The sequence below is a fragment of the Schistocerca americana genome, unplaced genomic scaffold, assembly GCF_021461395.2.
Source record: "Schistocerca americana isolate TAMUIC-IGC-003095 unplaced genomic scaffold, iqSchAmer2.1 HiC_scaffold_31, whole genome shotgun sequence".
In the NCBI taxonomy this organism is placed as follows: domain Eukaryota; kingdom Metazoa; phylum Arthropoda; class Insecta; order Orthoptera; family Acrididae; genus Schistocerca; species Schistocerca americana.
Genome location: NW_025726027.1, coordinates 1,298,029 through 1,442,207, shown reverse-complemented (window position 1 = coordinate 1,442,207; position 144,179 = coordinate 1,298,029).

The window sequence follows — 144,179 nt, the reverse complement described above, 5'->3', positions numbered from 1 at the left end:
AGACAGGACAACCTTCAGGTGCAATTGTCTAATTATAAGAATTCTGAAAACTGTTGGTAAACTTCCCTTTACGCTTTGAACATTGAATTACACCAGTATCATGCTTCTTTGATAACCTGTCATGGGACACATACGTGCCAGCGTTAGTGAAGATGTCAAGAAGCGAACAGTTATATCTCTGTGACTTCAGATAAACCAATTCGACGGTAGAGATCACTTTCATCGCAATCGTTTCCAAATACAACGCCAATAATTTACGAGAGTGACACCTTTGGTGTGTGGGAACATGGTCGAGAAGCTCTGATTCAGTTGCCGGTCCGTCTGAACAAACATCCGTGAATACTTGCAGTTCGCGTTGGAGCTAGAACATAACGGAAGTCTTCCATTTTTTTGGACGTTGTAATAAGAAGGCATGCAGACGGTGTCCTAGGACATAACGTCTATGGAAGAAAGAACCACTCACATCCGTACCGTCGTGCAGCGAGCTGTCACCAGCCGGCGCAGCGGTACACCGTTCTGACGACTCCAGTACACAGCGAGCGTGCCATTTGTGATGAAGACAGCCTCATAGCCGAGATACACACCTTACAGCTGTGTAGCCAAAATGTGTACAGAGAAGCGCATATTAGACGTACACTGAAGAAAAGGAATGATGCAGCTATCTTCAAATAGGAGACAGAGAGAGAGAGGAACACAAACTCGCTTCTGTCCTCTATACTGGGTCTCCTTCAGGCAAAACTGCGAGAATCGTCGGAAACAACATCAAGGCCTTTGTTCGATCCTTACGAGAAACGAAAAATACGCTTGGCTCGATAAAGGACAACTAGAACTGCAAATACACGGTGTATACTGCACATCCCTTGCGAATGGGGCTCCCAACACTCTGGGCAAACACAGGGCAGCATCTCGCAACGCTGGATGGAACACATTAGATTCGTACATCAGGGACATAGTGGCAGCAAACAGCCTCAGCGAGGGACATACTTTGGAATTTGAGAAAACAGAAACACTGTGTCTACTTGGTGGCTATCGAGCTAGGGCTATCAGCGGAGTTTGGCGTGGAGCCCTGCTCCATCAGCCCCACGCCTCCAATATAGGCAGCAGTTAACCCTGGTCCACGCCCCCCGACGCATGATGAGTCACCAGGGACCCTACCCCCCCTCCCACCCCCTCCCTTTGTACGCCATGGGCCTGCGGACAGGCAGCCGCCGCTCATGTATATACACTAATCGAAAAGAAAAACAAAGAAAATTGCTGTTAGTACTTTGAGATCTTTTGCACAAGAGTAAACTTTGCTGGTTGTTGCAGTTCCACTATCAGTGAAAAATACACCAAACAATTCATAACAGACTACACGAGAATCAGTTTAGGTAAAGATGGCAGATTGAACTTACATGAAAAAAAGGAGGCTGCACTTTACCTAATACCACAGGCATCGGTCGTTAAGGCATTGGAGTAAAGTGCTGCTTTGCGACGAAAGTAGAGTGAACTTCCGTGGAAACGATGGTCGTATCGGGGTATGGAGAACTCGTGAGGGGCCGGCCGCTGTGGCCCAGCGGTTCTAGGCGCTTCAGTCCGGAACCGCGCCGCTGCTACGTTTGCAGCTTCGAATCCTGCCTCGGGCATGGATGTGTGTGGTGTCCTTAGGTTAATTAGGTTTAATGTAGTTCTATGTCTATGGGACTGATGACCTCAGACGTTGAGTCCCATAGTGCTTAGAGCCATTTGAACCATTTCTGAACTCGTGAGAGACATAATAAGGAAGCTGCAGTGTCTCCAACAGTCAATTTTGGAGAATACGCTGTAACGCTGTGGGAAGTAATTACAGTGTACACTGGAAAAGAACTGGTCATGGATCACAGAAGGAATAACACACGTCTAATAGGGGAGAGGTACATCAACGAAATGTTTGATCCTAATTTACAACCTTCGACACAAGATGTTTGGTAAAGATTTCTTCTGATGCACGACATCACGACAACGCTCACGACCATGTTGCAACCCCAGAGCAAAATTTTATTCGGCGACACAATATCAGTGTTCTAGAGTGGCCAGCATGTAGTCCCGACGTAAACTACATAGCACAAGGATGGGATTTTCTGAAGAGAAGACTCAGGACGTGTGCAGATGCTCCGGAAACGGTGCAGCATTTGGAGGGAGCCTTACTAGAGGAGTGGCGAGAAACACCACAGGATTTCATTCGAAAGCTGATTCGAGATATGCCGAGACGCTGTGCTGCCATTATTGAGAAAGAGAGGGCAACACGGGCTACCAGTGTGCATCAAGTGCAACAAAACTTTTTTTTAACAATAGTATTATAAGCAAAGATAGACACAACAAAAAGACTCTCACAAGTAAAGCTTTCTGCCATTAAGGTGTTCGTCAACACTAGACACAAACACACACACACACACACACACACACACACACACACACACACGAGCGCGCAAAGGTAAGTCTCACACACACAACTGTAGTCTCACGCAACTGAAACCACACTTTCCTTATGTGCAGCAAGATCCACTTCACTTTTGTGCTTCTTCACAGTTTTCTAAACAAAAAAGGAAGGAAAGCAGGTCGCTACTCTGTATTCATTTCCTTGTGAAAAGACGTCGACTGTTCTGTAAACTAACCTTTTATTTGCAAAATCTAATATGCTGATTTGTAAGGCACACCCGCACGATCTCGACGCTTCGCCAGAAGCTGATGACAATGGCACTCATCGAAACGTCGTGGAAATTCGGCGTAGCCACGAGGACTGAAACTCGAGAAGATTTCATCAGTACCAGTAAGTTTCAGCAACTAGCATGGCACATTTGAAAGGCGGAGAGGGAAAAATTACAAATACGTATTGTTATTCTTATCCAAGTCCTTGACACCAATAACCTACTTCTGTGATATAAAAAGGATTGGTAGATACACGCAAAAATAAAAGCTGTCATGAATATGCAAAAAACTACTCAAAAACTTGAGTTTAAAATACCGTTACGTCTTTTTCAAGCTGGTATTGAACTGTTCACTACAGCAGTAACGCTTACCATGATGTAGAGTTCTAAGAATCTGTGGTGTAGCATACTATCACGTACTGTGCTTTCTGGCTTCTGGATGTGAATAACTGCTTGTCAGAGGAACAACTCAATCAGCTAAACCAATTTATTCCCGTAAGAAGTAATTTATCTTATTCCTCCAGATCATCTTCGTTTCTAAATACACTCCTGGAAATGGAAAAAAGAACACATTGACACCGGTGTGTCAGACCCACCATACTTGCTCCGGACACTGCGAGAGGGCTGTACAAGCAATGATCACACGCACGGCACAGCGGACACACCAGGAACCGCGGTGTTGGCCGTCGAATGGCGCTAGCTGCGCAGCATTTGTGCACCGCCGCCGTCAGTGTCAGCCAGTTTGCCGTGGCATACGGAGCTCCATCGCAGTCTTTAACACTGGTAGCATGCCGCGACAGCGTGGACGTGAACCGTATCTGCAGTTGGCGGACTTTGAGTGAGGGCGTATAGTGGGCATGCGGGAGGCCGGGTGGACGTACCGCCGAATTGCTCAACACGTGGGGCGTGAGGTCTCCACAGTACATCGATGTTGTCGCCAGTGGTCGGCGGAAGGTGCACGTGCCCGTCGACCTGGGACCGGACCTCAGCGACGCACGGATGCACGCCAAGACCGTAGGATCCTACGCAGTGCCGTAGGGGACCGCACCGCCACTTCCCAGCAAATTAGGGACACTGTTGCTCCTGGGGTATCGGCGAGGACCATTCGCAACCGTCTCCATGAAGCTGGGCTACGGTCCCGCACACCGTTAGGCCGTCTTCCGCTCACGCCCCAACATCGTGCAGCCCGCCTCCAGTGGTGTCGCGACAAGCGTGAATGGAGGTACGAATGGAGACGTGTCGTCTTCAGCGATGAGAGTCGCTTCTGCCTTGGTGCCAATGATGGTCGTATGCGTGTTTGGCGCCGTGCAGGTGAGCGCCACAATCAGGACTGCATACGACCGAGGCACACAGGTCCAACACCCGGCATCATGGTGTGGGGAGCGATCTCCTACACTGGCCGTACACCACTGGTGATCGTCGAGGGGACACTGAATAGTGCACGGTACATCCAAACCGTCATCGAACCCATCGTTCTACCATTCCTAAACCGGCAAGGGAACTTGCTGCTCCAACAGGACAATGCACGTCCGCATGTATCCTGTGCCACCCAACGTGCTCTAGAAGGTGTAAGTCAACTACCCTGGCCAGCAAGATCTCCGGATCTGTCCCCCATTGAGCATGTTTGGGACTGGATGAAGCGTCGTCTCACGCGGTCTGCACGTCAAGCACGAACGCTGGTCCAACTGAGGCGCCAGGTGGAAATGGCATGGCAAGCCGTTCCACAGGACTACATCCAGCATCTCTACGATCGTCTCCATGGGAGAATAACAGCCTGCATTGCTGCGAAAGTTGGATATACACTGTACTAGTGCCGACATTGTGCATGCTCTGTTGCCTGTGTCTATGTGCCTGTGGTTCTGTCAGTGTGATCATGTGATGTATCTGACCCCAGGAATGTGTCAATAAAGTTTCCCCTTCCTGGGACAATGAATTCACGGTGTTCTTATTTCAATTTCCAGGAGTGTAGTTTTCGTTTTCGTTTCTTTACAAGTAATCCTCCCTACCCCTCCCTCCCCCCTCCGCCAACGCCTTGTACCCGCCAACACCGATTGGTAAAGGAGTATGTTTCTTGAGTATAAAACAACATCAACGTCTGATTATTGTTTTAAATGTGTTAATACTTGCCTTATTGTACGTAATCTTTAATGCAACAATATTCTTCTTAGTGAGTATGACATTCCAGCACTTTCAATTTTTAACATCGCTCCAAAATTCTATGAAATGTTGCTATCAGTTTTTTTGTTGCACTTACAAGCCGTGGCATAGGCAAACTGCATTTGGGGCCAGGTGACCTTTTGGCTGTTTTGCAACAGAGATTGGTAAAAACATGAATAATTAATAATTACATATTACTTGAGAAATTTCACATGCAATGTATGTGGTATTTTAGAGCATAGCATTTGACTAAGATAGTCAATAAATAATAACAAAAAACGTGTTGTAACAACCGTCGCTCCATTCATGTAACACAGGAAGAGATTCTCACTGTACACATTCACAGTGCTACCGGTAATTTCCTACCTGTTATTTCCCTGCCCGATGTTTCTTTTCTGATCTGAATAGTAGCTTATGTGGTACTCGATAGTCGCTAGATTATTAATTCGGAGAGTGTGAAACAGGATAAATTAAATTGATGACATCAAAGTATCTGATAAAATACTAGATACTGAAGTTCACGAACAAAAATATTGTATAGCACAGAAAACAGATGTTATCGAATGGCTTTACCCTTCGGTATTGATTCAACAGTCCTTGAAACAGCTGTTAACATGACAGCCAGCTAAAAGAATATTACCTCCTTCCTACATGTCAGCTTCAGACTACTTCGTTTTTCATTCGTTAACAATTATCTTTCTCGTTCACTACTAACGTACAGTTGAATGATACTGAAAAATTCTGCGTCATTTCTCACAGTTGAGACTTACGTGTCTATCACTTCGCAGTTTTTATGGCGTATTACAACGGTCGTAGCTGCCGAGGAAGGCAGAATAAGCACTCCCAGCCAGCCAAGACAACGGACCCACGAGTTCTCGGGAAACACACTAGTGCTTTCGTAAATAATTGTATTCAGTAACAAATAATCACTACGCATGAAATTTGTAATTAAATACGCAAGGAACAGGCGTACACGAATACCCAATAAAATTGCAGGATCTTGACCATGAAGGCGACATGTAACAAACGGCAAACTGACTGAAGTGCAGTGTTATGCGTTTACATGCAGATGATTAGCTTTTCAGATCAAACCCACGACACAGTTGGGAAAACGTAGGGTATAATTCATTTTTGTAAAAAGGAACTACATCGTAAAGGAATTGTGTAGTCTCCATCAAACCCGTCTAGGCCATAACAACAACCAAAACAACACTGTCCATCTGGGAGCTTTGCACATGAAGTCCACTCACAAACATCTGAAGATTAAGTCTACCTGATGTCGTGACGATTCTCTGCCGAACGGAAACAGGACTGTTAGCTTCACTCAGACATTTTCGCTTCAATGATTTCTTGTCACGGACTATGAAGTCCACAACACTAAAGCATTTGTCTTCAAACAGCGCGCCGCAGCGCCCTGGAGTGCCATGAACGACCGCCAGGGGCGCCGTAGTATTTTCACAGTGGCAAAGAAGGCAGTTGTTGGCAGTTTCATTTCTGGTATCAACCTATGTGATTTGAACGGAATTCTGCTTCAGTTGTTAGTCAGACTGCAAAGTTGAACAATCGCGTGTTACACTTAGCAGCATCGATGATTGTTGTCTTTTCAACCAGCTTTTGCTATTTTGCGACGTCTTACAAAATTGGTAAGGGTGATAAGCTATGGAAAAGTTTTTACATTTGTCACGTGGAAGTAAAAAAATGAGATTTTGAGGACAACAAAGAAAGTGGTAATGAAGATATAAAACAAAAGCATAGGAAATGCGGTGGTAAGTACTTAGACGGCGGTTTCAAGCCCGCTGTTGTCTACAGTGGAAAACGTCTACAGTGTGTTTTGTGTTTCAAATTACTTTCTGTTGAATGTATGCTACCACGAAAATTAAGGCGTCGTTTAGAAAGTGCTTATAAGAACATCGTGATCAGACAAAGAGAATATTTTTCTAGAAAACATTACTACATTTCCGCTTAGTGAGGTTTTGAATAGAGAATCAGCACTCGTAAAATAAAACGCTGAGAGATAGCAGTAAACGAATCAATAGCAGGGAATACAAAATTAACTGTTTCAAACTGAAAAAGTCGCTACCCAACTTGTCCTTTATCCCTAAACTATTACAAGAAATATATTCAAAAATTTGTTTCAAAGCAGACTATTATTTCGAATATGTCTTTTCGTATCAAAGTAAAAAGAAAGGCCAATAAGGGAAGACTGGCGTTTTGGTAAAAGTAAAGTTCAAAGAAATTAAAATCGTAACGAGAACGAATAGTATTCTTCATTTAATAACTTGCAACGAAAAAGGATTGTAATTAACCTTTATTTAGACAGGGAAAGCAAGTTTACATTTTATTGAAAAGTTATTAATTATAAATGAAACGTTATTCCATTTAATTCTGGAAAGTAGAGACTGACGAAATAGATTATTACAATAAAATTACAAAAGGTTCAAGGATACTGTTGTTGCAAGGAGCTAATTATAGAGGTTACCGTTGATTGACAACGAAAGACAAACAATACTAAATTATATCTTTGCCTTGTGAACGTATTCTCTTATTTACGTAAAAATTTATAACTTTTACTCTGATTGCTTATACATATGATTATTCGTTGATGGTTTAAAAGACGAGTAACTACTAGAGGCAACGGATCTATATGACATATTCGTCACTTACTCATGGAAGCAGTCGTTTCCGGTAGCTACGTTGTTGAGAAAGTGTTTGGTTGTGTTGTCAGAGTACACAGAGAACGCTTCGCTATAGGTTGTTCTTACTGGTATAGTAAATAAACCATTTCCATTCCCCGTGGACTTTCGCATCTAGTGTTTTTCAGGTGACTGACACTAGCTTTGGTGGTAGTTTATCTTTCCAGCGTGGTGGATCCTGATAGTCAGATGAGGTGTTGTAATAAACATTCAGATACTTACCACTGTCCCCTTTATACCACGAAAAGTGTTATTGTGTCCATCCTTTTGTACACAGTGATTCGTAGTCAGCTGCAGTTTTAAGTTGTAGTGTGAGAAGTTGAATATCAAACATTACGTGATGTAGAGACGTTTATTTCAAATCACACTGACTACGTCGTTGAATGCAGCAACGTAGTGTTCGTACAACTTATTGTAGTATTACGAGAGTGAACTACATTATCCAACGTTGCCTTTCACCTATGTATTGGAGTATTGTTAGAGCCAGTTCATACAATATATCTCCTACGAGTGGTATCTGAAGGGTGGCACAGTACGCTGTCGGATCAGCATTCCGCTCGGTACTGATTCTGTATGCCTCGTCAAGACTATTTAAATGACTGTCACCTTGAAACAAACGATCTTCCTCAGCTACGTGACCATCAGATAGATTTTCTTCTGATACATCATTAATGTATTATCTGTCTTTACCAACATACACCATCTAGGACATTTTTATCGTTCAGTGTTCCCCCTTCTTCTGCATTATTTCATGCGATAGCAGGAGCCAAGAAGGATAAAGTAAGAACACAACCATTCCTGATGAACCGCATGTTCTCCTTGTGCTCCCTTAACATGTTAGTATTATCCTTACAAAATAGTGTGCAATGACAACCGATGTACGTGTAACACAAAATTTAATACGAATAAAGTAATTTACTCGATTTATATGGAATGTAGTAAGTGCACATCAGTGTCTAACTAGATTAGTCTTTATTTTCTTGACGCCAGTACTTCACATTACTTTTCTCTTGTTTCAGTAGCCTTTCTGACAAAAATATTGTAATTATAATGTCAGCAGAAATTACTGTGAAGGACAGCAATTCTTGATCGTAACAAAAAAAATCTCTTTATCATAAACTCCTTCCGTGTTTTAAGTCTTCTTCGTTCACGTAATTTTCTCTCTTTGCATATTAACTCACACACTTTGGTTTAGATGTACTTGTTAGCCTTCTGTAAATTGTAGTAAAGGTTAGTCACCGGGTTTTAACGAAAATAATCGCGTATAACTGAGGCAGTCAGCTGAATCGTTTCATGAATGTGAAGAGCATTTGGCTTCTTAACATTCGGGCAGTGTTAAGCCCGTTTGATGTATCAATCTGTCAATAGAAGTAGCTTCTGGAAAAGGGAGGAACAAACTTCGTCTTCTTCACTCATATTTGAACTTCCCGATTTATTCTCATTTTCCGCGTATGTGCTTGTGTGTGAGTGAACGCATGCATGAGTATTTTGCAGATACATCCAGAGTGGCCATAGTTCGAAGAACCGTGTGTTTGCATTGTCAACATATGTTTGTAGGAGGAAAACGTTGAATCTGGTGAGTTTGTCTAGTGAGTGAGGTCAGTAGACTTCAGGAGTGTGGTTGGTATTCCGCACCTGCACTAACGGTGACTTTTTCCACGTGTCCAGCCAGGATGCGTTGGATTGACTGAATAGCTACAAATGGCTCAGATTTTTTTGCACGCTCCCATCCTGAGTTCCCCATTTCGGATCTGTATTTCCAAACGTTTCACCATGGTCATTTTACAGTGCAAAATTACCATCTGTTCATGAAGACAATTTCTTTAAGTTGCTGAAGTTTTTTCCTTGCATTTGGGTACTGATTCTGAAAATTCTTTCACAGGTCTGACGCATTTCACTAACACTATCGACTTCCCTCTGGTCAGTGGAATAAGAATGGATTCCAGTGCAACTATTGTTCCTTTTCTGGTTGAGCATACACACAAGTGGACTGAGTGCTTCCTGTCTTTTTCTTAACAAAGCTCACCATTTTCGAAAGCCAGATTGTGATAGCTTATGTGTTTATACATGTTTTGTCAATTTTTTTTATTTGCGTGCTGAAAGTCTACTGACACCGAGAGATGGAGTTGAAACATTACGAGTCAAGATAGCTGCAACGGAAATTGCATAGCGTAAAGTTATCATTAAAAACGCACGCCGCGCGATTTAATTGGATAGCGTAAAGTTATCATTAAAAACGCACGTCGCGCGATTTGTGACGATTTGGTTGGTCATAATAGTAGTAACATGCTTTTGAATACAATTAAAATATAACGGCGATACCTGTTTAGTGTTATTGGAAACAATATGTAGTAAATTAATGAGTAAGGTAGCCGATCCTATAAGAAGAGGTGAAATTGGGCATATTAAGGTGTTTTGCTTTATGTCGACTAAGCCGATTATACGGCGTCATTTTTTTGGTTAACCCTTAGAAAGAAGAAAAATAAGTAACGAAGTGCTAGTTGTGCGTTGTGAAAAATATAGGGGCGAATTTTAAATAGCTACAGTGTATAATCAGACTAACAAATTGACATTCAGTTACGCGAAATAGCGGACAGCGAAGTGTGGTCATTAAATTGAGTACACCTAGAGGGCGGTCAATTCCGGGATAAGTCTATTCGCATCTCACGAGGGACGCGGTATTGAGGCCGGTTTTTTTTTATTATATAACGGAGAGCGGGCTTCAATTTATAAAAAGGAGAAAAGATGTATCATTATCATTGACTGTTGGTGTTAAGCAACCAAAACTGTTCATCAAAGGGTTTCGGTGAATGAGTGGTGAATGCGAAATGAAACTGTGAACGAAGGTATATTAAATAAAGCAGAAGAGACAAGACAGTTTGGTCGTATCTGTTATTATTCAATCAACCGTAACATTTCTTCTCGTTGTACGAAGCCTTTATAGACGATCGTTATGACAATTTGCTTTGAAGGGATCTCGTTACGAGTTAAGTTTTGGGGACCTGGTCAACAAGGGATAGTTCGTAGATCTTAACTATTGCAGCTATTCTGGAATCAAGTGCTAGCGTGACCGTTGTGTGTTGTCAATGGCTTAAGGTCATCATATCTCATGCTCTAAGATCGACGCGCCTTTCCTCTTGGTATAACGGTGTCTCACGGTAACAACGACAACGCCGACGGCTAAGGAGGATACGGTAGAAGTGGCGCCACAACGTGCGGCTCGATCGATCGAGGATTGCTGCATCGAGTCGAGTGTCATCCGGATTCACGAACCCTAGAGTTGGAAAATATAGTAGCAGCCAGTGAGTCTGTCCAATGAAAGAGGTATTCTTCAATAATCGCTAAAAGTGAGCGATGCTACCAGGTATGATTAAAATAACTGTGTAATTATAAAAAAAAAGAAGTTGAGACTTGTGTTTTCGGTAGAGAAATATATATAAATCCATTGTGAAAATAAGTGTATGTCTTGGTAGTGAATAATCATGTTAAAACGAACGAAAAGAATACATAATAATGTGCAGTTGAGTAGAGTAATGAGTAGAGAGAGGAAAGTGAAGAGGATATGGATGATGCATCCCATGAGCTCAATCTGGGACAGGAGACATGTACAGATAATAATACAGTTATTGATTTAGAGCCGTTAGGAGATTCAAGTACAATGATAAGTAAGGTAAGCAGCGTGGGAGAACATAAAGATCTTGAGGTTTCGGAAGTAGATCGGCAAGTTGATCCTCAAAATGGAAATATTAATCAAAAAATGTTTGATATGCTGGTATCAATAAATATTCAAATGGGTGTAATGAATGGAAGACTTGGTTCACTAGAAAAAGGTAATAAGCAATTAAAAGAGGACAATCAAAAGTTAAAGGAAAAATTTGAGGCCAAATTTGGTTCATTAGAAGTTAAAATGGATTCTTTGGAAAGCAAACTGAACACCTTTGATTATAAACTGGAAAATACAAAGAAAGAATTAAAGGCGGACCGGGAGACTCAATTAAATGCGAAATTTGGAGAACTAGATGTAGAGTTTTCTAACACCTTAGAAAGGCAATATAATATTTTAATGGGAAAACTTCATGACGTAGAAAAGAAATATGAGGTAGTTTCGAAGAGTTAAGATGGCCTGTCCAATAGGATGGTTAAGTGTGAAAGCAGCTGTTTCAATGCTAGCGCACAGATAGAAGAGCTTTCGAAACAAATAGTTGAGTTTGAGTCCGATGCTCGTAAGGGGATTGACAAGTATTTAGTAGATCAAACTAAAAGACTTGACGAAGATCTATCTGAATGGATAGAAATAAAAGAAAAGGAAATTGTAGACAAGGTTAAGACTACTATTGGATCCCTGCCAAATGAAAATATCAATGAGCACCTAAGTAGAAATGATGAATTAATTAAGCTCTTCACTAGCAAAATTCAGAAAATAAAAGAGAAAATAGTTGATGAGTTACCTAAATGGCAAAAGGAAACCAATCATAAATTGGCGGAGTTAGAACGAAAGTCATCACAAAATTTGTTGACAGAGGACGAACGTTCGGCGAATAGGTTGAAAAACAACCGAACATGTGAAAATACGAAGTGCAATTGTGGTGAAAATTTGCATTGGGAAGTTGATGATTCGGTTGGTAAAGATGATGATTCTTTTGGTCAGCGAGGATATTTGTCTTGTTTAAAGGTGGAGAACAGCATTTTTAAAAGTAGACAATTCCCAACATTCTCCACTGAAAAGAACAACCTGCATCCGAAAATCTTTATCAATAATTTCAAAAGAATATTTCCACGTAGCTGGTCAGAACACGACCGACTTCAATTTATAGTATCCAAAATTACCGGAGAAGCCGCATTATGGGCCGCTGAAGTAAGTGAAAGTTGCCATACTTGCGCTGAGTTTGAACAACTTTTTTTGGCTAAATACTGGTCGTCGAGTAAACAAGAGAAATTAAGAAAAGAGGTTTACCAACCTGAGTATTTTAACAGTAAAGGGAGTACTTTAAGGCAATATTTTGAAAAGTACATAAATAAGACATGTTATTGGAGTGATCCAATTTCTCACAAGGAAGTGATCAGAATTTTGAAGGGAAGGTTGCCCATAAATACACGTGAAAAGTTAATAAATGTTCCTGACCACGATGCAGAACAGTTCTTGTCGGTGATTGACTCTATAGATATGATTATGGAAGACGCAAGACAAATGAGTGGTAATCAAATGTCGACTCGCACTCATAGTAATACGAATAATTATAATAATAATAATAATAATAATTTAACATATGATAATAACAATACCGAAAACCAGGTCAAACCCGCATCACAGGAGCGTGGACAATCTTCATCCTATGGTTGCAATAAAGACAATGATTATAATAAATATAGAAGTGATACTTACTGTGCTAGAGGTAAACCTCGATATGGTGACGCGAGTGTGCATAGTAATGATAGTAATAAGTGTAACAGGTACCCAAGTGATGATCCCAATTGTATTCGACCTTGGGAAGATAATTCGAAGCATAATGTTCATCGGCAGGATGGAACAAATGCCTCGAGTCCTCATCCAGCACAAGGAGTTATACCAATGGGCGAAGGAGCCTCCAATGTGCGACGAGGTGAATACCATAACTCGGATCATACTGTACGGATTGTGGAAGTTCATGAACCCCCACCGATGACTCAACGAGATAGATTAAACTAATACCAGTCACCAAATGCCTTCCTAGGATGACTGGAAAGGAGAAGGAAGGCAGGCATCAACTTGAACTGAGAGTATTAAGGTACAATAATGATCAGGATATAAGGAATGAATTAATTGAAGAAAAACCTGAAGTTTCTAATAAATGCGGACAAATTTTACAGGCAATAATTCCAACAAGTATAAATAATGTTGATGTTGAAATATTAATTGATACTGGAGCAACTATTAGTGTCATGACGCTGGACTGTTTAAAACAGATAAGCCGAGGGGTAAAAATACCCACTTTTCCTATCACAGGATGTACCGTGTCTGGCGCGTTCAGCGCAAAAATGCAAATAGTTGTGAAACAGGTACGTGTCGACGTTACAATACGGGGGGCTCAAATAGAAAGTACATTCCTGGTTCTTCCTAAAATGACAGTACCATGTGTCTGGGGTTTGGATTTTTTATGTGAGACCGGTGCAATCATTAATTTAGAGAAAGGTGAATGTATATTTAATTCCAATGGTAATGTTTTGACAGCCACACTGAGAAAGGGCCGAGTAATTCCAAATCAGTTGTGTATGAATCTAATGGTAAAATATGTCAGTATTGATGATGAAAATGTGTATGATATATGCCTTATTGAATGTTCTGAAGAAATGATTGATAAAATGTCATTGCAGGAAAAGGTGTTAGAATCAGAATATTTATCTGTTATCCAAAGGGACGAACTGTACTACTTGTTGGATGCATATCAGTCGATTTTTAGTAAACGTCCGGGTATAATAAAAGACTTTGAATTCCATAGAAAGACGTATGCACATAAACCCTTTTGTCATACTTCCTATTCTATCCCATGGACAAAGAAAGAAGTAGTCAGAAAAGAAATCAATAAAATGTTAGAATGGGGTATTATTGAGCCCTCAGATTCCGAATATTGTAACCCTCTTGTGGCGGTAATTAAACCCAATGGTGACATCAGATTGGTGTTGGATGCCAGAGAGATCAATAAGATCATTATACCTGTACAAACGCGACTGGAAACCTAGAAGAGTTAGTACAAAAGTTTTATGGTGACCGTTTCTTAACTTCTTTGGATATGCGTAGTTCATATTGGCAAACTAGAATATGGAAAGAATCTATAAAATATACTGCATTCATTTTTCTGGGCCGAAGTTACCAGTTTACCGTCATGCCATTTGGGTTGAAAATAAGTGGTGGTGTTTTCATATCGGCATTAGATACCGTACTGGGCAGAGCCCTTTTGAATGAAGTTACATTATATGTGGATGATTTGCTAATTGCTTCTGAAACTTGGGAGGAACATTTGGACTTATTAAGAAGAGTTTTTGCGAAATTTTTAGAATACTGAGTTACTGTAAATTTGAGCAAATCCAAGTTTGCTCATAACCAATTGAAATTTCTTGGACATATAATCACTCCTGAAGGGTTAAAACCAAATCCTAAAAAGATGGATGCGATTAACAGATGTGCATATCCAAAAAATAGGATGGAACTAAAGTCATTTATAGGCTTAGTTTCATTTTTTTGACGATTTTTACCCAATCAGTTAGGAAGCCAAGACTGTTTGTTACGGCTGTTAATAAAAAATGTCATGTGGGAGTGGAACTACGAATGCACGCAAGCTTTTGATAACATTCGCAATGCTTTTACTAATGCTCCACTATTACATTATCCGAGACTTGATCAAGATTTTTATATTGCTGCAGATGCTTCTGAAACAGGATTGGGTGCCACTCTTTTCCAGATGGACAATCCAGAAGATATCAGTACCATCAAAATAATTGGGTTTGCCAGCAGAACACTCTCTAGCTGTGAACGTGCATATTGTACTACTGAATTGGAAGTACTGGCCGTGGTCTGGTCCCTTAGAAAGTTTCGCTATTTTGTATATGGAAAGAAGATCATTGTATTCTGTGACCACAAAGCTTTATCTTTTATTTTAACAGGAAGGATGTTCCATTCACGTTTAACCCGGTGGGCCTTGCTACTGCATGAATATGATATTATGCTCAAATACATCAGAGGGCAAGACAACATCATAGCCGATGCTCTTTCAAGACTACCGAAAAGAAAGAATGACGACGAGTGTGAAGAACGGACTATTGACTTTAAAGTTATGAATTTATCAAGGCAATATTGTGAGAGGCAGATTTCACAGCTATGTCGAAGTCTTCCACAACTGCAAGAAGATGATAAGTTGTGGAAAGCCATTAGGCATGCTGTTGAAAGCAAAACGCTAAGTCACTCTCAAGAACAGTATCAATTAAAATCTGGAATATTGTATCGAAAGAAGGATGAAGAAGATGTTTGGAAAGTTTGTGTTCCAAATAAATATTTAGAATCACTAGTATGGTAGACTCACTTGAATTGGGTTCATTTTGGTGCCGCTAAATGTACAACCAAAATAGCACAATACTTCTATCATCCAAATTTGGGACATATAGTTACAAATATTCTTAAGAAGTGCAAAATATGTCAGAAGGCGAAACCCATAAACTATTGTCGGAAGATAGAATTACATCCTATCATCCCACAACAACCTTTAATGTTGGTGTCATGTGATGTCTGTGGGCCATGTCCCATGACACGTGGACGGTTCAAATATGTATTGGCTTTCTATGATCTCTTTTCAAAATATGTGAAATTATATCCTTTGAAAAATCTCCACGTTCGACCCATGTCACGCAAATTTATCAACAACTATATAACTGAGCTTGGCAAACCTATAATGGTCTTGACAGACAACGCTGCTTATTATACAAGCAAAGTATGGAGAGACACTATGAAAGAACAAGGAATCCAGCACATTTACATCTCAAGATTTTACCCTTGTGGAAATCCGGTTGAGAGAATCTTCCGAGAGTTGAACCGATTTTTACGGACGTACATACCCAAACAACATTATAAATGGATCGACTGGATTTATGAATTTGAGAAAGTGTATAATGACTTACCACACTTATCGACTGGTTATTCACCTAACCAAATAGTATTTGGTGAAAGTATTGTGCCAGAATGGATGGAGAAAATACCTGCGATAGAACAAAAGATTACCAAGAAAGAAGAAATGGTGAAGAAGGTCTACGAAAACCTGAAGCATCAAGCACAATTGAGAAAAACCCGATTTGATAAAAATGTGAAGAAAGTAGTCACATATGATGTAGGGGAAGAAATTTTATTGAGAAATCACTCAAAAGCATCAACCAGGAAACGAATGAATAAGAAATGGCAATATTTATATACAGGTCCTTACAAAATAATGAAAATACCTCATGAAGGAAGCTACCTTCTGGCAGATTGTGATAGTGATGTAATTAAAGGCTTGTTCCCTCACATAGACCTGAAGAAGTATTATCAATAATGAGCAAAATATAGATTCAAGAAACACTGAATGATACCAAGGCTACACTCAGTGGACTAAATAAAAGCACCAGTGGATAAATACGTACTTATACCAACTTACAAAGAAAATTAAAGAATGTACCGACGATTTCCATGAGATACCTTCTTGGTATCAGCAACAATGTCGACGCTGAAATACGATTTATCCTCTCACCGAACAGCGAGGATGGATGATTTAAAAGTGGAATTAAGAGGAACAGAAAAAGACCAAATGCTCTCTGGTTAAGCAATTGGCCTAATAAGGGTTTTGGCCTAGGATGCCAATCGTCGAACCCGGCTGTGATCCCTGCCTTGCACAGTCGGTTGAAGAACTGATGGCTTCATCCAAGAAAAGTATATGGTGTGAATATGAAGTGATTAGTGCGAAGTGTTTTTAAGACAACCTATAAACAAATGTGGAATTTAGGCACTTTGTCTAGGCCCATTAACTCAACTTAAATATTGTAGAATGTATGTACTGACTTGTTGAGTGAATCTGAGAGTGAGTGTATTCACCGAAACAAATACCCTCTCCTGTCACTGTACAAAAAAAGCCTGTTCTATCTGGAACCCTCTTCAAGACATCACAGTCTGGGGGCCCGTGTAACATTACGAGTCAAGATAGCTGCAACGGAAATTGAATAGCGTAAAGTTACCATTAAAAACGCGCGCCGCGCGATTTGTGACGATTTGGTTGGTCATAATAGTAGTAACATGCTTTTGAATACAATTAAAATATAACGGCGATACCTGTTTAGTGTTATTGGAAACAATATGTAGTAAATTAATAAGTAAAGTAGGCGATCCTATAAGAAGAGGTGAAATTGGGCATATTAAGGTATTTTGCTTTATGTCGACTAAGCCGATTATACGGCGTCTTTTTTTTCGTTTACTCTTAGAAAGAAAAAAAATAAGTAACGAAGTGCTAGTTGTGCGATGTGAAAAATATAGGGGCGAATTTTAAATAGCTACAGTGTATAATCAGACTAACAAATGGACATTCAGTTACGCGAAATAGCGGACAGCGAAGTGTGGTCATTAAATTGAGTACACCTAGAGGGCGGTCAATTCCGGGATAAGTCTATTCGCATCTCACGAGGGACGCGGTATTGAGACCGGTTTTTTTTTATTATATCACGGAGAGCGGGCTTCAATTTATAAAAAGGAGAAAAGATGTATCATTATCATTGACTGTTGGTGTTAAGCAACCAAAACTGTTCATCAAAGGGTTTCGGTGAATGAGTGGTGAATGCGAAATGAAACTGTGAACGAAGTTATATTAAATAAAGCAGAAGAGACAAGACAGTTTGGTCGTATCTGTTATTATTCAATCAACCGTAACATTTCTTCTCGTTGTACGAAGCCTTTATGGACGATCGTTATGACAATTTGCTTTGAAGGGATCTCGTTACGAGTTAAGTTTTGGGGACCTGGTCAACAAGGGATAGTTCGTAGATCTTAACTACTGCAGCTATTCTGGAATCAGGTGCTAGCGTGACCGTTGTGTGTTGTCAATGGCTTAAGGTCATCATATCTCATGCTCTAAGATCGACGCGCCTTTCCTCTTGGTATAACGGTGTCTCACGGTAACAGCGACAACGCCGACGACGAAGGAAGATACGGTAGAGAGTGTTATTGCTAAATTAATAAAGCCATTATTTTCATCATGGCAGCAACACCAGCAACCGTTACGAAATTGTCTCTAATGAAAATAATGAAATACGTACCTGCCCAGTTAGTGAAGGCAGCACATAGGTATATGAATACGTCCTAAAAACTGTGAAAACAGGATATCTGAAGAAGGCTATATTATTATAACATGGTCAAGGTTTAGAATAGACATAATTAGTGCAACTGTGGGCCGTTTTTCATTCGAGATAATAAATTCATACTTTGATTTCTGAATCTCACGCTTCAGAAGTACCCAAAGTTGCTCGTCCTCGGCCCCTACTCCATTGCATTAAATGATCAGAAATATAGATGGTCGCCCAACGCCTAATAGCTCTGAAATTGAGACAGGGAGTAAACGAGTGCGAAGCTGTTCATGTTATTTACAAACTACCTGTCGTCTGCATATCAGCCTTCCCTTCTCTCACATGCCTGTCATGAAGAATACCTTTTTCATCCTAATTATCCGTTGCACGTAATAAAAATACAACTTTTAATTATGATAATTGCTCTTACGCGTATTAATTTTGATGGTCACGTTGAGCAGCGAATGTGACAGAGGTTGTCACTAATACAAGCCTAGGCGATCCTAGAAGTCAGGATATTCTCCCAAGACAACTGTGATTCAGAAGAGGATTCCAAACGAGGAATGTCATTGAAATGTATAATCAAAATTTCTTTAAAACACCTTCCTTTCAAAATGCTTGGCGGAGCTCACCAGTAGACATCAATTTGTTCTTCTGTATACGAACAGCGGGCCATTAACAGCACCAGAGGGGTGCATTGCTCATTATTGACAGTGACGGACATCACAAGACGCAAACACAACATGACGTAAAAGTAAAATATAAAACTAAAATCCACATTTAAGCCACTTTCGATGCACTCTGTAATGAATCATCCCAACAGTAAACAAGCTTAGTCTTTAGAATGTGTGTGCTGATAACATGTGTGGCTGATTGGTTTGTGGGATTGAAGGAACCAGACTGCTACAGTCATCGGTCCCTTTTTTCAAAACTTCAAACACCCACACAGAATAAAAACGAACAATGGAAAAGACAACAGACGACACAGGACAAGCAAGACTTAGACAGAGACGGATAACACGTGTGGATGTACTAAACTATGCAGGATGTCCTCTGTCTGAGGGTTTTGTTCCGATTGTCGTATTTAGCCTAAACACTGGTTCACGCAGCTCTGTACGTATATTTTTTGCTATAGTTCCATTTTAGCGCAATGAATTTCATATGACATTTATCACTTAATAACGTCAGTCTCTGAAGTGGAAGTCTCATCGATTTGCCAACTACCTCTTGTATGACTACAAAAACTTTTCCCTTATAATCAGTGCTTTTTTTGTAAGAAAAAGTTTGAGGGTACTCCGACATTGAATATAATGCAGTGAAAATTACTTGTAACCGAAGCATGGGATACGTCATCAACATGTCGAACTACAAAAAAATGGTATCGGACTCTTCAGTTCACTTTACAACTCAAACGAAGCAGGCGATACTGAGAAACACCCAAACAGACAAGCGAATGTGATATCGAAGACTTCAGTTTATATCACCTAAAATGAAGCATGCGATTCCCATCAACCCCTGACCATTGAAAAAAATGGTATCGTACACTTCAACTGACCTATAATAGACCTCAAATGAAACAAGGAAATCTTACCGAACACATATTTTACCCTGTAAAACACCACTAAAAGACACAATACAACAAAAACCATCCACACCTATGATCAACAACAATAGAAACTATATTACAAAAATATTTTGTAACCTGGTTTGGCTCTCGAAATGGCATAGATGATGGGTGGTATCCCATGCTTCAACTGACCCAATTTTTAATACTGCTGAAATTTTATTTCACTTTAAAACTACAGTATAACTTACATTAATAGCAATTCAACAGTTTCCAAACTGACTTTAGTTCATGGCTGGTCTTGACGCTTTCTTACTTTACTCTTGCTATCAGTAGCAAGATGTCTGCCTTTCGTGAACTAAGAGCGTACATAGTCCATAGGCTGGAACTGCATCAGTGGAGGACCAACCGACTTTATGAACATCGGCTTGCTGACCATGCATAGATGAAATGAAGCTCTTGTTGGCGAGACGATCAGATTCATTTGGGAAAACCCACGTTCACATTCACTCGTTCAACGCAAACGTATCAAGAACAACAGAACAAAGATGAATCGCGAAGGATCATAGTAGTGGGACCGAAGAGACATCTATCGGTAGCTCGGCGTTTGAGCATACGGATATCCGTTTTGCACTACCATCGCCGACTATTAGCGGGCGAGGGCACTACATGCTCGTCGAACTGGCTGCCAGCGACTCAGTTGTCAAGAACCGTTGCCGCAGATTCGAAATGCTTGAAACAGTCAACGACATATCTTTTCCCACCAAAAACTGCACTGGTGTCGTTCGTATTGCAATTAACAACACGATAAAATGAAATAAAAAAATTACTTTCGTGAAATAAATCTTTGGCACTCTTCCAAGTTCTCAACATAATAAAAAAAAAAAAATTACGCTACTGGCCATTAAAATGGCTACGCCAAGAAGAAATGCAGATGATAAACTGGCATTCATTGGACACATATATTATACTAGAACTGACATGTGATTATATTTTAACGCAATTTGGATGCATAGATCCTGAGAAATCGGTACCCAGAACAACCACCTCTGGCTGTAATAAAGGCCTTGATACGGCTGGGCATTGAGTCAAACAGAGCTTGGATGGCGTGTACAGGTACAGCTGCCCATGCAGCTTCAACACGATACCATAGTTCATCAAGAGTGGTGACTGGCGTATTGTGACGAGCCAGTTGCTCGGCCACCATTGACCAGACGTTTTCAGTTGGTGAGAGATCTGCAGAATGTGCTGGCCAGGGCAGCACTCGAACATTTTCTGTATCCAGAAAGGCCCGTGCAGGACCTGCAACATGCGGTCGTGCATTATCCTGCTGAAATGTAGGGTTTCGAAGGGATCGAATGAAGGGTAGAGCCGCGGGTCGTAACACATCTGAAATGTAGGGTCCACTGTTCAAAGTGCCGTAAATGCGAACAAGAGATGACCGAGACGTGTAACCAATGGTACCCCATAAGATCATGCCGGGTGATACGCCATTATGGCGATGACGAATACACGCTTCCAATAAGCGTTCACCGCGATGTCGCCAAACACGGATGCGACCATCATGATGCTGTAAACAAAAACTGGATTCATCCGAAAAAATGAAGTTTTGCCATTCGTGCACCCAGGTTCGTCGTTGAGTACACCATCGCAGGCGCTCCTGTCTGTGATGCAGCGTCAAGGGTAACCGCAGCCATGTTCTCCGAGCTGATAGTCCATGCTGCTGCAAACGTTGTCGAACTGTTCGTGCAGATGGTTTTTGTCTTGCAAACGTCCCCATCTGTTGACTCAGGGATCGAAACGTGCCTGCACGATCCGTTACAGCCATGCGGATAAGATGCCTGTCATCTCGACTGCTAGTGGTACGAGGCCGTTGAGATCTAGCACGGTGTTCCGTATTACCCTCCTAAACCCACCGATTCCATATTCTGCTAACAGCCATTGGATCTCGACCAACGCGAGCAGCAATATCACGATACGATAAAACGCAATCGCGATAGGCTACAATCCGACCTCTATCAAAGTCGGAAAGGATATTGTACGCATTTCTTCTCCTTACACGTGGCATCACAGCAACGTTTCACCAGGCAACGCCGGTCAACTGCTGTATGTGTATGAGAAATCGGTTTGAAATTTTCCTCATGTCAGCACATAGTAGGTGCCGCCACAGTTGCCAACCTTGTGTGAATGCTATGAAAAGCTAATCATTTGCATATCACAGCATCTTCTTCCTGTTGGCTAAATTCCGCGTCTGTAGCACGTCATCTTCGTGGTGTAGCATTTTTAATGGCCAGTAGTGTACTTTGTTGACGAAAAAGTTTAGGGGTACGCATCCCCCAGCGTTCCCCCAGAAAAACAACACTGATCATAATCAAAAACATATATCAGTGATAAATATATTTATGTGTCGCGGTAAAGGTACACGTGATAGAGCTGGCAAAGAATGAATATTTCGAAAAACATTCTTCAGACTCCTCAGTTTTCCCAGTCTCAATAGTTTTTTGTAGGCAGATAGTTTAGTGTGAAGATTCCAAAGGCCTACTGAAGCTGTCTGTTGTTAGTTCTTTCTTTTTCACACTAGCTATTGTCTCATTCTCAAAATCAGTAATGTTTATGTCACGACTATGTCTGCGATATTAACCTTCAATACAAATCTATTCTGACATATTTGCAAACCCTTTGCATTGCCACTGCATTGGAAAGTTCTCATTGGTGACGGAGAATTCGTATGTGCTCCTTGTTTGAAGTTGGTGTGCGAATACACATTCGTGTACAGTGCTTGGAGTGTTGAGACGTGTCTGGTTTGGAGCTATATTTAATGTAGCATACTATTCTGATTAAACTATGCTTGCCTCATGGAGAGTTGTAATGTTGAATAGTTTGTACTGCTTGCAAGATTGCTGGAAAACATAATTCAAAATTTTCTTTTTGTGCGGCATTCTATGGTACCATTTAAGGTGAATTCGGTCGTCACTTTGCATTCTTCCACGTTCCGGTTTTCACTCGCATATATCTACAAAGTGCCCGTAATCAACGTACCAGTTTCAAAACGTTGTAGAAAGAGAACACTGCTCAGAATGACGCCATATTTTAACATCATATTACTGACACAGGGGGGGGGGGGGGGGTGGGGGGGGGGGGGGGGGAAACGTCAAAAAAATAAAAATTGACCAGTAGTAAGCATCAGAGTACGCTCCACAACAGACAGACGCGCGCCACGCGGCTGTCCCTCAGTTTGCTCCGACACGCCCAGCATGGCTGTCTACTTGAAGGGTCGCGCGCTGCTGGTAGAGCTCTTTTTACCAGAACGGTGGCTGTGTGCCAGTAGCCATGCAGAAGCTTCGGACACTCAGGGGTATGGAAAAAGGCACTGGTCCGATGTATGCTTGGGTTATGGAGAAAAATCATTACAAAATTCGAAAAGATAGACCTTCATTTCATTATATACCTTTTTAATTTTTAGTGCAGTGTAACATAGGGAGGAAAGCACTTGATGTGACATCTGTCGAAGGTATGGACACAGCACTGCAGTGGGGGTCGAGTGGTAGTGAGGAAAAGCCGGCCGCGGTGGCCGTGCGGTTCTGGCGCTGCAGTCCGGAACCGCGAGGCTGCTACGGTCGCAGGTTCGAATCCTGCCTCGGGCATGGGTGTGTGTGATGTCCTTAGGTTAGTTAGGTTTAACTAGTTCTAAGTTCTAGGGGACTTATGACCTAAGATGTTGAGTCCCATAGTGCTCAGAGCCATTTGAACCATTTTTTTTTCTTTTTTTGTAGTGAGCAAAAATGCAGTGCATGGGGAACTGCCCGAACGTTGGACATGCCTACGAGCAAGTCCTACGAAACATCCTGCATTTCTAACCGTACAAGATGACCCATGTTCAGGGGTTGCTTCCTGCTGACTTGCTAGCAAGACAAACTTTCGCTCTGGAATTTCTTGTTCACTCGTAAGTGGACAATGACTGACTATGCAACATTCGGTGGACAAACGAACAAACGAAGACCTCCAGAGACATTTCAATGCAGAGTATGGGCAAGAGAAAATCCACACGCACATCAGTCGGTACCACTTCCATCTGCAAAGGCGACTATGCGGCTCGGGATGACGACGCCGTTGATCGTGTTTTTCGAGGCAAGTAGCCCTGTTGATCCTATTATCTGTACCGTCACTGTTAAACGCTACGAGATTGTTAAGCGCACCAACGTCAGTCCGACCCTTCCACAGCGTGCATGCGTGTCTGTAGGGTCATTTTTATGCAAGATGGCTCTCTTCCGCACGTTGTACAGCCAATGAATCGGCTGCAGGGGAATTTCGGAAATGTTAGAATTATCAGCCGTTATTTCCCTACAGCCGGTCTTCCGGGTCACCTGATCTTTATCCGTGCGTCTTACGTGGGGTTATATGAAAGATGTTGTGTTCAGTGCTCCAATTACGGACGTAGCTGAATTAATGGAACGCATTGCACAACGCATTCTGAACGTGATCACCAAGATACTGCGATCAGTTGGGGAATATGTTGTTTCTCGAGATATCAGCTTGTAGCAGAAAACAGTGGGCAGAATTATTAACATGTCTTGCGGCAGTTTCACAAGAATTAGAAACCCGTGTCATCTTGCTTTTTATGATCATTTTAGTCGAATTACAAGTAAAAACCGATGTCATTTTACCATTTTAGTGACTTGTGGGCTGAGTGCAATTAGAAACCCATCCTATGTGGTACGTCACTACCATGGTGGATCGACCTACCTAACTGATCGTGCCAGAACTGATGAACTTGTGCTGCCATGGACATCAAACAGTAATGTGCAACTGCGTTATCTGTTGGTAAATATTGTCGTTAATTTTTTTTGTTCCATGAAGTTTCCCCATGTCAATAATATTCTGTTAGAATGTCATGTCATCATGGGCAGTTCTTCTCTATCTACTGTAACTTTAGTTATGGACACCCTCTATATGCAGTGGTGTAGGCTGAGAGCGGATAGAAATTTATCATACGTTGAAAAATTGGTTTCTGAATAATTTCTACGTGCGTTTATTTCTATTTTGTCTTTAATTCCTCCGTGTTAAGATTTACGAGAAAGAGAAGATCAGCATAATATCACACTCTGCTTCCAACGATGTAAGCTTGTTTTGTGAAGCTGAATGTGCATACGATTCTCACTATATTCTTGTAATTTGTTTCTATAACTTTCAAGAACTCTATATTATTTTTTAACAGAAAATTATAGTTCTAGCTAGATCGTGTCCTTTATTCGTGTTTTACTTAAATATACTGAACGCAAAGCACCGACATATTGTTCACCTAAGTTTGGGGGAACAGCGACCGAAAAGAAAGCTATTCTTTGGACGTAACATAGCATCGCTGAAAGTTAGTCATTTTGTGTAAGAGAAATGTGGGAATGCTTTTGAATGGCATCCTACTCGGATGCTTAATTATTACATTTACTGTGACCAGGTAAATACATATTCGAGGTAGAAGAGGCATTGCATTGCGGATCGTTGAAGGTGTGAAGCTAACACGAATTAGAAACACCTAGTTACTTTCATGTGTTTTGTACTTCTATATTTTGTAATACACTGATATTTTGAGGCCCGTTACTACCTGTTTCTCTCATTTGTATGAGACTGTATGTTGTGTAACTACTTCTGAGGCATTATTACCATTTAGATAGCATATTACTATAATATCAAGGCTTGCACATCAACACCTCTGGAAGTGATTGATGCCAACATAGGAACACGTGCACCTCACATTATTGGCGACCCAAATAAAACATGCATCTTATGTTCCTCTGCTCAGTAAAAACTACACTTTCATAAAATCTGAGACTGCAGTTATCTGAAAGTGTTCTCATGCTGTGTAGTCCTGTAGCGACTTCTTTTCACATCATTTTTTTCAAGCGGTGTCGACGTTAATTTTTTACCCGGGATTATTTAGAATTTTGGATTATTTTGATCAGTTATTGGTAACAAAATATTTTTGTTTTCCAAACCAGTCCCATCTATCAGAATTTTTGAGTATCTGTAACATACTTCTTTTTATCCTTGTGAGTTCAGATTCCATTGTACATACAAATACTTTCATGTAATTGCAACATATATGCTTTTATCTATCATTTGTAATTGTGAAATGCAGTAGCAATTATATTTTTAACAATTTTGTGAACACAGTAAGTGATGCTATAGTTGATCTTGCTGTGTGGTTGTGAAGGTGAGTGCATTTATGAGTTGGAATAATATCTTTGGTTACACGTCATAAGCTGTTAGAAGGATTTGGTAATACCATCAACATTTATCTTGCAATTGGGAATGGTTATCTTTTATTTTTGGACTAAGAAGTATATCTGTAATTTTGTGGGTCCCTCCTTTTACCCTTCTTATACACAGAAGTCGCCTGCGCTCTTTTACTGTGGATTTTGCAATGTTTGTATGTCTATCTCGTCTTCACTTTCTGTTTTTGATACCGCTTCCGACTCCGTGTCGATTTGTGTCTGTGTCGTTTACTATGTACTGCTGACCTGTTCGATGTGGAGCCTGTCCTATTCTAGAGTATGTCTTTCCTGCTTGTATGCTGCATGTAGTGTTCGCGATACTTCGTCTGTGATGTTGTTTATAGATTTCCAGTCAACTTGTCTGCGTATTAACTGTCCTATGTCCTTGTGTATTAACTGTCCTAGGTCCTGTTTTCCTAAACTTGGCCTTCTGTGTCTGAACTATGTGTTCACATGTACCATTCTCACCACAAGAATAAGTGTAGGGTCTGTTTTACGCCAAACCTGTGGAGATGCACAGAATACGGGCCATGGCCTTGAGAAAGTGCACCATTCCGCGTGTTGGATTTATATAATTTAAATTCATCTGCTCTCGTATACTGTGGAGGAAAGAGTAGATTCCTCTTCCCCTGTCTGTTGTGTCCCATTCTGTTTGCCACGTATCAATTCTCCACTTGTTTAATCTCCGTTTGTCGGTTATGTCTTGTCCAATTATTTCTCTTATTTCGTTGCGTCTTCACATTTCGGGCAGGAAGCAGCTGCTGTGTGGGGAATCGTAATATCTACAGGGAAAAGTCCCAGTATCACGCACAGTGCCTCAGTCGAGGTCGTGCCAAAAAGCCCCCAAGATTCTCAGTAGAATACTACTGTGGCCGCGCCTCACAATGGTTTTATGCGTACCGTTACCTAAGCGTAATCGATGTGCCCAAGCACTAGCCTAAAAAACAAGTTATTGGCTCAAAAAGTGCTGTGTAACATGTGCTCATTGTCTGAAGAAGTGGTCTGTATCTTATAGACTTCAGTCTTGCAAGTATATGCATAATTTTCGTCGCTTTGTTAATTGTCAATCTGGGATGTCCGTTAAAGTGTTTATGTTCGTCTTTATAAATGACGAGGTATCTTATCGTAGCTTTCGTTTTTGTAGATATGTTGTTTATAATTGGATTTATTTTCAGTGTGCTTCTTAGAAGTAGTGAACTGTTTTGTTTGTTGCTATCGTGATTTTGTTGTTCGTGCACCATTCACCGGTGAACGCGTGGAGCCGCGGGGCTTTATTCTCTGATTGGAACTTGTGGAGTTTGCAGATGCCGTGAACATAAGGTCATCGGCTTACGCAACCACCCTCTCAGCCATGTAGTTGTCTCTTAGTGCATTCAGTAGAGGTTCTATGGGTATGTCCCAGAAAATCGGTCCGCATACATGTCCTTGCGGACACCCATTTCTTACACTCTTTACAACCTATTGGTCACCAGTCTTCCATTCTAGCATCCTGTTTTTACAATAATATATATGGCTGTTGTGTAACGCAAGTGGAATATTCATCTCTCTAAATCTTGCAAACTGCGCCGGCCACCAAGGTTGTCGAAAGCACCAGTTATGTCAACTAGGATTGCTACTATGTATTTGTCATGTACTGTCTGTGTCATCTCTATATCCCGAAGATCTGTCGGTACAACTGAAGTCTGTCATACAACAATCCTATGACAGAATATTAATGAGGCATATTGGTGCGTATGTCTTAGAGTCACTCGGATCTTTGTCCTTCGCTTTCTTGATTATAACTGCATTTTCTATTTTCCATGTATTCGGTATTCGTCCTTTTATTAGAGTAGAGTAAGTCTGTCAGGTATGGTAGGATAAGTGGAGCAGCTTGTTTGATAGTTCAAGGGTGGATGCAGTCAGGGTCCAGAGGCTTTTTCTTCTTTATTTTCTCTATTGCCAGTGCGACTTCCTCGCGTGCAAAGGGACTGGTGATACCTTCGTTTTCGTATTTGTCGTAAGGTAGTCTGCAAAGGGCGGTGTGAAGTTGGTTGTCCCGAGTGCGGTCGTCGTCAGGAAGTAGTCTGTTGAGGAGATGCTGTGCTGTGAATCTCCAGCCTGTTGTGGTAGTACCATCTCGTTTCTACAGTGTTGATAATACTGAAGGGGTCTTTATACGTTCATTCTGCACTTAAACTGCTCTCCGAAGATGTTTTCCTGTAGGTTTGTCCAAACATATGTGTCCCAGTGGTCTTTCTTGGTCGTATGCAGTTCGTCTTGTATCGTGTTTTAGCTTCACGATAATGTTAAAGTCTAATTTCTCTCCCCTGGGCTTTCTTTGATGTTTGGTATCGTTGCTCATCATGAGAGTGTTTTCTTAGTCTTGTTAATAGTGCTGACCATGGTGCCCTTTGTTTAGGTGCGTCGCGTGCTGCAGGTATTCCTGTAGGTTGTGCTCTCTGTAAGATGTTTGTAAGAATGTGAGCTCTGTAACCTATGCTTCCTTGGGTGATTAATGGAGGAAATTCTTCAGTCACGTGCCTTAGTTTTTGCCAGTTCGCTTTGCGTTGCAGCAACATTGGGTGTTCTATTGTGTCTGGGTCTGGCTTAGTTTTAGTGTATATAATTACTGCGTTACGATCACTGAGTGTTCTCTTATCGAGCACCTGCCAGTTCGCTACCTGTATTAATGATAATCTGTTTGCAAAAGAATTGCCTTGTGCTGCCTACTCTACTATTTCTGTGATAAATTGGTGGCTGACCTGCTTTGTTTGAAACGAAAACATTACATTCGTTTATAACGTCCTATTTTATTTGTCCCCTGGCATCTTTTCTGTCAGAGTGTCGGAGAGTTGACCTAGTATTTATGTCAGTTAACGTAAGTAGTCGTCTGGCATTTTCAAATCGTGAAATATCTTTTATTACTTCAGCAAAGAGCTCTATATGAAGTGAGTACTAGGCGTAGCTCGACGAAATAATACGTTGCCCTGGCTAAAGTTATTTCGACTGTAACCGTATGATGTCTACGCAATTGCGTTATGTGCGTTACAGTAATGTTATTGTTTACTACAATTATTGCAGCCTTGGCCTTGTTCGTAACTGTGATTTGCATGTACTGCCTCGGAAGGCGTGGAATTCTTTCGTCTCCTGTGTACAGTTCTTGGAAACACAATATGTCGGCGCATACCTCGTTCACCAGCCTACCAAGCTCTGCAGCCACCGCCGTGCTACACATACCGTTTAGCTGCAAGACTTTCACTATGGAAAATTAGTAAGAACAAATAACTTCGGCCGCCTTGGATGTAATCGTGGTACACGCGTCCATCCGCCCTTACCAAGCCCTTGTAGACATTGCCATGGTTAAGCTCTTCATTTCTTCGTTTACATGATGTTGAGTTCGAGTTTATGTGTTGGTAGGTTTTCGGTTCGCAAAATCATTCTGTCTGTTTGTTCCGTCGTGGGGTAGCATATAGTGTCGCCCATGTGTGATTCAGTCTTTGTGCAGTTTGATAAACTCCTTTCTTTTCCTGTCGATTTAGTCGCCCTTCTATTCGCTGTCATCGTAGTCTTGGTTGGTTGGTTGTTTTGGGGAAGGAGACCAGACAGCGTGGTCATCGGTCTCATCGGATTAGGAAAGGATGGGGAAGGAAGTTGGCCGTGCCCTTTCAGAGGAACCATCCCGGCATTTGCCTGGAGTGATTTAGGGAAATCACGGAAAACCTAAATCAGGATGGCCGGACGCGGGATTGAACCGTCGTCCTCCCGACTGCGAGTCCAGTGTCTAACCACTGCGCCACCCCGCTCGGTCATCGTAGTCTATTTTGTTTCTAAAGTCATGGTTTTGTAACTCTGTATGGTGTTCTGGCTCGTGTTATTTATCCGTTGATGTAGTTTCCGGTTTTCGGTGATGTGATGTCTCATCAGTTGAGGATTGGTGTGATTTGTAGTGTGAGCTTTTTGTGCGTTCATATTATCTTTCGTATCCAAACGGTGTGTAGTCACTTTTTGTTTGACTGAAGTTTTCTGTTTGTGTTTCTTTCTCATTGACAACTGCCTCTTGTTCCTGAGTTGTCTTTTTGTGTTCGCTGCCACCGTAGACGAAACGTATATTTTACATGTATGGTTTACATTTTGATGCGTCATATTCACATCTTTCTAAAGCTGTTATTTCATTATATGGTAACTTATTCTCTGGCGCGGGAAGAATTAATTTACGTTTATGTCGGTTCCGTGTGTCTAGAGATACTGGTGTTATGCCTGTGTCATAATCCTGTTCTAGATGGGCTTGACCGTGCCTCGGACTTTTGTTGTCATTTATATGTACTTCTGTTATGTATGATGTGTTGTGTTTAACGACTGTGTCATGGTCCTTGTCTTGGTGGGCATGACCCTATCTTGGATGTCTATCGCCATCTTTATGTACTTCTGTTGTGGGCAGTGTGTTGTTTTTAAACTCTTCTTCACTCAGGGCTTCCTCTTCCAGTTCTATTATTCTAAGAAAAGTCAGCGTTTGGAGTGTTTCCCACAGGAAAACTTCGTGTTTGATGTGCCTCGCCACATATAGTCCATGGCGCAGTAGAAACACACATCCCCGATGTAATCTGTTAGCCTAAATATTTTTCTTCCACAATAACGCAACTATTGATGGGATTCATATCCGTTGGAGTGTTTGTGGTTAGCAGCGGCCCAAGTTGTTGCCTCCAGGCTACTGCACGTCGCCACGCTCTTGTTTTGGTTGCTGGTGATTTCTGTTTACTTCTGCGAGGTTGGATCCTGGTGATAATATCCGTGTTTTGTTGAGAGGACTTCTGTACATTTCCGTAGCTGATACTTGGATTCATATCTCTTCCTAGAAATCCAAAGAGTGTTGTCTCAGTGCTTCTGTTTTGGTGTGTGCTAGTTGACATTTTTGGTGACGTCATACTCCTTTCATTGTATTTGCCTTTTGTAGAGTTCTTTGTAAGTAGCGTACTCCAATCTCTCCGGCTTTGTTACATGTTCTTTTCCTGTTCTTGCAAGGAATACAGCCTACAGCTATTCTTCATGGCACTGGAACTTTTTATGACCGGGTTTTGCACATTTCCCGCAGAAAGCTTCCCTATCCCTATCTAATGACAGTGATCTGACCCGCAGAGTCGCCTGTAGACTATTATTTAACATTCTTTTCCCTTTCGGACCTGTTTTGAATTGTATTTTGACTTCTTGTTAAAATTCCCTTTTGTTAATGTGGTCACTGAGATTTATTTCTGATAGTTCTTCTAGAAAGTCTTGATTTGATAGTGTTGTTGGAATCTTGCGTCCTGCCAGTAGTATCTTACTTTTCTGGGTTCTTCGCATCTTATGTCCTTTAAGCTTGCTGTTTCTTCTATAATCTTCCTCTTCTCTGTCTGCTTGTGTCTCAGTTTGAAGAATTACTGTGATTGCTGTGTTCCTTATTGCTTTAACTTTTATTATGTCAGCTCTAGGGTTTACTGCTTTAATTAGGGTTTCCCTTATGGCTTTATCACCCTCGTTGCTCCCTAATTTAATAAAGAGGAGAGTTGCAAGTTATTTGTTTGTAATTCAACTTGTTCCTCAATCCTGGATTTTGGCTTCGTGACAGGACCACCTGCCGTGACAGGAGTGGAAGTCAGTGGTGTTGGCATCGCTTCAATGGCTCGCTCATGCCGCAGGAGGGTTTCTCCCTTTCTCCCCCTGCCAGCTGCTCAGTCCCTCTGAGAACTGTCACTTCATTTGTGACCAGGAGGGCCATATATCGGTGAGAGTCCCAGGGGCTGGAAGTGAGGAACAATAAACTACGTTCCATCAAAACTTCAGTGCCACCATGAATCACCTCCTTCCGCCCACGACGGTGTAAAGAGGTAGCCTTTACTAAGCTTAATCTCGACGCAATTTCTATGCAGCATCATTGCATCCTTAGTAGAAGGTTATGAGAGTTACAGTAAATCAGCAGTACTTCGTCGGTTACAGACTACGAGATCACAGAAGAGCTTTCGTTTGGCAACTGCACCGTGTTACTCTGTTGGAGTTAAGCCACCATGGAGCCTATAGTCTTTAACCTCGACGCAATTTCTGGATCGCATCCTTAGTAGAAGGCACGGTCAAGCCCATCTAGAACAGGATTATGACACAGGCATAACACCAGTATCTCTAGACACACGGAACCGACATAAACGTAAATTAATTCTTCCCGCGCCAGAGAATAAGTTACCATATAATGAAATAACAGCTTTAGAAAGATGTGAATATGACGCATCAAAATGTAAACCATACATGTAAAATATACGTTTCGTCTACGGTGGCAGCGAACACAAAAAGACAACTCAGGAACAAGAGGCACGCCGCCACGGAGCCTCTAGTACTTAATCTAGACGCAATTTCTGTGTCGCATCCTTAATAGAAGCGTGCGAGGGTTACCGTAAATGGGCAGTAGTGCGTCGGCTACAAACTAAAAGATTCCCAGGAGAATTTTCGTGTGGCGACCGTAGCCCTGTTACTCCGTGGGAGTAAACCCGCCCTGGAGCCTATAGTATTTCATCTCGACGCAATTTCAGTGTCACATTCTAAGTAGAATGGTGCCAGGGTTACAGTAAATGGACAGTAGCGCTTCGGATACAAACTACAAGACTCCCAGTACAGCTTTCATGTGGCAACCGTAACCATGTTACTCTGTAGGAGTAAACCAGCCCTGCAGCCTACAGCATTTAATCTCGACGCAATTTCTGTGTCGCATCATTAGTAGAAGGGTGCGAGGTTTACAGTAAATAGGCAGTATTGCGTCGGATACAAACTACAAGACTCCCATAAGAGCTTTCATGTGGAGGCCACAGCGGTGTTACTCTGTAGGAGTAATTCCGCTCTGGAGCCCATAGTATTTAATCTCGACGCAATTTCTGTGTCGCATCATTAGTAGAAGGGTGCGAGGTTTACAGTAAATAGGCAGTATTGCGTCGGATACAAACTACAAGACTCCCAGAAGAGCTTTCATGTGGAGGCCACAGCGGTGCTACTCTGTAGGAGTAATTCCGCTCTGGAGCCCATAGTATTTAATGCCGACGCAATTTCTGTGTCGCATCATTAGTAGAAGGGTGCGAGGTTTACAGTAAATAGGCAGTATTGCGTCGGACACAAACTACAAGACTCCGAGGAGAGCTTTCATGTGAAGGCCGCAGAAGTGTTACTCTCTAGGACAGAACCCGCCCTGGAGCCTACAGCATTTAATCTCGACGCAATTTCAGTGTCGCATCCTTAGCCTCTTCAGTCCCGACATACACATATGTGCACATCAGGTCCTTGTAGTGTCACCCTGCCAAATGACGTTTTCCTGAATTGAGACCAGATATGCACGACTGTGCACATTATGCGGTTTCTGTTTCTGCCGCTAGGTCGTGCGCAAGTCAGTTTTGGCGGGTTTTCTTGCATCCTGAAACTTCCGATCTGAAGGATGGCGTCATCTGCGACGCGCGAGAAAGGTAAATTCAGTTTCAATAATCCTTTTTGAATTGTATTACTGTTTCTATCGTGTCTTACTCCAAACAAGACATCAAGAAAGTGATTAGTGTATGCAATGAAACCGATAGTTTCGTAGTTTTACAAACATCGACTGTTGAATTTTAAGTACACATTTGTGTACATCCGGTCTTAGCTCACAGAATCTAGTGGTACTAACGCTAAGACTGATGTCATTGTGAAATCGTAATTTAAAACGTAATCTAAATTAAAGTCGAAAGTTTAGCTACTAATACTCTAGGAGTGCTCGTAAGTTATTGTGGTTGTTGTGGTTTAATGGAACCGGCACGGTAGCTCAGCGTGTTCGGTCAGAGGGTTAGTCGCCCTCTGTAACAAAAAACTGAGTTAATAGATCAACGATGAACCTGAATGGCTGTCATAGGACGTCCGCCCCGAACAAATGGAACGAACAATAAAGAACAAAATGAGATAAAAATAAGAAAAAAAATGGGTAGCGTGTTGGATTCGGAACACATAGATTCTGGGTTCCAATCCTGGTGAAAACTCAAAAGTTTTTAATTTTGTTGTTAGGTTCAGTTTCATTTCTTTATTCCATTACATCAACAGTTACTTTATTTCATTTTCGCTTCTGAGCTCTAATAGACGATGAAATTATAAAACTGCTCGAGACGAGTGACTTGAGTTCCTTCAGACGAGGTTGATCCTGTTGATGAACCTCCAACTCCACCTGAACGAATTGGTGTGCTTGAAGTTGAAGGATGCAATGTGGATGTTACTCCTGAGGCACCTGCATCACCTTCATCTTCTCACTGTCGTCCCCTAAGATGGAGGCAATCTAAGTAAGCAATACATTTGTGTAGTTTTGGGTGTCATCTGACACGATTTAGATCAGTATTTTTCAGTGGTACTATTTGTTTGCAGGATGTGTAATCGACAGCCTTCTGACGACAAATTTGAAGAACAGACTGATGGTGAACTGAGAAACACTTCACAGTTTTTCTTCGAGTACTTCGATAAAAATTTCTGGAAAAATGTTGCAGGACAAACTAATTTATATCATTGCCAAAAGAACTCAAAAAGTCTGGATACAAATACTGATGAAATTTTGTCCCTTGTCGGAATTGAGATATTGATGGGTACATTGAAATTGCCCCAGGCAAGACTTTACTGGAATATGCAACTGGATATTCCACTTGTATCATCAATCATGACAAGAGATAGATACTACAAATTACGAAATAATCTGCATTTTGTAAATAATTTGGAAGATCATGACGTAAATGACAAACTTTGGAAGGTTAGACCTTTAATTGATGCTTTTAGAAATAAATGTATTAGTTTACCCTGGTCTCAACACCTTTCTGTGGATGAACAGATGATTCCATTCACGGGGAGGTGAAAGATGCGAACATATGTACCTTCCAAACCTAATCCACTTGGCCTCAAAAATTTTATTTTAGCGTCATCAGATGGACTTGTCCTTGATTTTGCTATATACACTGGCAAAGGAACAATTCCTGACAGCGATCAAAAGGCACATGGCCTGGGAGCGGGTATACTCAAACTACTGGCTAGAACTATACCCAATGATTACAATCATGTAATTTACAGTGACAGATTTTTCACCAGTTCAAAATCTGTTCAGCTTTTACTAGACAGGAATATATTTCAGACAGGACCTGTGGTGGCCAGTAGAATAAAAGAAGTAGCTTATAAGTTCAAGAGAGATCAGGAGCTGCAGCGGGGGCAATGGGATGAGTACGTAAGGGAGGACCAGGAAATTTGTGCCCTCAAATGGAACGACAATAAATCCGTCACTTTGTTATCCTCGCGCATAGGGAGCGAACCAGAGGGTACCTGCAAACGATGGTGCACTACAGAAAAAAGCAAAGGTTAGTGTCAAACAACCAGCCATCATCAAAAGCTATAATCGCAATATGGGTGGCATTGATCTTTGTGATAGATACATGGCATACTATAAGTCAAACGTCAGAACAACAAAGTGGACTGTCAGAATATTCAACCACTTCACTGATTCAGCCTTAATTAATTCATGGCTTATGTACGAAAGGTATTGTCAAAAAGAAGGGATACCGAAACAAAAGTGGATGTCTCTCATAAACTTCAGAATTCACTTGTCCCACGACTTGATAAAGTCTTCAAAAATTGTAGACTCACTGGAACTGTCGAAAGAAATTTCTCCGAGTGTGACACAGGAGTATGTCAGCAGTTCTGATGAAGATGAGCAGCATCAGCCCACAAAACGAAGACGAATTGTACCAAAGCCAACTAGAGGAAGCAAATGTGACAGGGTTGACCACCTTTCTGAATATATTGAGAGCAGTTTTGCCTCAAGGTCTCGGTTACCAGGTTGCAAGTCAAGTTCCTGCATAATGTGTAAAAAGTGCAAAGTTTTTTCGTGCGTATCAAAAAACAATTGTTTGGCTAAATTCCATAAACATGAGAAGTAATGTGTTCATAAAATGTAATGTGTGCATAAAAATGAGAAGTAATGTGTGCATTTTTCATTGATAGTAAAAATATGAAAATACTATGAGATCGGCATTTTTTTCTCTGTTGAGACCCAATGTATACACTTGTGTACATTCAATTACTCAAACATTATATAAAATAAAATTTCAAAATTAGTTTTTTTGTGTTACTTTGACATCATATGCACCAAAAAAAGCAATGGAACATTTTTCCATTCTTTGTTTATCTTCTGGACTGAAGAGGTTAGTACAAGGGTGCCAGGTTTCACTAAACAGGCAATAGTGCGTCGGATACAAACTACAAGGCTCCCAGGAGAGCTTCCATGTGGAGGTCGCAGACGAGTTACTCTCTAGGATAAAACTCGACCTGGAGCCTTAAGTATTTAATCTCGACGCAATTTCCGTGTTGCATTATTAGTAGAAGGGTGCGAGGTTTACAGTAAATAGGCAGTAGAGCGTCGAAAACAAACTACAAGCCTCCCAGGAGAGCTTCCATGTGGAGGCCGGAGCCGAGTTACTCAGTGCGTCGGAAACTAACTACAAGCCTCCCAGGAGAGCTTCCATGAGGAGGCCGGAGCCGAGTTACTCTCTAGGATAAAAACCCGCCCTGCAGCCTATGGTATTTAGTCTCGAAGCAATTTCTGTGTCCCATCGTAAGTAGAAGGGTGTGAGGTTTACAGTCACTAGACAGTAGTGCGTGGGATACAAACTACAAGAGTCCCAGGAGAGCTATCATGTTGAGCCGCAGCAGAGTTACTCTATAGGATAAATGTCGTCCTGGATCTTTAAGTAGTTAATCTTGACTAAATTTCTGTGTCGCATCAATAGTAGAAGTTTGCGAGGTTTACAGTAAATAGACAGTAGTGCGTCGGATACAGACTACAAGACTCCCAGGAAAGCTTTCATGTGGAGGCCGCAGCCCAGTTACTCTCCAGGACAAAAATACACCCTGGAGCCGAAAGTATTTAATCTCGACGCAAACACGGTGTCCCATCCTGAGAAGAATCGTGTGAGGTTTACAGTAAAAAGGAAGTAGTGGGTCGGATACAAACTACAAGACACCCAGGGATCTTTCATGTGGATGCCGCAGACGTGTTACTCTGTAGGAGTATCTCCGCTCTGGAGCCTATAGTATTTAATCTCGACACAATTTCTGTGTCGCATCCTTAGTAGAAGGGCGCGAGGTTTACAGTAAATAGGCAGTAGTGCGTGGGATACAAACTACAAGAGTCCCAGGAGATTCTTCATGTGGAGGACGCAGCCAAGTTACTCTCTAGGATAAAACTCGTCCTGGAGCCTGTTTAATCTCGACGCAATTTCTGAGTCCCATCGTAAGTAGAAGGGTGCAAGGTTTACAGTAAGTAGACAGTAGTGCGTCGGATACAAATTACAGGACTCCCAGCAGAGCTCTCATGTTGAGGCCGCAGCCGAGTTACTCTCTAGGATAAAAGTCGCCCTGTATCCTTAAGTATTTAATCGCGCCGCAGTTTCTGTGTCGCCTCAACAGTAGATGTGTGCGAGGTTTACTGTAAATAGACAGTATTGCGTCGGATACAAACTACAAGACTCGCAGGAGAGCTTTCATGTGGAGGCCACAGCCCAGTTCCTCTCTAGAAAAAACCCGCCCTGGAGCCTATAGTATTAAATCTCGATGCAGTTTCTGTGTCCTATCCTAAGTAGAATGGTGCGAGGTTTAAAGTAAATAGGCAATAGTGCGTCGGATACGAACTACAAGAGTCCCAGGAGAGCTATCATGTTGAGCCGCAGCAGAGTTACTCTATAGGATAAATGTCGTCCTGGATCTTTAAGTATTTAATCTTGACTAAATTTCTGTGTCGCATCAATAGTAGAATTTTGCGAGGTTTACAGTAAATAGACAGTAGTACGTCGGATACAAGCTACAACACTCCCAGGAGAGCTTTCATGTGGAGGCCACAGCCCAGTTACTTCCTAGGAAAAACCCGCCCTGAAGCCGATTATATTTAATCTCAACGCAATATCTGTGTCCCAACCTAAATTAAAGGGGTGCGAGGGTACAGTCAATGGGCAGTAGTGCATCGGATACAAACTACAAGATTCGCAGGTGAGCCTTCTTGTGGAGGCTGCAGCCGAGTTACTCTCTAGGATTAAACCTGCTCTGGAGCCTATAATATTTAGCCTCGACACAATTTCGGTGTCCCATACTAATTAGAAGGGTGAGAGGTTTACAGTAAATAGGCAATAGTGCGTCGGATAGAAACTACAAGACTCGCAGGAGAGCCTTCTTGTGGAGGCCGCAGCCGAGATACTCTCTAGGATAAAACCCGCCCTGGAGCCTATAATATTTAACCTCGACATAATTTCGGTGTCCCATCCTAAGTAGAAGGGTGAGAGGTTTACAGTAAATAGGCAATAGTGCGTCGGATACAAATTACAAGACTCACAAGACAGCTTTAATGTGGAAGCCGCAGGCGTGTTACTCTGTAGGATTAATTCCGCTCTGTCACCTATAGTATTTAATCTCGACGCAATATCTGTGCCGCATCCCTAGTAGAAGGCTGCAAGGTCTACAGTTAATAGGCAGTAATGCGTCGAATTCAAAGAACAAGACTCCCAGGCGAGCTTTCATGTGGAGGCCACTATAGGCTCCACAGCAGAATTCCTCCTAGAGAGTAGCACGTCTGCGTCATCCCAATGAAAACTCCCTGGGAGTCTCGTAGTTTGTATCCGACGCACAACTCCCCATTTACTGTAACCCTCGCACCCTTTTACTTAGGTCTGCGTAACACGAATGCGGCCTCCACATAAAAGCTTTCCTGGGAGTCTTGTAGTTTGTATGTGACGCACTACTGCCTATTTACTGTAAACCTCGCAACCTTCTACTTAGGATGAGACACAGATATTGCGTCAAGATTCAATACGATATACTCCAGGGCGGTTTTTCTCCTAGAGAGTAACTCGGCTGCGGCTCCTCATGATAGCTCCCCTGGGAGTCTTGTTCTTTGAATTCGACGCATTACTGCCTATTTTCTGTAGACCTCGCAGCCTTGTACTAGCGATGCGGCACAGAAATTGCGTCGATACTAATTCTCTAGAATAAAAGTCGCCCAGAATCCTTAAGCATATAATCGCGACGCAAATTCTGTGTCGCATCAATAGTAAAAGTGTGCGAGGTTTACAGTAAATAGACAGCAGTATGTCAGATACAAACTACAAGACTCCCAGGAAAGCTTTTATGTGGAGGCTGTATTCGTGTTACGCAGACCTAAGTAAAAGGGTGCGAGGGTTACAGTAAATGAGGAATTGTACGTCGGATACAAACTACGAGACTCCCAGGGAGTTTTCATTGGGATGATGCAGACGTGTTACTCTCTAGGAGGAATTCTGCTGTGGAGCCTATAGTGGCCACCACATGAGAGCTCTCCTGGGACTCTTGTAGTTTGTATCCCACGCGCTACTGCATATTTACTGTAAACCTCGCACTCTTTGACTTACGATGGGACACAGAAATTGCGTCGAGATTAGGTACTATAGGGTCCAGGGCGGGTTTATCCTAGAGAGTAACTCGGCTGCAGACTCCGAGAACAGCTTTCATGTGGAGGCCACAGCCCTGTTCCTCTCTAGGAAAATCCCGCCCTGGAGCCGATAGTATTTCGTCTCGACGCAATTTCTGTGTCCAGCCCTAAGTAAGAGGGTGCGAGGGTTACAGTTAATGGGCAGTAGTGCGTCGGATACAAACTACAAGATATCCAGGGAGGTTTCAACTGGATGCTGCAGCCGTGATACTCTGTAGGAGTAATTCCACTCTGCAGCGTATAGTATTTAATCTCAACGCAATTTCTGTGCCGTATCCTTAGGTTTGCAGTAAATAGGCAGTTGTAAGTTGGATACAAACCACAAGAATCGGAGGAGACCCTTTTTGTGGAGGCTGCAGAGGAGTTACTCTCTAGGATAAAACCTGCGCTGGACCCTTTGCTATCTAATCTCGGCGCAATATCTGTGTCCCATCGTATTTAGAAGGGTGGGAGGTTTACAGTAAATAGCCAGTAGTGTGTAGGATACAACCTACAACTCCTATTAGAGCGTTCATGTTTAGGCAACAGGCGAGTTACTCTCTAGGATAAAACCCACTCTGGAGCCTATAATATTTAATCTCCACGCAATTTCTTTGTCCCATCCTAAGTAGAAACGTGCGAGGTTTACGGTAAATGGGCAGTAGTGGGTCGGATACAAACTACAAAACCCCCAGGAGAGCTTTCAAGTGGAAGCTGCAGCCGTGTTACTCCTTAGGAGTAATTCCGCTATGGACCCTACAGTTGTCAATCACGACGCAATTTCTGTGCCGCATGCTTAGTAGAAGGGTGCGAGGTTTACAATAAAGAGGCAGTAGTGCGTCGGATACAAACTACAAGAGTCCCAGGAGAGCTATCATGTTGAGCCGCAGCAGAGTTACTCTATAGGATAAATGTCGTCCTGGATCTTTAAGTATTTAATCTTGACTAAATTTCTGTGTCGCATCAATAGTAGAAGTTTGCGAGGTTTACAGTTAATAGACAGTAGTGCGTCGGATACAGACTACAAGACTCCCAGGAAAGCTTTCATGTGGAGGCCGCAGCCCAGTTACTCTCTAGGATAAAAAACACCCTGGAGCCGATAGTATTTAATCTCGACGCAAATACGGTGTCCCATCCTAAAAAGAAGGGTGTGAGGTTTACAGTAAAAGGGAAGTAGTGGGTCGGATACAAACTACAAGACACCCAGGGAGCTTTCATGTGGATGCTACAGACATGTTACTCTGTAGGAGTAATTCCGCTCTGGAGCCTATAGTATTTAATCTCGGCGCAATTTCTGAGTCCCATCGTAAGTAGAAGGGTGCGAGGTTTACAGTAAGTAGACAGTAGTGCGTCGGATACAAACTACAGGACTCCCAGGAGAGCTCTCATGTTGAGGCCGCAGCCGAGTTACTCTCTAGGATAAAAGTCGCCCTGTATCCTTAAGTATTTAATCGCGCCGCAGTTTCTGTGTCGCCTCAACAGTAGACGTGTGCGAGGTTTACTGTAAATAGACAGTATTGCGTCGGATACAAACTACAAGACTCGCAGGAGAGCTTTCATGTGGAGGCCACAGACCTGTTCCTCTCTAGAAAAAACCCGCCCTGGAGCCTATAGTATTAAATCTTGACGCAGTTTCTGTGTCCTATCCTAAGAAGAATGGTGCGAGGTTTACAGTAAATAGGCAGTATTACGTCGGATACAAACTACAAGAGTCCCAGGAGAGCTATCATGTTGAGCCGCAGCAGAGTTACTCTATAGGATAAATGTCGTCCTGGATCTTTAAGTATATAATCTTGACTAAATTTCTGTGTCACATCAATAGTAGAATTTTGCGAGGTTTACAGTAAATAGACAGTAGTGCGTCGGATACCAGCTACAAGGCTCCCAGGAGAGCTTTCATGTGGAGGCCACAGCCCAGTTACTTCCTAGGAAAAACCCGCCCTGAAGCCGATTGTATTTAATCTCAACGCAATAGGAATGTGTGAAATCAAATTATGTGATGTAGGAATTGTGCAAAAGAAATGTGTGAACAACTGAATAAGTTAAGCACACCAGACAGTAATAAACTATAAAATAACAGTCATTGACTATGGACTAAAGTAAAAAATAGCCTATCGATAAAAATAAGTCATTAGTTCTGAAATGGACAGTTTATAAAGAACAAAAGTAAAGCATAATAAACTCTAAAACTATAAGCCACTTATTTTCTCCTCATAAAAATAAACGAATAACTAGCTATATTTTACTTATTTTCTCCTTATGAAAACAAAGAATAAAAAATTATCTTGTTGGATGTTTTCCCTTTTTTTAAACATTTGTACCATTTGTTAGGATAATATCTCAATACTTGTGCATGTATAGTTCTTTGTCAAAGCAATTCTTGGAAATAATTCTTATTTGTTACTGTAACAATGATGAAATGAGTGTCTAGAAACAAAAACATTTTACTTGTACATGATATTTAGAAAATGTGTTAGGAATAGATTTTACTTAATTACATCATTTATAAAAAAATATTTCTAAGAAAATCGATGTGAAAGACTCCTCACTTTCGATAACAAAACTCTCAAAAAACAAACTTCACACTTAAATAAAGAAAGAAAATAATTAAGAATTAATAATATATAATAATATAAAAATATTCATCTCTTGTCAATATAAACATATTTTTGAGAATAATGTGGAAGAATATAAAAATATAAATTAGTAATACAAACCAGCATAGAACCAGAATAACGTGGCTGAACAGTAGGCAACAAAATTTAGATAAAGGAATAATTTTTGACTGGCTTGGACAACGATTCAATCATTGCCTAACTTCAGTGCAAAAATTAAGTTCAAGGGTGGTGATATGTAAGGTGTCACGCAAATCCAACACCTTCCATGAAAACCCTGACATGATAAGCAAATCCAGTAGTCTGTCACATAGCTCCGAATTAATCGTGACATTAAATTAACCAAAGTTATACGAGTAACGAGTGAGCAAATGAAGTACCACAGACTAACACAAGAATGCCTAAATGCATGTCATACCTTCCCACCGTGAGACAGACGCATTTCCGAGGGGAGAAACGAAAACAGAAGCCGAGAGCAGAACCGTGTTAAGCTAGAAGGCCCTACGATAAGGGACGGACACCCACGTCGCCAGCTAACCGCTAGGACAACCCCCCAGCCCATGTTAAAAGGTAGAGCCCTCCAGAAGAACAGTGTAGATCTTACGATAAAACAAAAGGAGTCACACCTGCCGCAAGTTTTAGCGTGAGACTTTTCCACGTCTCCGTTACGTTGCAAACGTTAAAAACATTGCCCCACCACAAAAAGTAACCGCCAGGACTACCCCCCAGCCCGTGTTAAAAGATAGAGCCCTCCAGAAGAACAGTATAGATCTTATGATAACACTAAAACGGCCACACTAGCTACAAGTTTTAGCGTGAGACTTTTTCGCGTCTCTGTTACGTTGCAAACTTTAAAAACATTGCCCCACCACGAAAAGTATAACGTTTCTCATTGGATAGACAGAATTTTTGTAGGTGGAGCTTAAGGTTAACATTGAGACCCTGATTGGTCAGATGAAAACACAGCCTGATAGTTTTTCTTTTCTTTAAACCAGCTTCGGTAAATTGTAGTAAGGAGAAGTTAGAAAAGAGTTGCTTCCGAGACGGCGAGATGCATGGAGCTGCGCTGGCCGCCGCCCCCTGACGAACACCGGCAAGGTGAGCGCATAGGACTTCACTTAGAACTGCAGAAGTCTCATCTATTACATCCCCTTTTTACGTAATACTAGTGTCGATCGTCAATTGATGCTCATGGTATTCACATTTGCTACGTAAGTTAAAATCTGAAACGCGATGATTTTTCTATTATACAATTATTGAGAAGCCACATCATCCACTGTAATTTACGACAAGTTAGATAAGTAATTAAAGATAATTGAGGGTCACTGTAGACCATTTTGATAGTTTTCTCTTTTGTGAAACTTAATTTAAACCTAGATTATAGATGAGATATGGCATAGGTCATTCTTCGATCCATTGTAGAACTTGGAAACCCATTCAGGGAATATTCGTTCACATTTTTGTTGAACGCAGCTGGTTTTTATCATCCTGTATTAAAACATTTCCTTTTATCAATAGTGCAATTTATAAACAATGTTTTGAGAGTAGAGTAAAATTTCCAGTGGTAAACTTAACTGCTTTTCGACGTTATTTTACCAGCTAACTAAAAATAGGAAAGCCTTGTACCCCTTCCACTAAATTTAGTTAGCATTAAGATTCTTTTACAGGGAGTGCAGTGGAGCTGACGCTGAAATCATTAAGTATTAGGTTATATCATCGCAAGTCTCACTGAACTCTTCTGAACTCTACATGTCATGTGTGGTCTGGCGTCTCCTTACCAGCAACAGGTCCCATGTTCAAACTAGTCAATTTCCTAAAAAACACGCTCAGAGCGTCGTTGCGCGAAAGTCGTAGGGAGACACGACTTAGAACAAACAGAGTCTGGCGGATACAATCTACAAGACTGCCAGGAGAGCATACATGTAGAGGCCGCGCCGTGTTTCTTTGTAGGAGTTAACTCGCCCTCGAGCCTATAGTATTCAATATCGACGCAATTTCTATGTCGCACCCTTAGTGGAAAGGAGCGAGGTTTAAAGTAAATGGGCCATACTCCGGCGGATACAAACTACAAGGCTCCCAGGAGAACTTTCTTGTGGAGGCCGCAGACCTGTTACTCTCTAGGATAAAACACGACCTGAAGCCTACAGTATATAATCTCGACGAAGATTCTGTGTCGCATCCTTAGTAGAAGGGTAAATGGGCAATAGTGAGTCGGATAGAAACTGCAAGACTCCCAGTACAGCTTTCATGTAGCGACCGTAGCCATGTTACTCTGTAGGAGTAAACCCTGCCTGAAGCCTACAGTATTTAATCTCGACGCAATTTCTGTGTCTCATCCTTAGTGTGTGAGGGTTACAGTAAATGGGCAGCAGTGCGTCAGATACAAACTACAAGGCTCCCAGGAGAGCTTTCATGTGGAAGCCGCAGCCGTGTTACTCTGTAGGTGTAATCCGGCACTGCAGCCTATAGTATTTAATCTTGATGCAATTTCTGTAACGCATCATAAGTAGAAGACTGTGAGGGTTACAGTAAATGGGCAGTACTGCGTCGTATTGTTGAGTTTGAAACAGCTATGCCACTTATTAAAAATACGTAAATTACGCACTACTCCATTACACCCTCAGTGCAACGGACGCACAGAAAGAGTCCATCGGACAAGTGGCAAGATGCTTAGTTATTATATTAACGAACAACATTCTAATTGGGATACGTATTTACCAATAATCGTGTCGGTATACAACGCCAAAACGCATGAAGCAACTGGCATGTCACCTTGTGAAGTGGTCTATGGCAGAAAAATGCCATCCCCTTTTGATGTAATCAGGCAGAAAAACGGAAAAGTCGGAGATACAGTAAGAGATTTCAGTCGAATGATGAAGGATGTATGGAAAAAGGTCCAAAAATCTAATACAAAGGCTTTGGAACGACAGGAAAGATTAGGTAACGCCCAAGCTAAATATCCAAATTACAAAATCGGTCAGTGGGTGATGCTGTCTACCCCATATATTGCGAAAGGAAAAACGAAGAAATTTGTAACAAACTACAGAGGTCCTTATCAAATTATTGAGATCACGTCACCAGTCCACGTTAAACTGCAACTGCCCACCCGAACTATTATTGTCCATGCAAGTCGTTTAAAACCTTTTAAGGGCGCTCCAGATGTAATTCCTTCAACAATAGTGTCTGCTTTTCCAAAGGGTGGAGGTAGTACCCAAAAAGGAAAAAGAGTGGTCACGCCAGCACAACATACAGACATGGCACCATACAATCTTCGACCAAGGGTGTGAATGTCCTAGTTGACTCATAGTTGACTGTGGATAGTATACAAATCTAAATAGTTAATAAATGATAATGGTTTATTATTTAGGAAAACCAAAGTTGAACGTAGAAGCGTGTTGATCTTGTAGTTAACTCCTTCTTTTTCTTGTTTTTGTTTTTACTAGGATCATAGGTCCATAACCACGTTGTTTGCTCTTTTCAGAAAACGCCATGCAACGCATTTCCTTCACAAAACCTATCCTAACTCAATGGCTCCCTTAACAGTTCCATTCTGAAGTCATTAGATATGTTCATAAACTCACAGCAAGGCAAAATTGATGCCAATGTTGTGATGCAACGTGTCTTAAAATTAAAAAGTGAACACAAAACTGAAATTATAATGCTAGGAGCGGGTATATCTGGAACCTTTGTGTTGGTGTTTCTGCTTTGTACAGTTTTCTTTTATTTAAGACGAAAAAATAAGCCAAATAATGATATACCACTTCATCAAATCCCCATTAATTGGATACCACACTCTTAACTGGTGTACTTCAGTGGTTAGTTGTGAGCATTAGTGTATTAATTTTGTTTATTGTACTTGACTCTTTACTAAACAGTCTTACGTTAAAGTAAACAATACTGTAGAATAGATATTCTTGCATTAATATAGGGTAGATTAAACAGGTGTTGCCAGGTAACTTTCTAAGTGAATAATCTATTTTTGTTTATTCGTTGTCATCAAGATTTGTTACACTTCTTATATGTGTGAACTATGTGATTCATGAGCGTACAGTGCTTTTGTAAGGTGATAAAGTATTTTCAACATACTTAATGTGAAGCGTGTGTAATCTTCTAAGTGGAGAGTTTTCATTGCTTCTGTTAGTTCTTTTCCATGTGAAGAGTGGAGGAATGTTGAGTGGTACATTCGAGGGCGAATTTCTCTGAAGGGTGGAGGAATGGTGAGTGGTACTTAAGTAAATAAATTAGTGAAATCAAAGTGAAGTAGAAATTAGAATATAAATGAAACACTTGGTTTAGTTTAGAGAGTTACATACTGGCGAACAGCGGGCAGAACAGCAGAGCAGAAGAGACAATGACCGTGAAGTCAGCAAGTTCCACATAAGCAGGCACTGTCGATTGAGCCGTCAGGCCATCGCCCGACCGGCTCACATGTTTCTCAGTTGTCGCATGTGAGCAAAGGCCCTCGCCTACATTCCAAGAGCCAATGACCGACATTAAGAAGATTCTTCGAGAAGCTTCTCAACGTGACAGAAGAGGCAATGACCGTGAAGTCGTTCACCTCCAGTAAACTGAAGTGAATAAATACGCGAGACGCAGTGGGCCCGACAGACGGAGACGAAGAAGACGAAGGAAGAAGAGAAGAGTAGCAGTAGTTTCCAGTCGGTTTCGGTGCTGAAGACCGTCATGCAAGAAGAGACTACATCATGCACAGACGCACCAAGACCGCCGCTGTAATGGAATAGCAAGCAGCAGCCTCGGCGCCAGAAGACAGAAGTTAAAAGGTGTTTGAAGTCTGATTTTTATGTACCCGGGTGACCCGTGAGGATGGGAAGGACACGGCCTCACATCAGCAGTCGCCTTTGAGTTGGGATGAAGATCTGTCAGCCAAAGACTGGCAAGCGGGAGACCATTGTTCGCGTCCGGGACACTGGCCTTCCCCCACTGTGCCGCTCCACTGGCCAACGCACAACACACGCGGCCGCTTAGAGAACACAGCTGCTGCTCTCCGAGCCAGTACAATCCAGTAAGAAAACCATTGTACGAAACTTGCAATAAAAGATATCTTATGTAAATATGCTGTTTCATTCTACCTCATAGCCGAGCCAAGGAAGAGCCCACCCTGCCCACAGGTTGTTAAGAGAGAAAAATTAATTAATTTAGAATTTTCACACTGACATAATGCTTTAGAAACAAATGCCCTTTGCAGAAATGCTCATCCTGGCAATTGACTAGTATCAAAAGAGAAAACCCAGTTACATTTAGTATCAAAACTGTTACAGGATACAAATTACAAGACTACAAGTACAACTTTCATGTGAAGACCATAGCCGTGCTACTGTGTAGAAGTAAGACCCGCCCTGGAGCCTATAGTATATAATCTCGACACAATTTCTGTGTCCATTCCAAATAGAAGGGTGCGATGACTACAGGAAATGGGCAGTAGTGCGTCGGATACAAACTGCAAGACTCCCAGGAGAGCTTTCGTGTGGAGGCCGCAGCCGTGTTACTCTGTAGGTGTAATCGCACCCTGAAGCCTATAGCATTCAATCTTGACGCAATTTCTGTGTCCATTCCAAATAGAAGGGTGTGCGGGTTACAGTAACTGGGCAGTAGTGCGTCGGATACAAACTACAAGACTCCCAGGAGAGCTTTCATGTGGAAGCCACAGACAAGTTACTCTCTAGGATAAAACACGCCCAGGAGCCTATAGTATTTAATCACGACGCAACTTCAGTGTCGCATCCTAAGTAGAAGGGTGCGAGGGTTACAGTAAATGGGCATTAGTCCGGCGGATACAAACTACAAGACTGACAGGAGAGCTTTTATGTGGAGCCCGCAGACAAGTTACTCTCTAGGATAAAACCCACCCTGAAGCCTATGGTGTTTACACTCGATACAATTCCTGTGTCGCATCCAAAGTAGATATGTGCGAAGAATACAGTAAATCGATAGTACTGCGTCGGATACAAACTACAAAACTCCCAGTACAGCTTACATGTGGCGACCGTAGTCGTGTTACTCTGTAGGAGTTAACCCGCCCTGGAAATTATAGTATTCAATCTCGACGCAATTTCTGTGTGGTATCCTAAGTAGCAGGGGGCGAGGTGTACAGTAAATGGGCAGTACTGCGTCTGATATGTACTACACACTCCCAGTACAGCTTTCATATGCCGACCGTAGCTGTGTTACTCTGTAGGAGTAAACCCGCCCTGGAGCCTATAGTGTTCAATCTCGACGCAATTTCTGTGTCGCATCATAAGTAAAAGGGTGCGAGTGTTACAGTAAATGGGCAGTAGTGCGTCGAATAGAAATTACAAGACTCCCAGTACAGCTTTCATGTTGCGAACGTTGCTGTGTTACTCTGTAAGCGTAAACCCGTCCTGGAGCCTATAGTATTTAGTCTTGACGTAATTTCTCTATCGCATTGAAAGTAGAAAGGTGCAAGGGTTAGATTAAATGGGCAGTAGTGCGTCAGATAGAAACTACAAGACTCCCTGTACAGCTTTAATGTGGCGACCTTAGCCTTTTTACTCAGTAGGAGAAAACCCAGACTGGAGCCTATAGTATTTAATGTCGACGCAATTTCTTTGTCGCATCCTTAGTAGAAGGGTGCGAGGAATACAGTAAATTGGCGTTAGTGCGTCGAATGCAATCTACAAGAATCCCAGTACAGCTTCCATGTGGCGAACGTAGCTGTGTTACTCTGTAAGAGTAAACCCGTCCTGGAGCCTATAGTATTTAATCTCGACTAAATTTCTGTGTCGCATCCTTAGTAGAGGGGTGCGAGGGTTTTAGTAAATGGGCAGTGGTGCGTCGGATACCAACTACAAGACCCCCAGGAGAGGTTTCATGCGCTGACTAGATCTGTGTTATTCGCTTGGCGAAATGGCAAAATGGAGGCTTTAGTAATGAATCGCGAAACATTTTCTCAGTCGCATCCTTACTAGGATGGAGCAAGGGTTACAGTAAATGGGCAGTGGTTCCACGGATACAAACTAAAGGACTGCCAGGAGAGATTTCATGTTGTGACTACAGCCATGTTAGTCTCTTGGATGAAAGTCGGCAATGACCCAGTAGTATTCAATCGCGACGCAATTTGTGTGTACATCTGATAGAAACTACAAGATGACCATTAGAGTTTCCACGTGGTGACAGCAGCTCGTTAGTATCTTGGAGAAAAGGTGGCATGGAGCCTGTAGTATTCAATCCCAACGCAATATCTGTGTCGCATACTTATTTTGGCGATGCAAAGGTAACAGTTAATGGTGAGTGGTGCGTCGGATACAAATTGTAGGTCTCCCAGGAGAGCTATCTTGTGGCGACCACAGCCGTGTTACTCTCTAGGAGAACAGCTGCATGGAAACTGTAGTATTTAACCTCGACGCAATTTCTGTGCCTCATCGTGAATAGGATGGTGCAAGGTTTACAGTAAATGGTCTGTGGTGCGTCAGATACAATCTACAAAACTCCCATAGACCTTTTATGTGGAGACCTCAGCCGTGTTAGTCTCTAGGTGAAAAGCCACCATGGGGTCTGTAGTATTTAAACTCGACGCAGTTTCTGTGTCACATCCATACTAAGATGGTGCGAGGATTACAGTAGATGGTCAGTCGTGTGTCGGATATGAACTACAAGACTCCCAGGAGAGCTTTCATATGGCTACCGCAGAAGTGCTAGTCTCTTGGATGAAAGCCGCCATGGAAGCTGTAGTATTTAATCTCGACGCAATTTCTGTGACGTCACCTTACTAGGGTGCGAGGGTTACAGTGAGAGGTCAGTGGTACGTCGGATACAAACTACAATTCTTCCAGGAGAGGTTTCATGTGGCAACACAGCCGTGTTAGTCTCTTGGAGAAATGTCGGCATGAAGACTGTAGTATTCAATCACACTCAATTTCTGTGTCTCATATTTACTAGGTTAGTAAATTCTCAGTGGAGCATCGGTCATAAACTGCAAGAAGCCCAGGAGTGGTTTCATGTGGTGACCGCAGCCCAGTTCGTCTCTCATATAAAAGTCGGCATGGAGCCTGTAGTATTCATTCGCGACGAAATTTCTGTGTCGCATTCTTACTAGGATTCTGCTGCAGTAAATGGGCAGTGCTGCGTCGGATTCAAAGTAAAGGACTGTCAGGAGAAGTATCATGTGGCGACCGCAGATGTGTTAGTCTCTTGGAGAAAAGTCCCCATGGTGCCTTTAGTATTGATTCGCGACACAAGTTCTGTGTTTCATCCTTAGTAGGACAGTATGCATGTTACAGTAAATGGGCAGTGGTGCGACAGATACAAACTACAGGACTGCCAGGAGAGGTTTCATGTGGAGGCCGCAGCCACGTTAGTCTCTCGGAGGAAAGTCGGCATGGAGCCTATAGTATTCAATCGCGACGCAATTTCAGTGTGGCACTCTTACTTGGACAGTGCGACAGTTACAGTAAAAGGTCATTGCTGCGTCGGATACATGCTACAGGCCTCTCAGGTGAGATTTCAAGTGGCGACCGCATCCGTGTTAGTCTATTGGCGAAAAGTCAGCATGGAGTTTGTAGTATTCAAACTGGACGCAATTTCTGTGCCGCATGCTTACTAGGCTTGTGAGACGGTTACAGTAAGTGGGCAATGATGCTTCGGATGCGCATTACAGGACTCCCAGGACTGGTTTCATTTAGCGACTGTATCCGTGTTAGTCTATTGAAGAAAAATCGTCATGGAGGCTGTAGTATTCATTCGCGACGGAGATTCTGTGTTGCATCCTTACTAGGACGGTATTAGTGTTACAGTGAATTGACAGTGGAACTTCGGGTGCCAACTACAAAACGCCCAGGAGAGGTTTCATGTTGTTAACACAGATATGTTAGTCTCTTGGAGACAAGACGGCATGCAGCCGGTAGTATTCAATGGCGATAAAATTTCTGTGTCGCGTTCATACAAGGACGGTGTGACGGTTACAGTAAATGATCCCTAGTGCGTCGGATACATGCTACAAGATTCCCATGGAGGTTTAATGTGGCGACCACAGCCGTGTTAGCTTCTTGGAGAAAAGTCGGCATGCAGCCTGTAGTATAAAACCATGGCGTGTTTTCTATGTCGCTACAAAAGACGAGACTTACAGCATTGCTTTTATGTGGCAACCGCAGCCGTGTCACTCTCAATGAGAAAAGCCACCATGCAGCCTGTACTATTTAATCTCGACGCAATTACTGTGTCGCATCTTTACAAGGACGGTGCAAGGGTTACAGTGAATGGGAAGTTGTGCGTCGGATATAGACTACAAGACTCCCAGGAAAGGTTTCATGTGGCGACCGCAGCTATGTTAGTTTCTATGAGAAAAGTCAGCACAGAGCCTGTTGTACTCAAACATGTTGCACTCTGTGTTCCATTCTTACTATGATAGTGTGAGGGTTACAGTAAACGGTCAGTGGTGTGTCGGATACGAACTACGGGACGCCCTGGATAAGTTTTATGTGGCAACCACAGCTGTGTTATTATCTTGGAGGAATGTCGGCATACAGCCTGTAGTATTCAATCGCGACGCAGTTTATGTGTGCATCTGATAGAAACTACTAGACGCCCATTAGAAGTTTCATGTGGTGACCGCAGCCCTGTTAGTATCTTGGAGAAATTGCGGCGTGGAGCCTGTAGTATTCAATCGTGAAGCAAATTCTGCGCTGGATCCTTACTATGACGCAGCGAGGTTTACAATAAATGGACAGTGATGTGTCGGATACAAATTACAATCGTCCCACGGGAGGTTTCATGTTGTGATCGCAGCCCTGTTAGTCTCTTGCAGAAATGTCGGCATTGAACCTGTAGTATTCAGTCACGCCGCAATTTCCGTATCACATTCTTACTACGACGGTGCGAGGTTTACAGTATATGGGCAGTGGTGCATCGGATACAAACTAGAGGACTCGCTGGAGAGGTTTCATTTGGCGACCGATGCTGTGTTATACTCTTGGAGAAAAGTCGGCAACGAGTCTGAAGAATTCAATCTCAAGTAATTTTTTGTGTCGCAACCCTACTAGGACGGTCAAAGGGTTACAGTAAATGGGCAGTGGTGCGTCGAATACAAACTACGGGACGCCCTGGAGAGGTTTCATTTGGCGACCACAGCCTTGTTAGTCTCTTGGAGACAATTTGGCATGGAGCCTTTAGTATTCAATCGCGAGGCAATTTCTGTATCTCATCCTTACTAGACATGTGCGAGGTTTACTGTATATGGGCAGTGGTACATCACATACAATCAGTCAGCCTGCAAGGCGAGCTTCCATGTGGCCATCGCAGCTGTGTTAGTCTCTTGGAGATAAGTCGCAATGGATACTGTAGTAATCAATCACGGCGCAGTTTCAGTGCCTCATCCTTAATAGGACGGTGGGAGTGTTACAATAAATGAGCAGTGGTGCATCAGATACATAGTACATGACTCCGAGGCGTGGCTTTATGTGCCGACCGCAATCATGTTAGTCTCTTAGAGAAAAGTTGGCATCGAGCCTCTAGTATAGTAGCGCAACGCAGTTTCTGTGTAGTATCCTTACTAGGACGGAGCGACGGTTACACTAAATGGGCACTGGTGTATCGGATACAAACTGAAGGATTCCCATTAGATGTTTGATGTGGTGACCGCACCCGTGTTAGTCTCTTGGAGAAAAGTTGGCAAGCAGCCTGTAATATACTATTGAAACGGAATTTCTGTGTTTCATTATTATCAGGATGGTGCTACTGTTACTAAATGATCAGTGGTGCGTCGGATACGAACTACAGGTCTCCCAGGAGTGCTTTCAAGTGACGACGCCACCATGTTAGTCTCCTGGAGAAAAGTACGCATGAAGCCTGTAGTATTCAATCGCGATGCAGTTTGTGTGCCACATTGTTACTAGGACGGTGCGAGTGTTATAGTAAATGGGCAGTGGTGCATCTGATACATAGTACAAGACTCCCAGGAGAGGCTTCATGTGGCGATCACAGCCATGTTAGTCTCTTGGAGAAAAGATGGCATACAGTCTGTAGTAAACAATCGCGACGCAATTTCTGTATCAGATCCTTATTAGGACGGTGCGACGGTTACAGTAAATGGGCAATGGTGCTTCAGATACAAGCCAATAGAATCCCTGGAGGGGTTAATTTGGTGACAGCTGTTGTGGGTTGGCAGGAGAGCCAACACGGGTTTACTAGAGGAAGCCGAAAGGCACGCGTTTTAGCTCACACAGGCTGGCGTGGGGTCTGGAACAGGACAAGAAAATTAGGATTTAGAAAAACGGACGTAGCTGGTGGAATACGTATGTTTAATCCATAACTGGTGAACGTCGCTCTTGACGGTACATTATTCATAATATCAATAGTAACTGGTAATGGCGCCTTGCTAGGTCGTAGCAAATGACGTAGCTGAAGGCTATGCTAACTATCGTCTCGGCAAATGAGAGCGTATTTTGTCAGTGAACCATCGCTAGCAAAATCGGTTGTACAACTGCGGCGAGTGCTAGGAATTCTCTCTAGACCTTCCGTGTGGCGGCGCTCGGTCTGCAATCACTGATAGTGGCGACACGCGGGTCCGACGTATACTAACGGACCGCGGCCGATTTGAAGGCTACCACCCAGCAAGTGTGGTGTCTGGTGGTGACACCACAACAGCATCCGTGTTAGTCACTTGGACAGATGTCGGCATGGAGTCTGTAGTATTCAGTCGCAACGCTATTTCTGTACTTCATCCTTACTAGGATAGTGCGAGGGTTACAGTATACGGGCAGTGGTGCATCAGATGCTAACTACAAGACGCCCATCAAAGGTTTCATGTGGTGACCGCAGCCCTGTTAGTCTCTTGGAGAAAAGTCAGCATGGAGCCTTTAGTATTGTAGAGGACAAGGGTTATTTTCAGAAAATATGGTGCGGAATTGTGATTTAGTGTGCTTCAGTGCGCGATGCGCCAGCCTCACGGCAGATGGCGGACGAAGACTGGCCGGCGCGTTATGCAGGTGACACAGTTTTGCAACGAGTGTCGGTATGTGTGTACGTGCGCGGCAGCCGTCAGAACGCAGCATTAGCAGAATTACGCAGGCGCGGGTCGCGTGTGGCTCGGTTGTGGTTCCCAACTCGTCGAGAACCTTCTAATAAACACGCCGCCGTGTAACCGGCGGATTCAGCAGCGGTCTGCACTATTTAAGGGCACCAGAGGTGAGCGTCGGCATTCGGTTCGACCGATTGGGCGTCCGGTCGCTGTCATGTCGTCGTCATCAGTGACGCTGCCCCTGAGGACTGGCCGAAGGAGGACACTGCCCGCTGCTGCACCGGCTACTCCCGGCGTCGTCTCGCGCCGCTGCGTCTGCAGGGGGCGAGCTGCGCCGGGCCTCGTGCTGCCAACGTCCTGCCGCCTGCAACAGCCGCTGACCGAGCATGGCGTCGCGTTCCCCAGGCTGCGTACACCTGCACGTCTCCACCACGACACGAGCGGAGGGGCTGAGATACCGGAAAATGTATTGGAAGAACCAACAAAAAAGTGAAACATTGCTAAAAATAACCACCTTCTTCTACCCAGCCACGCCCTACAACGCCGACCACGTCACCCGCTCCTGTCATCCTATTACAGTATTCAATCGAGATGCAGTTTCTGTGCTGCATCCTTACTATCACGGTGCGAGGGTTACAGTAAATTGGCAGTGGTGCATCGGATACGTAGTACAAGACACCCAGGAGACTTTTCATGTGGCGACCGTAGCCGTGTTCATCTCTTGGAGAAAAGTTGGCATGAAGCCTGTAGTATACTATCGCAACGCAATTTCTGTGTTGTATCCATACTAGGATGGTGTGACAGTTACATTAATGGGCAATGGTTCATTGGATACAAACTACAGGGCTCCCTGGAGATTATTCATGTGGCAACCGCAGCCGTGTTAGGCTCTTGGAGAAAAGTTGTCATGGAGCTTGTAGTGTCCAATCGCGAAGCAATTTCTGTATCTCATCTTATTAGGACGGTGTGAGGCTTACAGTATATGTGCAATGGTGCATCAGATACAAACCATAAGACTCCCAGGAGTCTTTTGGGGACGGCACCTGTGTTAGTTACTTGGAGAAATGTCAGCATGGAGCCTGTAGTATTCAATCGCAACCCATTTTCTGTGTGGTATCCTTACTAGGACGGTTCGAGGGCTACAGTAAATGTGCGGTGGTGCATTGGATACAAACAACAGCACTCGCGGGTGAGGTTTCATTTGGCGACGGCACCCGTGTTAGTCTTTTGGAGAAATGTCGTCACGGAGCCTGTAGTATTCAAGCGCGACGCAATTTCTGTGTCGCATCCATACTAGGCCGGTGCGAAGATTACAGTAAATGGTCAGTGTAGCATCGGATACAAATAACAGGACTCCCAGGAGATGTTGCATGTGCCGACCGCAACCGTGTTAGTCGCTTGTTGTTGTCAGCATGTTGTTGTTGTGGTCTTCAGTCCTGAGACTGGGTTGATGCAGCTATCCATGCTACCCTATCCTGTGCAAGTTTCTTCATTTCCCAGTACCTACTGCAACTTACATCCTTCTGAATCTGCTTAGTGTATTCATCTTTTGGTCTCCCTCTATGGCTTTTACCCTCCACGCTGCCCTCCAATGCTAAATTTGTGATCCCTTGATGCCTCAGAACATGTCCTACCAACCAGTCACTTCTTCTCGACAAGTTACGCCACATACTCCTCTTCTATATTCTATTCAATACCTCCTCTTTAGTTATGTGATCTACCCATCTAATCTTCAGCATTCTTCTGTAGCAACACATTTCGAATGCTTCTATTCTCTTCCTGTCCATACTATTTATCGTCCATGTTTCACTTCGATACATGGCTACACTCCATACAAATACTTTCAGAAACGACTTCCTGACACTTAAATCTATACTCGATGTTAACAAATTTCTCTTCTTCAGAAACGCTTTCCTTGCCATTGCCAGTCTACATTTTATATCCGCTATGCATCGACCGTCATCAGTTATTTTACTCCCCAAATAGCAAAACTCCTTTACTACTTTAAGTGTCTCATTTCCTAATCTAATTCCCTCAGCATCACCTGACTCAGTTCGACTACATTCCATTATCCTCGTTTTGCTTTTGTTGATGTTCATCTTATATCCTCCTTTCAAGATACTGTCCATTCCGTTCAACTGCTCTTCCAAGTCCTTTGCTGCCTCTCACAGAATTACAATGTCATCGGTGAACCTCAAAGTTTTTATTTCTTCTCCATGGATTTTAATACCTACTCCGAATTTTTTCTTTTGTTTCCTTTACTTCTTACTCAATATACAGATTGAATAACATTGGGGAGAGGCTAGAACCCTGTCTCACTTCCTTCCCAACCACTGCTTCCCTTTCATGCCCCTCGACTCTTATAACTGCCATCTGGTTTCTGTACAAATTGTAAATAGCCTTTCGCTCCCTGTATTTTACCCCTCCTACCCTTAGAATTTGAAAGGGAGTATTTTAATCAACATTGTCAAAAGCTTTCTCTAAGTCTACAAATGCTAGAAACGTACGTTTGCCTTTCCTCAATCTTTCTTATAAGATAAGTCGTAAGGTCAGTACTACCTCACAGGTTCGAATACTTCTACGGAATCCAAACTGATCTTCGCCGTGGTCGGCTTCTACCAGTTTTTCCATTCGTCTGTAAAGAATTCGTGTTAGTATTTTGCAGCTGTGACTTATTAAATTGATAGTTCGGTAATTTGCACATCTGTCAACACCTGCTTTCTTTGGGATTGCAATTATTATATTCTTCTTGAAGTCTGAGGGTATTCCGCCTGTCTCATACGTCCTGCTCACAAGATGGTAGAGTTTTGTCAGGACTGGCTCTCCCAAGGCCGTCAGTAGTTCTAATGGAATGTTGTCTGCTCACGGGGCATTGTTTTGACTCAGGTCTTTCAGTGCTCTGTCAAACTCTTCACGCAGTATCGTATCTCCCATTTCATCAGCATGGAGCTTGTAGTATTCAATCGCAACGCAATTTATGTATCGCATCCTTACTAGGTTGGTGCAAGCGTTACAGTAAATGGTCAGTGGAGTGTCGGATACAAAGTATAGGACTCCGTGGAGAGGTTTCATGTGGCGACTGCAGACATGTTAGTCTCTAGGATATAAGTCGACATGGGGCTTGTAGTATTCAATCGCTACGCGATTTCTGTGTCGCATACTTACTATGAGTGTGCGAGGGATACAGTAATGGGGCAGTGGTGCATCGGGCATCAACTTCAAGACTCCCAGGAGAGGTTTCATGTGCTGACCACATTTGTGTTAGTCTGTTGGAAAAAATGTCGACATGGAGTCTGTAGTATTCAACCGCGACGTAATTTCTGTATCTCATGCTTACTAGGATGGTGTGAGGGTTACAGTATATAGGCAATGGTGCATCAGATACAATCTATAAGACTCCAAGGAGAGGTTTCAAGTTGCGTTTGCATCTGTGTTAGTCACTTGCAGAAAAGTCGGTATTGACAATGTAGTATTCAATCACGAGGCAATTTCTGTTTCGCATCCTTACTAGGACGGTGCAAGTGTTACATTAAATGGTCAGTGAAGCGTAGAATACAAACTACAGGACTCACAGGAGAAGTTTCATGTGGCGACCGCAGCCGTGTTAGTCTCTTGAAGAAATGTCTGTATGGAGCCTGTAGTATTCAATCGTGACGCAGTTTCTGTGCCGCATCCTTACTAGGACGGAGCGAGGGTTACAATAAACTGGCAGTGGTACATCGGATACATAGTACAAGACTCCCAGGGAAGGCTTCATGTGGCGATCCCAGCCGTGTTAGTCTCTTGGAGAAAAGTTTGCATGGAGCCTGTAGTATACTATCACAACGCAACTTCTGTGCCACACCTTACTACGATGGTGCGAGGGTTACAGTAAATGTGCAGTGGTGCATCGAATACATAGTACAAGACTCGCAGGAGAGGCCTTATGTGGTGACCTCAGCCGTGTTTTTCTCTTGGGGAATAGTTGGCGTGGAGCCTGTTGTATATTACTGCAATGCAATATCTGTGTTGCATCCTTACTGTACACGTGTTCAGCATTTTACAAGAACTGATCACATTAATAAATGAAATAAAGTACACACACACTGTATAAATCTTTAGCATTTTTACAAGAATTAGGAAAGGAATGGGATTGATAGCATCATTGTTGTTCACTTTGGGTTCACGTAGCTGCACTACAGAAGCACAACACTAAGTAAGACAATCTGAAGTTCCCTTCCATGAAGTATTTATCAGTGTAGCCAAGACAATGAAATGCTTATTAATATTGGATATTATCATATGGGCAGTACATTAGGTACACCAAACAGTAGAATGATAATGACATTCCTTCAGTCAGAGTGGCGGACAGCTTGATGTCAACACCACATTATTGTAGAAGCCATACTCTTACATCAACGTAGAATTAGTGCAAAAACCAAATATAATGCTCCATTATCATGAGGATGGACAGGACATACGGATATCGCAGCTATTGGTGTTAATTAGGGCAGAAGGTGAAGGATACATTAAGTCTTGTGCTGGTCATAATTCGGAACTACACAAGTGTATCATCTGATTTGAATAATTAATTATTGGCACTCATTTGCCAGTTACATAGCATGTATGTAGTATGTATGGAGTATTCCAAAACATCTCATTACAATAATTATTGGCATAGCAGTTATGGAGTATTACAAAACATTATTCATAAGTTATCTCATTTCAATAATTATTAACACTCATTGGCCAGTTACAAAGCATTTATTATTCATAAGTCATCTCATTTCAGTAATTATTGGCACTCATTGACCAGTTGCAAATCATTTATGTAGTAATACAAAACATTATTCACTATTATTCAGAAGTCATTATTCAAGACAGGAGTTATTGCGTGTAGCAACAAGCTGCTAGAGACTATATTTGATATCATGCAAGTGACGTAAGACATATTTATAATGTAAGACAATGGAACTAGTACTCAAGGTGTTTAGTCCAATAATACGTAGACATAATGGAGTTAAAACATCAGAAAAAATTGCATTATATTTAGGACTAGAAATATATCTTAAACTGCTAGCACTATTTAGTTGTATACTGGTAATAGTTGTGACAAGTATTAATTATTTTATGCTAGCAATGCATTGCATTCGGATCAATAGTCAATTGCTGGGGCATGAAAATATTTGCTTTTGACTTATTGCTGGAAATAAGGATTATGAACGTCATTTGTCATCAGTCAGCTGTAGCAAGGTTATGAAACAAGTAGAGTATATGTGATCACATTCATGAATGACAGAGACAACTGGGTAAAAAATAAATAAATGCAAGTACTAGAACAGGTTTAATAACTAAGTGCTTGTAGCATATAACATAACGACATATTTCAGAAATCATGTTAGTATCATGAAAAGCGTCTCCTTGAAAAAATACAAAGTAGATTATTGAGCTGAAAGAAGAAACGTATTCAAATTATGCTGAAAAGCAGTAAACTTCGAATTAACAGGTAATGAAACGTGTACTTAATATGTATGTACTCTAGCTGTCTTTCCCAAAACATTCAGTCATTATACTATGCGACATATGACATACTGTCAAAAAGAACTGCAACAAATACTTAAATAATTACATAGCATCTCTTAACTAATAGAAAATATATAAACTTCATCATTATCATCATCTGCAAAGAAAAACTTCAGTAGTCATATTACCATATTCTTCATATAACCATTCATCATCATTTATTATCATCTGTAAAAAATAGACAATTCATTACTCATATTACCATTTTCTTTATACAACTATTCATTATCATTCATTATTTCATATATTATAGAGTTTTTTACTTCTAGCATGTTTCATCACTAAAATTAACATGTGTAGTTTTGTCTGACTTCCTGTCACAATCGCCTCGTATTCTGAAAGAAAAATAATTAGTCAAGACTGCTATGATACGGTGTGTATAGTATATTCTTGATAATGCTTGTTAATTCCGATCCATTTACTTTCCATGACACAGTATTGCATCTCCTTTCTTTCATTCTGATGGTAAAATTTCCATTTCATAGTAAACCATTGTGGTTGTTTAATTTATTTCTTTTACACGGTATTGATTTCAAAAAATGATGAATATGGGTTAATATCTTGCATTTAAATGAGATACCTATTAAATGAAAACTTCTTTCTAGTGACATGAGTAAGCACACTGCATAGCATGACGGAAAACGTATTAGGTCAAAACCACAGACGATTTTCAAGTGCAAAAATGTACACACAATATCATAATGTAGTAGCAAAAAGCTGTAAAAGAGTCAAGACATTGGGATATCATAAGGCAAAATGTCAAAGTCATCTGGTGTCTGTTATATCTTAAAGGTTTCATAGTACATACAGAGAAAGTTCTACTTTCGATAGGAAAACCATAATACATACATTAGAAAAAATGTAAAATGTGCACAGTCTGATATATAACGACAAGAAAAGCGACCTGCTAACCTTACCTTGCCGGGCACTTGCCAAGAAAAAATATAATCCTCATCAATAAGTGGTCATATAAATATCTGGAAATGGCATTACAGTGTGATAAGTCATAAAATGTTTATTCAATAAAGGTTTTAATTTTGGAAATATGGTGATTGCCCTTGGTTTTTCTCGTTCTCAAAGTTTCGACATGTACTATATTGGGGTGAGGAATGCTGCGAATTATATATGGACCAGCGTATAGAAGCTCAAATTTACTGTATCTACTCTTTCCTCTGTTGGATAAATAGTGTGTGCGTACTAATATCTTCTATCCTATGTGAAATTCACGGCGTGTACAAACCTGTTTTTGCTGTCTTCTGCGACGCCTGCAGCACGTCTGATGTTGTTGAGCGCAATGTCAATTATTTCATGGTGTCGACTAGATGTAGGAAAGGATACTAATTCTTTAATTTTGTTGGGTGGTTCAACATTTTTCAATATAACAGTCAGACATAGCATAGTAGATTCATTTGGTATGGAGTTAACTACATCCAGGAATGAGAGTATGTGTGTGTCCCAATCAATATGTCTTTTATGGCAGTATATTCTACATAGTTTACCGGTTTCTTTCATCAATCGTTCAAAAGGGTTAGAAGAAGCGTGATACCTCGATATATAGATCGGAGAAATGTTTCTAGCTCGTAACATACGTGTCCATATCGCAGATCGAAATTGTGGTCCATTGTCGGAAACTACTTTCGATCCTTGTCCTACATGAAATAGAAAATGTTTTACAAATGCATTCGAAGTAGATTTAACAGTAGCTTTGCGTAACAGACTGAAGGTAACAAATTTCTAAGTGAGTTCAACAGCGACTATGATGTAACAAAAACCTCTGTTAGATCTGGGAATCGATTCAAAAATGAGTACAGCGGCCATATGTCTCAATTTAAAGGGTACAATGGGATGTAACGGAGGAATATGTGAAGTCGTGTCTGATTTAGCTTTCTGGCAGATTGTACATGACGCTGAAAGTCGTCGAATACGTTTCTCCATGTTGGCAAAGTAACAGCTCTGTCTCAGTATAAGAACTCATTTTCTGTATCCATAATGTGCGTAACATAAATGAGTATGCCAAATTAATTTGTTATCAAGCTAGTCAGGAAATCACCAAAAGAGAGAAATACTGCGTACTTTCTGCAGTTCGGATGGAGCTGAATTTGCAAAAATCCCGATTTTAAATCTAAAATGGTATAAATAGCAGTACCATCAAATTTCTGTAGAGGTTCTTCTAGTGTTTGTAGGCGATCTGTTTCATTAATAATAATGACGTTGACATGACGCGAATCAAGTACGAGGCGAAGTGAGCCATCCTTTTTCTTAACAATATGGAGCGGATTTATGTAAGGGCTAACTGCCGGTTCAATAATGCCTTGGTCAAGCATAGCTAGGAATTCTTTCTTCATTTGTTCTCTGTGAATATATGGAATGGAATATGGTTTGGCCTTAAATGTGTCATGCTGTTTAATTTGAAATTCATACATAAAACCGGACATAGTACCAGGGATAATGTCAAAAACTGGAGCTTGCTGTAAAAGAATACTGCGTAGTTGAGTACGTTCGTCATCTGCATTTCCACTGCTCTGCTTTACTTCCTCAGAAGTCATTTGCATAACGTCATAGTCGGCTTCGCCTGGTGTATTGCAGCTGTGTACACACGTATCTCTGAACAATGTGGAACGACAGTCTTTGTTACGCTGCTGATAAATCGTGCTGAAATTCGAATGCCAGTTGTACCTTTTCATCCTTTAACATTAAATAGGAATTTTGAAAGTGAATAATTGCGTCGTGTTGCACCAAAACAATTCGTACCTAAAATAACGTCTGTTGTCAATAAGGGAACAATCCAAAAATTTGAGTGGAATGTATGACCTGCAATACAAAACGATAAGTGTGTCTTTAATTTTACATCTACTACTTTTTCAGATACTGCTCCTTTTACTTTAGTTTTGCCTAATGGTAGCGTAGGATAGGTATTTTCTTTCTTACATTCGTTGAAAGTTTCTTCATTTATAACTGACATAGGTGATCCACAATCGATTACTGCTGAAAATGTGGATGATCCAATCTTTACTTCAATAACAGGGTGGGAATTTTTTTTTTTTTTTGTATAACTGGTTTTTCATGTAAAAGTGTGTCTCGGATGTCGTCAAAAGTAATAACATTTTCGTGAACAAGATTCTGTGTATCAAAAGTATTGCTTACGTTGCTGGAAGATGCAACCTGTGCTGTATCTAGTCCTATTCTTTCTGACGTGCTGTTGTTTGCAGGAGGGTGCTGTGGCACTTCGACTGTTTGTACTGTTCTGTTATTTCGTCCTGACGCATTAGGTTGTGGATGATATCGACTGTCTGGTTCATTCATGATAATCTGTTGTTGTGGATGATTCTGCTGCTGATAAGACCTACTGTTATTAAACGTGCGATGAAAACTGTGCTCAATACTTTTACGTATGTCATGATAGTCATTACTATACGGCGCGTTGCCTTAGGAGTTGAAATAATGTGTCTTCAGTACGTAGTATTTCCTTGTTGCTGTGGTTAGGTATGCTAACCGGCTGGTTTTGTTGTTGTGGGGGAAACCCTCTATTGATGCCAAAATATGTTTGCTGTTGCTGATAATTATGACGATACTGATGATTAAAATTTTGTCACTTATTAAAATTATGCTGGTAGTTCTTGTCATTTCAGGAGTGTCTAATGAAAATTGTCACTTTCAGGTAAAACTTGTCATATGAGGTTTTCTTTACTCATTTCTAATCCTAGATAAATCGATAGTTGAAGAGTTGTTCTGATAGATATAAAGGACAGTAATAGAGTAGGCAGCAGTGCAGAAAACTAAAGAAGAAATAGCACCCATACGGCTCAGGGCCCTGTGCACGCTGTGGCACATATTCATCGAAGTGTAATGAATCCCCTGAGGTCAAAATCTGCAAATAAATTTTAGTTTCTGCGTTACAGGCCAAGCCGGTGGAAATGCAAAAGTAAATTGTTGTATCCATCCCAAAGGGTGAATCTGTGTTCTGTCATTCTTAAATACCTTAAATTTCCTAACGGATAGAAAGCGCTTGTAATCAAAATTATCGTCTCTGAATGTCTGAGCAGGTTCAGAATTGTATGAGAATCTATTTGTCCGTGTCTGTTCGGAATCTACGTCACGCACTCTCTGTAAGTGACCTAAGTTATATTGGCTGTGTGAGTGTGATAAATGTTCAGAATGTGGCGTATGCTGTGACGCGGTAGAGGCTGAAACATTTTTCATTTCTGTCACTTCTTGCTGTAAAGATGACAATTTTCTTCGTACTGTATTATTGGATGTACCTATCTCACTGATTGACTGTTGTATGTTTTGGAATTCGGGTCATTTTTAGTGTCACAGGCATCGATTTGTTTCTGCATTTTACGTGTGGTTATATTTCATTTCTTAACGTCTGATTTAATGGTATCGGGATCCTGTATTAATTCCAACTGTTCACGCCTGTTGGTCACTGTCTGAAAGTATACTGTGTATTTATTTTCCAAAGTCTGAATATTAGTGTCTGTTTTTGTTTTTAGATCGGAGATTTCACCATGCAGTTCCGTGTTCAACTGTTTGATAGTATTAATTTCGTCTGATACTGTAGCAATGTTGGTGTCTACGTATGTTTTTGATTTTGTAAACAACTTACGCTTGTCTTCCTGTCTCTGTGTAGTAATTGTTTCCGTGACTTGTTTCTTTACTTTGTTCTGTTCCTGTATGAATTTACGGTAACGCATTTCACGGTTTTGTAGGTGGTGATTAAAACGTTCATCAATTTAGCTGTTCTGTTGTTCAAATTTCTTGTCGACTTTCGCATCCAGAGTGCGTTAAAGTTCTGCTGACATTAATTTAAACTCGTCGTGTAACTGTGTAGCGTTTTCTGAACATTGTTTAGCAACTGCACTAATTTCATCTCTAAGTAATTTTGTTGTGCCTGCATGTGTATTACGTAATTCTTGGGCAACGGATCTAATTTCTTCAGTACTATTCCTAGCACAAGCCTTAATTTCCTTCCGTAATTGTTCTTTAGTAACATGAGATTGCACGGCGACGGTTGTAATCTGTTCATTAATCTGTTTAAAGTTCTCATTAATTTGCTTGATCGACCTGTCGTGTTTTTCACTAAGTTGTTGCTCGATTCATTAAGGTTGTTGTGTTTTTCATTCAACTGTTTAAGATTTCCATTAAGTTGTTTGTTCGATTCATTAAGTTGTTTATAATTGAATACCTGCCAGCAAAAACGTTGTAACTCTCAAAATGCAAATTGTACAGGAGGCGCGAAAAACCATTACCTATGCAACAGGTTTACGAACGGCAGAAATAGCATTCACAATCACTTGAAATGAGTCCATTGCTGATTAATGTCTACACGTTGTGGCAGTACGTGACCTGAAAAGCAAGATATTACAGATTTTCGTTCGGCATCCATACAAAAATGTTGTAACTCTAACTAGAGTAGCACACTTTTGTGAGTTATAACGTTTATTCCACTGATATTATTTAACCTCTAACAGTGTTTATTGGTTTTGTTCTGATTAGGCGTAAATACAATTTGCACTATACAATGTCGGAACTTGCGGGTGTTTGACTGAAGGTGGAAATATTGTTACAAAAGAATGGTTTGTAGTGATAAACGTTCACATTTTCATTTCACAAGAATATAACGAAACGGAATCGATACTGCACACGCAGTTTAAACGAAACAGTATTAATAGTTCCCACTGTGTAACACGATTATTCATGGCACACAAGACGTATTGTTGCAAACGTACGTTTTGCGTGACCGACCATTACACTGTCACTTTACTTTATCCTTAGGTTCTCATAAACTCTCGGTATTTCTCATGACTGCATCTACACATGTCTAGCAGATTAACTTTCTTTTCCACAGAAACAGGCAATGGCTCACCATAAAGTCTAGGTAGGCCATTCAAGCTAAACACCAGCGGCGGAACTGTAATACTATTTTTGCCCCTGGAGCGTTTTACTAAGTTTGCTGAATAACAAGGCTGAAAGTAGTTATGGTTCTTGCGGCTCTGAAGTACTGTTGGGGAGTATGATGATATCTTCATCCAAACATAATCCGTTATTTTGCATTTTGGATCTTTGCGGACGTGCTTTTCTATACCGCATAAATCAATAAAATCGTCCTGCTCCATGTAACGAACCAGAAACGAGTTGTTTGGTTGTGCAGTAGCTATGACTAGAACCCACCAAATGGTTCATACACAGAGTAGTTCTTCTTATGTTAATGTGAAATCCCTGTCACAAGGCAAAAAGCTGTGTCCTGTGATAAGAACTTTTTGCTTCACAGAGGTGAAATACTTCATGTTCAGGAGATATTGATACAAAGCAATATTTTTCCAGTTACTGTTCTTTCCTGTACATCGATCTGAACACACCCCTAAAGTTCTTTCTTCACACGGGTTTAGTACTGAAAATGTAGATGTTACGTACTTCAGAAGGCACGAAGTAATTTCGGCTGATCCCCGCTTAGCAACAGTTTCAGGCCATACACACATCCACATCTTATTGTCACCAACGTTATGTATTGCCTGACTGTAGGTTGATAGCTGACGTTGATAGAAAGCCGCACAATGGTTTAGGGTAGGACAATACAGCACCTGTTGAAGGATTGAGCATATTACAACATTGATTTCGTTTGCTTTAGCTTTTGCTGTATTCTTCTCCAGCATTGAATAGGCTGCTTCCGCATGTAAATGGTGCAGTTCGCTTTCTTCGTCGATTTTCTTTCTCTCTGTTTCATTTTTACTGTTAACTAACTGCAGGAACAGTCTGTCACAATACCCACATGAATCCGAACTTGGTACTCCAAAGCGAAAATTATATTGTCCCCTGAAAATATTTCTGTGAGGTCTTTCACTGCACTGTACTGTCGGATTATCTTCTTTAAAGAATCGGCAAAGCTTAGAAATATTCAAATCGGATCTCAGGCAGAGCTTTTCATTCTTTTGTCTTGAGTAGTGGCTTTCAAGCTGTCCTGCAGCGTATTTGGACGATTCAAATGCCTACCCCTTCTGTCTTCTAACAGCACGCCACATTTCATCTTCCCTTGGAGCATTTGTACACGTCTAGCTGTAATCCTATATACCATGTAAGACGTATGCATTGCCGGCGATGGGCGAGGCATGGCAGAGTCTCTGACCTAGTAATGTATATTGACTGTCATTGATTTCTTTTAAAAAAAATGCCTCAATAATAATTTTTATAATATAAAGTAATTTTTTAAAGAAAAGCATTCATTTCAATTTAAAGAATTTTTCCAATGCATGATCATTCCTTCCAAGAATCAGAAAAAAAAAAAATATACGCCAGCATTACACGAAGCTGTGCCGAAAAATTTCTACATAAGAGCAGATATATTCGCAGTTTTTATTGAGGTAACAATTTTTCCTTTTTTTTTATTCAGAATACAGGTCCGGGGCGCAGCGCTGCTGTCGTCATAAAATTTACCTGGTTACTGAATTTTTTTAATATTTCCGGATTTAGGAATTGAATTTTGTGGTTACATTAAGTGTGAATGCATTTCTGCACGGAGACTATAAATAGGAGCCAACTTTGTTCAGAGGTTACATTAAAAATCAATTTTGTTCAGAGGTTACAATAATTTTAAAAAAATCATTTAATTATTATTTTTGTGCGGAGGTTACACTTTGTTCATGGTTTCTTATTCATTTAAAATTTCTGTGGGGAGGTTACACTTGGCGACATCCGGGCAGGATCGTATTTCTTTGTGAATCTTCTGATAAGTAGTCATATATCTGCTCTTATTTACTTAAATGTAGTTTGCATCTGGCGCAACGCATTTACTAATTTGTCACTCTTTCTTTCACAGATCATCGGCAATTTGTTGGTCTTTGTTGTAATTGTGTTTGTTGCATTTTGCGTTGTCCATGTTTCATATGTGCTTAATTCTGATTTGTGAAAAAATGCCGCGAAAAACTGTTAACAGTACATCGCGATGTGCAATGAATGATGTAGCCGATTCGAATAATTTGACCGATCATACTAGCGACAATTTGTGTAGTAATTATAATGCTCCATTTACAGACAATCAGTGCGTACTGATCACCAGTAATGATTTTGATGCAAATGATGAGCAAACAAATTCAATTGTGTCCTCTGTTAATTTAAAGACAATTGATGACGCGGGACGTTCTGTTACAATGAACGCTGCCCAGTTCGACACGCCAGATTTGCAAAATTTATGTAGCGAACAGATAATTGTTTCTAACGAAAATGAACAGTATACTCAAAGTAGGACAGATTTATTTGATTCTGAGGTAGTGACTAACAGTGCACATCCGATTGGGAAACCTTTTCGAGAATCACAGAATGACCAAATGGTTACACAAAACGTGACAATTGCAGGTACGCCATCAAACAGCACAGAAAATAGAGTAGGTAATATTGGCTTGGATCAAATTATGGCAGTATTGCTACAGTTTAAAAAGGAACACAACGACAATTTCAAACGACTTAATGAATCGTACAAACAACTTAATGAAAGTTTCGACAACCATTTCAAACAACTAAATGAAAAATATGACAGGTCGATCAAACAATTTAATGAAAGTTTCAAACAGTCGAATGAAAAACACGACAACCTTAACGAACAGAACAAACAACTTAGTGAACAGATTACAGCTGTTACCATGCAACGTCATGATACTAAAGAACAATTATGTGACGAAATTAAGGCTTGTGCTAGTAACAGTAGTGAAGAAATTAGATCTGTTGCACAATAATTACGTAATAGACACGCAGGCACAACAGAATCACTTAGAGATGAAATTAGTGCAGTCGCTGAACAATGTTCTGAAAATGCGACACAGATACGCGACGAGTTTAATTTAAAGTCACCAGAACTTTCACGCACTCTGGATACGGAAGTCGATAAGAAATTTGAACAACAGATCAGCCAAATTGACGAACGTATTAACGTGACAGAAATGAAAAATGTTTCAGTCACTAACACGTCACAGCATACGCCACATTCCGAAATTTTACACACTCACACAACCAGTATAACTTAAGTAATTTACAGAGACCACGCCACTTAGAATACGAAGTGACACAGACAAACAGATTTTTATGCAATCCTGAACCTGTTCACACATTCAGAGACGATAACGTTGATTACGAGCAACTTTTATCCGTAAACAAATCTAAGGTATTTAATAATGACAGAACACAGAGTCACGCTTTGGACTGGATACGACAATTTGCTTTTGTATTTTCATCAGCATTGCCTATAATGCAGAAACTAGAATTGGATTTGATTCAACAACTTGCTTTTGAATTTTCATCGGCATTGCCTGTAATGCAGAAGTTAAAATTTATTTGTAGCGCGTAATTGACCTCAGGGGATTCATTACGCTTTAATGAATATGTGCCATAGCGTGCACAGGGCCCCGAGCCGTAGTAGTGCTATTACATCTTTAGTTTTCTGCACTGCTGCTTTCTCTTCTACTATCCTTTATATCTATTAAAACAGCAACTGTCGATCTATCTAGGATTAAGAAACGTGTAAAGAAAACCTGATACGACAAGTTTTTACCGAAAGTGACAATTTTATCATTATACGTTCCCGAAATGACAAGAACTACCAGCGTAGTTTTAATATCAGAGAAAATTTTAATCATCAGTATGTGTAAAATTATCAGCAACAGCGAACGCATTTTGGTAACAATAGAGGTTTTTTACCGCAACAGCATGAAAGCCAACCGGTTAGGATACCTAACCAACAATGTAATGTACAAGGTCAACCAAGCTTTAATGTTTCGCCGCCTACACATATAGCGTCAGCTCCAACAAATAGTAACGCACAGCAACAAGGAAATAACTACGTACAGAAAACACACTATTTCAATTCCTATCGCAATGCACCGTATAGAAATGACTATTATGACAGACGTAAAAGTAATGAGCACAATTTTCAGCGTACGTTTAATAACAGTCGGTTTTACCAGCAGCAGAATGAACCACAATAACAGATTATCATGAATGAACCAGACAGTAGATATCATCCCGAACGTAATACGTCAGGAAGAAATAACAGAACCGTACAAATAGTTGAAATGCCACAGCATCCTCCCGAAAATAATAGCACGTCAGATAGAATTTGACTAAATACAGTACAGGTTGCATCTTCCAGTAACGCAAGCAATACTTTTGACACGCAGAATCTTGTTCACGAGAATGTTATTTGAAACATGCTTTGTTGAATGCACCACTTTTATCACATCCAGATCTTACTAGAAATTTTTCCATTGCCACCGACAGTTCTAACACCGCTTTAGGCGTATATATTTTTCAGGAAATTGAAGAATATGGCACTACAGTAATTAAAAACATAGCCTTTGCGAGTCGCATTCTGTCACCTTCTGAACGCAATTATTCTGTTACAGAACTTGAAACATTATGTGTTGTATGGGCATTTACGAGATTTTGGCATTTCCTTTATGGAAGACATACCACCGTTTACACAGACCATAGAGCTATACAGTTTTTACTTTCGGCTAAATTTACACACGACAGATTAAGTAGATGGAAACTTTATTTACAAGAATTTAATTTTACAATTGTTCACATTCCCGGTACACAAAATATTGTAGCAGACACACTATCCCGTTCTCTTAGCAACAATCAGCAAGACATCGCAAACAACTTCTGCAAAGCAAATTTCAGCGTCATGTACAGTCAACAAGTTTCATTTGAAAATTTCATTTCGTCGTCATTACAAGAGATAGCACAAGAGCAGAGTAAAGACAACGTGTGGAAAGAAATTAAACACCTTTGGCAAGATAGGAATAATGTTACCATTAGAAACCATTACACTGTACGCAATGACATTCTGTTTCGCCGCTCTCACCCTGACAGCAACAATTGGTTATTATGCATTCCTGATGAACTTGTTAACAAATTAATCTGGTATACTCATTTAAGTTACGCACATTACGGAGCCAGAAAATGTTTTCTTATACTGAGACAGAACTGTTATTTTACCAACATGGAGAAACGTGTTCGACGAGTTTTAACGTCATGTAAAATCTGCCAGAAAGCTAAATCAGACACGACTTCACATGTTCCTCCATTACATCCCATTGTACCTGTTAAATTGAGACACATGGCCGCTGTAGACATTTTTGGTCCGATTCCCAGAACTAATAGAGGTTTTTGCTACATCTTTGTCGCTGTTGAACTCACTTCAAAATTTGTTACCTTCACTCCGTTACGCAAAGCTACTGCTAAAACTGTTTCGAAAGCATTTGTAGAACATTTTCTATTTCATGTAGGGCATGTACTGAAAGTAATTTCCGACAATGGATCACAGTTTCGATCTGATATATGGACACCTATTTTACGAGCTAGAAACATTTCTCCGATCTATATGTCCAGGTATCATGCTTCTTCGAACCCTTGTGAACGATTAATGAAAGAAATTGGTAAACTGTGTAGAATATACTGCCATAAAAAACATATTGATTGGGACACACACATACTCTCATTCCAGGGTGTAATTAATTCCATACCAAATGAATCTACTATGCTATCTCCGTCTGTTATACTGAAAAATGTTGCACCACCTAACAAAATTAAAGAATTAGTATCCTTTCCTACATCGCGTCGACTACGCCACCATTAAATAATTGACATTGCGCTGAACAACATCAAACGTGCCGCAGAGCGTCGGAGAAGACAGCAAAAACAGGTTTGTACACGCCGTGACTTTCACATTGGACAGAAGATATTAATACGTACACACTATTTATCCAACAGAGGAAAGAGTAGATGCAGTAAATTTGAGCTTCTATACGCAGGTCCATATCGAATTCGCAGCATTCCTCACCCCAATGTAGCACACGTCGAAACTTTGAGAACCAGAAAAAGAAAGGGCAATCACCATGTCTCCAACATCAAACCCTTTATTGAATGAACATACTTTATGATTTATCAGACTGTAATGCCATTTCCTAATTTCTTTTATGACCACTTATGCAATTATATTTATGTGACTACTTACTGATGATTATCGTATTTTTTCTTGGCAAGTCCCTGGCGCGGTAAGGTTAGCAGGTCGCTCTTCTTGTCGTTACACATCAGACTGTGCACATTTTCCATTTTTCATGTATGTATGATTGTTTCCTGTTTTGTTTGTATGCACTATGAAATATTAAGATATAACAAACACCAGTTGACTTTAACATTTTGCCTTATGATATCTCAACATCGTGACTACTTTACTTTTTTTTTTTTTTTTTTTTTTTTTTTGCTGCTACATTGTGATACACTGTGTACATTTTTGCCTCTGAACACTGTCTATGTTTTGACATATTACGTTTTCTGTCATGCTATGCTGTATGCTCAAATATATCACTAGAAACTAGCTTTTATTTAATGGGTATATGATTTAAATGCAAGACATTAATCATTGTTCATCATTTTCAGAAAGCAATAACGTGTCAAAGAAATAAATTAAACAAACCACACTGGATTACTATGAAATGGGAATTTCCCCTTCGGAATGAACGGAAGAAGATGCAATACCTCGTCACGAAGAGTAAATGGATCAGAATTAACAAACATTAACAAGAATATACTATACACATCGTACATATATATTTAATACACATTTCATTACCTGTTAATTCGAAGTTCACTACTTTTCAGCATAATATGCGTTTCTTCTTTCAGTTTAATAATCCATTTTGTATTTTGCAGGAGAAATTATTCATGAAATTAATGTGCTATAAGCAGTTGGTCATTACCGTTGCATTTTTTTCCCATTTGTGTGTCATTTATGAATGTGATCACATATACTTTACTTGTTTCATAACCTTGCTACAGCTGACTCATGACGAATGACGTTACACATCTTCATTTACAGCAATAACTCAAATACAAATATTTTTATGCCCCAGTAATTAATTATCAATCCCAACGCAATGCAATGCTAGCACAAAAAACATGTATTACCAGTCCCAAATAATGCTACCAGTTTAAGAGAGCTCTGAGTAATACTGAATAATGTTTTCTAGTCACAGACCTTGAATAATAGTTACAGTATGTTACATTTTCAATATGTCCTATGTCACTTGAATGATGAGTTCTGCATAATGTTTTCTAACCACAGACCTTGAGTAATAGTTACAGTGTGTTACATTTTAAATATGTCCTATGTCACTATCATTCATGATCAGTTCTGAGTAATACTGAATGATGCTTTGTAATAATGCATAAATGCTATGCCAATAATTTCTGTAAATAATATTTTTGTTATACTCTATAAATCCTATGCCAATAATTGACTCTCATTTTGAATGATAACTTCTGAATAATACTGAATAAGGTTTTATAAAAATGTAAGATTACCTTGTAACTGGCCAATGAGTGCCAATAATTATTTTAAATATGTCGTATGTCACTTGAATGATGAAAAATGTTTTGTATTATTCAATACTTGCTATATGTTTTGTAACTGGCCAATGAGTGCCAATGATTACTATAACTAAGTGAATTATGTTAATACTATGCCATTCATTAGCTACTGTTTTGAATGATGACTTCTGATGGTTTGTAACTGGTCAGTGAGTGCCAATGTTCTCTGTAAACAGATTACTTATGAACATTATTCTGTAAAACTTCATACATGGTACAGAAATGTTCAGTAACTGGGCGATGAGTGCCACCAATTACTCAAATCAGTTGTTAGACCAGTGTAATTCTCAATGAAGACTAGTATGTGACTTAATGTCCTTCACCTTCTGACCTAATTACCAGAAATTACTGCAATATCCGTTTGTCTTGTCTATCCTCATGATCATGGAGCACTATATTTGGTTTTTGCACTAATTCTATGTTGGTGTACCTTACAAGAACGTGGTGTTGACACGACATGCTGTCCACCACCTTGAGCGATGGAGATGTTATTATGGTCCCACTGTTTGGTGTACCTAATGTACTACCAAAATGATAACATGGAATATTACTACGACATTTCAGTGTCTTGGCTACACTGATTAATACTTCAAGGAAAAGAACTTCAGATTGTCTCACTTGGTGTTGTGCTTCTGTAGAAAGATATGGACTCTCAGTGCAGCTGCGTGCAACCTAAAGTGCTACAACCATGATGCAATCCTTCCCTTTCCTATCCTAGTTCTTGTAAAATAGTAAAAAAAGTATATCAGTGTGTGTGCACCTTTGTCATTTTGTTAACATGATTTGTATTCATTGCCTATACATTTGTGATTTCCTGATATGTTCAATACTACAGTGCGTGTGCACTTTATGTCATTTGTTAATATGATTTGTACTCATTCCGTGTACATTTTGGGATTTGCTGATATGGCTCTGAGCACTATGGGACTTAACTTCTAAGGTCATCAGTCCCCTAGAACTTAGAACTACTTAAACCTAACTAACCTAAGGACTTCACACACATCCATGCCCAAGGCAGGATTCGAACCTGCGACCGTAGCGGCCATGCGGTTCCGGACTGTAGCGCCTTTAACCGCTTGGCCACACCGGCCGGCTTGCTGTTATGTTCTGAACTACAGTGCGTGTGCACTTTTGTCATTTGTTAATATGATTTGTACTCGTTGTGAATACATTTTGTCATTGCTTGATATGTTCTGTACTCAGTGCATGTGCACTATATTTTATTTCATGTTCTGCACTTATATATATGTATATATTCTGTGATTGTAAATTTAGTTTATTAAGAAAAATTTGTTGCTCATGACAAGTCCAATTGACTCACCATCGCTAGGAAATTTTTGCCCCCCCCCCCCCCCCCCCCAGTGGAGGGTTATGTAAGACGTATGAGTTGCCGGCGATGGGCGATGCATGGCAGAGTCTCTGACCAGAGAGTAGTATGTAGTTAGTTGTTGCTTGTCGCTAGTGGGCATTAGTCTTCAGTCCGTGCTAGTAAGCAGTTGTCTGCAGTAGTCTTGAGTAGTCTGCAGTAGTCGACAGCAGTCGGCGCGTGCTTGCGCGTGTACGCAGTCTGCTCTGGTCGGGACTTTGGAGGATGAGTATTATTGTAGAAGGTAAAGAAGCAGACTTGCGCATATCTAGTAATGTATATTAACTGTCATTCATTTCTTTTTTTAAAAAAATGCCTCAATAATAATTTTTATAATATAAAGTAATTTTTTAAAGAAAAGCGTTCATTTCAATTTAAAGAATATTTCCAATGCATGATCATTCCTTCCAAGAATCAGAAAAAAAAAAAATATACGCCAGCATTACACGAAGCTGTGCCGAAAAATTTCTACATAAGAGCAGATATATTCGCAGTTTTTATTGAGGTAAGAATTTTTCCTGTTTTTTTATTCAGAATACAGGGCCGAGGCGCAGGGCTGCTGTCGTCATAAAATTTACCAGGTTACTGAATTTTTTTATTATTTCCGGATTTAGGAATTGAATTTTATGGTTACATTAAATGTGAATGCATTTCTGCACGGAGGCTATAAATAGGAGCCAATTTTGTTCAGAGGTTACATTAAAAATCAATTTTGTTCTGAGGTTACAATATTTAAAATTCATTTAATTATTATTTTTGTGGGGAGTTAACACTTGATTCATATTATAAATAAAATTTCTGTGGGGAGGTTACAACCATGCACCACGTTTTTTGACATACCTGAATTTTTTCTGCTCCTCATCTTCAAAAATACTTGAATGTGCAGTGTCTGCGCGAAATGGTCTCCTCAGTCTCCCTATCTGTGATGTCTACTATTTCAATGCCCGACGAAGCCAAAAGTCTGGTTTGTACATTATAGTCTAAAGCGTAGAATTCTTGAAACAGCTCTGTGTTGTCCTCTATTTTTAGTGTTTTACACCGGTATCGACATTTGCAGGTAGCAATCTATAAAGGGAGCACGACGTAATGATAAGTATAGTTGACCACTTTAACGCCAAAGGTAAAGGCTATGACTTTGCATTACAATATAATGTTTGCGAATAAGGTATGGAATCTTCCATTTCACAGTTATATTGTGTTGGATTGACATACAACGTTTATGCATCCAGCTGTTCAGCAGGTACTGGTTTGCTATTGTGGGCCAAATATGGTTGCCCCGAATTCCGTTTGTGTTTCTTCACAATCCTCTTTCATTCACTATACTTAATTTTCCGTTTCCGGCCCCTTTTTATATCTTCGCACATGCTCTGACTTAACGTCACACAACGTTCCTGCTCCATGTTTACAACGTTTCTGCATCCGAGCGCCTCGCGACGAATGGGAAACAAACGAAAAATGGCGCTTAATGTATATGTTTGCCAACATTACTTCATACACGCCTTACTCTTGGCACATACAACGTTTATACGTGACAAACCTTAGAAAAGTGAGGGTTACAACGTTTTTGCCGGAAGGTATTCAATCGTTGTCTTGTTTTTCATTCATTCTACAGTTTGAGATTTTCATTAAGTTGTAGCAATACTGCCATAACTTGATCCATTCCAAAATTAGCGACTCTATTCTCTGTGCTGTGTGATGGTGTATCTGCATTTGTCACGTTTTGCATAACCATTTAGTCATTGTCTGATTCTTGAAAAGGTTTGCTAATTGGATGTGCACTGTTGGTCATTACATCGGAATCAAATAAATCTGACGTATTTTGAGTACATTGTTCATCTTCGTCAGAAGCATTTATATGTTCACTGTGTAAATTTTGCAAATCAGGTGTACCAAACTGGGTAGCGTTCATTGTAGCGGAACGAGCCCCGTCATCAATTATCGTTAAATTTACTGTGGACATAATTGCATTTGTTTGCTCATCATTTAGATTAGAATCATTACTGGTGGTCGACACGCACTGATTACCTGTGATTGGAGGATTAGCAGTATGACTCTGAGTGTCGCTAGTATTATCAGTCAAATTATTCAAGTCGGCTTTTCGCTCATTACGCATCGCGATGTACTGTTAGCAGTTTTTCGCGGCATTTTCACAGCTCAAAGGTAGGCACAAAATCAGACAAAGCACAGCAGAAATGGAACAAATACAACAACAACAAAGAGCAATAAATTGCCTATGATCTGTGAAAGAAGGAGTGAAAAATTAGTAAATGCGTTGCGCCAGATGCAAACTACATTTAACATTAGGTAAATAAGAGCAGATATAAAGCTAACTACTTCACAGAAATTCACAAAAAAATACTATCCTGGCCGGCTGTCGGCAAGTGTAACCTCAGTTTAATTCCGTAACCTCGGAATAAAACTGGGTGACTAACCTCTCAATAAAATTGTGACTCATACACAACCTTTCAATAATTAACTGACGGTGAATCTAAACTGGTAAATCTCGACGTCAGCAATGCTGCGCCATGGCCCTGAAAAGTCATTCTGAATAAACTGAAAATTCTTACCTCAATTATGTCGCCGGATAACGCGTATATATCTGCTCCTATACGAAATTTTTCTGTCACAGCCCAGTGCAATGCTGGCCGCTAGATTTGTCATGTATTAAAAGCAACAACTGATTTTTCTTTACGATAATCCGGATGACCATGGATAGGAGAAATTAGTAAATTTTTAAATTCTGATGAATGATTGTCAAAAGTTAATTTTATAAGAAAGATTATTATTAAAAGATTCTTTTTAAAAACATTTACATGGGGCTTGATATAGCAATAGTACAAAATCAGTTGTTACAAAGCACCTATGCGCGCGGCTATAAATAGTAATTTTTGGTTTTACCTTATACTACATCGCTCAGGCACCGCCATCGCTCTCCGTGACCGGAACTGCAACTCCATACGAGATACAACTGCTCTCTGTGAGCTGTACAACTGGACAACTGCTCTCTAAGAGCGACCTGACCCAACCGCCCGACTGCGAGCTGCTACTACTGCTGCTGCTGCCGACACTGCTCCCTGGTGTGAGATTCTATTGTAGCCTACATATCGCAGGCAGCGCGTGAGCATTCCACCGAAGTTACATCTGCTCGAGTGCGCCAGCAATAAATTCCTTAGTCATGGACCTCTTACATGCGTAGGGTAATTTTACACGCTAAGAAGGATATCCGATGAAGTTGAAACTGTGACGAAAGCTTTCTAAAAATGTAAAATTCGCATTGTGCTAACTCATACTCGTATTAGTCGCCATGTAACAACGTATCACGCTTGCATGTTACCTTTCTTATACTATATTATTTTATAACGTTAATTGAATTCCCTTTCAGTATTTGACGGAACGTAATAGAAATTACAAGAGGAAACACTGTCTTTACGTTCTGCAATTGTTTCAGTGTGTCACGTGTCAGGTTCCTTGCTGAACCTCAGGAGACATGCGATGGCGGCATCGCCAAATGAAAGATCTATGTGACGGGCAGTAAACATTACATGATTCAAAGCTATGGCGTTAAAAATACCGAAGGTTGCCTTCAGTGCAGATTTTGGGCAAATATTAAATAGTATGTCTAAATTACTGGATATTTCTGTCGGAATTTTCTCGTTGTCTCATTTACGGGTGATGTTAAGTTACTTTGTAAAAGAAGTAGTACTCGCTTTGATGTTCATTACTAAACTCTTTTCATTAACTCGGAGCTTGCAGTCTCTTTCACACAAGGTGGAAGAAGTTTAATATTAACTTCCACGTTCCGTGTCTGCCTTTTACTCGTAGACTAGAGTGCAGATTCCTTCATTTGTTTCCCCTGAGACCTCAGGTAAAATAGGGACCAGCGGTCAAACAAAATACTGATGACAGAACTAAAGAGAACTTCTGCAGCAATTCCTGTAGGAACTGTAACTTTTAACTCGCCACCTGTGACAATTCAACTGTTGTAGAACTCCCACAGAGCACAGAGAATAAACAGTGCTACCAAAATGAACTGGTCGCTAATGCTTGGAATATTAAATCACACCTTATAAAGCACCAATCGTTCATTGTTGTAAATACAGCCCAGTTCGTTCTCGTCGCATCGGTTTTTCAGGTGTCGGACTTCGTTGTAGCTATAGTGCGGGTCAGATTAAACACTATAGCATCCGCTTGCTTAAAGCAAATTCGTACGAAGGCTGGGATTCGAGTCCGGGTCTGCTGCTCACTAGCCAGATGCGCCAACCACTACGCCACCCTGGCACTGTGGCTGTCCACGCCTCCTTCCTCAAACCAAATTCCCATTCACGCCTCACCCCACAAAAACTCGAACAGCGCTTCAGATGCCCCAGCGAGATTTTCCATTCTTCTCGAATTCGTGCCAGTATTTTGTACCATGACTTATTAAACTGATGTTTCGGTAATACGCACACACACACACACACACACACAAATACGCACACACACATACGCTTGTCAGCACGTGTGTTATTTAGAATACAAATTATTCTTCAAGTCTGGGGATTTTTTGCCAGATACATATTTGCATAGCAGGTAAATAATTTTTAAAGGTTTACATCTTGATTTCAGCGCTCAGAATTATGTTCTGTGATTACAATTTCGGCATGAAACCATTTTAATCGTCTCTGTTTATACACTCCTGGAAATTGAAATAAGAACACCGTGAATTCATTGTCCCAGGAAGGGGAAACTTTATTGACACATTCCTTGGGTCAGATACATCACATGATCACACTGACAGACCCACAGGCACATAGACACAGGCAACAGAGCATGCACAATGTCGGCACTAGTACAGTGTATATCCACCTTTCGCAGCAATGCAGGCTGCTATTCTCCCATGGAGACGATCGTAGAGATGCTGGATGTAGTCCTGTGGAACGGCTTGCCATGCCATTTCCACCTGGCGCCTCAGTTGGACCAGCGTTCGTGCTGGACGTGCAGACCGCGTGAGACGACGCTTCATCCAGTCCCAAACATGCTCAATGGGGGACAGATCCGGAGATCTTGCTGGCCCGGGTAGATGACTTACCCCAGGAGCAACAGTGTCCCTAATTTGCTGGGAAGTGGCGGTGCGGTTCCCTACGGCACTGCGTAGGATCCTACGGTCTTGGCGTGCATCCGTGCGTCGCTGCGGCCCGGTCCCAGGTCGACGGGCACGTGCACCTTTCCCCGACCACTGGCGACAACATCGATGTACTGTGGAGACCTCACGCCCCACGTGTTGAGCAATTCGGCGGTACGTCCACCCGGCCTCCCGCATGCCCACTATACGCCCTCGCTCAAAGTCCGTCAACTGCACATACGGTTCACGTCCACGCTGTCGCGGCATGCTACCAGTGTTAAAGACTGGGATGGAGCTCCGTATGCCACGGCAAACTGGCTGACACTGACGGCGGCGGTGCACAAATGCTGCGCAGCTAGCGCCATTCGACGGCCAACACCGCGGTTCCTGGTGTGTCCGCTGTGCCGTGCGTGTGATCATTGCTTGTACAGCCCTCTCGCAGTGTCCGGAGCAAGTATGGTGGGTCTGACACACCGGTGTCAATGTGTTCTTTTTTCCATTTCCAGGAGTGTATAATAATACTGTCCAATGTAATAATACTAGAACCCAATATCTTTACACGCACTCATCCATGAACCCCCTCCACAGAATATTGAAACGAAAAGTCAAATCATCTGTCATCAAAATTTTCAACCACTCGCTAACAGCTAGTACACCCACCCCCCTCCCGCCACCCCATCCCCCCCTCCCAAAAAAAACTCGTCGTCTCTATCCGCCTCTCTTTCTCACTCATACACACACGGTATAAACATCATAAATAGAAGTTAGTCTCGAACATATACTTCGTTTGGTTGGCAACAAATAGGTAAACATGCCAAAGAAGATGAAACACGTAACGGAGTCGCAATATTTACTTTGTGTAAAACAGTGTATGACGAAATAGTTGTATGGAGTGACAAAAGAACAATAGTCCACAACAAAAAAGGGTGAGAAACATGGCGAACAGTGTGTGGAAGGCGAGAACGCAAAGATGTGATTATATGGCAGTGATAAAAATGGTAGTGTGACCTCCAGACCAGATGTGAGAAAACGCAGATCAGCAAGTCGTAATTAATTAATTTTTTACAAAAGAAAATCGCGAAGTGAAGTGTTTAATAACCTAAAACTAACAAAACTGTATCGTTATAGATCTCACTGATGATGCCTTAGATCAGGAGAAGGCGGAAAGCGTATGGGATAAATAAAGTAATTAGCAGCAGGAAAAGGCAGTTTTATTTACAAAACAAGTATTTATATGGAGATGTGTTGACAGTCTGTATGGTTACATCGTGAATTAAACATAGTATAGGGAAATAGCGGTTTGTTGCTTTAATTTTGTACATCAGTATATATACTCATAGGAGATACTTGATGACATTGGTTTCATGTAGTGTTTGTATAAGGTTTGAGAGATCTGCGTTGAGAAATTTTCCCATTGTCTTTCTCTGTGAGTGACTGTGTTTTGACTAAGAGCCATATCGGAATTCCGGTCTTCCTGTTTACTGCTTAGTATCGTGCTTCTTGGGGCTTTCTTAAGGCTCCTCTGAGCATTTTTGCGCGAATGATCCACTGCCAATTAAAACTTCGTCCTTTGGAACTCGTGCACTGTGGGTCCTTTGCCAACGTATGTGCCACTTTATCGAAGTCGTGTGAGATACAACTGCTTCTGCACCATTTTTCCGTGGTTCCTCTAAAGGCTACCAAACGATCGGTAACACTAGACTGCGTTTCTTAAAATTTTCGTCACATTATCTCTCGTAGCTCTGTGTTGCAGAATCGATTTTGTTTTCCTGACTCTGAAAATTACTTTCACTCTTTTGTATAACATCACAATTTTTCCTTAAATAACAGCCGGCCGGTGTGGCCGTGCGGTTAAAGGCGCTTCAGTTTGGAACCGCATGACCGCTACGGTCGCAGGTTCGAATCCTGCCTCGGGCATGGATGTGTGTGATGTCCTTAGGTTAGTTAGGTTTAAGTAGTTCTGAGTTCTAGGGGACTGATGACCACTGATGTTAAGTCCCATAGTGCTCAGAGCCATTTGAACCTTAAATAACACCTCATATTTCAAAGATTTAAGTAGTCGGAGCACAAATATTGAAAATTACTCACTCTATTTTTGTATAATTATAGTTTTATTTTTTGGTAATAGACGCATACTACATGAATCACAAACAGTTGTCTCAGAACATCATGACTAGTGTTGCATTTAATATTCAAAATTTCTCATTTTTTATTTCCTTGCAGAATTTTCTGCTTTGCTAACCCTCATCAGCAGCCATCACATTTTCATCCCGTCTTCACCGCTACCTCCGATCCGTCTCCTTAATGTCCCGTATTTTCAGGGAAGTAGTCAACACGTGAGTGTACGAAATGGCCCTTTACACTCATGCTGCCAGCCCAATTCTCGCAACTTGCCAACACGATTTTGACAAAGTTCTTGTAATTTTGGATGCTTTTTGTTCCATAAAAAGTTTTCACACGGAGGCCTGATGATACTTCATGTACCGTACTCTTTTCTCTAACATTCAAAGTCTTTGTGGATTTGAGAGCCAAGAAACAACACAGATTTCAGCTTCTTGACTAATGGAGGGAAATTACATTGAGAAGTACTGAAAATGGGCTTTGTAATGTGGAAGAAATCTTGCAAAGTACTTCATCAATCGCAATGCCGGACCCGGTGGTGAAGCACGTGCCTGGAGATGGAGAGGACGGGCTCGATTCGGTCGGACCACAGAAGTATTCAGTCTTCGGCTCTCAAGGAAGTAACGAGTCGCAGGAACGTGACGCGATTCGTATTCCACTTTTAACTGTAGATCCTCTGTCACAAGTTGGATAACGCAGGTAGTTTACGTACACGCAAGTCGCCGAAGTCGAATAGAAAGATTTGTATCCGCCCACTAAACTATACAAAATTAAGGCCGTTGTACCCCATGTATGAATACCAGCTTGATGTGCAGCGCTGGAAGCATTATTTCTGGTAGTCCAAAAGAGATTCATGCAAGATATTTTTAGTGCCAGGCACAGATGTCTCTCATTTGGCAAAACATAGTATTCCAATTCTTCTTCTTTGACCGACTACCCCACTCTCCTAAAAATCAGGACACTTTTGTGTATCCAGACAGCTTTCCTAAAATTTGTACGGCTGAAAGTAAAACAAACTTTATTACGTTATGAAAATACTGCACTAGCAACAATTTTGAAATCAAAATATTTTTTGATCGAACAATCCACGGGTGTACTGCCGGTTGATAGCGTCCAACGGGCACAATACTACTGTGATCAGGCACGTCGACATCGTCAGGCGATAACATGCAAAATGATGAAATTATTGTTACTACGGAATGATTTTTTTGTATTACTTCATGTACATCACTTGCAAATTAGATATTTCCTGTTGACAGTAACAATTTTATTTTGAAAGACGAAGACAACAAAAGAAATTATCTTGTCCTTACAAGGTACCACAGGCATAAATGTCTTGAATGAAAGCGACGCTTTTTCACTTAAACTGTTGTATTTATTAGGAAGTCACCTTAGTTGTTGTGGTCGAGCGGTTCTAGGCGCTTCAGTCCGGAATCTCACGGCTGCTGCGTCCCAGGTTCGAATCCTGCCTCGGACATGGATGTGTTTGAAGTCCTTAGGTTAGTTAGGTTTAAGTATTCCTAAGTCTAGGGCACGGAAGACCTCAGATGTTAAGTCCCATAGTGCTCAGAGCCATTTGAACGAAGTCATCTTAGTTCCAAATATAGTTTCGGATTAAGAAGCCATTTTCAAAAAATGGTGAAATGGCTCTAAGCACTATGGGACTTAACATCTGAGGTCATCAGTCCCCTAGACTTGGAACTACTTAAACCTAACTAACCTAAGGACATCACACACATCCATGCCCGAGGCAGGATTCGACCCTGCGGCCGTAGCAGCAGCGCGGTTCCGGACTGAAGCGCCTAGAACCGCTCAGCAACAGCGCCATTTTTAAGACACTGCCTTAGAAGAAGGTGTCAGTCATTTGAAAATAACAGCCCATTCACTCCCTGTATACATTTTCTGATGGTTTTACAAATTACAGTGTTTGTTATCGATTGAAAAGTAGCCGGCGCGCTTAAGACACATCTTTTCCGTCTGAAGCGCCCTGACTACGTGTCAATCTATTACGAACAGTGCGACTTGTAAAAACATCAGGCGTGGTAGAACATTCTGTAGCTAAGAAGTGATATTAATGCATACGTAGTCCAAGGGGACAAATGTCAGCTCCTTGGGTGAAACAACGGATATCTCCGTCATTGGGAATGGAAGGGGGATCAGTCATTATAGCAAGTTGAATGCTGAGCATTAAAATTGGCGTACTTTGATGGGGGTATGCAACGAACGCCACATTGGTGCACTACGGGCTTCGACGTGGGAGTGATTAGAATTTCACTAGACCGCATAAAGTGTAACGGGCGATCAAAAAGTTTCTGTTCGAAGGTCGTACAGTCCGGAAACGGAACGCTAATGAAACAAAATTGCCGTGAGCACTGAGGCAGATATCTCATCGACGCACCAGGTTGCAGATCCCAATTTGATGAAACGCCGTGTCCCGCTGCGTGAAGAAGTCTGCAGCTCCCTGCTGCACATCCTCGTACTGCAGGAACCGTCGTCCCTTCAGATCGTTTTCTGAGGCACCGGCGACGTGATAATCGCACGGGCAGAAATTATGACTGTAGGGCGACCGCTCGAGTGTCTCCCGTTTCGAGTTGGCGTAACTTCTGCGTTACGACATTTGCGATAGGGGGACGTGCGTTATCACGAAGCACCAGCACGCGTCTAGGGTTTTGACAGACGTGCTGCCGCATACACATTCTTCAATCTCCGATGGATGTCTACTGGTGTTTGTCCTTCAGCAGCACATTAGTCCTATCTGGACGCATTTGGCAATAATGGCGCCACAATTCACGTTTCCGCATTTGCGTCGGGAAGGCACGAATGCCACACTAGTCCCTCGCCTACAGGCCGGTGCTTATACACCCGCATCGCAGCCGCGCAGCAGCAACGCCCTGAAACTGAGACGTTTGGTTGCCCATTGAGCATAGGAGTGGCACCATCTACATTCTATACATCAGAACTGATTTCACAACGAGTTGCTCATTCATTAATCGCATGTGTATGCTGGGCGTTTGTAAGGCGATCATGTTATGTCTGGTATAAGAAAGAGAAACATCTACGAGCCTGTGACGGAATTCTACTGCGGTAGCATCATTGACCATCGAGACTGCAGTTTATCATTCCGTGATACTGATGATAGAGTTGGTCACGATCCATTGGCTGCCATGCAGGTATGCAGTCACGATTCTTGAGGGCCACACAGGAAACCGTGTAAGATCTAAATGGTCCCCGTAACAGCTGCCCCAGACGACAGTGATATTGCATTTTTCGACTGTGCAGGCTCGTACAATAAGTGAAATTTCATTACTTTCTGTCCCTCATGGCACTGGATATTTCATGACCAGCAGTGTGCAGCAAAGAGGTTGTAGGTTTGGGCTCTGCATATGAAAGATCTGGTTTTGCATGAGCAGGGTGGCGCTGCCTTTGCACGTAGAAGGCACTGGTTTCGCATGAGGAGGGTTTTGGCTTTACATGAGGGAGGCTCTGGCTTTTCATGAGGAGGGCTCGAGTTTGGCATCAGGAAAGGACTGGTTTTGCATGAGGAGAATTTTAGATTTGCACGAGAAGAGTGCTGGATTCACATAGGGAGGGGACACTGGCTTTGCGCGAGTAGAGCACTGGCTTTGTACGAGGAGGGTTCTGGATTCACACGAGGAGAGCACTCACTTTGCATCACGATGAGTAGGAGTCTGGCTTTGCACAAGGAGGATTTTGGCTTTGCCTGAGGAGAATTGTGGCTTTACATGAAGAGGTCTCGGGCTTTGGCATGAAGAGAGCCCTGGCTTTGCACGAGGATGGTCTCTAGCTCTGCTTGAGGAGAGCACTGCCTTTGCTTAAGGAGGGCGCTGCCTTTTCATGAGGGGCCCAATAGTTTTGCATTGGAGACACTGCCAGTGTTTTCACAGACTCCGATTAAACAGCCGTTTATTGGGAAAGCAAGCACTGGAGCTAATTACCTTCACATTTCGTTCGTTTGTAAATAAGAGAAGAGTAGCTGAGTAAAAGAAAACGAGCTGAGGGTATATGAGACTACAGTAGTCTTACATTTCTGGCACAGTTCTTTATTTTTTATAAATTTATCGAATATACTCATAACTGAGGTCTGTGACTGTAAATTAATTTACTCCATGAAACACGACCATCCGCCATTTTTAGTGCTTTATTCCGAAATATGCATTTTGGGTTTTCACTTATCTTCAGTATTGCTGGAATACAGTCGTGTATTAACATTAGGTTTGTGTCTCTGCAGCTGCTGTGTGTAGATTACCAATTCATTTAGTTACGATATTTTCAGGGGTGTTGCAGTTTAGTAGCTGTACTCTTACGTAATTTATAAGATTTCGCTTTCTGCTACATTTTTTTCCTCTGTATTATAGGATTAAATGTATGTATAGTATATAATATTGTTTCTTGACTATACTACTGCCATTTCTGTGCTATGCAACAATTATTGATCCACTAGTCCAATTAAATATCGAAACTGTACTTTTTAGGTAATATAGCCTTATATCAAAGGTATATTATATTCCTTTTGTGTCATTTTTGTTAATTTACTTCTCATAATGTCAATGCTTCACTGGTTAAATAATCATTGAAAATCTCTTCAAATAGGCTAACTGCCAATTTCTTAGTTTTCACGTCATTAATCAAGAATGTTAGTGTTTATCTTTGTACCAATGAGTATTCAATTACATGCCTGACTTCAGAAGTAGTTTCTGGATAAAGACGAGAATGGTTACTTGACATCGAGTTTTTTTATTCAGAAATAAAAGAAGAAAAAAGACGCCTACGTCTGCTCCCATGACCAAGGCTGCATTGTGTTAGTACATCAATGACTCTAAAAGATGTGTTATGAATAAAATAGTGAAACGAGAAGCTACAAGTTATAGAACAGAAGTAAGTGCATCTAACTACATCAGTTATAAATGTCCAATACAGGAAACATAGTAGCTGCAGCAATAGTTATTTGCTATGTCTTTATCTATGTATATCCTTTCAAGGCACTATACAGTGTATGGCACAGCCTGTTCGGTGAAAAAAAAAAAAATTGCACAAGATGGTTGCAGCGCTCACAATGTAGTAGCATTAATGATATGGATATGTATTAAATCCACTGAAGATGGGTGAAAATGGCGAATGTCGTAGCACAAATAAAGCTACACTATGTGATCAAAAGTATCCGGAAACCTAGCTCAAAATGAGTTACAAATTCGTGGCACCCTCCATCGGTAATGCTGGAATTCAATATTTTGTTGACCCATCCTTAGCCTTTATGACAGCTTCCACTCTCGCAGGCATACGTTCGATCAGGTGCTCGAAGGTTCTTCACGGAGTTCTGCACTAAGGAGTGATATCGATGCCAGTCGGTGAGTCCTGGTACGAAGTCGGCGTTCCGAAACATCCCAAAGCTGTTCTGAAGGATTCAAGTCAGGACTCTGTGCAGGTCAGTCCTTTACAGGGATGTTATTTTCGTGTAACCACTCCTACACGGACCGTGCATTATGAACCGGTGCTCGATCGGGTTGAAAGATGTAATCACCATCCTCGAATTGCTCTTTAACAGTGGGGAGCAAGAAGGTGCTTAAAACATCAGTGTAGGCCTGTGCTGTGATAGTACCACGGAAAACAACAAGAGGTGCAAGCCCCCTCCATGAAAACACGACCACATCATCGACTCCGAATTTTACTGTTGGCACTACATATGCTGGCAGACGACGTTCATTGGGCATTCGCCATACCCACAATCTGCCAACAGATCGGCATATTGTGTACCGTGATTCGTCACTCCACACAACGTTTTTCCACTGTTCAGTCGTCCAATGTTTACGCTCCTTACACTGAGCGAGGCGTCGTTTGGAATTTACCAGTATGATGGGCGACTTACGAGCAGCCGCTCGACCGTGAAATGCAAGTTTTCTCACTTCCCGCCTAACTCTCATAGTACTTGCAGTGGATCCTGATGCAAATTGGAATTCCCGTGTGATGGTCTGGATAGATGTCTGCCTATTACACATTACGACCCTCTTCAACCATCGCCGGTTTCTGTCAGTCAACAGACGAAGTCGGCCTGTACGCTTTTGGGTTGCATATGTCGCTTCACGTTTCCACTTAGCTATCATCGGAAACAGTGGACCTAGGGATGTTTAGGAGTGTGGAAATCTCGCGTACAGACGTATAGCACAAGCGACACCCAATCATCTGACCACGTTCGAAGTCCGTGAGTTCCGCGAAGCGCCCCATTCTCCTCTCTCACCATGTCTAATGACTACTGAGGTCGCCAATATGGAGTACCTGGCAGTAGGTGGCAGCACAATGCACCTTATATGAAAAACGTATGTTTTTGGGGGTGTCCAGATACTTTTGATCACATGGTGTATATGCAAAGTGGCTGCCTGCTGTACTTTTTCAAGTAGCTTCTTATGTATGTATCTCTTGTGCGAACAATTGGCAGTAGCTCATATTTTCTCGTGGTACAGATCAAAACCACCAGACAATGGTAATAAAATGCATTCACATACATTTATTTGACTGTTACCCTCCCAAGATTCGTACAGATAACAGTGAGTATCTACACTCAGATGGCTATGTGTCCCACCTGCCTCATGCATCTCCCCCTCCTCCCCACTCTATCCATTTCCTCTTCCTCTTGCTCTGTCCATCTTCTCCTCTATTCATCTAATCTGTTTGCAACCATACTCGTCGGCACAAGTGGATGATGCAATACTTCTTAGTAAACCAGACTTATACTTATCCCACAACAGGTATGTCATACAGGGCACGCTACACATCAGGGGCTTGAGAATCGTTTATTTGCCCCTGACATACTGGGAGTCATGGAAAGAAGGTCACTGAAGCAAGCTGGTAATGATCGAATACAGCACACCTGTCAAGCAGAGCAGTCTGTATTTTGGAGCCTGGGAAATGTGTCTTGCTCTTATCATGTAGGCTGTGTTGCAAAGCAGGTAGGTTTGGCTGCTCAGTACTGTTCCCACACAACATGCTTGTCGTGCAGGGTAGCCTCTACGCCAGGGTCTGCGGAAGAGAGGTGCCTATCGGAACAAGGAGGTTATCAATCCTGCAGTGGTGATACTTGTGCTGCCTGCTGTTTCTGTGGCAAATTTGCTTGAAATAAATCCAGAGGTTTGGGAGGAGATCCCACACATACACACATAAATGCACTCTGTTAAATATATGTAACAGACAGACAGATATTGCTTTGTGAAAAATGCAGTGCACAAGAAAGCAAGGACTGAACAACTCAAAACTTAGAGTAGTTATATGACATTTTACTATCAACAATCAACTGGGTTTTCAGAAGGATGTTGTAAATGCAAAGCCAGTAGCATGCCCTCTTGGGAGTCACAAATAGACGATGTTGCACCAAGGTTAGTGAGTTAAGAGTCGTCCAAATACGTGCAAAACGGTTTGTCAACAAGAGAGGGTCCAAACGAGACAGCCGGCCGCAGTGGCCGAGCGGTTCTAGGCCCTTCAGTCTGGAACCGCGCGACCGCTACGGTCGCATATTCGAATCCTGCCTCGGGCATGGATGTGTGTGATTTCCTTAGGTTAGTTAGGTTTAACTAGTTCTAAGTTCTAGGGGACTGATAACCTCAGATGTTAAGTCCCATAGTGCTCAGAGCCAAGCCAAACGAGACATATGTATGGGTTCAAATGGTTCAGATGGCTCTGAGCACTATGGGACTTAACATCTGAGGTCATCAGTCCCCTAGAATTAGGACTACTTAAGCCTAACTAACCTACAGACATCACACACATCCATGCCTGAGGCAGGATTTGAACCTGCGACTGTAGCAGCAGCACGGTTCCAGACTGAAACGTCTAGAACTGCTCGGCTACAGTGGCCGGCTGGGAGATGGGTTTCCGATATCGTGATATAAGGACTTCACATGAAATTGATGAGTGTGTGCGACCAGTACATAGAAGAGAGTTGCACATGCCAAGCACCGTGTAACCAATGGTAGGGGTGACCATCATACAGTCCCTATGGGTATCACGGACTATACAAAGATGGCCACGGCACGACTTGCAAGTCACACGAAGCTCTTGTCCCAGTGTGGCTCCTGTTGTCGATTTGACAGATATGACCTCCTCGTCGCCTTGATGACGCTGTGCATTCAGCCACTCTCTTAGCGACCAATGTGGTTGTTATTCTCTGTACAGTAGCCAGTAGCCAAACTGAGATTATTCCTGGTGCTTTGTTACGATGTTTCGTAAGAGATGTATACGTGAAGAGGAGAATAGTGTTTTAGAAAGAGTAGGAAGAGAAAAAGTACGTGTGGTACTGCTGAGTGAGATGGGAGTCTATACACTCATCACCAGAGTGAGTGATCATAAACTGTTTTCTACAACGCCGGGTGGGATAGGAAATGATGCTGTCAAAGAATTTTCTGCAAAGAAAAAGGAAAATTAGTGGGTTTTAGATATGATTTTTATTTCGATGTTGTTCAGTGTTTGCATATCAAGTCCAGTGTATGATAAGCATACGATTTTATTAGAGTGAAAATCTTATTTATGGCTTATAATGAAACTAAGCCTCTTTCGGAAAGAACTTTAGGGTAAAACGTTTGCCCATTTGAAGCGTATAAAGAAAATTACTGTAAATCTTCCTGGACTCGTATAGACAAAGAAAAATCATTTATGTAAAATATTTGACCTTGTCAAAGAAATAAATGGTTTACTTTGTGATTTGAGAGCAGTTCACTAACGAAATGAAAATATATCTTCATTATTGTTAACTATAGTCTCCAAACAATGCGGCTCTCTTCGAACCGTATCAGTGAGTTCGCAGCTTCCAGAGGTAAAGTTATTGGCCACAGCTGGACTGTAAGGTCCTATGGTGGTCGTCAACACACACTCGATGAACGCTAAATTACTGATCCATTGGCTAATAATAAAATTTCGTTGCTGTACCTTAAGAAGCTCATAAATTAAGATATATGTATCTCTCCTTCCTTCTATGTGCTACTATTCAGCACGTCGGTACAGTTTCTGCTCTTTGTATTATCACGTTAAGTGGTAGGCAAAAGCGTCCATCGCGACGTCACTACATTTCTCGTGTTCACAGGTATGGTGTTTATGCAACCATTTGTTTTCAAGTCCTTTTCGTGCAACGGGGGTTTCGTGAGCCGAGACCATTAAGGCCAACGGTTTCGCGTGAAGTGGTCGTCGAAGCGGAAGGCCGTCGGGACTATGGTCCCCTTGACAGGGTCAAGTCTTCATAGCTTTGCATTGGTCAAGCAGCAAATATCTGTACAGAAGCGATCTTGGAACAGGAGTATTGCCATAGTATGAGGTTTGGACACCGAACCTCTCCTTCGTAACAAGTAATGCAGGAAATGAAACGTGCAACACCCTCACCGATTCAAAAGGTGAACATTTCGTTAGCAGTCCGAAGTAACCGATGATAATGTTCTATGTGTTCGTTAATGTCATCCACTAAAACACAAGAATGAGTCGCCATTAATTTAATGCAGATGGTTCGGACAGACAGTCCTGCGAAGTACTTCTGAACACGTTTTTCCAAAAACTGCCCTGAACAACCCACACGCAATGAAAATATTTTAGACCTTGTAGTTCCAAACAGGCTGACCTTATCGACAGTGTCAGTGCAGAAACAGGGATTAGTACTCATGATGTCATAATGGCGGCGATGGTTACCGAAGAAGACCAGAAGAATGTTGATGATAGAAAAAGCAGATAAGCATTTGTTAGCATCCAACTTGAGACAGTGACTGGACATCATTTAGCTCCAGTGTGACGGACATCGGCAAAGTTTAAAGCAATTGTAAAACGCCCTCTGGGGTATACAGGGTGGTCCATTGATCGTGACCGGGCCAAATATCTCACGAAATAAGCGTCAAACGAAAAAACTACAAAGAACGAAAACTTGTCTAGCTTGAAGGAGGGAACCAGATGGCGCTATAGTTGGCCAGCTGGGTGCCGCTGCCATACTTCAAACGGATACCAACTGCATTTTTTAAAATTGGAACCCCCTTTTTTATTACATATTCGTGTAGTACGCAAATAAATATGAATGTTTTAGTTGGACCACTTTTTTCGCTTTGTGACAGATGGCGCTGTAATAGTCACAAACATATGGCTCACAATTTTAGACGAACAGTTGGTAACAGGTAGGTTTTTTAAATTAAAATGCAGAACGTAGGTACGTTTTAACATTTTATTTAGGTTGTATCAATGTGATATATGTACCTTTGCGAATTTATCATTTCTGAGAACGCATGCTGTTACAGCGTGATTACCTGTAAATACCACATTACTGCAATAAATGCTCAAAATAATGTCCGTCAACCTCAATGCATTTGGCAATACGTGTAACGACATTCCTCTCAACAGCGAGTAGTTCACCTTCCGTAATGTTCGCACATGCATTGACAATGCGCTGACGCATGTTGTCAGGCGTTGTCGGTGGGTCAGGATAGCAAATATCCTTCAACTTTCCCCACAGAAACAACTCCGGGGACGTCAGATCCGGTGAACGTGCGGGTCATGGTATGGTGCTTCGACGACAAATCCACCTGTCATGAAATATGCTATTCAATACCGCTTCAACCGCACGCGAGCTATGTGCCGGACATCCATCATGTTGGAAGTACATCGCCATTCTGTCATGGAGTGAAACATTTTGTAGTAACATCGGTAGAACGTTGCGTAGGAAATCAGCATACATTGCACCATTTAGATTGCCATACATAAAATGGGGGCCATTTATACTTCCTTCCATAATGCCGCACCATACATTAACCCGTCAAGGTCGCTGATGTTCCACTTCTCTCAGAAATCGTGGATTTTCCGTTGCGCAATAGTGCATATTATGCTGTTTTACGTTACCACTGTTGGTGAATGACGCTTCGTCGCTAAGTAGAACGCGTGCAAAAAATCTGTCAGCGTCCCGTAATTTCTATTGTGCCCAGTGGCAGAACTGTACACGACGTTCAAAGTCGTCGCCATGCAATCCCTGGTGCATAGAAATATGATACGGGTGCAATTGATGTTGACGTAGCATTCTCAACACCAACGTTTTTGAGATTCCCGATTCTCGCGAAATTTGTCTGCTACTGATGCGCGGATTAGCCGCGACAGCAGCCTAAACACCTACTTGGGCATCATCATTTGTTGCAGGTCGTGGTTGACGTTTCACATGTGACTGAACACTTCCTGTTTCCTTAAATAACTTAAGTATCCGGCGAACGGTGCGGAAACTTGGATGATGTCGTCCAGGACACCTAGCAGAACACATAGCACACGCCCGTTGGGCATTTTGATCACAATAACCATACATCCACGCGATACCGACCTTTTCCGCAATTGGTAAACGGTCCATTTTAACACAGGTAATGTATCACGAAGCAAATATCGTCCACACTGGCGGAATGTTACGTGATACCACGTACTTACACGTTTGTGACTATTACAGCCCCATCTATCACAAAGCGAAAAAAGTGGTCCAACTAAAGCATTCATATTTCTTTACGTACCACACGAATATGTAATAAAAAATGGGGGTTCCTATTTAAACAAATGCAGTTGATATCCGTTTGACCTATGGCAGCGCCATCTAGCGGGCCAACCATAGCGCCATCTCGTTTGCCCCTTCAAGCTAGACGAGTTTCGTTCTTTGTAGTTTTTTCGTTTGATGCTTATTTCGTGAGATATTTGGGCCGGTTACTATCAATGGACCACCCTGTATATGGCAAATAAGTGGATTAAGAATGAAAAGGACAGCCGGCGAGTTTGCATAGCGCGTCTAAGCTTTAGTAAAGCTTCACATTGCCTCTTAGCATTTATTGTGATTCGTCTTGCGAAAAAAATCTAACAGAAAAATGTCTTTCGGGTCACAAAAAATCGCGGCTATGATGTTCAGTGTTGGAGGTCCTCGTTTGAAATTTTGTGGTTTCGTCGTGGAGTTTGAATGATGCCACTCACTGGTTTGACGTTTATTCTCTGGAATGTAGTGCGCAATCCACGTTTCATCACCGGTCACAGTTTGACTCGAAAACTGGTCACCGTCATAGTGATAGCGCTCCAAAACGGTTAAAGAATGTGCCTTTCTCTTTGTTTTGCGTTCTTCTGTCAGCATTCGCGGCACCCATCTCGCACACATTTTTTTTTAGTGAAATTTGTCAGTAACGATGTGAAAAAGTACTGATCTTGAAACTGGTGGACATTTCTGATACAGCTCGTCAGTAGTAAATTCATCATGAACATTGTTCGATCCTTCATTAAACAGCCTACACCATTTAAGCATATTTCCGTCGTTCAGTACAGCTGCACCATAAATTTCAAAAGCTGCAGGTGAATTTCAGCAGGACGGAATAGTTTTTCATTTAAGATGTGAACGCTGGAGCGCACCACACAATCGACGGGATTAGTGATTGACATGGCGACAAACGGAGCGGCATAACCATACAACCAACTCCGGCAGAAACGCGAAACGTAACGGCAGCGCAGTGAGACACTGGGCAAGATTGGCCGACCGTCACGTGACATGATGCGTGACGCGGTGTGCTATCGCTTCTTACTTTAAAAATGACAGTCGTATTTTGTGTGCGTGTGTAGTGTATGTTTGTATTGGATGATGACGATGATGTTGATGATGATGACGCTGACGATAGTAGCTCCTAGGGAGCTGCCGAGCTAATCGTCGCCATTCGACGGACGTGTCACTGGCAGTGAAATTTTTTTCCACCACCAGTATTCGAACCGGCATACTCCTGGATCGAGCGCCACCGCAAAAGCCTTAGCCACTACGGCGACAGCGGCAGCTTGTACGCTCGCTACTATAAAAACTGTGTGACAGATGACGCTACTCGTTAAACATAGCATTCAGAAGTGTATTTTACTGTTCGCTTGGCGTGCTGCTGTGAGATGGTTCAAATGGCTCTGAGCACTATGGGACTTAACATCTGAGGTCATCAGTACCCTAGAACTTACAACTACTTAAACCTAACTAACCTAAGGACATCCATGCCCGAGGCAGAATTCGAACTTGCGACCGCAGCAACCGCGCAGTTCCGGAGTGAAGCGCCCAGAACCGCTCGGCCACAGCGGCCGGCCAGTGCTGCTGTCGCCGTGGTTAACAAAACTGAGCAGCAGCGTCGCGTCTGTGTGTCAAGACAGCGTTAATAGAGACATAAATATTTTAGAAATGAAGTCGTGGAATCTATAGAATAAACTACTCAGTCAATATCTTTGGATTTGAAGCAGCTTGAGATCGTCGAGAGCGTAGTATCCACAATTCACATGTTGATAAACACTGCCATATTATCAATTACATTGCTGTTATTGGCAAACGTCTTCGCCATGTCCTAAGAGACAAGGAGGCATATATCGCTCAAGTTAAATTATATAAAAAAACCAGCTTTTACTTGAAACGCCATACACTAAAAATAAATGTATTTTGATAGAGATTTTGTGTTCTATTCTCGAGAAGTCGATGATGATGTGAATTCCGGCAATAAATGAATAAAAGTAATACATATTGGGCAAATTACGTCAATATATACAGGGTGTCTCTTCTAGGGGTCATCAGGAGCATTTTGTCTGGTGTTTCGAAATATTTTTACAAATTTCGTTTTTGCGCTGTGTAGCTGGTGTCAGCCGAGACGATCGACGTTCGACATGTCTTTCATGCGTTGCCCAGCGTGGACGGGAAGCTTCGGTTTGTTTCCTATTACAAACAAAATTATTTTTAAAGCTGAATTTTATGTGCCAATTGGCAGAGCGGTCCCAGATTAGTCTAGTGCGATGTTTCTTTTATCGATATGTGTTACGAGAAACAGTAATCAGTACTGCAGATGCTACAGCAAAGCCCTGCCACTGTCAAGCGTGCAGCGCTACTCACTCGCAGCTGGAATACTGATTATTCCTCGGCTTTTACTGTCTCTCGTAACACATACCGATGAAAGAAATATCGCACTACACTAATCTCGGACCGCTCTGACGAGTGGCACATAAAATTCAGATTTAAAACTGCTGAAACACCAGGGAAACGGCGCCGCCGGCCGGTGTGGCCGTGCGGTTCTAGGCGCTTCAGTCTGGAACCGCGTGTCCGCTACGGTCGCAGGATCGCATGGATGTGTGTGATGTCCTTAGGTTAGTGAGGTTTAAGTAGTTCTAAGTTCTAGGGAACTGATGACCACAGATGTTAGGTCCCATAGTGCTCAGAGCCATTAGATTTTTTTTGAAACTGCGCCTGAAGTCTCTTAGGAGAGACACCCTGTATATAATAGAGTATTTCAGTTGTCCCTACCAATATCGTTTTATGCAACCTGCAATGTAGTGTCTGGACTTCAAAACCCACGCGCGAGATTTTCATATTCTGTTGCTCGCTACGGGCAAATTATTAGCCCTACAGAAAAGAATGAACAAGTCCTTTTTGTAGGAAACGTAATGTAGCTAAATTTTGTTCAAAGTTCTCGCGGGAGGCCACGACTTTCAAGTTATTCAAGAAAAACGCACAAAAGTGACTTTCAAATGTACCTCCGCCACCACACTCATCTCTCACCGATGAGGATTTATGGGTGTGTTGTCCGTGACTCTCCCTCCCACCACTGTACAAACATTCCCGACTACACGAACTATTCCCAATGTTCGACTTTTTTTGGTCTCCATTGATCTCGGCTCGATTATGGGTGCACGGTGTACGGGTCTGCGAGGCCTTCTTGCTTAAAGATGTTGGACGTTGTGCACCATGAAGGGCTTCGGTTGGCCACTGGGGCATTCAGAACTAGTCCCATACCACGCCTCTGTGCAGAGGCTGGTGAACCGCCACTTCATATGCGGTGGCGGCTACGTACGGTGCGCCAGGCGTATAAAACTTTGTCCACACCTGCATACCATACCGTTGCTCAGCTTCCTCTGGCACGGCTATTTCATAACCGGCAACGAGCGACGCGGCCCTATGGGATTCGCGCACAGGATTGCCTTTCTGCGATGAATATGGCTGGTCTTCATGTTTTCCGTAGAAGTTGGAGCAGATTTACACCTTGGCTCCTCCGGAGACAGAGACTTATTTTAGATTTGACTAATTTTAAGAAAGATAGTACACCAGATTTTACATTCCAATCTCAGTTTTTTAACATTTTAGATGCGCATCACGGTTTTACCGTCGTTTACACTGATGGCTCCAAACAGGAGAATTTCCTTGGCTGTTCTGCAGTGTTCCCTGATCGTGTTACCCGGATTCACCTCCCTGATGAATATACCGTCTTCGCAGCGGAGCTCCACGTGATCCTGAAAGCACTGGAGTGGATGAATCGCGTTCGGAGCAATCGATTTCTCCTCTGCTCCGATTCTCTTAATGCCTTACAATCATTTCAGAATCTGCACCCAACTGAGGAGATGGTTCAGCTGATATATGACTAACTGTTCTTGCTCCTACGGCGGGGTAAGCAGGTGTCCTACTGCTGGGTGCCTGGTCATGTAGGAATATGGGGCAATGAACAGGCCGATCGGGCTGCCAAGAAAGCCTGCAGAGAGCAGGATGTGGTCCAGTGTCCTATTCCCTTGCAGTCTGTGCTTTCTGCACTCCACAAGAAGTGCATGGAGTTGTGGGAGGAATAATGGCTGGCGGTGGTGAAGTCAACAACTCGGCCATGGCGTTTCTCCTGCCGGTTGCTCAGGCGGGAAGAAGTGACCCTCACGCGTCTTCGGATTGGGCACTGTCCTCCCACACATAGCTTTCTATTACAGAGGGAGAATCCCCCATTTTGTGATGGTTATGGTGTGCACATCTTTGTCCGCCACATTTTAACAGACTGCATTTTATACCGTGATGCAAGGGCAGAAGCACAAGTTGATGGGGGTCTGCCCTGTGTTTTAGCTAATGATGAGACGTGTGTGTCTAGGGTTTTAATGTTTTGTGATGTGTCTGGACTCTGGCCGAAACTTTTAGGCTGTAGGTCTTAGTGTATTGCACAGTGGCTGGCTCCTCCCTTTATCCTTGCGGTCTGCCAGCCACTTCCGTCTGCTATATTGTTTTAGCTCCCTCTACCACTTTATTCCTGTGTTGTTTTACTGCTGCCGGCATGCTTCGTCCCACGCTTCGGTGTGGGTAGGCCCATATTTTTCCAAGCTTATTACCTGTGTTTTACGTTCTCTTTTATCTTACTGTTCTGAGTCTTTTCTTGACACCCGTCTCAATCTGTTACTGAGCGGGCGCTGAAGACCTTGCCGTCGTGCGCCCATACAACCCTTTCCATCCATCATCTGTTTACTGGGCTGTTATGCCGCCAGTATAGTTGGCTATTTCGTTAACAGTATCAATGTGAACGCGCCCGTGAGGGTACGGAAAGAAAAACGAGTTTTGTAAACGTCACGCTAAAACTAATTACGTTGACAATTTAATCCAAACTTAAACCTTACAAACGCACTAGTTTCGTAGTCAGAAGACCTGACGAATATAACAATATAACTACGAGGGTTGGAACTTTAACAGTTAACTATTTACAGCTCGTACAAAATAGATACGTGTTTCAAAGTTTTACTGACCTTCAAAGGAGTCACCAGCATTGTGTATAATCCGTTGCCAGCAATGCGGAAGTCGTAGGATACTCTTAGCAGTGCCACTGGTGTTGACAGTACGAGCGGCGCGGTCTATTGCCCGATGAACTTGTAGCAGTTCGGTAGCAAATGCCGTGAAGTGTTTCCTTCAGTTTAGAAATCGAGTTGAGCTCACGAGGGCTTAAGTCAGGGGAGTGCAGTAGGTGGTATAGCACTTAGCAGCACCATCAGTCAAACAAATTAGTAACAGCTTGCACTGTACGTGCTTGAGCATTGTGCTGCAAAATGATGGTCAGGTCTTGCAGAAAGTGTCATCACTTCTGCCTCTAAGCTGGTCGTAGGATGTGTTCCAAAACCACAACTGGCACTGCTAAGAGTATCCTACGACTTCCACATTGCTGGCAACGGATTATACACAATGATGATGACTACTTTGAAGGTCAGTGAAACTTTGAAACACGTATCTATTTTGTACGAGCCGTAAATAGGTAGTTGCCACTGTTAAAATTCCAGCACTCGTATTTATTTTATGCTGTTAAAATTCACAGAATTGCTAGGTAAAATTTACACAAACATCAATTGCAGAATATGTGATTGCTCTGCTAAGTCGGTGCCTAATAAGGCCAGTCAAGGCAGCTCTAAAAAGGCCGAATGTGAGAAATAATTTGTCAATCTCAAATTTTTGTGCAGTGGTAGGACGGATTTCCATGAACAACATACTAGAAATCCTGACCTATTGGGGCTGAGTGAGGGGGTATTTTGAAGGTCACTTTTGAGTGTTTTTGTTGAATAACTCAAAAACTACGGTCTCTATCGAAAACGTATCCCAGCGTAATATTTAACTACATTACATTTCCTACAAAAAGGTTCTGTTCATTGTCCCTGTAGGATTAATGGTTTGCCAGTGACAGACTATGAAAATCTCGCCCGTGGTATATTGCGGGTTGCATAAAATTAAATTCGTAGGGGCAGCTGAATCTCATATATTGTGCAGAAAATGGAAGCGCCAGCTCGGCTAGCAGGTTCACCATTCAGTTAGTACTTGTGCGGTCCGCTGTTGTTTCCCATCGTCGCTTGCCCCGGAATACACACACCATTTGCACTGACGCATCTGCCGCCCGCGACTGGTGGCGGGCATTAATGCAGATGAACGGCACCTGGATCCGCGCTGCCGCCCACAGCCGGATAGAGTCATTCGCTCCCCGAGCACGCGAGCCCCGACAGCTGCCGGCGACCGCCATGGCGTCTGTCCGGTCAGTGCCCGTCACTCTTCCTAAAGATGGCGCTCTTCCTCCGTCAAACGAGTTCCATGTCTTTGACGAAACTGCTCTAAAAGCGGTATCCTTCAATATAAGGAGCCCAATACTGAAAGCGATCTATATTGCCTACTAATGGGAATCCAACTGTTTCAGTGATATTTCCGCCATCTAACAGTACAAACTTCTTTATTCTGTACTAGCTTAGCCCTCACTGCTTCGCTCGCGTAGATTCTATGCCCTGCAGAGATATTTTTTTCCTTTATTGGAACTTTTATGTTGTTCACAAATTGGAACATCTTCTAAGCTTTTCAAGCTAATGAAGGCCGTATCAGCAAGGTCTTTCCGGAATGTACTTCTGACAAAAAAGCGATTCTGCTAGGTGGAGTCCAAAGTTTTTGTTAAACACGCATTTTGCGTTCCTTTGGATGTATTTCTATAGCAACTTTCATCCACTAACAAGTTTCCTTAATATCCAAGCGAGAAGTTTCATTAATTTAGCTTTAAAATTTGTTTAATGCAACGAAATAATATTTTCTTGAAAGTTTTTATCTCTTATTGCACTCCCTTCGGGGGTTGAATTTCCAAAACCACTGAAACATTTAGTTTTTGGTTTCTGACTGAGAAACCAAATACCATTTTGCTCTCTGTGGTGTCACCGCCAGACACCACACTTGCTAGGTGGTAGCCTTTAAATCGGCCGCGGTCCGTTAGTATACGTCGGACCCGCGTGTCGCCACTGTCAGTGATTGCAGACCGAGCGCCGCCACACGGCAGGTCTAGAGAGACTTCCTAGCACTCGCCCCAGTTGTACAACCGACTTTGCTAGCGATGGTTCACTGACAAAATACGCTCTCATTTGCCGATACGATAGTTAGCATAGCCTTCAGCTACGTCATTTGCTACGACCTAGCAAGGCGCCATTACCAGTTACTATTGATACTGAATCATGTACCGTCAAGAGCGACGTTCACCTTTGATGGATTAAAGTTAAGTATTCCACCAGCTACGTCCGTTTTTTCTAAATTCTAATTTCCAGGGCCTGTTCCACACCTCACGCCAGCCTGCGTGAGCTAACACGCGTGCCTTTCGGCTTCCTCTAGTAGCACGGTGTTGCGTCTCCTGCCAACCACAACACTCTCAACGCCGATATACTTTCAAAAGGCCCTTCATCCCCTATTGTACACCGTTAGCAGTGGAATTTCCGACCATCCCTTCTTAAACGATACCGGCAGTATCGGGTGTACACCCTCTCCAAACTTCAAGTTTCTATCCTTAGCGCTTTGGGCTGGGCCGTCGTGAGTTAGAGAATCAGTGTGAGCGTATTTCATCTCCTTATGGGTTTAATTTCCAAAAAACTGTGACAAGCATATATTTTATTCTAACACAGAAGCCAAATACAAATTTTTATGCTTGCATAGTGAAATATTTCCATAGAAAGATTCATCCCCCTTTCCACCCCCATAAGGATTGAATTTCCAAGAACAATAACTTACGTGTTTTTTTTCTTATTTTTGACTAAGTAAAAAGCGATTTTTCGTAGCTACAAAAATGCTTGCATAATGAAATGATTCTACAGAGAATTTCATCCCTTATTTCACCCCCTTACGGGTTGAATTTCCAAAGATACTGAAACACTTATCTTTTTAATTTGTAACCGAGAAGTCAAATACCAATGTTCATAGATGTAGCTTTAGAAATACTTCAGCACTTGTTTAATAATGATATATTTTCAAAAAAAGCTTTCACCCTGTATTTCATCTCCATAGCATTAAATTTCCAAAAATGCTGAAACTCGTACTTGTTTATTTCTAGCCGAGGAACCAAGTACCAATTTGCGTGGGTCTAACTTCAGAATTGCCTTAATAGCGACTTTTTTCAAAGAAAACCCATCATCCCTGTTTCGCCCCCTTAGGATTGGAATTTCGGAAAATCCCTCCTTAAACGACGCCTACAGTATAAAATCCACACCATCTCCAAATTTGAAGTTTCTATCCTTAGCGGTTCGGGCTGGACGGTGATGAGTCAGTCAGTCAGTCAGGACGCTGCCTTTTACGAGAGCCAATCAATTATTATCCACGATTTAGTTAATACTTTTGTTCATTTTGGTAGTACTGTTGTTTTACGTTGATGACGCATGCTTTGTTTATTTGTTGTCATATCTTTGTAACTTTGAAGCTGCTGGGTTAGTTTCGTTATCGCTGCCGTGCTGTTAATCATGGCTGCTCCGCTGTCTATTTTTTATTTCGACAAAGAAGTCAAAACGAATTTTCGTAGATGTAGCTACAAAAATGCTTGCTTAATGAAATATTTCCACAGAGAATTTCATCCCTTTTTTCACCCCCTTACGGGTCGAATTTCTAAAGACGCTGAACGCATCCTCCATATAGTCCCGATCTCGCCCCTATTTGCACCAAAGAAGAGCAACGTTCAGTGATCCGTTTTTTGTGGTCAGAGGGAGTATCAGGGGCCGAAATTAATCGAAGACTTCCGGTACAGTACGGCAGCAGTGTTTTGTCACAACGGAGTGTCTACGAATGGCCTGAAAAATTCCGAAATGTTCGCACAAGGGTTACGCCAGAAATGAAGAAACCATTGTGCGTTCACGTCAAATAATTCTCTGAAACAGACGATTCACTATTTACGAAATGGCACATCGTCTGCAAATTAGTCATGGTTCTGCCTACTTCGGTTTCATAAAGTTTGTGCAAGATTACTCCCAAAACAACTCACAGCGGTTGGACATCTGCAAAAAACATTTGGATCGCTATGGGGACAACTTCTTAGACGGGATCATTGTTGGTGACGAGACATGTGTCCATCATTACGAGCCGGAAAGTAAACGGCAGAGTATGGAATGGAAACATCCAAATTCGCTGTGCAAGAAAGAGTTCAAGACCCAACCGTCCGCAGGAAAACTGATGCTTACGGCTTTCTGGAACGCACAAGGTCCACTACTGGAACATTACGGGGAAAAGGACACAACAGTAAACAGTGTACGTTACAGTGAGATGCTTACTGCCAGCCTAAAGCCTGCAATTCGAAGCTAACGCCGAGTATTGCTGTCAAAAGGTGTTCTGCTGTTGCACGACAATATCCGTCCGCATACTCCTCCCCACACTGCTGAAACGCTCCAGAAACTCAAATCTGAAGTACTGGATCATCCTTTATATAGTCCCGATGTTGCCCCTTCTGACTACCGCTTGTTTGGTCCACTGAAACAGGCATTAAGGAGCCGCCGATTTGCCTCGGACGAAGTTGTGAAAGTAGCGGTGCATTAGTGGCTCGCAGCTCAAGCTAGAACCTTCTTTTATGAGGACATCGGGAAGCTTGTACAATGATGGACCAAGTGCGTTGAAACGCAAGGAGACTATTTCGAGAAATGGTGTTCTTGTGAGTTTCCTATTTGATTACAATAAAATTTTATAACTACTTTGCTGATAATAATGGACTTACCCTCGTATATTCAGATATTACTGTCATGATTTCGGCCTTAGTCCATTATCAAGAAGAGAAGTGTTGGGTATAATTAGACTTTGATAAATGAAACTATCGTCAAGCTGCATTGAACTGGGTGTCCCAGCTTGCAGGTAAGTACAAAATGATACATTTCCATAGTTTTGTGCTTATCTACACTCTGGGACATCCAGCTCAGTGCAGCTTGACGATAACTTCACTTAACAAAGTCTAATTATAAAAATGTTCAAATGTGAGTGAAATTTTATGGGACTTAACTGCTAAGTCATCAGTCTCTAAGCTTACACACTACGTAACCTAAATTATCCTAAGGACAAACACACACACCCATGCCTGAGGGAGGACTCGATCCCCCGCCGGAACCAGCCGCACAGTCCATGACTGCGGCGCCCTAGACCGCTCGGCTAATACCGCGCGGCGTCTAATTATACCCAGCATTTCTGTTCTTGATAATGGACTAAGGCCGAAATCATGATAGTAATACGAAATAAAGAAGTTTTTACAGTCATATGGCGGAAATATCGTTCAAACATTATTACCTCACTGTGGCCCAAAAATATGAGATGATTATCGGAATCTGATGGCTTGCAGGGACGAAAAATTTATTTTATTCACCTAAATTAAATACGCAAAACGCTGTCAAAAATCTGCTCATTAAGAAAGAATATTCTTATTCAAAAATTGATACACAGGTAAGACAAGGATTAAAGTTAGAAACTATATATACGTCTAGACGTAGCGTAACTGATGGCGTGCAAGTCACCCAGGCTCTATTCATCTAGAATTTGAGGAAGAGAGCACTTAGCGACTACGAAAAACTGTACACGTAATGTCTGACCTTCTGGAAATTTTTCTCGCTGACACCGCCCACAAAACAATGAATGCAGAAATGTTTGGCTGTACATTTTCTCTGTTCGTGCAGTGTAACTCTAGTATCAGGTATTACGTTTTCATTTATTAGTTCTTTACTACTGACTATTCGCAATATATTTTGATGCCAGTACCCACATATACCAATCTATATAACAGCAAAATTATATCATTGTACGACACATATTTCACGAGATATGACATTTTCACGTGGAAGTTCGAATGTTTGAAGAATAGTGTTTTGGGGAGGGTATGAGTTACTGGTTATGTACAGTCGTACATATTTGTATTTGCTTCATATAAAAATATGAAGCAAATACCAATATTATTATATTTCATGCATCTTTTCTTACGATCAACTTAACATCACTTTTCAAACGTATCGCTTATAAACGGGACATTATGCACAGGTAAAATACATACAGTACACTGGAGAGTTTTTTTGGGACAATACGCTACACGTAAATGAGAAAACACTTTCTGGCAATTACGCGTAGTATTACATAAATATGTTCCCTCCCTTCAGATTTTCTGTCTAATAATTTTAATTAATTCGGTATATGGTAAAATACAACTCAAAAGGACCTCACCAAAAAACTTTATGGAATGCGTCAGGCCTTCCATAGCGTGACGTAGTTGAACCGCCTATGTGCGAACTGGGTGGCGTCTCATTAATTTGGCAAATACACTTAATTTTTATTTCTAGGTTGACTATACTCTCGTCTAAAGGTGATGTCACACACCAGAGATAAAATTTTGGTCGTTGGAAAACGTGCAAATATTTTTTGAGAGTAGAAAACTCGAGGACTTCAGAACAGCTAACTTTAGTTTACTACAAACATTTTTAAATCAGATAAATGCACGTGATAAGTTACGCAAGGGCTTCGAATATTGTGTCGCTTACTCGTGGGTTTCACCGTTCTTCGAACGCTTTTCATAAATGGTCAGAACCGTTTGTTTCAGTGGATTTTCTCATTTGCAGACAATATCGCCTCTAAAATGGTTTCCCGTTCGTCTGTGCTTCGCTTATGCACTTCCTTTAAGGGTGTAGGACGCCAAACGTGCCGACTTGGAGCAGGAGAGGCACCACAGCAGATTTTAATTTCCACTGTCTATACTTTTACAAACAAATTCATAAAAAATTTGTCAGCGTGACCAGGAAGGATTCAGGATTCACACTCAAGGCAGTGGAAGTTCAAAAACATAACAAAATAATTTTTTACATGTGAAATTCCATCATTTTTTTCACTTACTATTGCCTGCATTTGTTGCTATAGGTACACTTTTCTTCAATAAGTAAGAGAGATTCTTCGATGAATTTTGCACAGAATACAATCCATACTTACAGGTGTATGAAACTCTAGAATTTTCCAAATATATTAAGCGCCTATCCCCGCAATGTTAAAATGTGCCTACTGTAAGGAACATTTTCGCACAAACTACTGGAGACAGAGAGATAAAATTTTTACTGTATGTGCATTGATATGTTGTAACAATACTGAAAACACAGTTCATTGTCGAAGTATTTTTACAGACATATTTTACATTTATTTTTAAGTAAATTTTTTCAAATCATTTTTACTAGGTAATCACCCCTAAGTGTTTTGTAAAGAAAATAATTAAAAAATCGTTGTTTCAGTGTGTAAAGGAAACCCATGTGATTGTCATAATAATTTCAGACTTCTAGGTGCACCAGTAGCTGAGATAATGTCCCTAGAAGAAGTAAAAAAGCAAACTTACGGGAAACGGAGAAAGGTGATAAAAACATTCTTCATCCATAGTCAATACCCCCTTCACAGTCTTTATAATCATCTTCAAGTCTTCTTTTGGCACCCCTCTGCACCTGTCTTGCTTTTCTCACTAATGTCTTGGTTATATTGCCAGCAAGCCTAATTCTGTGCACGTACTGTACGGGAACCAACACGCAACTCCAACTTTTGAAGGACCTGTCATTTTGTTATATTCCCAAGATTGAAGGTTTCCACAGCATCATACACACCAAAATGCAGTGCATTAATTCCGACGAACACTGTTTTTAGGAGACGATACCATACCACACTACTCAAGCACTCGTTGGGGTTCTGCGTTTTTCCGTGAAGATATTTCTTCAGAAGACTTCTATCAGCCAGATTTCTGAAAATGGGCTTTATTTCTTCCATAATGGCTAATGGTAGACTGTGGTGGTGAATGTATTTCTCTCCAGTAGTTAGTCCCCTATTGTATTTACACCAGCTCTTTTCACCTTTGGGGCACAAACCACGTTCTGGGTGCTCATCTGTGGATGCGGTGTGGAAATACAAAGCCCATATAGCTTTCCTCATTTCTTCAAGATTGCCTGTATTTTGCCTGATTTCAAGGCCATACAAATTCTGAATTTTATCAGTTATGTAATTAGTCAATCTTCCTTTGCCATGCAAGTTTTTCCCTTTCATACCTGATTTCAACCTTCTCAGCCTGGCACCCATTCTCTTCTGCACACGTCCGACACATTCAAGTTTGCTTATATTTACACTGTTCCCATATGGTTTGCTTTCCAAAACTTATTTGAATGCTTTAGAGTCACCATCTCCCAGATACTTGACATAGCGAACATTATACCACTCTGAACAGCGATGAAAATTTTATTTCTCCCCAGAAACCTCCATTCCGCCACTACTACCATAATAATTAGCAACACAGTCATCACTATGTTCATTTTTCAGCCTGTCATCCATCTACAATATTTAGATGGTGGTGGTTAGTGTTTAACGTCCCGTAGACAATATTTAGATATTATTGCAACATCAATAACCTTGCCAGTGTCAACGCTAGTTGCTGTTACAAAACCATTGTTGCAGATGTGACCCCTTTTTTGCCACGTGCCATCAAAAGCTACTGTGAGGTCACGACATGACATTTTTTGCAGCACACACTACATTCAAGAGCTTCGCACAATATACTCGTATCAATGCGTTCAAAAACTTCTTTCCCTTTATCAAGTAAATTATATTTCTCTTCCAAAACTCTTAGTTTTTTATGAGAAGCACTGTTTTCATTTGTAGTAAGTTGGTTCGGCAAATCAGTAGTAAGTGGACTCACATTTTCCAACAGTGATGATGAAGAATTGCTTTTCTTTGCTAATGAATCATCATTTCTTTTCGTTTGCCAGTTCACACGCTTTTTAAACACTTTTGCTCTACCTCTAGGCATTTTCACTGCGAAAAAGGAAGAACTAAATACGAAATAACTCGACAACAACAACTTTCATAAAGCACACTGTTTACAAACTATTCTGTCACAAAGTCAAAGAGTAACTTGAGGAAACCAGAAGGAAACATTTTCGAACAAATAGTGTATAAAGAGTCGCTGGAAAGCGGGATATTTGAATTCATGTCACATAAATGTACTGCCAAAAACTAAAGCGCAATACTCAATCTCGCAAATCCATAAAAATAAAATAGTTATAAATCTAGTAGAGCTATATACCATACGTCATTTTAAAGAGGAAACTTGGTGGAATACAATGCATCAATAAAACGAAAATCGATTTTTAAACCCAAATTCCGATTTCGTGTACCCTTAATAACTGTGGAAAAATTGAGATAATTAACGATAACATTTGGGCTTTTGCTAAACACGAAGTTCAAAATGTAATAGGTCATTCTTTTTTTTATCATAAATTAAATAAAATCTAGTGTTTCATACATCTGTAAGTATGGTTTGTATGCTGTGCAAAAGTTTATTTTGTTATGTTTTTGAACTTCCATTGCTATGAGTGTGAATCCTGATCCCTCCTGGACATGCTGACAAATTTTTATGAATTTGTTTGTAAAAGTATAGACAGTGCTGTGTTGCCCCTCCTGCTCCACATCGGCCCATTAGACGTCCAACCTCCCCCCCCCCCCCCCCCCCCCGAAAGCCGTCGGCACACACGGACCGTGCATTCGAACACCAGCGTTGAGCGTGACGAATTCTAATGTCATAGGAAGAAGCACGTTGGCAAGTCTTTCAGAACATGCAGAGCGATATTCTTAGCACGTCTGATATTCTGAACGTGCGTTTGAACGCAGACCGGTGAGATGGAAGAACGCCTCCTACGTCACTCGACGCAATCTCTGTTCAGCACAGGGCCAGGAGGCGCCATATTGGATACCAGTTGAGGCCCATATGTGTATATGCTGTTTATAAGCACGAGCAAATTAAAAATCTTTTGAAAACACATCGATAGCTGTTGTAAGAAAATGAGGGAAACGTGATACTGTTGGTTAAAGAATTTATGTAACCTTCGAATTATGAAAATACACTACGGCTGTTTAAGATAACGGCACATTAAGAATCTACCAAAAACACAACTGTATTGGTACAATTTGTTACAAATAAATGTCAGCTAATAACATGCAGTATCAACGAATAGAGCCTTCAAGAGATGCTAAGATACTTTTTTTTGGTCATCAGTCTACTGACTGGTTTGATGCGGCCCGCCACGAATTCCTTTCCTGTGCTAACCTCTTCATCTCAGAGTAGTACTTGCAACCTACGTCCTCAATTATTTGCTTGACGTATTCCAATCTCTGTCTTCCTCTACAGTTTTTGCCCTCTACAGCTCCCTCTAGTACCATGGAAGTTATTCCCTCATGTCTTAGCAGATGTCCTATCATCCTGTCCCTTCTCCTTATCAGTGTTTTCCACATATTCCTTTCCTCTCCGATTCTGCATAGAACCTCCTCATTCCTTACCTTATCAGTCCACCTAATTTTCAACATTCGTCTATAGCACCACATCTCAAATGCTTCGATTCTCTTCTGTTCCGGTTTTCCCACAGTCCATGTTTCACTACCATACAATGCTGTACTCCAGACGTACATCCTCATAAATTTCTTCCTCAAATTAAGGCCGGTATTTGATATTAGTAGACTTCTCTTGGCCAGAAATGCCTTTTTTGCCATAGCGAGTCTGCTTTTGATGTCCTCCTTGCTCCGTCCGTCATTGGTTACTTTACTGACTAGGTATCAGAATTCCTTATCTTCATTGACTTCGTGACCGTCAATCCTAATGTTAAGTTTCTCGCTGTTCTCATTTCTACTACTTCTCATTATCTTCGTCTTTCTCCGATTTACTCTCAAACCATACTGTGTACTCATTAGACTGTTCATTCCGTTCAGCAGATCATTTAACTCTTCTTCACTTTCACTCAGGATAGCAATGTCATCAGCGAATCTTATCATTGATATCCTTTCACCTTGTATTTTAATTCCACTCCTGAACCTTTCTTTTATGTCCATCATTGCTTCCTCGATGTACAGATTGAAGAGTAGGAGCGAGAGTCTACAGTCTTGTCTTACACCCTTCTTAATACGAGCACTTCGTTCTTGATCGTCCACTCTTATTATTCCCTCTTGGTTGTTGTACATATTGTATATGACCCGTCTCTCCCTATCGCTTACCCCTACTTTTTTCAGAATCTCGAACAGCTTGCGCCATTTTATGTAGTCGAACGCTTTTTCCAGGTCGACAAATCCTATGAAAGTGTCTTGATTTTCCTTTAGTCTTGCTTCCATTATTAGCCGTAACGTCAGAATTGCCTCTCTCGTCCCTTTACTTTTCCTAAAGCCAAACTGATCGTCACCTAGCACATTCTCAATTTTCTTTTCCATTCTTCTGTATATTATTCTTGTAAGCAGCTTCGATGCATGAGCTGTTAAGCTGCTTGTGCGATAATTCTCGCACTTGTCAGCTCTTGCCATCTTCGGAATTGTGTGGATGATGCTTTTCCGAAAGTTAGATGGTATATCGTCAGACTCATATATTCTACACACCAACGTGAATAGTCGTTTTGTTGCCACTTCCCCCAATGATTTTAGAAATTCTGATGGAATGTTATTCATCCCTTCTGCCTTATTTGACCGTAAGTCCTCCAAAGCTCTTTTAAATTCCGATTCTAATACTGGATCCCCTATCTCTTCTAAATCGACTCCTGTTTCTTCTTCTATCACATCAGACAAATCTTCACCCTCATAGAGGCTTTCAACGTATTCTTTCCACCTATCTGCTCTCTCCTCTGCATTTAACAGTGGTATTCCCGTTGCACTCTTAATGTTACCACCGTTGCTTTTAATGTCACCAAAGGTTGTTTTGACTTTCCTGTATGCTGAGTCTGTCCTTCCGACAATCATATCTTTTTCGATGTCTTCACATTTTTCCTGCAGCCATTTCGTCTTAGCATCCCTGCACTTCCTATTTATTTCATTCCTCAGCGACTTGTATTTCTGTATTCCTGATTTTCACGGAACATGTTTGTACTTCCTCCTTTCATCAATCAACTGAAGTATTCCTTCTGTTACCCATGGTTTCTTCGCAGCTACCTTCTTTGTACCTATGTTTTCCTTCCCAACTTCTGTGATGGCCCTTTTTAGAGATGTCCATTCCTCTTCAACTGTACTGCCTACTGCGCTATTCCTTATTGCTGTATCTATAGCTTTAGAGAACTTCAAACGTATCTCGTCATTCCTTAGTACTTCCGTATCCCACTTCTTTGCGTATTGATTCTTCCTGACTAATGTCTTGAACTTCAGCCTACTCTTCACCACTACTATATTGTGATCTGAGTCTATATCTGCTCCTGGGTACGCCTTACAATCCAGTATCTGATTTCGGAATCTCTGTCTGACCATGATGTAATCTAATTGAAATCTTCCCGTATCTCCCGACCTTTTCCAAGTATACCTCCTCCTCTTGTGATTCTTGAACAGGGTATTCACTATTGCTAGATAAAACTTGTTACAGAACTCAATTAGTCTTTCTCCTCTTTCATTCCTTGTCCCAAGCCCATATTCTCCTGTAACCTTTTCTTCTACTCCTTCCCCTACAACTGCATTCCAGTCGCCCATGACTATTAGACTTTCGTCCCCCTTTACAAACTGCATTACCCTTTCAATATCCTCATACACTTTCTCTATCTGTTCATGTTCACCTTGCGGCGTCGGCATGTATACCTGAACTATCGTTGTCGGTGTTGGTCTGCTGTCGATTCTGATTAGAACAACCCTGTCACTGAACTCTTCACAGTAACACACCCTCTGCCCTACCTTCCTATTCGTAACGAATCCTACACCTGTTATACCATTTTCTGCTGCTGTTGATATTACCCGATACTCATCTGACCAGAAATCCTTGCCTTCCTTCCACTTCACTTCACTGACCCCTACTATATCGAGATTGAGCCTTTGCATTTCCCTTTTCAGATTTTCTAGTTTCCCTACCACGTTCAAGCTTCTGACATTCCACGCCCCGACTCGTAGAACGTTATCCTTTTGTTGATTATTCAATCTTTTTCTCATGGTAACCTCCCCCTTGGCCGTCCCCTCCAGGAGATCCGAATGGGGGACTATTTCGGAATCTTTTGCCAATGGAGAGATCATCATGACACTTCTTCAAATACAGGCCACATGTCCTGTGGATACACGTTACGTGTCTTTAATGCAGTGGTTTCCATTGCCTTCTGCATCCTCATGTCGTTGATCATTGCTGATTCTTCCGCCTTTAGGGGCAATTTCCCACCCCTAGGACAAGAGAGTGCCCTGAACCTCTATCCGCTCCTCCGCCCTCTTTTGACAAGGCCGTTGGCAGAATGAGGCTGACTTCTTATGCCGGAAGTCTTCGGCCGCCAATGCTGATTATTTATCAAAATTTAGGCAGTGGCGGGGATCGAACCCGGGACCGAAGACGTTTTGATTATGAATCAAAGACGCTACCCCCCCCCCTTTTTTTTTCCTCTCTCGTTCGTTGTATCTGCTCGGGGCGGACGTCGTGACATCCATTTTAAGTTCGTTGTTGATCGATTGACTCCGTTTTTTTTTTTATTACAGAGGGCAACTAACCCTCTGACCGAACACGCTGAGCTACCGTGCCGGCACCCCTAGACCACGGATACAAGATACAGCCGCGTATTATTTGTGGTTAATGCAACGTAATGAATAGATACGAGACATTGTAAAATAATAGCTGATGTCTTGATGGTTTGCATCGCACTGAAATACAGTACCTTTTCTTCTACATCTACATCTACATTTATACTCCGCAAACCACCCAATGGTGGCGGAGGGCTTACAAACCTTCCCGTTGCCTAGTAGGTTCTGATACATTCTTAGTAGTTTAATTGAAGTACGTTCTATGAATTTCGATGTTAAGATACCAGTATGTAAATATAAGTGTGCCCTTTCTGATGAGTGCGTTAGTTCGATCGACTTTATCTACAAGTCAGCTCGCACTACTTGCATTGGGACACTTTTGCAGCCGGCCGGAGTGGCCGAGCGGTTCTAGGCGCTACAGTCTGGAACCGGGCGACCGCTACGGTCGCATGTTAGAATCCTGCCTCGGGCATGGATGTGTGTGATGTCCTTAGGTTAGTTAGGTTTAAGTAGTTCTGCGTTCTAGGGGACTGATGACCCCAGAAGGTAAGTCTCATAGTGCTCAGGGCCATTTTTAAACACTTTTGCACTTTCCTGTTTCGAGTTTTGAATTTCACACGTTTTTAAGAATGTGCTGCTGAATAGGGGCAATATCAAGTAAGAACGACCTGAGCGATTTACGAATTAATGAGAATGATAAATTTTATCTTAACTGCTGAACTAACGCGAATTTCTATTGTGCCCTTTGTAATACAACTTTTATGAGCCTATGTAACGGTCTACGGGTTGCACGCAGTTGTACGGTACGAAACACGCGCTCTCCAGCCGGCCTATCTGGAATGCTGACCATTTGCTCGGTCAGTAGATGTGCGTCCGGCCGCAGTGCGATGCAGGGAGTGAGCAACCGGCCGCCGTCCGCAGCGCGCCGTTTCAACTGGCGTGGCCTCCGGAACTAATACGTCTCTTTTCTTAGCTCTCCACGGAGCCTTTCGATACGACCGTAATTAGGATGTCAGACACAGTGATGATGGGAATGTGTAGCGTCCGTGTTTTATAATCAGCCTTTGTTAATAAAACTGTTTAAACTTACTTTTCGGTGTTCGCGTATTGCCGTACCTCGAGGACCCACCGCTTACAAATCCTGACGAAATATTCGTGTAATCATCATCCGGGGCAACAACACCAACTACCCCAATATACCTATGTCCTTCAAATAGTTCAAATTGCTCTAAGCACTATGGGACTTAACGTCTGAGGTCATCAGTCCCGTAGCCTTAGAACTACTTAAACATAACTAACCTAAGGACATCACATACATCCATGCCCGAGGCAGGAGTCGAACCTGAGACCGTAGCAGCAGCGCGGTTCCGGACTGAAGCGCCTAGAACCGCTCGGCCACAACGGCCGGCACCTATGTCGTTATTGACTGAACACGGTACTTTCCTTCTTGCCTCGACATGTTCACGGTTATTGAAGTTTTTGTTTGTAAACTGAAGCGACAAAAGTAATGAGATAGCGATACATACATTTACGGATGACGACAGTATCACGTACACAAGTTATAAAAGGGGAGTGCGTTGGCGGAGTTGTCCTTTGTACTCAGGTGATTCATCTGAAAAGATTCCCGACGTGATTACGGCCGCACGACCGGAATAAACAGACGCTGAACGCGGAATGGTAGTTCGAGCTAGAAGGATGGGACATTCCATTTCGCAAATTTATAGGGTATTCAATATGCAAGAACCCGTGGTATAAACACTGTGCCGAGAATACCGCATTTCGAGCATTACGTCTCAGAGTGGACAGCGAAGTGGTCGACGGACTTTACTTAACGACCGAGAGTAGCGGCGTTCACATACAGTTGTCTGTTCTACCAGACAAGCAACACTGCATGATACAACCGCACCAATCAATGTAGAACGTACGACGAACGTATCCGTTAGGAAAACGCGTCAGAATTTGACGTTAATGGGCTATGACAACAGAAGACCTATATCTCTTACGTCGATCTCTTGTAGAATTTTAGAACATGTTTTTTGCTCGCGTATCATGTCATTTCTGGAAACCCAGAATCTACTATGTAGGAATCAACATGGATTCCGGAAACAGCGATCGTGTGAGACCCAACTCGCCTTATTTGTTCATGAGACCCAGAAAATATTAGATACAGGCTCCCAGGTAGATGCTATTTTTCTTGACTTCCGGAAGGCGTTCGATACAGTTCCGCACTGTCGCCTGATAAACAAAGTAAGAGCCTACGGAATATCAGACCAGCTGTGTGGCTGGATTGAAGAGTTTTTAGCAAACAGAACACAGCATGTTGTTATCAATGGAGAGACGTCTACAGACGTTAAAGTAACCTCTGGCGTGCCACAGGGGAGTGTTATGGGACCATTGCTTTTCACAATATATATAAATGACTTAGTAGATAGTGTCGGAAGTTCCATGCGGCTTTTCGCGGATGATGCTGTAGTATACAGAGAAGTTGCTGCATATGAAAATTGTAGCGAAATACAGGAAGATCTGCAGCGGATAGGCACTTGGTGCAGGGAGTGGCAACTGACCCTTAACATAGACAAATGTAATGTATTGCGAATACATAGAAAGAAGGATCCTTTATTGTATGATTATATGATAGCGGAACAAACACTGGTAGCAGTTACTTCTGTAAAATATCTGGGAGTATGCGTACGGAACGATTTGAAGTGGAATGATCATATAAAATTAATTGTTGGTAAGGCGGGTACCAGGTTGAGATTCATTGGGAGAGTGCTTAGAAAATGTAGTCCATCAACAAAGGAGGTGGCTTACAAAACACTCGTTCGACCTATACTTGAGTATTACTCATCAGTGTGGGATCCGTACCAGGTCGGGTTGACGGAGGAGATAGAAAAGATCCAAAGAAGAGCGGCGCGTTTCGTCACCGGGTTATTTGGTAACCGTGATAGCGTTACGGAGATGTTTAATAAACTCAAGTGGCAGACTCTGCAAGAGAGGCTCTCTGCATCGCGGTGTAGCTTGCTGTCCAGGTTTCGAGAGGGTGCGTTTCTGGATGAGGTATCGAATATATTGCTTCCCCCTACTTATACCTCCCGAGGAGATCACGAATGTAAAATTAGAGGTATTAGAGCGCGCACGGAGGCTTTCAGACAGTCGTTCCTCCCGCGAACCATACGCGACTGGAACAGGAAAGGGAGGTAATGACAGTGGCACGTAAAGTGCCCTCCGCCACACACCGTTGGGTGGCTTGCGGAGTATCAATGTAGATGTAGATGTAGATGTAGGGGTGCCCTTGCTAACAGCACGACATCACCTGCAGCGCCTCTGCTGGGCTCGCGACAATTTCGGTACGATATGAAGACAGCATCTCTTCTTTCGGACATGACCGAAAGAACAGATCGTTAACGCTAACTTTCTTCAGTGTGGATGCACACGAATTGCCTGAACTCTTACGGGACTCCGTGGATTGTCTGCCGCGAGTAATGGGTATAATGGCAGGGGCACTACGAATGTAGTGTGTGGACTATAAGTTACAAGGGTCTCACGGGGGGCGTGCCGGCGATAAGTCTCTGCAGTCGTACTATCCTCTGTGCCCTCGGTGGCTCAGATGGATAGAGCATCTGCCATGTAAGCAGGAGATCCCGGATTCGAGTCACAGTCGGGGACACATTTTCAATTGTCCCCGTTGATGTATATCAACGTCTATCAGCAGCTAATGGTAGTGATTTAATTTTAATATCAGTATGACGCTAGACGACTGGAAGTCAGAGTCCTGGTCAGATGAATTCCGATTCCAGTTGGTGAGAGCTGACGGTGTGGTTCGAGAGTGGTGCAGACCTCACGAAGCCGTGCACCCAACATGTCAACGAGGCACTGTGAAAGCTGGTGGTGGTTTCGTAATGGTGTGGGTTGCGTCTACAAGGATCATTGACTGGAAACGGCTATGTTCAGCTACTTGTAGACCATTTGCAGCCATTCGTGGCCTTCATGTTTCCAAACGACAGAATTTTTATGGATGACAATGCGCCATGTATACCAGGCCACAGTTGTTGATGATCAGTCTGAAGAACATTCTTGACAGTTGAGAGAATGATTTGGCCACCCCGATCGCCTGCCATGAATCCCATCGAGCGCTTATGGGACATAACCGAGAGTTCCTGCTCCGGCAACACTTTCGCAATTATACAGGGTAACCCATTTATCTTGACCACCCTAAATAACTGTTTGTCCAGATGAAAATTACAAAATGTTTCAAGCAAATGTTCTTTAGTCGTCAGGGGGACATCAATCAGCACAATTTCCTTCGTTTCAGCTTTGTTTTTTACAAAGATGTGAACAGCGATATGGCTTTTTTAAATGGCACCCTGTATTTTTTATTCGGTAATTTATTTCCTCTCCTAAAGACCTATTCAAACATGTATCACAGTGTGCCATTCACTGAAACACAACGTTATTAATTACATACCACAACATTGACTTTGACTCTGCTGTACCACTGCCCAGGAGTGGAACATTTAAAGGTGCTCAAAGTGGTGACCCTGGACACCGATACACTGGTGCACTCGCTGAATGAAACAATTATTTACTCCACTCTACATCTACATACAAACCACCACATGGTGTGTGGTGGAGGGTTGAGAGGCACCCACATGCCTTGCTCATACTGTGGCATCAAGCAATCAGGCCTGCAAGATGAGTGGTCTGCCAAGCGAGTGGATTCATTCTTATTTATCGAGTAACATGAACTCTCGTACTCACAATTAAGTTAAAAATTATCCTCCTGTATGAATAATACGCAACGGAAACGCACATCTGACTATCAGTGATTTACAGAACTCAGACTGTTCACTACGCACTGGCAATACCACATTTTCTTTATGTCTTTTATTTAACGGCTTTTATCAACACGTGGCCACCGCACTGAACATGAATGGCGCACACATTATAAATTCGGGACATCATGACAACATACAATTCGAAGGAAAAGTCCACCAATCTTTTTCTTTTCACTATCTTATTTATTCCGATAAATTCTATAACCTAAACACACAAATTCTATAACCTACAACAATAACACATGAGAAATCCCGCCCAGTGGGCATGGCTTTACATTGGTGAATCTCTATATTATGGTCTCGTAATTATTTAACGCTACAGTGCACTTTCTGGATAGGATGGTGGATCTTTTATTATTTCTCACACTTCGACTCTCACAATCATCATCACGAAACTTTCCTCCAGACCGAGCGGTACAGAAGGAACAAGCATAACCCACTAATCTTTTGAAACTACCTCGCTACTCTCCCATGCAAACCACACATACCCAAATTACATGACATACACCACACTACAATATGAAATACTACACAAGTAATAGTCACAACATTATCACTTTCAGCTTTCCTACTTCAATTAATATTTATCCCAGTTTCACACGACACTGCCCCACTTCGTAATTCTACTTTCCTACTATGAACTCTGGAGATATATGCACGTCTTCCTGTGCAATGCAAGCCAAGTGGCGTTGCTGGATAGACGGCCGACACACCTTGTTTCTCTCTCAGAGTTTGAATCTAGCGTCACACGGAATCATATCACGCAAAGTAATATTAAGAACATATTCATCACACACGCGAGTCCTCAACTGATACCATGGACGAGTACTTCTCTTTATCCTTTGTCTCATACACAGTTTGAGACTCACACAGTACTCACCACGTGGAAGTACTCGTCTCTAATTTCAAGTCCTGCACACGACATTTCTTAAATATTTCAACTTGTGGTACACACGCTATTTCTTAAATATTTCAACTTATTGTACACACGCTGGTAATTCAGCTTAACTTAAGCACACGGAAGTATTTCAACTTACTGCTACACGTGGTTTCATTGTGACCGTTGGTCACTTCCGAAGACAATCCCATTAATATTACCTGCCTGACATTTAATTCTCCCCACAAAAGTTCCTGAAATAGAGAAACTATTATTTCAAACTACTCTTAAATATTCCACATGCATACCATGTCTCCACTCTTTCGTCATTACGGAGCACAACTAAAACAGGTCATAACAGCACAAGATCCAGCGGCAGAGTGCTGAAACATGGCCGTCCTCGAGGTCCTCTCGCACCTCTGCTGAAGTGGGGGAGCACCTTGCTACCGTATTGGTCAGCCACATTTCAGGCGCTCAAAGCTCAGGTAAATTTCATCTCTTTGGTCCCACCAAAGGTGGCCAGAGGATCGACTCAAAGATGATCATATATTCACATTCACTATCTGCGGTTAGCAGACGACCATACATTCATTCATTTCACAGATCTCAACTGGATGTAGGGATTTACTTTGTGGGAGTGCACATGTGATCAGTTAAATAAATAGATTGTCATTCTTTCCCACACTGGTATCCGGCTTCGCTGTATTAATTGAAATTGAGTTATTTTACAAAAAAAATGTGTTGTTCTGACAAAAATAATGAAGTATGTTGTACCTATTTTCAATGTCGGACGGTACTGTACCCTTTCAGGATATCCTGTACCGCTACTAGTCATTTCCTTTTCTGTTCCAATTGCAAATACAGCGAGGGAAAAACGACCGTCTATATGCCTCACAACGCTCTCTAATTTCTCGTATCTTATCTTCGTGGTCCTTAACGCGAAACGTAGGTTGGTGGTCAGCCTACATCATCGGTTCTCTAAATTTTCACAGCAGTGCCACTCCCCATTACCCTTCAGCCGATCTTCAGCATGTTAGTAAGGCCAAGTTTTGAACTGGGAACAGGGAGGGTTATGTATAAAACAAAGGTAAGCCTAAACACTGATTGCGGATTAGGCCTTAGCGCTATTCTGACTGGTTACCTGGTGCCTACAAGGCAGAACGAGAAGCGATGTATGATCGTCGGACATGTGATCAGCACGTTACCAACCCCTTACAATGCGACTGCCTTTTTATTCAAGCAGTTCCTCATTAGGCCTCTTAAGGCCGAATATACACCGTTCAGAAAAATCCGAGGAGGCTTCGGGAATCCAACCTAGGGCCTTGCACACCAAAGGCAGCAACGCTAATCATTGATTTACAGAGGCTGTCATTATGTACTGTGTAATGCACAGGTTGATGTCGTGACGATATTACGAACTTCCGTGGATGATGGAGAACAGTAAATGTGTCACTTTAAGGTAAGGGGTCCTGGTCCAGAATCGACCGACTCGGAAGTTATAAGCGAGAATCGTTTTGATGCACTAATGTACACACTGTTCATCAGAGACACACTATCCAGATTCCTGGAACATATCCCTCTTGCTATTCGTCGACAGATGTCGTTCCAGTATGACGGAGTGCGGTCTCACTTTGCACTGTGGCTTCGTGAACATCTGGATGAGACATTCCGTGAAACGTGGATAGGCGAAGGAGGTCCTGTTTCGTGGCCAGTACGTTCACTTCACCTCACCACAATTTATTCTTGTGCAGCCATGTGAAACGTCCTGTATACAATACGCCTGTCCAGATTGAAGGCAAACATTCTCGCTGCCTGCGACAGTCTTCAAATGACACCAAGTGTCTTACGACGGGTACAACACAGTTTTCTGTGATGGTACCATGCCTGCATTGACTTTGGGAGACGCCATTTTCAACAACTGTTGAAAATGTAGCAGCTAGTGAAACTTGTGCACGTAAATGGAGGTCATAATTACTGTATCACAGAATTAGTATTTCCAACGACCTTGCCACTATGGTAACAAAGTTTCCATTCAGATCGCCGAAGTTACGAGCTGTCGGGCTTGTCTAGCACTTCGCTGGTTGACTGTCCAGGTCTGGCAAGCGCTGTTGGCGAGTGGGGTGCACTCAGCCCTCGTGTGGCCAGCTGAGGAGTTAACTGACTGAGAAGTAGCGGCTCCGGTCAGGCAAACTGACAACGGCGGAGAGAGCGGTGTGCCTCTCCACGTGCGCATTCAGTGACGCCTATCGGTTGAGGATGACGCAGCGGTCGGTCGATACCGTTGGGTCTTCCGAGGCCTGTTTCGATGGAGTAGTAGTAGAGGTAGAAGACTTAGGATTTTCATTCTCTCTGACATAAAATCAGATGCGCAGTTTCTAGTTCATCAACAGTGGAGATTATCAAAGGGAGTTCTGGAGGATTCAGAGCGAATTCTGTACTTCACAATGAGGGTTTGGAAGTTTGGGCCCTTAGTTTTAGCGCTGCGCCAGGCTCAAGCGGAACTTAGACCTTTCGATACGGTCGTTTATGCACTAGGGTACTTATCTCAGATTGATGCATTTAGCATTCTCCATCATCCCTGAAATTTGTGACGGCATCATGGAATCACCCTATAGAGAAATGATAGTGATGTGTAAGAAAATCTTAATGTCGAAGCAATATACTCAATTCCACGCTTGTGCAGGCGAAGCGTAGGAATGAAACAATACACTGAGGTGAGGAACGTTATGGGATAATGATAGACACATATATAGATGGCGGTAGCATCGCATAAAGGACTATAAAAGGGCAGAACATTGTCGGAGCCGTCGTTTTTACTAAGGTAATCCACTTGGAAAGGTTTCTGACCTGACGTGATTGTGGCCGCACGAAGCGAATTAACAGACTTTGAACGCGGAATGGTAGTTGGAGCTAGACGCACAGGATATTCCATTTCGAAAATCGTTAGGGAATTTAATATTTGGTGGCTCACAGTGTCAAGAGTGCGCCGAGGATACCAGAGTCCAGGCATCACCTCTCACCACGGACAACGCGGTGGCCGACGGCCTTCACTTAACGACCGAGAGCAACGGCGTTTGTGCAGAGTTGTCTGTGCTGACAGACAAGCCACGCTGCACGAAATAACCGCATAGAGCCCATCGTCAGCGGAGAATATAGGATGACTGTGTGATGATGGATAAAGGAAAATGTAGGAATTTGAGGTAAAGGACACTGGTCTGCAAATGACCAAATAAAAAGTTACAAGAGAAAATCGTTCTGCTACCTCTGACAGTGATACACGTATTGGTGCTGTTGTTGCTGGGCAATTTTCAAAGGTGATACTATGGACCACAACAAGAAAAATATGTCCATTAAAGATGGGCTTTAAAATGCACACCTTAATAGCTATGAGCACTTGTACAGTAAGCGGATGTCGTTTCGCAGTAGCAAAGATGAACAAGCGTTCCTAGCTCCTAAGGTATGAACTTTAGAGCCCATGTTTAATGCAAGGTTTTTTCTTGTTTTGGTCCACATTACCATTTCTCAGAATATGGATAGCAAACAGTTTTCAGTAGAAGTAGTCCACTTTCAGACATATCAGGACGATTCTCGCATTTCTCGCTTCGAACTTCCGGCTCAGTCGTTTCCCCAATAGGGTCGCTTATCTCAAACTGATACATTTACCATTCTCCGTCATCCCCCAGAGGTAATAACATCATCACGGAACCACCCTGCATAAATGTGACCTACTGTCAATTGGACATATTTACTGTATCCGTATACTGCCTACATAAGAACCAGTAGATATGCGAAAAACAGTATAAGACTGAAAATAGGTGGCAAATCACGACTACATATTTGTAAACAGGTGATACAAATGTGCTTCCGGGTGAGGTGTCACCGCCGGACACCACACTTGCTAGGTGGTAGCCTTTAAATCGGCCGTGGTCCGTCAGTATACGTCGGACCCGCGTGTCGGCACTATCAGTCATTGCAGACCGAGCGCCGCCACACGGCAAGTCTAGTCTAGAGAGACTCACTAGCACTCCCCCAGTTGTACAGTGTACAACCGACTTTGCTAGCGATGGTTCACTGTCTGCATACGCTCTCAATTGCAGAGACGACAGTTTAGCATAGCCTTCAGTTACGTCATTTGCTACGACCTAACAAGGCGCCGTATTCAGTTACTATTGTGAACAGATAATATTGTGAATCATGTACCGTCAAGAGCGACGTTCATCATTAATGGATTAAAGTTAAGTATCAAAGTAATTACGTCCGCTTTCTGAATTGTAATTCCTTGTCATCTTCCAGACCTCACGTCAGTAGAATCCTTCCCTCCTCACGCCAGCCTGCGTGAGGTAAAACGCGTGCATTTCGGCCCCCACTAGTAACACGGTGTTGGCTCTTCTGCCAACACAACACCGGGAAACGCTACACACCTCCTAACAGAATACACACATCAAACAAAGTTTTACATCGCCCCATTTCTCAGAACTGCTGAAGATAGGCGTTGGCTGTGGATATTGTATCACAGACACAGTCCCTCTGACTCTTCAGATATGTCACTAAACCCGCCCAAAGATCTAAACAACCATGCATGAGCAGCGCCTATTAGACGGAGGGGGTCCGACAACCTATCAGTTCCAGTCATTCCACCAGAAAGGAGGTAAAAGGCTCGTGTTGTCTGTAGTTCAACCACGCTTAGACAGTCAATACCGCTGTTCGATCGCGTCCGCATTGTTACTTTGTGCCAGGAAGGGCTCTCAACAAGGAAAGTGTCCAGGCGTCTCGGAGTGAACCAAAGCGACATGGAGGGGATACAGGGAGACAGGAACTGTCGATGACATGCCTCATTCAGGCCGCCGGAGGGCTACTACTGCAGTGGATGACCGATACCTTAGGATTATGGCTCGGAGGAACCCTGACAGCAACGCCACAGTGTTGAATAATGCTTTTCGTGCAGCCACAGGACGTCGTGTTATGACTCAAACTGTGCGTAATAAGCTACATGATGAGCAACTTCACTACCGACGTCCATGGCGATGTCCATCTTTGAAACCACGACACTATGCAGCGCGGTACAGATCGGCCCAACAACATGACGAATAGACAGCTCAGGACGGGCATCACGTTCTCTTCACCGATCAGTGTCGCATATGCCTTTAACCAGACAATCGTCGGAGACATGTTTGGAGGCAACTCGGTCAGGCTGAATGCCTTAGACACACTGTCCAGCGAGTTCAGCAAGGTGGAGGTTCCCTACTGTTCTGGGGTGGCATTATATGGGGCCGACGTACGTCGCTGGTGGTCGCGGAAGGCGCCGTAACGGCTGTACGATACGTAAATGCCATCTTCCGACCGATAGTGCAACCATATCGGCAGCATATTGGCGAGGCATTCGTCTTCATGGACGACAATCCGCGCCCCCATCGTGCACATCTTGTAAATGACTTCCTTCGGGAGAACAACATCGCTCGCCTAGAGGGGCCAGCATGTTCTCCAGACATGAACCCTATCGTACATGCCTAGGATAGATTTAAAGGGCTGTTTATGGACGACGTGACCCCCAAATCACTTTGAGGGATCTACGTCGAATTGCCGTTGAGGAGTGGGACGATCTGGACCAACAGTGCCATGATAAACTTGTGCTGCGGCGAATACAGTCATGCATCAATGCAAGAAGATGTGCTACTGGATATTAGACGTACCGGCGTGTACAGCAATGTGGACCACCACCTAGTCTCCCAGAGTGACTGCGCGATTTGAGGCGCCTTGTCACGGATTGCACAGTGCTTCCCGCCCGAGGTTCGACTCCTCCCTGGGGCATGGGTGTGTGTGTTGTCGTTAGCGTAAGCTAGTTTAAGTTAGATTAAGTAGTGTGTAAGTCTAGGGACTGATGACCTCAACAGTTAGGTCCCCTAGGAATTCACACACACATTTGAACATTTTTGAACCGCCACCTCTGAAGATCTCTCTGTATGGTGGTGCATAATGCAGTGTGTGGTTTTCATGAGCAATAAATAGGCCGGAAATGACGTTTACGTTGATCTCTATTCCAATTTTCTGTATAGGTTCCGGAACTCTCCTTACCGAGGTGATACAAAAGTTTTTTATGAGTGTACGTACAGTTATATAATTTCGGTCATTTTATATACCATTGATGATAGAAACAAAACAGCCATTCAGTTGTGCAGGATGGAATTTTTGTTGCCCACGTGGAAGACGTAATACGGGTATTCTGCAGGAGAAAGGGATTCGCCTGTAGCTGTCCTTCCGCCTTAGCGACTCTGATAACAAATGGTGCCGTCGGCTCGGAGAGCAAAACACTTTATCAGGGGCGCCGCCTTCTCCAGACCGCAGAATTACGTTCCGCAGTTCGCGCCACATCTGGTCTTTAATGCAATTTCCAGCGACGCGATCCGACTGGATTATCGTACCACTGGCCAACACTTTACTGCAGCTGGGGTGAGCGAAGCGTATGCAAATATCTCCGATCCCACTTAGTAGATACAGGAAAGCTCTACACAAAACTTCCGCTTTTGTGATGCAGTCTTTCCATTGTCAGTGGATTGTAATTCCATTAGGCGATTCATATCTTCAAATCACGTAGCCAAGGCATTTTATCCTCTCAAGAGGCCAGGCAAAGTAATTCAACGTTCAGCGAGCCACAGGAGAGTTGAGTGGTGTACCAAAGATGCAGAAAACGAACTGCCCCCTTACCTAGCCGTCGCATTCCGCGAGGAAAAGAGAGCCAAGGTCACCCGCCTAGTGAGCAACGAAGAGGCACGGTCATAACGTGTACTTGTATTTTCATTAATTATTGATAAGAAAATTGATAAGAGCCATAAGAATAACACATATGGGAAGTTAATTTTCCAGCAACACGGGTTAAGTAAATATACTGGACGGGTTCAACAATGACCAAAGATAATAAAACAATGTAAGAACAATATATAATTAGAGACTGAGACAGAGAGTATCCCAGAGTGACCCAGAGAGCATGTACTTGTATTTTCATTAATTATTGATAAGAAAATTGATAAGAGCCATAAGAATAAGACGTACGGGAAGTTAATTTTCCAGCAACACGGGTTAAGTAAATATACTGGACGGGTTCAACAATGATCAAAGATAATAAAACGATGTAAGAACAATATAATACGGGTTAAGTAAATATACTGGACGTAGCCAACAATGACCAAAGATAATAAAACAATGTAAGAACAATATATAATTAGAGACGGGTTCAAGAATGACCAAAGATAATAAAACAATGTAAGAACAATATGTAATTAGAGACTGAGACAGAGAGCATCCCACAGTGACCCAGAGAGCATCCCAGAGAGCATCCCAGAGTGCCCCAGAGAGCAACAACAAGAAGAAGAATCGCTTCTCAGCTTTTGGCAAGATGAATGTGTAGTTTTTTTAAAATATAATAAAACGATTAATCAGATTCCACTGAGGTTCTACTTCATTAATGACAAGATTAAAGGACAATTAGTGTCTTTTATTTAAAAAAAAAAAAATTCTCGAGCGGTCTGGCGTGACCAATAACCACCACAATCAATATTTTGTTCACACTGCATACGCAGGAACGCTGTGCCGCAGGCGACGTCGCCAAGCACGTCGCTGAGGCATTGCTGTGGCACGTTAACACAAGTGAACGTAGCAAGCCAACGTGCCACAGCAATGCCTCGGCGACGTGTTTGGCGACGTCGCCTGCGGCACAGCGTTCCTGTGTATTGTGCTTTGAAGGCCATAGACATTGATCTGGCTGGACAGTTCAATAAGCAACAATTAATTGGAGGCCCGAATGTTTTTCGAGGCCTCCGTTTGCAATTCACTTGTGATGTACAGGCTCTGTTTGGAGGTAGTACGTGGCTCACACTTGCTGTAGTGTGGGGGAATCACTGTGACTACGGTGGGCTTGAAGCCTTCCCAGATGCAAATATTTTGGTCTGGAAAACATGGAGTATAGCAGAGACTACAGGACTCTTGGCTAAAGTTCCTTATGGTACGCTTGTTCTATCTATGCCTTTTGTTTTGAATACTAGAAGAAAGAAGAAATTGAATGCTGACGAGTACCTGTTCATATGGGCTAAAGTTGGCAACGGAAACCGTAAAATTAAAATTACTGATGACCATATGTTGTATTATAGACAATAAAGATTGATCCACTTACCCGAGAACCATCCTTATCTATCCCGTGAGATTTTTTTTTTAAAAAAGACTAAAAATACTTTTCATTTGGAAGCAGTAGGCTGGGCCCCTCTTGATTGCTCGCTAGGCGGGTGACCTTGAAGCGGACTTAGTTGCTGCGCTGAGCGCTTGGCGCGCTCTTATTGGCTGGGCGGCCTGTGGCGCGCAGTACGAATCGGGGCGGGAATTCAAATCCCGCCCGAATTATATATTGTTCTTACATTGTTTTATTATCTTTGGTCATTGTTGAACCCGTCCAGTATATTTACTTAACCCGTGATGCTGTGTGAGACAGAGTATAAAAATAAACCAAGACTTCTCCCTTTGAGTATTGCCGCTACATTCCCAGGTGTTCTGCTCGCGGGAAACAGCCAAAATTCCTCGGGTCATTTGAGATTCTGGGACACCCCAGTCGTGCTGTTGCTATTCTACTCGCCGCTGTGTCCGCGTTACCTAGAATCGTGACAAAACTGTTCTTCGCTCTAAGTTTTTAGTTTCCGCTGCCTCGGGCACACGTGCGAATGTCCACGGCTTCCCTTGACAGCATGTTGATGTGTGCAGCGTCTTCGCCTGTCGCTCATCCTCTGGGGGCCTGCCCTCTGTGAAGCGTGCCGACATGGGCGCGCGGCCGCCGCTCCACCTGGCCGCCGGGCTTCCCAGCTAGGAACGCATCAGAAGAATTCCTTTCATGCACAAAGTGCACCAAGTTTGCAAAGAGAAGAATCATAGCCCTTTACCGATGCTCAATGACACAATAATTCACCTCCATCACACTTCATATATTGCCATAAACTAATGACTGATTTTAAAAGCAGTTATCTCCTTTAGTTAAAACATGAAAAGCTTTGACACTTTTCAATACATTCCTGTTGCAAAGAATTTTTATAGGGAGTATGGCTTACTTCATTCGCAGTAAGTCATATGTACAAATAAAAATTTTAAACCCTCTATGTCTGGATGTGTAAGACAAATTTCTATCATTGAACAGCTGTTTTTGCGGATTTGGCAAGGATTTACACCTGGCCAACACCAGCATAAATAAATACATTATTAGTTTCCCACTCAAACACTGTATTCATACCTTCACAATGACATCCTACAAAACCTTATTTCGTGTCTAACTGCCACTATTGAAAGTCTAACAGAAAAACATGTGAAATTTCCCGAAAACTGGCAGAAATGCCTTCAAAAATGTGAGCGTATAAAGCTTATATCCTAACGTCACCAAGACATAAGAAACTTCTACTCCGAATTTTTCTTTTGTTTCATTTACTGCTTGCTCAATATACAGATTTGCAAGATACCACGTGTGTGAGGGAGAAAGAGGTGTGAATTTTTTACGTAAGTATTAAAAACTGAGTTTCTTGGCCAATGCCTTCTGGAAAAAATAAGAAAAGCATGTCTATTATTGACTGATAAGAAAACTTTACCATCTGCATAAACATTAAAACATTAAATTTCAAATTGCGCTCTTCAGAGCTAATAAAACAAAAGTGAAACTGAAGCAAACATATTAAAAATGTCCTACATCTTTCGGCAGAGTACCTGATATTATATTTAACAGATTACAGACATCCTTATTAGTATTTACATACGCTCACATGAGTAACATTTGTTTTATGTCGTACGCTTACAGCATCCATACCAACTCTGTATTCTGTTTGCAGGCATTCATTCATTTTTATTTTTTTTCAGTATAGACATTTCATCACATATATTAAACCAAAACAAAAAAGCTCTTTACCTCACAACTAACGCTAGAAGGTATAAGAACATCATAGTTATGAAATAAAGTCTTAACTAAACACAAAAACATATGAAAAACATAGTAGGCATCAGTTCCCTATAAACACATAATCGTCATAAGAGGAACATCTTAACTAACACAAGAACACATAGAACGAGAACACACAAACAAACGAATGCAAAACTTAATGTTGGCAGTCCTATTTGTTGCCTGAAGTGAGGTTCTTTGGGTTGTTTGATTTCTGTGTGTGTAACTGTAGTGCACGTATGAAAAAAAGTGTTCTCATATTTGTTTTACTTTTAACGGTCACCTGCTGCTGCTGTTGCACTAATTAGGGATCACTGTTTACAGGGAGAGAGCCATGAAGCAATTGCAGACTGCTGGGTAAGGTTACAGTTCGTTTTCTGCATCTATGGTACGCCACTCAACTCTCATGTTGCTCGCTGAACGTTGAATTACTTTGCCTGGCCTCTTGATAGACAAGCCACAAACATGGTGACGTTGTGCTGCTGTGATTGGCCTCTTGATAGACAAGCCAAGTCATTGTAACGAGCCAAGGGCGGTAAGCACACTAGCCTGTGCTGTCCGCTGCCGTACTTCATCTAAGTGTCACCATCATGCGTGTTTTCCACGCTCTTCTTTTCTTCTTGTTGACGCTCATAGTATGGCGTGATTTGGGCGTTTTCTTGATGCACGAGAGGACAATTTGGTAGGCGCCGTTTGTTGCCACTTGCGCAGTATGGCGCCGGGAAGGTACATGGGATTTCCCGGATGGTTCAATATTTCCGATGGCAGACAGGAATACAGATCGACAGATGGAATATTAGGTGAGGTTTTCGCCTTCCAATTCTTCTGTGGTGTTGTTCTGTGCCTTCGCCAAGAATCCCTTGAAGAGTGACGTGTGTCAGCTGTGTTTATGTCTGGAGCGTTGAACTGGCTGCACTTCGGCGTCGCCAATTGTGCTACGCTGTCGCTGTCGGCGGTAACCAGATTACAAGGTGTTTCCTTGCAGCCGCTCGACCGTTCTGCCCAGGTTACAAGGTGTTTCCTTGCAGCCGCTCGACCGTTCTGCCCAGGGGCTGCGAAGCCTGGTCCCTTGTGACCGGTAAGCTCCCCTTTCTCTCTCTATGTTCAGCCTCCCAAAGTTCCTTGTCGTTTCTGTGTACAGAACTTTAAAGTACATTTTAGAAACAAATACAAATCTCCCCTACTTGCATTCATTTAGATGTTATTATAGTAAGGCCCTTGTTGCTGGTCACCTCCCGTGACCTTTCCATACATCACAATTTACTGCAGAACTTCTCAATCGTTCGATCGTTATTTTCATTTAAAAGGACTGAGTTATTTTACTCAATTCAGTTATAAAAGTTACATCCACTTTTATTAAATGGTTCAAATGGCTCTGAGCACTATGGAACTTAACATCTATGGTCATCAGTCCCCTAGAACTTAGAACTACTTAAACCTAACTAACCTAAGGACATCACACAACACCCAGTCATCACGCACTTTTATTGCAATAATAAACAAAACAATATAACTTATACCCGCAGTGGTCTACCGATTCTAGGCGCTCAGTCCGGAACCTCGCGACTGCTACGGTCGCAGGTTCGAATTCTGCCTCGGGCATGGATGTGTATGATGTCCTTAGGTTAGTTAGGTTTAAGTAGTTCTAAGTTCTAGGAGACTGATGACCACAGCTGTTAGTGCTCAGAGCAATTTGAACCAATATAACCTATACCAATCTAATTATCTAGGCCTTTGGATTACAAAAAGAAATATCATTTCTATGAAAATATACATTTACACTCTTCTTTCTATCTGTTTACTAATAGTTTTTAACAATAATATTCCAGCTGGAATCTCGTTTTACGTTCTTTTCTATCGTACCTTTATGTTTGGGACATGTGGATGTGCTGAGGAATTTAAGGATGGCCATCTGGAACAGTTATTAAAAGACAATTACAACAATAGGCACTGTTGTTTGGCTGCAGTACTCGTGTGAGTCTGTTACGTGGTCTTCTTCTTTGTCTCCCGTCTGTAACATTAGAATACATTCAATGGTTAGTGTCTCTATGCGTCTTTTTACTTACATCCTTGTGTTTACGCTCTGCAGTTTATGTTACCCTTTTCACTGGATTTAGGCTTTCTTTGTCAGTCCTTCCTTGCGTACCTTTTGGTCCGATTCTGTCTTCCTTTGATCTTCCTTGACGTTCAGTTTTCCTTCTTTCGTTCCCTATCCTACACATAAAAAAACAGAATGTTTAATTATTACAGCTAACTGCTTTAATCTCGCATCGTTTGATTTTCCGTCGCGTAACTCGGATGTTGTTACATTTCCTAGAATTTTTTGTTCGCCATGTTGAAGGCTTGCCCTACAATCCATTTCTCCCCACACCGAAGACAAGACACAAAAATAAGACACTACACAAAACATGATGTACCTGATACACTCTAAATCATAGTCATTTCAAGAACTTATTACTAACTGTTGTGTACATAGTTCCGCGTAGTCAGCGCGCACACAACTTTCCCAATAGAGCGCGCCCCGCTAAGCACAACAGCGCAGGCGCAGCGCTCGTCCGTCTCCGCACTACGAGATGTCGCTGCCATAAAGACGGACCAAATTCTGCTTCCGCCGATCCGCGTATTAATATGTAATGCAGCCAATGGGATTGCTGCTAACGTAGAACCTTTTCTCATCGCGGATCACACTCGCGCAGTGATACATGAACGCGCGAGGTATTATAACGAGTGTACAGACCTCCAATCAATCAGTCTGCATTAGTCTGCATTAGTCTATAGTCAAGTTTCAGTCTGCGCCTAATAAGATTATCATATTCCTGCACATAGCCATGAAGAGAAATGTATAGACACTTTGTCAAGTGTCAGAGATATGTGAGAATAAGATTAACGTACCAAGACCAAAGGAACTTCAGATTGTCAATTGTCAATAGCATCCAGAATCAAGTTAAGTAAGGTTTATGATTGTTATTATTTTAATAAATGTGTGTGAAAATTAATGAAGTTCTGTTTAAAGTTGGTCACGGTCAATCTGTTGCTCTAAGCGTGCAAGTGGCGTTTCTATCGTCTGACTTAACGGCAGAAGATAAACACGCCACGGTAAGACCACGAGACATATTGCTGATACTTGCCTACTTCGTTAGAGCGACAAGTCAAATAATCTGATGGTGTGTGTACCGAAGGTCTTACAGTACGCACACCACACTAACGCAACACAAGAAACACAAAGGCAAACAAATTACCATTTCTAACCAATAAAAGGTTTCATATGCGTTATACGATGTAACCCTAATGATAGTTGACTCTTAATGTACTCTAACTCGTATGAGTTCGGGTGGGCCGCCCTTCTTACTATAAATGGTGCATCATAAACAGAAAAAAATTTCTGGCAGAGCCCCTTTTGCTTGCGTGACAAAATGGTTCAAATGGCTCTGAGCACTATGGGACTCAACTTCTGAGGTCATTAGTCCCCTAGAACTTAGAACTAGTTAAACCTAACTAACCTAAGGACATCACACACATCCATGCCCGAGGCAGGATTCGAACCTGCGACCGTAGCGGTCTTGCGGTTCCAGACTGCAGCGCCTTTAACCGCACGGCCACTTCGGCCGGCGCTTGCATGACAGTCGGTGCGGTTTCAATAGGACTTTCTGTCCGACCTCAAAGTGTCTGACCTTCGCCCCTCTGTCTGTGAACCTTTTGCGTTTTTCTGCCGCCGCCTGTATATTTTCCAGTGCCATGTTTACTACAGCTCTGTGCTGCGTCCGCTCTCGAGAAGGGAAGTCAACCAGCTCCCTGATTCGGTGTGTCGGGTGTCTGTTTCTTAATACCGTAATCGGCCGAAACTTCGTTGTCCCTTGAGGCTCATTCATAACCTGTTGAAAATCAGGTAAGAAAACCTCGCAGTTGGAGTGCTGCTTAGCGCAGTACACTCGGCCAAGGTTTCTTAAATCCTTAATCACGCGCTCGGACGGATTCGAAGACGGTGGAATGCTGAAATGAAAATGTGCTTTATACCGCGTCGTCCCAGTGTTTCAACACATTTCCTCGCCCTGAATTGCGGCCCACTGTCGGTAATGATGCTCTCAACTTTACCTACTTGCGATAAGAAGTCCCTGCAGATTGCCTTTGATACCGTCGCTGCTGTTGCCTTACGTGACGGGGTGAACGTTGCTGTGGGTTGGCAGGAGAGCCAACACCGGTATGAGAGGAAGCCGAAAGGCACGCGTTTTAGCTCACGCAGGCTGGCGTGAGGTCTGGAACAGGCCCTGGAAATTAGAATTTAGAAAAAACGGACGTAGCTGGTGGAATACTTAAATTTAATCCATTAATGGTGAACGTCGCTCTTGACGGTACATGATTCAGTATCAATAGTAACTGGTAATGGCGCCTTGCTAGGTCGTAGCAAATGACGTCGCTGAAGGCTATGCTAACTATCGTCTCGGCAAATGAGAGCGTATTTTGTCAGTGAACCATCGTTAGCAAAGTCGGTTTTACAACTGGGGCGAGTGCTAGGAAATCTCTCTAGACCTGCCGTGCGGCGGCGCTCGGTCTGCAATCACTGATAGTGGCGACACGCGGGTCCGACGTATACTAACGGACCGCGGCCGATTTAAAGGCTACCACCAAGCAAGTGTGGTGTCTGGCGGTGACACCACAAACGTTACGTATTTTGACATAATCTCGACCGCAACGAGCACATAGCAATAACCACGACTGGTCCCTGGTAATGGACCGAGAAGATCCGCGGCCCCTAACTGTTTCAGTCTTTGTGGGATCGTCGGATACAAGGGAGCTCGGGAATTCTGGTTGTTGTGCTTGGACTTTTGGCACAACTAGCAGACGGAGAGTACCTTCCTGATGCGCCTCTCCATATTCCTAAAATGGCACAGCGTTTTTAATTTTAGATAGCACTTCCTGGGGCCGAAATGTGCATAGCTCAGGTGCGTGTACCATATTATTTTATTGATCGTCTCTTCGGGGATGCACAAAACCCAAGGCGCATCCTCGATTTCCCTACGGTAGAAAAGGATGTTTTTTCTTACGATATAAAATTGCCGAATTCTGATCTGTTCTTTATCCCTCCATTGTTCCTTAATCTTTCGCAAGACTGGGTCCTTATCCTGTTTCTTGCAATATCTTGCATGGAGGCCGTTACGAAATTCTCGAACGCAACCTTCCTCATGTAGAAGATGCTAAAATTACTTTCCTCGAGATGATCTTGTACAGCGGCGGTTAATCCGATAGGGGATCTGGACAGTGCGTCGGCGATAATATTAGTCGAACCCGGAATGTGTACGATCGAGAATTCGCATTGTTGCAGATAAAGTACCCATCTTCCTAATCTCCCGTGGTGTGATTTGGCTGTTAGCAGGAATTGTAGCGCTTTATGGTCAGTGTAGACGCGATATTTTCTCCCAAACAGGAAATACCTGAACTTCTCAACCGCCCACACAACAGCCAATGCCCCTAGTTCTGTTACCGAGTAGTTCCTTTCGCATTTCGACAGGGTTCTGCTGGCGAAACCGATTTTCGGTCTTTCGATGCCCCCCTCGGACTCGAACTCCTGGAACATTACTACACCCAATCCTGTTTTCGCCGAGTCTGTAGCTATACAGAAGTCTCTGCTGAGGTCCGGATGCGATAGTATGGGAGCTTCTACTAAGGCAGCCTTTAGCTTATGGAACTCAGTCTCAGCTGTCTCTTCCCACACCCAAGGTGTTTTCTTTCCCGTAAGGGCACAGAGACGAGGGGTAGCCAGACAGTCTAGGTTTATGAATTTTTTGTAAAAATTGCATAAACCTAGAAAGCCTCTAAATTGCTTTCTGGTGGTGGGGGTGGCGAACTGTTCAATTGCCTCTAATTTCTCCGGGTCGGGATAGATCCCTTCGGCCGAGATTATGTGGCCTAAAAACTTTACCTGAGACCTTCCAAAGCATGATTTTTCTAAATTTACCGTGACACCGTATGCTTTGAAAGTACTCAATGGGTTCCCCAGTTCTTCATTAAGTTTCTCCCACGAGGCTTCGGCGATAATGATGTCATCCACGTATGTCGTGATCCGATCCTTTAGGGTGTAATGCAGGATCGTATCTAGGCTTCTGATGAATGCAGCCGAGGATACATTCAACCCGAACGGCAGTCTTTTGTATTGGTAGCTACGTCCGAAGGCCAGGAACGCTGTGTATTGCCGACAGGAAGGTTTTAGTTCGTGCTGCCAAAAACTACTACGCAGCTCGATCGAAGAGAATACGGTGACGCCATAAAATTTCTCTAATAATTCTTCTGATTTTTCTGGCCTATCGGTTTCGGGTTCTATGATCGTGTTGATCTGGCGTGTATCCAGAACCAACTGAATCCAACCGTCCCTCTTTGTCACTATATGTATGGGGCTTGAGTATGACGATGTAGCGCTACAGTCTGGAGCCGCACGACCGCTACGGTCGCGTGCTCGATTACATCGTTGTCTAACATAGTTTTCAGCTCGCGAGTGACCTTTTGTTTCATCGCCAATGGAATGGGGTTTGGAGTAACTCTAAACTTTCGATGTTCCTTTGAGAGGCACCCACATGCCTTCTCATATTGTGGCATCAAGCAGTCAGGCCTGCAAGAGGAGTGGTCTGCAAAGCGAGTGGATTCATTCTTATTTATCGAGTAACATGAACTCTAGTACTCACACTTAAGCTACAAGTTATCCTCCTATATGATTAATACGCGGCGGAAAAACGCTTCTGACTATCAGTAATTTACAGAACTCTGACTGTACACTACGCTCCACATTTTCTTTTTGTCGTTTATTCAATGGCTTTTGTCAACACGTGGCCACCGCACTGAATATGAATGGCTCACACATTATAAATTCGGGACATTATGACAACATACAATTCGAAGGAAAAGTCCACCAATCTTTTTCTTTTGACTATCTTATTTATTCCGATAAATTCTATAACCTAAACACACAAATTCTATAACCGACAACAATAACACATGAGAAATTCCGCCCAGTGGGCATGGCTTTACATTGGTGAATCTCTATATTATGGTCTCGTAATTATTTAACGCTACAGTGCACTTTCTGGATAGGATGGTGGATCTTTTATTATATCTCACACTTCGACTCTCACAATCATCATCACGAAACTTTCCTCCAGATCGAGCGATACAGAAGGAACAAGCATAACCCACTAATCTTTTGAAACTACCTTGCTACTCTCCCATGCAAACCACACATACCCAAATTACATGACGTACATCACACTGCAATAAGAAATACAAAACACTAAATAGTCACAACACTATCACTTTCAGCTTTCCCACTTCAATTAATATTTATCCCAGTTTCACACGACACTGCCCCACTTCGTAATTCTACTTTCCTACTATGAACTCTGGAGATATATGCACGTCTTCCTGTGCAATGCAAGACAAGTGGCGTTGCTAGATAGACGGCCGACTCACCTTGCTTCTCTCTCAGAGTTTGAATCTAGCGTCACACGGAATCATATCACGCAAAGTAATATTAAGAACATATTCATCACACACGCGAGTCCTCAACTGATACCATGGACGAGTACTTCTCTTTATCCTTTGTCTCATAAACAGATTGAGACTCACACAGTACTCACCACGTGGAAGTACTCGTCTCTAATTTCAAGTCCTGCACACGCAATGTCTTAAATATTTCATCTTATGGTACACACGCTATTTCTTAAATATTTCAACTTATTGTACACACGCTAATAATTCAGCTTAACTTAAGCACACGGAAGTATTTCAACTTATTGGTACACGTGGTTTCGTTGTGACCGTTGGTCACTTCCGAAGATTACTACGATCCCATTAATATTACCTGCCTGACATTTAATTCTCCCCACAAAAGTTCCTGAAATAGAGAAATTATTATTTCAAACTACTCTTAAATATTCCACATGCATACCATGTCTCCACTCTTTCGTCATTACGGAGCACAACTAAAACAGGTCTTAACAGCACAAGATCCAGCGGCAGAGTGCTGAAACATGGCCGTTCTCTAGGTCCTCTCACACCTTTGTCGAAGTGGGGGGAGCACCTTGCTACCGCATTGGTCAGCCACATTTCAGGCGCTCAAAGCTCAGGTAAATTTCATCTCTTTGTTCCCACCAAAGGTGGCCAAAGGATCGTCTCAAAGATGATCATATATTCACATTCACTATCTGCGGTTAGCAGACGACCTTACATTCATTCATTTCACAGATCTCACCAAACTGGATGTAGGGATTTACTTTGTGGGAGTGCACATGTGATCAGTTAAATAAATAAATTGTCATTCTTTCCCACACTGGTATCCGGCTTCGCTGTATTAATTGAGATTGAGTTATTTTACAAAAAAAAATGTGTTGTTCTGACAAAAATAATGAAGTATGTTGTACCTATTTTCAATGTCGGGCGGTACTGTACCCTTTCACCTTCACTCGGAACTCGTACTGGAGGTTTCGTATAGCCCCTGGTTTCGGCCAAAAAACTTCTAAGTTGTCCTTTAGAATGTTCCTCAGATCTTCTCGTTCAGCCGGCCGGAGTGGCCGAACGGTTCTAGTCGCTACAGTCTGGAACTGCAAGACCGCTACGGTCGCAGGTTCGAATCCTGTCTCGGGCATGGATGTGTGTGCTGACCTTAGGTTAGTTAGGTTTAAGTAGTTCCAAGTTCTAGGGGACTCATGACCTCAGATGTTAAGTCCCATAGTGCTCAGATCCATTTGAACCATTTTTGAATCTTCTCGTTCCTTTATCGCTATATTCCCGCATGCGTCGACGTTGCCGTCTATCACCTGTGCTAGTTCATCCTTTACATGAACTCCCTCTTCTAGCCACCTCAGAATGCGTTGTTCGTGTTCTTCTTCCTCACCATTTCTGCCTCCTTGCTCTACAATATGTAGTCGCAGACAGTTAGTAGGGAGCTGCGCCGGAATAGCCTGTTCTTCAAATCTGACCTGCCTTATCTTGCCCTTCTGGAAGGTGACCGTGCCGCTACCTATATCAATTACGGCCTGGTTCTCGTACAAGAAGTCCATGCCTATTACAATTTGATCGCCAACTTTGGGACCACAATGAAATTGCCTTCGAACTGGTAGCTCTGACAGGTAAATTCCAGTGGTACCTGTTGCCCTACTTCCATGCATTTTCCCGCGATTGCCCCCCGCATTTTAATCTTTTTTATTTTTAAAGGTTCAAATGGTCTGAGCACTATGGAAGTTAACTGCTGAGGTCATCAGTCCCCTAGAACTTAGAACTAATTAAACCTAACTAACCTAAGGACATGACACACATCCATGCCCGAGGCAGGATTCGAACCTGCGTCCGTAGCGGTCGCGCAGCTCCAGACTGAAGCGCCTATAGCCGCTCGGCCACACTAGCCGGCTCATTTTAAGGGTAGGCCATGTTTGATCACCCTTGCACCCTTCGAAGGCTGCCTTGAAATAGCCGAAATCTGGCTTCCGCTATCTATGATTCCTTGGAAGGTTACTTTTCCAATCGCTATCCTTACTACCGGGTGTAGGTCATTCGTGGTGTTTTGTTCGTTTTCTTTAAGCAAATCTTCAAGAATTCCTTTCATGCACAAAGTACACCAAGTTTGCAAAGAGAAGAATCATAGCTCTTTACCGATGCTTAATGACACAATAATTCACCTCCATCACACTTCATATATTGCCATAAACTAATGATTGATTTTAAAAGCAATTATCTCCTTTAATTAAAAACATGAAAAGCTTTGACATTTTTCAGGTTGAATAACATCGGGGAATGTCTACAACCCCGTCGCACTCTCTTCCCAACCATTGCTTCTCGACTGTTATAACTGCCATCTGGTTTCTGTACAAATTGTAAATAGCCTTTCTCTCCCTGTATTTTACCCCAGCCACCTTCAGAATTTGAAAGAGAGTGATCCAGTCAACGTTGTCAAAAGCTTTCTCTAAGTCTACAAATGCTAGAAACGTAGGTTTACCATTCCTTAATCTATTCTCTGAAATAAGTCGTAGGGTCAGTATTGCCTCACGTGTTCCAACATTTCTACGGAATCCAAACAGATCTTCCCCGAGGTCGGCTTTTACCAGTCTTTCCATTCGTCTGTAAAGAATTCATGTTAGTATTTCGCAGCCGTGGCTTATTAAAATGATAGTTCGGTTAATTTTCACATCTGTCAACACCTGCTTTCTTTGGGATTGGAATTATTATATTCTTCTTGAAGTCTTAGGATATTTCGCCTGTCTCATACATCTTGCTCACCAGATGGTAGAGTTTTGTTAGGCCTGGCTCTCCCAAGGTTGTCAGTAGCTCTAATGGAATGTTGTCTACTCCTGGGGCCTTGTTTCGACTTAGGTCTTTCAGTGCTCTGTCAAACTCTCCCGGCAGTATAATATCTCCTATTTCATCTTCATCTACATTCTCTTCCATTTCCATAATATTGTCCTCAAGTACATCGCCCTTGTATAAACCCTCTATATACTCCTTCCACCTTTCTGCCTTCCCTTCTTTGCTTAGAACTGAGCGCCTCTACATCCTAACATTTGTCCTCTAGCCATCCCTGCTTAGCCATTTTGCTCTTCCTGTCGATCTCATTTTTGACAGGTTTGTATTCCTTTTTGCCTGCTTCATTTACTGCATTTTTGTATTTTCTCCTTTCGTCAATTAAATTCAATATCTCTTCTGTTACCCAAGGATTTCAATTAGCCCTCATCTTTTTACCTACGTGATCCTCTGCTGTCTTCACTATTTCATCTCTCAAAACTACCCATTCTTCTTCTACTGTATTTCTTTCCCCCATTCTTGTCAATCGTTCCCTAATGCTCTCCCTGAAGCTCTCTGCAACCTCTGGTTCTTTCAGTTTATCCAGGTCCCATCTCCTCAAATTCCCACCTTTATGCAGTTTCTTCAATTTTAATCTACAGAGCCGGCCGCGGTAGTTGAGCGGTTCTCGGCGCTACAGTCCGGAACCACGCGATTGCTACGGTTGCAGGTTCGAATCCTGCCTCGGGCATGGATGTGTTCAGATGTTAAGTCCCATAGTGCTCAGAGCCATTTGAAGCATTTTTTTATTCTACAGATCATAATCAATAGATGCTGCAGATAGGAGGCTAAAATACGGAGAGCGAAAAGCTATTTACAACTGGTGCAGAAACCAGACGCAAGTTATAATGGGCATGAAAGGGAAGCAATGGTTGAGAAGGGAGTGAGACAGGGTTGTAGCCTGTCCTCGATGTTATTCAACCTATGGATAGAGCCAGTAGTAAAAGAAACCAGAGAAACATTTGGAGTAGTAATTAAAGTTCAGGAGGAAGAAATAAAAACCTTGAGATTTGCAAATGAGATCCTCATTGTGCCAGAGACAGCTAAGGACTTGGAAGAACAGCTGAACGGAATTGACAGTGTCCTGATAGAAGCATATAAGATGCATATCAACAAAAGCAAAACAAGTGTAATGGAAAGACAAATTAAGTGAGGTGATACTGAGGGAATTACATTAAGAAACGAGACACTACATGAGTTTTGTTACTTGGGTGGCAAAATAACAGATGATCGCTGAAGTAGAAAGTATATAAAACGTAGACTGGCAATGGGAAGGAAATCTTTTCTGAAGAAGAGAAATTTATTAACAAAGAATGTATCTTTACTGTTAGGAAGTCTTTTCTGAAAGTATTTGTATTTAGTGCAGCCATGCATGGAAGTGAAACATGGACGATAGTTTACACAAGAAGAGAATAGAGGCTTTTTAAATGCGCTGCTACTGAATAATGCTGAAGAATGGATGGACAGATCATGTAACTAATGAGAAAGTGCTGAAGAGAACTTGGGAACGAAAGAAATTTGTGGCAAACCTAGCTAGAAGAAGGGATCGGGTGAGAGGACACATTCTGAAATATGAGGGGAGCATCAATTTTGTGTTGGAGGGAAGCGTGCAGGGTAAAAATCGTAGAGGGTTACCAAGAGATGAACACAGTAGTCAGATTCAGAGGTATGTAGGTTACACCAGAGATGAAGAGGTTTGCAAGGGATAGAGTAGCATGGGGAGCCGCGTCAAACCAATTTTCGGCCTGAAGATTGCAACATCATCCTAGAAAGCGTTGTCTTCGCAGGGGTGCACATGAGACTGCACGGCTGTAGCAGATGGCGTTTGCAGACCGAGAACAGCCCAGTCATCCAACCTCTGTGTTGTGGATCGTCGCGATGTCCAGAGAGGATCCGCAGCAGCGCAGACCATTACTCGATGAAACCCAGATGTTGCTCGTATGCGACTCCAAGAAGAGCACATGCCACGGGCTGTCGAACAAGAGCGAACTACCAGCGCAGACAAGTCTCCCAGGCATGTTGTGACATCTCCAAGTTTAGCATGGTGGATACTTGAACACGAACTCATGTATCTGTATCATCTTCAATGTGTACTGAGCCTTACACCTTCTGGTCATCCGCCACAGAACTTGTGCCGATGGTTTGTTGGACAAAGTGCCAATGCGTCGTATTTCTCTTCAGTTTTGATTAAAGACGAGGCAGCACTTGGAAGAGAAGCAATAAAAACTTCACACAACCAACACATATGGCCCTTCACAATACCGAGGATACAGTACAGATTAGGCATCACTATCAGTTTAGTTTCATATGTGAGCTGGAATTGTAGGTGACCATCCGATAGATCATACATTCTCCGAGCAAGTCTTACAGGTGTCATGGGGACTTCATTCAGAACAGCCTCTAAGACTTAGTGGAAGATGTAAAAACATATGCCCCTCCGAGAACTGAACTGGAACCTGCGTTGTTCTTAGCCCGAGTTACACGCGCTACCCGCTGGGCCACAGAGCCCATGCTTGTTGTCATACCTCTGCTGAGTATCTTGCAAAGCGGAAATGAGCACTAAGATTTGCCAATAATTATTTTACTGTGCTTTGAGTCGTATTCCATGACAGATAGTCGCAGCCTATTTGTAATATACGGATCCATTTGCAAAATTTCGGCAGTTCCTTAGCTTTGAACATTTTTAATGACGTTGCAGGGAGCAGGCAAAAGAATGTCCGTCTTGCACATATCGCCGCTCTAAACGAGTAGAGCATAAACACGTCAATTTTCATAAGCTTTGCACTATCAGCGTTCACGAAATTTCGTTCTATTGTTACTTAAAATTTGTAAATGCATTTTACTTCACTTGATAGCTAAATTATTTGCAGAAAAAGTACGCAAAAAGCGGGCAACTACGGCTAACATTCCTGTAACACACCCATAGCTTCGTCTTAGTTCTGGTCCGTGACGTCACTAGAGCGTCAGCCAATAAGTGTGTTTTCGATCACGTGACGGAATCTTGATATTTAGTTATTTTTAAGCTTTGATTACATAAAAAAGAGATGTTTTGTGGGAATATTGACTGTAAATGCGACTTGAATATTATAACAACTCCGAATAACAACAACGCGAACCATATTTTTAACATAGGAATACAGCCTGTTGTAAGGTTTTATTAATAACTCGAAAACGAAGGCTTTTCAGAAACACGTTTATATAATCTTTTTTGCTTGCTTTGCTGTGAGGAACCTGTCCCCTAATTTTGTGAAATCATTTTTGAAACACGCTACATTGTGATACTTCGTAGTAGATTAAAAAGTTTCATAGGTAGGATATGAGGTACTGCTGTAAGTACAGCTGTGAGGACCAGTCGAGAGTCGTGCTTGGGCAGCTCACACGGTTTGCCTGCACGGGAGCTCAGCGTGTTGCGCCAGAGGGCTGGCTACACGCGGTAATAAAAAATGAAGTGTTCAGCAATCAACTTGGACAGCTGTAATGTGACATACGCCCTGACCAACTGTTGTGGGGCAAAAAAACGAGAGAAAAACAGAACAAAAAAAATGGGAGACGCACTTGCCCGGAAACGGCAAAGGTCCGCAGTTCGAGTGTCGATCCTGCACACAGTGTTAATCTGCCAGGAAGTTTCATATCGGCTCACATTCCTCTGCAGAGTGAAAATTTCATTCGGGGCTATGTATTGTGTTTCATCACACATTTGCGTCTATACATACGACGTCCTACAATTGCAGTTTTGCTATAATGATAGATATTGTTTCAAATACTACTTTACGGAGAAAAGTAACAGCATCTACAGCTATAAGAGCTGCATATTTCTCTCCTGTATTCTGCCAGTTGGTCGATGATGTGACCTGAGCGAAGGTAGAATGGAGCCATAAGGTTTCTATGAATCGACAGAGTTCACAGGAGATAGCATCGACAAGTACAGAGTCAGCTCGATGGAGAGAAGCTTGTACAACGCAGCGCCTTCTGTACCAAGTGAAGGCTCTAACGTTGCACCGACATCGGATACGCCATTTTTAATACTTTTCGTTTGAAGTATTGGAGAAGTCGAGAGACGCCTTCCTTTGGATACGGTGTAAAGAAATTTGTCGTGGGCTTATAAAAATTTATCTGATACGAGGCAACATAACCTCAGCACAAAAAGGCTGCACTGGGAGTAATGTGGAGGTTCTGTTAACTCCTAGCATTTATGTCGATAAGATGTACGGTTCGTTTGAGTAATTCTCTCGGGCTGTCAAGTAGGATGACGCAGGACTCATGGAACGGAAAACTCTCCCGCTATCCTGGGTTCTCCTTGTTCCCTCAATCAATTACCAAGAGACAGAACAGACGGTAGGAGTCCACATTGTCTATACAATCAGTTAATGAAGTTATCAAGAGCCTCTAATTTTACATCCAGTAGAGAGCATGACATCTGCGACCAAAGAAATACGTGGAAAACATAGCAAGAAGAAGGAACAGGATGGCGGGACACGTGTTAAGACATAAGGGATTATCGTCCATTGCACTCGATATAAAGGGTAAAGTTAAAGGGGAAGACTCAGACTGGAATACATCAAGTGACTGGCGACGTAGCTAGCAAGTGCTACTCTGATATGAGGAGTTTGGCGCCGAAGAGGAATTCATGGTGGGCCGCATCAAACCAGCCAGAAGACAGATAACTGAGGAAAAAAGTAACTAACAATGGTAGGGGAAGGGCGGCCATAACGGCCATTTGAATCTGAAAGTCCGTACGGAGCTTGTGTCGTACGGAAACTGCATAAATTTGTGACGCGAAACTCCACTGTTAGTTCCACACAGTCATTTGAAGGCGAAGACGCTAAACGTTCAACATGCATTCGCTCCAGACGTAAATGGCTCGACGTGGCAGACGCCATATTTCTTTGGCACACTTATCTGTTTTATACTGCAACTTACAGTAACGGCACATTGAAGATTTGTCACAAACACGTCACCCCTGTCATCAGCAATATAAGCCTTCAAGAGACACTGTGATACCCAAGACTTCTTTCTGTCTTTCTTTCGCTTGTGTCTCATCCCGCAGTTTCCTCAGGGTCGGCATGGTTACAATCTGATGTGGCCTGGCTAATTTGAAGGGGTTGCTGACCTCACCCTGTACCACAGGCGAAAGGATCAGTGTACCCCAGCTGTCTGCATCTAGTGTAAATCATGAAATAGTGCGAATGTGTTTCAAATGTCTGTGGGTCGTGTAACTGAGGCGGGACCAGCTCGGTATTCAACTAGTGGGATGTGGAAAACGGCCTAAAAACCACATCCAGGCTGACCAGCACACCGTGTAATGCTAATGTAAATATAATACTGCCATTAATCTGTATATTTTAAAATTTTTTTGTTCCGTAATAATTTTGCAAAATGAATAAAATACTGTAACGAGAGTAAGCTCTTGTTAAGTGTAGTTTATCTGTTTAAAATAACGTCTTTGACGTAGGTGGAATAAATGTATTAAAACATATTTTCTAAATAATTATGTAATATTTCAAGTACAACTGTAATTAATTATGTTAATTTTGTATGTATATGCTGTCATGCAATTGTAGATGGTTCATACGTAGGTTTTTCGTAAGCAGAAGTGTAGGGATCATAGGTAGAACGGAACTCCGTTCTGTGGTGGAATGGAAAAGCTGGTGGGGCGCGCGAGTGAGAATTGGCGCGCGAGTAGCATAGAGTCGGTAGCTGCAATGCAAGTGGTGAACACGCATTTCGTTGGTCAAGCACTAGAGGCCCCTAATTTGCCTGCAAGACTGGGTTTTGGCCTCTGATATGTTCTACATGATTGGCGCAGCACGGCAATAAATTAATAGCTCAAAAATTTGCAATTTCATCGTCGCCACCAAGAGGAAGACAGAGATAAGTAAATCAAGAGCCGTACCTGCGCAATGTTACTACGCAGCACCGCCTCACGCCACCTTCGACATCAGTAACAGGCAAAGTACTTTATTTAGAAGTGTATCACAGTATGAACCATCCTTCTTCAATCAGTGGGATATAAGTGTTCAATGTACCTTTGTGTTTAACCGTAATTTTCCTATTTCATTTACCTCAGTAGGGTCCTTACCTAAACGAATTTATTCCGAATATCCTGATTCTTATTGAAACTTGAATAATAGTAAATTACTGGCAATAGTAATGTTTTGGTAGCAAATTCTGAATCTCATTATTAAATACTAAAGTTTGCACGTATCAGTTTAAGAGCCACCGCTTTGCGTGACCATGAGGATAAGTTTTCAATAGTATTTCTCAAAGTAAAGTAACATAAATGTTTAACTGCAACAGTCTTAACAGTAATTGTTCGTGTTGCTTCTCCATGTCAAAGA